At 40.4% G+C, this 144,179-nt stretch overlaps 2 protein-coding genes across 2 annotated transcripts in view; both read left to right on the plus strand.

Moving 5' to 3' along the window:
- Positions 1–11,252: 11,252 nt before the first annotated feature.
- spon1a (spondin 1a) lies at positions 11,253–77,954 on the plus strand. Its single transcript, XM_061068740.1, has 16 exons — positions 11,253–11,484; positions 12,303–12,409; positions 17,781–17,914; positions 27,459–27,532; positions 27,993–28,115; positions 32,741–32,889; positions 59,358–59,422; positions 65,177–65,378; positions 68,131–68,271; positions 70,118–70,193; positions 70,383–70,565; positions 75,851–76,021; positions 76,117–76,284; positions 76,541–76,705; positions 77,396–77,662; positions 77,791–77,954. Exons 1-16 carry the CDS (start codon positions 11,253–11,255, stop codon positions 77,952–77,954), a joined length of 2,421 nt encoding a protein of 806 aa, XP_060924723.1.
- Positions 77,955–137,472: 59,518 nt separating this feature from the next.
- Positions 137,473–144,179, plus strand: part of syt9a (synaptotagmin IXa) — a 17,071-nt gene continuing 10,364 nt past the window's right edge. Inside the window, exons 1-4 of the mRNA XM_061068533.1 lie at positions 137,473–137,620; positions 143,085–143,226; positions 143,347–143,547; positions 144,124–144,179. The exon at positions 144,124–144,179 is cut by the window's right edge and continues 515 nt beyond it. Coding sequence (XP_060924516.1) covers positions 137,473–137,620; positions 143,085–143,226; positions 143,347–143,547; positions 144,124–144,179 — 547 coding nt within the window. The remainder of the gene's footprint in view (positions 137,621–143,084; positions 143,227–143,346; positions 143,548–144,123) is intronic.

Here is a 144,179-nt window from a genome sequence, read left to right on the forward strand (position 1 = left end):
CAGTGTGTTTCATGGAGCGATACGCTCGCGTCAAGCGCAAAAAAAATAGACTCGACGCCGAAACGATCGTAGCACGGCGCGAGGCAGCCTTGGCGCAGGGGGGGGGGGGGGGGGGGGGGGTCCTTCAGCCTCCGGTGGGGCCGGCACAGAGGTGGGAGTGGATGGGAGCCGGACATCCAGCTGGCCCGCCGCATCGGCGGAGAGAGAGTTTAAACTGCTGCTGCTCCACTGACTATAACAACGCGGCAATCATACACTTAAAAAATGCAATACAAACCGGAAGTATTCCAAGTATTCAGAATACGTTACTCAGATTAGTTAATGTAATGGAATACGTTACAGATTACATTTTTGGGCATGTATTCTGTATTCTGTAACGGAATACGTTTTGAAAGTATCCTTCCCAACACTGATAGTAGGTTATATGTATTGATATTTGGTTGAAACCAGCCAGTTGTTGAAAAGAGATGCAATCAAGCCTCAGTAGATAAGTATTAAAACTATAAGGTTTCTTGTCCGTGTTTAAGGATTATTTGGTAATACTTACTCTTGATCTAGGTATTTCAGATTGTATCAAATTATTTCTAAACTTTAATCCAAATCTAACCTGCTTAATGCTTAATACATAACACATACTATTTCTGGAAACTAAGTAATAATTCATGTACAAAACAGTATATCCTTCAGGGCAGACAGTCCCCTTTGGACTTTTCTACATTTTGTCATGGTATAACCACAGATTAAAATTTATTTCATTGTAATTCTATGTAATGGACCAACACAAAATAGTCCATCATTTGGAAGTGGGGGGACATATTACATGGATTTCACAATTATTTACAAATAAAAATCAGAAAAGTGTTGAGTGCATATGTATTCACCCCCTTTGCTGTGAAATCCCTAACAACGATCTGGTGCGACCAATTGCCTTCACAAGTCACATTTGCAAGTCACATAATTAGTAAATAGGGTCCACATGTCTGCAATTTAATCTCAGTATAAATACACCTGTTCTTAGACGGACTCAAGTTTTGTTGGAGATCATACTGAACAAACAGCATCATGAAGACCAAGGAGCTCACAGCAGGGTTAGGTTATAAAAAAATATCCAGTGCTTTGAACATCTCACTGAGCACCGTGAAATCCATCATCAGAAAATGGAAAGAATATGGCACAACCGCAAACCTACCAAGACAAGGCCGTCCACCCAAACTGACAAGCCGGACAAAGAGAAAATTAATCAGAGAAGCAACCAAGAGGCCCATGGTTACTCTGGAGGAGCTGCAAAGATCCACAGCTGAGGTGGGAGAATCTATCTACAGGACAACTATTAGTCGTCTACTCCACAAATCTTGCCTTTATGGAAGAGTGGCAAGAAGAAAGCCATTGTTGAAAGGGATCCATAAGAAATCCCGTTTGGAGTTTGCCAGAAGCCATGTGGGAGACACAGTAAACATGTGGAAGAAGGTGCTCTGGTCAGATGAGACCAAAATTGAACTTTTTGGATTCAATGCAAAACGCTATGTGTGGTGGAAACCCAACACTGCCCATCACCCTGAGCACACCATCCCCAAAAGACTTGCAGCTGTAATTTCAGCGAAAGGGGGTTCTACCAAGTATTGACACAGGGGGGGTAAATACTTTTGCATCCAACAGATGACATCTTTTTTGTTCTCATTATTGTTTGTGTCACAATAAAATTTATTTTGCACCTCCAAAGTACTTTGCATGTTTTGTTGATCAAACGGGAAAAAGTTTATTTAAGTCTATTTGAATTCCAGTAAGTAACAGTACATAATGGGAAAAAGTCCAGGGGGGTGAATACTTATGCAAGGCACTGTATATCTGTGAGCAGGTTTCCTTTATTGAATTCATGCATTGAAACATCCACAAGTACAATTTCATTCTGAGCTGAAGCACCATGTACTTTTAGTTAGCCTTGAAAAATACGATTTATAATTCATCTCCAAAGTATCCCTCAAAGCCTTATACACAACCCTGTCGCAATATAATATGTCGGATATAAGGTTCTGCTAAATGGTATTTGTATAGATTTTAACTGTCAGAGAAGATTTCAGTTGTCCCCTGGAAGTTGAGTGCGCTGTATGAATCTTTGTGTGAATTGGTACACTGGACTACTAAGTATAAAGCGCTTTCACTGATTGTCAAGACAGATGCAACAGGATACAGGATCCGCAATTATTATCACGTTCAGCCAGCACGATACAGAATCCGCCATACAGGATTCACCATTACAATCACGATCTCTGATACACGATCCACCATCATAAGCCACGATGTGGCAGATTTTATTGTCCATCCATCCTGGAGCCAATCCCAGATGACACTGAGCGGACTTGGGGTGCACCCTGGACAGGTCGCCAGCACATTGCATTGACAGATAAACATCAAATTACAGTCTCCATTTAGCCTAGCCTTTCTAACCTGTCTTTAGACTGTGTGAGGAAGCTGGAGTACTCAGAGAAAACCTAGAAAAACATACTAGCTCCAGGCGACTAGCTTGGATTTGAACTGGGAACCTTTTTGCTGTGAGGCGACAATGCTATCCACAGTTATGTTGTACTTAGAAATAATAATTATGATGCCTGTTGCTCATCATGATATTATATATCTGCCATGGCCAGTTTAATGTAAAGTGTAGGGAAAATCATAAAACATTTAGTAAGCTTCAATTACACTTTTATTAATGTGTTTGTAACTTCTACCATAGACTTTCTATACATAGTTACAAGGACTGGTACCTGTGCAGAGTTTTTTCCAGCATAGTGTTTTATGTGCTCACATGGATGCAAACTGTATCTAGTGTATATTATGCTTGTTATGGTCTGTTTTTGTTGATCAAACATGGCATCAGTGTTTATGTCTCACAAAGTAAAATGGAGTTAATTCTATAAAAAGTTGATTTTACCAGGCGGTTACGTGGGCTGGTGTTCTGATAGGGTTTTGAGAGGTAATAGAGTGGTATGTGTTTAGATGTGAGATACAGGACCTATAGTGCTTGCGGGCATGACATTCAAGAAGAGATAAGAGCATCCTTAGCCAATGTGTGCCGTTTACTAGCTAAAGGTCATATGTAAGTGGAGGGCTGAGATTGAGAAAAGGTCAAATCCTTTTTGAAAATGCTGCTAACAAATCAGTAAGAATAATAAACAAGTGGAGTACCATTAGTTTTATATAAAAAAAACACAGACATTATAGATGTTAATGTAACAATTAAACCAGACCACACAGTTTGATGCCTTGGCCTTTAACTCCGAATGTGGCCATGTACAACTAAATGGACAGTATGCTGTCACAAGCATTACCTCCCATGATCAATATTTGCATATCAATGATCCATATTCAGTTACACATCTAGTATTTATATTTTTAATAAGGATCCCTTGGAGTGAGTTTAATTAAATTCACAGTTGTCACTAAATTATTCAGTAAGATGTAGATGCAATAATTGAATATATAAACTGGAAATTTACTTTTACCTGTTCCCAGGTTACATAACTGGGAACATTTACAGAATAAACACTACCTTTTATAGATAGAATTTCTGACAAATTGATATAATGAAACTCTTACACCACATGATGTATGTATTACTTTTTAGACTCACTTGTGAATACACTCATAATATACATGTTGAACTTCACTTGCCCACATTATGTATCATTGTCTTAACACTGTCATTGTCTTAACACATTAGGCAAAGCTATTACTAAGCTAGACTAGATTTTGCCTCCCAAAGACTATTGGCAATCCTTGGCTGAGGTAGTCTTTTTCTGAGACAGAAACTTAATAGTTTCTGACAGGGTGTGTGATTTCCTCAAAGCCATTTAGATATGGCCCAGGTCTCCTAAGAGCTAAAGACAGGATTCAGTAAGTAATGGCTCAGCAGGCCCCAGCACCTGGCAATCCCGTCACCCTCTGGCTGACTGTAATCATTTGTGATAGCACCCATACGCTTGCTGGCCTCCCAACAGCACGTTTCACTCAGGCTTTTAGATGGACATCAAAATGCATTTCCTCCAAAGCACTAGATGGGGGCTGGATGTGTGAAGCCAAGGTACAAAACAAGACATTAGCTCTGTCTGCAGACCAACGTAGCTGATCTATGCTGAGTGACATCAGCGTAGATACATCAAGGATCTTTAACACACTAAAGCTCAGGATGTGTCATTTATTCTTCCTTATTGCTTTCAATCTGTTGATCTGAAAAATATAGGCCCATTTGAAAAACATGTCTGTGCTCAGACATCTTGACGGGCTGTTGCTCTAACCTGCCAAGTGCCTACACCTTAATGGTGTGAAGTGTGTTTTTTACTGTTTTACTTAATACATTGTGATATTTGATTATATATTTCTTATAATTCTCCATAACTTCCATGATGTAGCTTTAAGAATACAGTATTATTATCCACGACATATCTTTCTCTTCATCCCACTGATACTATCACGGCATTTTTAATACAGAAACTCACCAAATCTCTACCAATTATAAGGCTCATATGTAGCCGAAATCCTGAATTGAATCAGAATGACAAACAGTACTGTCAACACCACTTTCATTCAAAATAATTTAAATAATGATTGTCAGACTGAATCTTCAAGAACACTCAGGTGTAGTTATAGCTGCATTTTTGTGTCCATGGTGGTGACAGTAGTTGGATTCAATGATTCTTGGTTAAGCCCATTAGACAGGAGTAGGCTTTGTCTGTTTTTCTTGAGCATATATTCTTTCCTTATCATCCAATATTTCACAATAGCTATTAGAAGTATTATTCTCTATCACTATGTTGTCTAATCCTCCCTGAACTGGAGCTTTTTGGGTTGTATATGATGCTAAAGATGACACTAATTCACAATGCCATGCACAGATGAAACACTATAGATATACCAATGTATGCATTATTCTGTGGACATCCTGGCTGACATGAATAACTGAATATGATGTGAAGACCTCACATTGGGATTAACGCTCAGTCTGACAGTAGTCAAGTCCGTTGTCTTCCTCTTTTTTCCTGTCTGTTTCCTTTAACTATAATTTTTTTTACTTCAAACCAAGTGGAAACAGAATAATAGATATAATGCAGCTCTCGGCATGTAGTGATGTTGCATGGTAAATATGGCCTTAATGACTCTGCAGCAGGGGGCTCGACTGTTTAATGAGCAGGCTTCCCTGCTCCACCACGATTAAATGGGAGCCTAATTTGATTTTCCTGCTTGACCTCTATTCCTCTAAGAAAGCAACAGAGCTCAAGGTAGTTTTCAAAGGCTTGTGCAGGAGTTGAGAATCTAAAGGCGAGTGGAGAAAGGGAGGATAATTAACAGATCATGCGACACATGCATCCGCTGACAGGTTTCAAGTGTAAAATTTGTATCAAGCAGCATGTTGAAAGGAATAGATTGATATGTTGGGAAAGACGGTATGCTTATTCGTGTTGGCAGAGAATTATATGAAAATAATAGAAAGACCATGATATTTGTCCATATATATATATATATATTGTAGCGTCCTCGCTTATAAAGGACAATGAGCTTCTTCGTCGTTTATCAACTTTTACACGAACATGTGCCTTTTTTCCTTCACTCCGTCTCTCGCGCACATCAACAACCCCTAACTTCCTCATTGACCCCCGGTCCCTAACAAAACCAGCCAATGAAAGACTCCCTTCCCCAAACACACCATCCTATTTGTCTAAACAATCACATGTCCCGCCCCCGACCCCTTCACTGCCGCTCAGGACATCAGAACATTCCTTAAACACAATCACACATAACCATAAACCCCAGTCCGTTACAATATATATATATGTACACACTATATTTCTAAGTGTTTTTGTTTTTTCAGAGTGTAGTGGTTTATGTACAGGACCACTTAATGGCTAGACACAGCTTCTATATGGAGGAGACATGATGACTGATAAGCTCCAAGATTTCAGCACATAATCTCTTTATGATGATGAAATGGTAATGTTCCACTTAGGCTTATAAAGAATTGAAGAATGATGGATTTGAAGAAACAATAATGTTGTTATTGGTATATTTTACAACCTTTGGAAAGAGCCACGCTCGATCTTCCCCCCCTTTCCAGTGTTTGCACTAAGGTAAACCAACAGACAGACATCAGAGTGGTATCAATCTTTTCATATTATTCTTAAGTAGAAATGAAAAAATTTGACAAGACACATATTTGTGAATAAATAAATACCTCTTTAAATGTTGGTACCCTGCAGTTTTTACTTGCAAGCTTTTCTTTGTTCTAATTGCACATTATATGACATACTAAAACTATTTTTTTAGCTTGTGCTTATTACAATGTAAATTACAAATTTAACACCTTATTGTGAAACAAATCGTTACCCTTACAACTCTACCCTACTTCAGTTCTAAGTTTAAAAAGAGGACCATAAGCACAGCAGAGAAAACATAGGTAACAAACGTGTTATTTGACACTTTTACGAAGTTTAGATGATTCAAGTCCATTTCTTATTTGAAATACATTTTGAATTCTGTTACACACTTACCCAACAAAAAAAAAGAAGCTTTGTTGGCAGACCTCCTGGCGTTAACAGATGAAAATGTGAAAACACCTACACCATAGAACAGGTTACTAACAAAAGTGGCTACAGTGCAATTTATGCTTTACAGGGCACGAGTGGACCCTGTGACAAGCCTATTTTACAAGCCTGTTTTCGTGGGACTTTTGTGTGAACTATTACATGCATTTCATGTTGTGCTCAGTAATAAAAAACAATTCAGATAAGTCAAAACTCTTGTGTTACGTGACAGCTGGAAGGAAGCAGATAGTGTGGTAGGGATTAAACAGAGTACTCTCTAGCAGAGCTCATATTTGAAGCCCATCTTTTGATTTGACATGTGGCAGTTAAAAAAAAAACACTTCAGAGGAAACCATGACGTCTGCAGAGGAACACACACAGCGGGTGTCTAGACCAACAGTAATAACATCATGTGCCAATACCACCACATCATAAAAGCACATGTTGTGTTCAACTGATGTCGACAGAGTGAAACACATCCGCCTTTTAACACAGACATGAAATCTTAAACTTATACTTGGCCACAAAAATCCAATATTGCCACTAATAATATTTTTCACATTGACAAACTGTCATTGTTTGAAGCTGTAAAAGATTTCATTCTGTGGGAAATTTAGTGAGTGAGGTCAAAGCATTTTAGTAAAATTATCGTTTGTGTCATCAAATAGAGAAGATTTAAAATGGTCAGATGGTATTTTTAAAGTGAATTCCTTTTTCATTATTCTTGTCTTTGACATCCCACTTAAGCAGTACGCTCACCCAGTCTCAGACTGTTTCCTCTGAGTCGCTCCCCTGGGGTTGTTGGGGCTAAGTGCATCACTCAAAGGAGGCTTGAGAATAGTTTCTGAGGGAGAGATCATCCATATCTCAGTTCACCACTCAGATCTTATTGACTGGCTTGGAAATTCTTGGCAGAAATTTACTGGTCTAAAGCCACTTGGGAAAAAAATTGTGTAATTGAGTGTGGATGTGATTGTACCTATCTTAAATAATTCTTTCAACTGTGATCAGTGCAAAAGATGAAGGGGTGTGAAAACGTTCTGATGCTCTTACGTAAATGTCTTTGAAAATTATCATATGTTGAGTGTAGTGACAGTCAACATCTTTTCTCTGCTACTTCACTTCCATTGCTACCAGGGGATGTGAAGCTCTTGTTGATATTGTTTTGATGTATACAGTCGCATACTCTGCAAGAGGCAGGGAGGAACCTGAGGTCCGAAGGTGGTGAGGAGATTCATCTCAGCAGGGCACTGAATTAAAATGCTTTCATGACACCTGCTGGTGTAGTGTTCTGCTAGCCAGACTCTGTTCCTTTTCACCTGCATCATCCATCCATCATCCCAGCGGTAGGTGCACAAAGCACAGCCACTCTCCATTTGTCAGTGCCCATCAGAAGTGGTTACATTCTCATTATGGGCCTGCCGACGCTTTTGAAGACTGAAATAAACTCGGGCTGTGGCGAGAAAACGTCACAAAGGATAAAATGCAGCCTACCACCTGAGCATGTAAGAAGACAAGATTTGAGAGGGATTACATCAATGTGTTTCCGTTCATCATGCACTTCATCCCCAGTGTTCTGTCTTTGTTGTGTACTGTGTCTTGATTTTTATTTTTTAATTAAATGGAGAACTCGTGGAGAACAGACGGTTGTCACTGCTGATACTTTGGAAGGAAAAGAGAGAAGGTGAGGAGGAAGGAAAAGGGAAGGAGGTAAGTTATTGGGTAAGTTTGACAGTAATTCTCAGCCTGTCAATGAGGCATGCAAACTATAAATAAAGCAAACCACGAGACACGTGAAAAAGTCATTGCTCTCCTGTATTGTCGGTTATTTTTTTTTTATACCCTCTTGTGATTTTCAGACTTATAATTTAACTTGTGAGGCTTTAAATGGGCAAAATTGGGTGAATTCCAGCTTTTGAATTCCACACTGAATAACCATTTTGTTACTACAGGGCTTCACAATGCAGGGCTGATTGTAGGAGCTGTACATTTCTGAAACAATCAGTAAATCAGTCCTAGATAATAAATAATGAGAAAGCACAGCCAAATGTACTCTGAAACACTTCATAATTTATACTTGAAGACTCCGGACACTTCCTCTAATGGAGAGCACTTGGTCATAATGAGTATAGATGTTTAACTCTGATTGCTCATTCTGTTTTAATACGTATAAAGATGATGGATGTTTTCAGTATGTGTGAACTAGTATGTTAGTGAAAGGTGATAAAAAGTAGAGAAACACCGAAGAGAAGACATTTTATCCAAAATTCACAGACAACCTATTCAAGTGGAGCATGCATTGGTTAATTTCCAGGTGTTTGATTCAAACAATAATTCAAATTCATCTGAAAAAATGATAGTTAAACTAATTAAACAGTTCAAATGATGATCATAGAATAAACACCTTAAAACCCCCAGCCCTCTTCCCTCCTCAAGATCTCATCATTCAGAAAGAAACTGATTGAGGGATCAGTCACAAATGGGTTTCAGATAAGGTGCGTAGGGAAATCATAAGTGTTTTCCTCAATACTCCACCAACAATGTGGAGGATATTCATGTGGTTTATTTCAGCTTGTGAAATGGAAACCATATGAATGACAATCATATGGAAGGACAGTTAATGCAACCTCTGTGGAACTGTTTGGTTGACACAGTGCGAGCCTTCATGCTATCAGACGACTCAAGGCCTTGATGTAGGTGGATAATGATGGTAACACTGATATAAAATTAATGCAATGTATTATATGTGTAACCCTGTAACGTTAAGAGAGGATAATTTCGTAGTTTCGTAATAATGTAGTCTACAGATATTATGTAACGTTTTAAAACAGTTGATACTGAGAAATATACAAGTAATGATGTTTTAATTCTTTTGTCTGTGTCTAACAGTTACAATTTTATTTTCACAAGCCAAGTATATCGTTCCGCACGGGTTTAACTTAGGACCTGATGATGTTGCTACATAAAAGGTCAGTGGATCACCCAAGTCCGTAGGCCTAATTCTAAGGGAGGACATGAATGCATGCACCAAACTTCATCATTGTCCATTGTGCATTCCACTGAATGTGGAGGTTCACAGATGTGAACCTCATGGTTTCACTAGAGGAAGAGATTCCTTCGGGATCAGCCTTCAGAGGGATCCATCCTCTGGGGAGCATGAAGGTTTGTATGGAGTATGATTGTCATCCATTCTGTATCTGCTTGTTTAGTCTGGAACAAAGTGCTGGCCTGACTTTCATTACCTTCTAGAAACATGCAGTTGAATGACCACATGGGCAAACGCAATAGCACAGAACAGTGTCAGGCCATGTTATATTGCTTTCACAACATCTTAATTAGTTTCATGCAGGTTCAGCACAGCATGAGAGATGGACAAACGTGTTTTTATTGCTGGTCAGGCAATCCAATTTTATTTGCACTTTACATTCTGAGGTTGAGACCTTCAAATCATAGAGAAACCCGACAGTTCCCACTTTTCTGACATTTTCTGTGTTTTCCAATGGGATAATATATGGATCTTGATGTAAAAATTTATTTTTACTAATATTTTGGGGACTGATATCTATGAGTGTTTGCAATTTGGTGCGTCTTCATTTAATTGACAGGGGGCTTGTGGTCCTTGGCAAAAGATACTGAGATGGATCGATATTATCTTAGTGTATTTAATGTGAAATCTCATTGCATTGATAATGACTGTACAGCATTTTCTATTTCTTTCCAACTCGTTTATGAATGCAACTAAATTGCATATATCTTGTTATTCCGACAGATGCTACTGATGTGTTAAATCAGGTGGAAGCTCACATACTGACATCACATCCCTGTGCATATATGTTGACATTTCATCAGTTGATGTTTGTGCACCCGGAAAACATTGAGCAAAGCAGTCAACCGGAAGCAAACGAGTTCAACACTGTCATGTGTCAGGCTGGTTTGATTAGTCACCAAGACAACCATTTAGCAAGCTTTATTCATTTATTTGTGTGTATGTATGTATATATATATATATGTATATCTGGGCCACTTTTAGCATATAGACTTAGGTGAGGACATTTGGACAGGTCCTCACTTTTTCAAAGGGTCAGGGTAAAGGGGCTTGGGAACACCTTGTGCCAACTGGTGTGCTCACTAAGATAGAAGTACAAGAATGTCTCTGTGTGTGTGTGTTTGTCTTTCTTAGGGCACTTGAATGATGACACGCACACTGATTTCAGTCCCTGTCTGTCACACAAGCCCCCCCCCCCCCCCCTCTCCTATAGGAATGTTGGTGTGTGTGTTTTCTCAGTCTGTTGGTTCAGAGTCCCGTTCACTGTGTGGCTTTGTGAATAGCTGTGTCCCTGGAGACAGACCGCTCAGTCCTCTGTCCCCGGACCCCTCAGCGCTCAGTGTGACCAGCTGCGCGCACGGTGCAGTTGTCGAAGAGTGACTGCACAGCAGCACATCCCGGTCAGCCAGTCTTCCTCCTCTTCTTCCTCCTCTCTCACTCTCCCTCTCTCTCTCTATTCCATTCCCACCAGGATGGATCTACCCTCATAGCACAAGTCCACTTCAGCAGTTGGCAACTTGTGTCCTCGTTCAGAAGTGAAGCAGGAGCTGAAGCACACGTTTCTCCTCCACCTCTCACAAGGATTTGTTTCCCAGCTCCGCGCACCAGCCCCGGCTGTCGGGAGACCTCCAGCGATGCCACCACCCGGGCTCCATCCACGCGTCCTGCTCCTGCTCTGCTTCGTCTCCGGCGTAGCGGGCAACATGTTCTCGTTCACCGAGGAGCCCTCTGACAGAGTGGAGAAGGCGGACGGCTACTGCAGTCGGATATTACGGGCTCAGGGCAATCGGAAAGAGGAGAACAGCGAGTTTCGCCTGCGCGTCGAAGGAGACCCGGAGAGCTACCAGCCGGGGAGCACCTACGGAGGTTGGTGTTTGTCTGGCAGATTTACGCGCAGTGCCTTGGCTGGCACTTGGTGCGCATTGTCAAATACGCACTAGTCCGGGGACGCCAGACTGTGCAAACTCCAAATAAGTTTCAACAGAAGCTGCTTTTTGACCCATGAAAAATTCAACTTTAGTGCAGAGTTATTGCTCTTTTACAATTGAAAGTCAAATGGGACAGTAATGTCTAATCTTGAAATATCATAACCCAAATTTAGCCTTTTAAAAGGGCCTATCCTTTATGGCATTTTGTTTTATTTAGCTAAACCGTTATACCACAGCTTGCACTTGTGCCAGTTGCTCAGTGAATGTCAAAGGTTTCTGGTTCCTAGGTTTTTTCTTTCTGATTCTTCATAATCACAAAAGCTATTACCTACAACAGGAATGAGTCATTTGTTAAAGACTAATCTCAAGATGCTGAGAAAGTTGTCAAGTGCACCGAATTAAAGTAGAACGTAATTTTTTATGTTCTGCTGGATTGTAGAGTGAATAACAGAACCCTATCTTAAACATCTTGTAGTCAAGAAAAAACTGCAAAGCTGAGAATGAGTCATTATAATTGCTGTTATCTAAGCTACATCCTCAAGAATAGGTGAAATGTTTGATATTTAAAAACTGGGCTTTATCAGAACATTTTACTCTTGTATCCATCAGAGCTCAAGGGTCATTTCTAAATGCAAACACTTCTCAGGCAGGCAGGTATAGCGAGACCCATTTTTTGTCTCCTGTTTGGAATGGTAATTGCAGTTGAGGTTTTATCTGTGTTGATAGTGGCTGTCTCTTTTGTTTGCTCCCATCAAGTGACTGTGAGCGCATCCAGCCCCTCCTACTTCAGAGGGTTCATCCTCATAGCCCTGAAGGAGGGCACAGTAGGAGACAGGGACGAGGACTACGTTGGAAATTTCCAGGTGAGGCAGTGCTGAAGACATCAATACTGATATTTTCCGGAAGAAAACCCCCACAGTTAACACCGTTCCCGTAGATGGGAATGAATTGTCCGCCCCTTATTACAGTTTGACACACCTGTAGTCGAACCCTGGTATTTAATATCCATCCTTTATATCGGGTGATATAATACATTTTAATTTATGACTTAGCACAGTTCATTTCAATACCATCCTTCCCCTGGACTCCAGCACTGTGCAAGAAGAAGTGTGCCAAAAATTAAAATAGAGACAGATCTTAAAGTAGCTTGGGGGAGGGTGGGCACTTTTTTTTTATGTGCACAGCCTTCCTGTGTTCACGTGTTAAGGTGTTGTTATCTCACCTCACCTCCTCTAATCACCTTGATATAGCATATGAAAAGAGCATACTCTCAGCTCAGCTCCATGTAGCTGCGTGTGCTCTGCCCGGCTGCGAAAGTACTTGAGGTGTTGTGCTCGCACAGGCAGACGTGCAGTTCATGGATGAAGGCAGTGTACAGTTGGTGGTAAGGGGCTAATTTGCATTGTATAGAGAGAGGTCAAACTGGAGTACTCAGGGCGAGAGAGAGAGAGGGGAGCAAGGCTGAGAGTGTGAAAGGAAGAGAGAGAGAGAGAGAGAGAGAGAAGTCAAAGAAAACTGGTGCTGTTACGCACATGTGATCGCAGCCAAATATGTGAGGTCTCTTGTAATTGTAATGCAGTGTGAGGAGCTGACCGGTGGAGAGAAGGAGAAGCTTTGTCGATGCGTGTGTGTGTGAGCTTAGACAGAGGAGGGATAAAAATCATATAATACAAAGATAAATGCAATTCACTGCGTTTATTACGCATACAGTTCACGTTAATGTCTGTATATTCCATTAAAACATAGGGACAGTAGAACTACTAGGTAATGTTGAAAACAAAATCTATGAACCCTAAACTTTATTTAACATTCATAACCTTTAAATTCATTCCTCTCCACTGATTCTTGTTCTGCTCTCATGCCTTTTAGCTCACTGTGTCCTGCCAATGCTAGTTCCATCCAAGTCAAAGCTGCAGTTTCCAGAAATTCATAGAGCTTGCAGTGAACACAATGAAATCCTGTTTTCAATAGAATTTTGAAAGAACTGACACACTGAGGAACATCTATTGATATACTTGAATTTAGTGAACAACAGTAAAGATAGTGTTTTCCAAACAGGAAAAGATAGGAACACATTTAGGCAGCTGGTTTTAGCTCATGAGCCAAATGGCTGTACCTTCCCAGGACTTGAAATCATATGTTTCATAGAGAAGACCCAGTAAAAGACCAGTAGTTACAATGGTTTAACAACATGTGTGTAGTTCTCTTGTTCAGAATCTTGTGAACCTGTGGGTTTCAGTTGCTTCCCACATAAACCCATTATTTGAATGAACCTGTAGTGTACAGTGGATGGGGAGGTTTGACGAGCACCCCTCAGGCTACCCTGATCACATTTATTGCCATGCTGGCACTCTCTGTGAACCTGAGCCTTGAATATGGGAGGACATAAAAAACAGGAACACTTTATTTTGTCCTGCGTGCACCTCACATCTCATTACCCAGTGTTAGCACCGGCAAGGCTTTCTCTATTTTATTTATCCTTGCAATTGATTTCATGCTGTTGTTATTTAGTGCCAGCCTTGAGCGAGATCCCCAGCCATACGGCGGTGCTTGGTTTGGTGTGACAGGGCGCTAAACGTCCGGAGGCAGAGGGGAGAACCTACATCATTTAGTTACGTTGAGTCACTTTGCTCCAAACATCGATGAGAAACAATGAGAACGAGTGTGAGGTGCACACAAAAAGTTGTGATGGATAGATGCGTGAGCCTTTAGATGTTGGCTTTGAAAGTGAAAAGAATGGATTTGTCATCACCCGCTTTTTTTTTGCCTTTACCTGTCTCCTGCCTGGTTTGAAGAAGTTGAAGGTCTCTTTTGCAGCTGCAGATGGCCACCTGTCTAGTTTTAAGCAGCATTGTAGTAAAAATAAACTGCTGTCCATGGAGATATCCCTCTATCATCACCTGTTCCGTTAATCTTTCATGTTTCAGTTTTCTTTTAAATCCAAACACATACGGACACATCGACACATGCACACATGCATGGGCACACACGCATGCACGCACACAAACACAAACACACACACACACACCATTGCTCCATTCTGAAAGAGCTCTGGGTGGGCCGGCCTCCAGGCATTGAGAGAATAGAAAGAGAAAAGAAGCTGCAACAGAAGACGTCTGGCTTTATTTAACATACAGCTCATTTGAAATCTGCTGGTGTGCTACATCTCAGCCGTCTCAGGACAGCTCCCACTTGATGAAAAGCACTTTTATTGAGCTCTCTGGGGAGGTCAGCTGCCTCTGTGTTCGTATGTGTGTGCGTGCGTTTGTTGGCAGGATGGTAAACCAGTGCCGGTGATGTCTGATGAGACATTACCTCTCAGCAGGGTGCGGCGGTGGAACCAGAAAAGTCAAATTGTTACGTTATATGTGGGGGGGTAAATCCACTTGAGAGCAAAATACTACATAATCGCAGACTCAGCAGACATCATGAGTGTATTATCCTACCAGAACGAGGATCTGATACTCGGTCAACTAAGAAGCCTGACACAATTTATTGTCTGGTTCTCTGGTCAGAACTAAACGAGTTATTGTTTAGTCACCCTTTCTCTCCTTTCTCTTACAGCCATTCTGTCTATTTGTAGATAAGAGAACTTAGAATTGGACACGTACAAGACGAAAAGGCTCTTGGGTCATTTTGAAGCAAATCGGTTGTTTCCTTTTTCATATGGACCTTAGTGCGTTCCCACGAGACTTCACTGGTTTTAACATGTGTTGCAGTCCAGTCAGGCCAGGCTGTTAGAAACCATGGGAACACGAAAGAGGGGGTGGGTATAATCCGTCAAACAGAGATAGGTTTAATGCACACACACACACACAAAAACAGACGCACACGCACACACATCCGTCTTACTTTTCACTGACTAACACACGGACACACATACAGAAGCATGCACATCCACACGATCCACTTTTAGAGGGAACACATTCATAACATTGTATGACAAAGGAAATTCTCTGCTGACAGCTTTATGGAGTGAGAAAGTTCCCCGTCTTTACTGTGTCACTTCCTATCAAACAGATCCGTGGTTTCTGGGCAGTGAATATTCTCTCCCTGGCAGCCACCTACTCCACTAACTTTCTGTCCAGTTCAAATCAATGAGACGCTCAGTATCTCAGCTGGGCACCTGAGTGGAGAGGGCAGCATCTGGACGCTTCAGTTTGACCCAAAGTATCCAAAGTCTTTCTCTATGTTGTTTACAGCAGTACGTGTGATGTTACAAAAATGTGGGTGCTAACTTTCTAATTGATCTAAGTATTAATTTTATTTGAATTGACTTTATTTCGCCGGTTTTGCTCTCCCCTGAGACTGCTCCATGTGAATTCCTGCTGCAGTTAGATGCCTAGTTGTGCTCACTTAGCTGACAATATGGAAAGTGACCAAAAAGTGCCTTGTGTCATCCATTCACTACACTTGGGTTATCGCCTTGCTGTTAAATGTCTGAACCATGTCTATTAGACTGTGCTGGAAGGTCTGAAGAAGCCTGTGCCTGTGTTTCCAATGCAATGACAATGACAGTGATTCACAAGGGCTTCCAGCCACAATCATCTGACGACTGACTTCTTTCTATTTCTCTCACTGTGGTTCACAACCATTTTGGCTCATGAACCCACTGTGACATCTTGTCAAAAGCTGTATGAATCTGAGTGCTTTTCTCAATATACTTACATTCTGTTTTATTTCTACAAGACAAGAAATTATAAAAGTACAGCACTTTAATGTAGATTAATAAGAAATCTTTGCAGAATAACAAAAGAGTCAATTCACTTTTATTCAGCTGAACAGATTTTTTTTTTTCATCCTGTTTTCATCATCTCACTACCTATCAAATTTATTTACAGACCCAACTACAGGGCTTCCAACCAAGAGGATGGCAACTTCCACTTTAACATTCACACAAATAAAATTGCAGATGTTTGAATCACCGATACGTGACACATCTGTTCATGTCAAGTGAATAGCTATCAGGGGTTGTAACAGTGTTAAACTGCTGATAGCCACGTACGGTATGGATCAAGACTATAATGTGATTTATATACATCATAACATTAATTTACAATAATTACTTCATCCTCACCTTTTAAATGTTTTCTTTCTGTCCTGAAAATGTGTAATTATTGTCAGCTGCTAATTATGTTTAAAGGCACTGGCCGTAATCACGTAACAAGAACAATCATGTGCCGATCTTTAAAGTGCTCTCTCTAATATGTAGGGCTGCAACTAACGACTATTCTGATAGTCGATTAGTCACCGATTATTGAAACGATTAATCGACTAATCGGATTATGAATGACACAAATTCTCAATAGCTATTATTTAGCAAGCAGCTTTTAAATTTAGCTTGAGGTTGTTCAAGGCATGTGATGACTGGAAATAAAGACAATAAAGATAGATACTTCATTACAAAAAATGTCTTTTAATAAACTTTGCTGCATATAAGGGTACTGTTGACACAAAAGCAAAGAAAAATCAAGTTTTTGTCCATTTAAAACCAAGGACAGGCAAAGTGCTAATAAAAAAAATTAATTTAAATTTAAGTTTCCCTTTTTACTGTGAACCAAGAACAGGCCAAGTGCTGGTACTAAAAATAAATAAAAAATCAAGTATCCATTTTTCGTGTTAACAAAAAAGGACATTGAAAATAACATTAATAAAAACATCAACAAACGAAACTACAGTCTTCTTCGGACTAAATCATTTTGATTAAAACAAGACGTTTGTCAGGCAATAGGATAACATTTCGCTTTTAAACTCGTTAAAAAAAAGTTTAAACCATATTTTTGTAATGGATGCTAGAATCCTGCGCGCAGGTATAAACGTGTATATAACATCTGACAGAGGCGAGTCCGCATCGTCTCCGTTACGAAGTCAAACGTGCCTCATCCTCAAATGCGCGTGTCCTGCTGCCCTGGAGAGAAGGTCCGCTGTGCAGATGTTGCAGGTAGTTTTTTTCGGGCTGTTAAGAGTGAAGTTCGTCGCTATTGCACATGCACGACTTTCAGAGATAGGAAGGGAGCGAGATGGCTCACTCCTCAGGTACTTCTATCAGCACCTCCGGTAAAACGACGTTTAGTTCCCGCTGCGCGGCACGAGAAACACGCGCTATGACGTCAACAACGAATCATCGACGAGTAAATTCGTCGGCGACTATTTTGGTCATCGATTTTTGTCGACGACGTCGACTAATCGTTGCACCCCTACTAATATGTGTGTGTGTGTGTTCGTGCTTTGCAGATAATTGATGAGGAGGAAACACAATTCATGACCAACTGCCCCCCTGCAGTGACGGAGAGCACTCCTCGCAGACGCACCAGCATCCAGGTGTTTTGGACGGCTCCCTCGAGTGGCTCCGGCTGTGTCCTCCTCAAGTATGTAACTGTAAACACAAATTGATTCTGAGCCTGTTCCAGCAGTGGCGATAATGCACTATATCCCTTTTGACGGAGGGTTAATTCATAAAATATACTTTTTATTTTCGATCAATTGGTCCTTGCACTCTCTGAACTGTAAGTCGTTATTTGATAAGAGGTCTGGTAATGTGTAGAGAAGGGCTGACCCTTTCTGTCAAACTCTAGAGGATACAAAATACAAGCTTAGTCCATTTTTACCACAGATTAGGCAGATTTGTGATTGACTGCTGCTGAACAATAAACATACTTTTTTCTACCTTTCTAGTAGCAAAGAGCATGTCTTCTAAATTCAGTATCGCATATTAATATATTTCATAGGGGACTATTGTTTGAGTTAAGCATTGATATAAGTTTCTTCTGGTGCTAGTGAAAAAAAAACCCTGTTTCATTAATATACATGGTATTCTCCCTGGGAAAAATCATGCCGGTTTTCCAGTGTCCTGCTCCAACCGTGGTAAACTTAAGACCAACAATGAAGTTGATTTGACTTCGTTGAGCAATGAGGGGATGATAATTGTGTAATCCAAATAAATAAATATAATGGTCAAAAATAGAGGAAGCTGGCTTTCATTTTCCATGTAGTTCTTCTCAAGCGGAACAAAATTGCCAAGCAAAGAAACGTGATAGATGAGGTCATTTCAAGTCAATATGTGTAGCTGTCTGTTCAGAGCAGGGTACTAATAATTATTGTAGAGATGTGATCAACTTAATAACTATGTTCTGATAATATGTAATTTTGTCCTATCTCGATTCAAGTCCTTGAGCCTCCACATAATTCAATTAATTTGGGTGTTGGTTGATGGTCATGAAAACATGGATTTTATACAGTTATTAAATTTATGCTGAAGTTTTAGAACATTGCTGGTGCTATCAGTCAGTTTCAATAGAACAGGAGAGGTTGTCAAAGTAGGATGTTTCTAAGCGTTTGGTTTTTAACTCTTTAATTAAATCCTTTTTAATTAAACGTTTTCCAAGGACTCTAGCTTATCCCGAGTGTTAATCATTTAATGTATATTGCTACATCACTTCGGAGTTGTGAGCTATTCTACCATTATATATAAAGTCCATGTGTACAGTAGCTCTGTTTCATTACACGCCTCCCCTGAAGATACGCACAGTTAAATTCAGAATGTATTATTGATTTTTCATTCCATCTTGGCTTCATAAACTATTCATTACCTTTATAGTTATACAACTGACTGACACAAATCAATTCTTCTGGCATGTATCCTCAGGGCTTGCTTACATAGAGGTGTAGTCATGTTCAGATGAAGACATATCATTGACCAATTCTGTTGGTTTGTCCTGCTCTGTTGGGAAATGATGGAAGTACAGCAGGTGGAGAGATACTGAGGACCTGTGACTCACAAGCCCTTCTGATCAATGCTCTATTTGACAGTCTGCGTACCCAGTTGGTTTCTCTCTTGCATGGAAACATCTCTGTAAAGAAAGGACTAAAAAGGTTGCATTTATTTCAGAAATGCATGTTATTAAGTGGCTGTTCCAGAGTGATATACGTTTCCCTTTTCTAAATCCCTGCACTTTCCATCTCCCTTGTCCTTTTCTGTCTGGAGCATCTTCGCTGACCTGCCCTTCTGGTAACCTCTGAGCTTCCATTCACTCTGTCTGTCATTCTCTCTCTCTGCTCCTCACTTTCTCCTCCCCTCGTTTTTATCCCCCTCCTCTTTGTTTTCACCGGGGCGATGCACAGCAGAACATGTCTTACTTCACATCTGCTCTTCTCCATAGAGACCAGTGGTATGGCGGCAGGATTGTATTCAGCTACAAACGCATGCATAGAGGAGAAAGTTGAAAGCACGACAGAGTGCACGGTCTAGAAAGAGATACTTGAAAGAGCAGAGATGTGGCTGTAATGACAATGGTGCACAGACAATGAATGGTGGAGGGAGAGAACAGGGAGCTTGAAGTTCAAAAGCGATGCCTCTGAAAAACAGGATAACAGGCAGGGAGTGGGTCCCGCTCTTCCCTGTACCTGGCACTCATAAAGATGACCCATTTTTTCATATGCCTCAGAGCTGCGACACACACTTTTAATAAAGTATTATTGATTTAAGTGGTGGAACTCTTGTAACTACTTGATAGGTTCAGGGCTCTTTTTCCCCCGGCTTATAATGTGGGGATACACTGATCAATATGTCTTTTCATCTGTGTGTCCGTCCATCTTTAATCATTTAGTTTCCCAAGCAGAACTACTCTTTTTGATATTTTGGGTATATTTCTTCTTTCTGTTTTTGTTTCCGGAGAAAAACTCAATTATTTAAAAAAAACCTTTACATTTATATGAATGATGCAGTAAAATGCTGCCTTGATATTCACCAACAGGAAGATACCACACAGCGGAGTTCTGTTTACACGGGTATGAAGGGATTAACTTATCTCTGGCACTGAATTACTTATCATATAGTCCATAGTGGCAATAAACACACACACACACACACACACCCTATACAGTCAAAGAATATGCACAGAGAGGAACAGCATACATTTTATTGCTGAAATGTTGTATTAGCAAAGAGAGAATGTATATGTTGTTTTTATATTTTCATTTCATAATTTAGAAACGCTCGATCGCTACCCTTTCTTCTGCCCTCCTCTGAACAATCACCGTCATTTAATATAACACAACATCTGTCCTTGAAATTAGACAGATGACGGACGTGTGGTCCTGTTAGAAAGCTCTTGTGACTCACATTTTGTCCCAGGAATCTTGCTCTTCCCAAGTGGTTAGCTGCAGTATAATTGATGGGCAGCTGCTGTCTTTTAGATGGAAAGACTGAGCTCTGCGGTTTGGTTCCATGAAAGGTTGGTCTGTGATGACAAGGTCAGGCAAGGATACTTGTATAAACTCCTGAACTCGGAGTACTGACTGAAGGTCCAATCCAGTTATTTTCAGATTTCTCACATGCAACAACTAACCTAATGTTTAGTGAAAGTTACCTAGTTAAATCTACCTCTCTGGCTTGTCTGTCATATTCTCCTCTTCCCCTCTCTCCTTCCCATGTTGAGATTTGGCTGCAGCTGCATAGTGTTCAATGTCTGAATGAATCTCGTTTGATTTTACCAATTTAAGGAAAGATCTGATCTGAGAGTGTTCACATCTGTACTTAGAGCTGTCCACTTAAATCACATGTTAACACCAGGTGTGTACGAGCTCTTGTGTTCAGGCCAATACTTTTCTGATCAGTTCAGACCAGACATGGGCAAAGTACTGCCCGTGGGCCGTACTTTTTTTTTTTTTTTTTTTGAAACTAACAATTTTGTAGCACTTTAATGGCATGTACTTAAAGAACTTTGTAGTTTTGCTTAATTTTTGAAGAAATCGTACTTTCTTGATTCTTGTTGTTCTGGGTTTGAACCCTCGGGGTTGAATGCACTTATTGTAAGTCGCTTTGGATAAAAGCGTCAGCTAAATTAAATTTGCCCAGGAGTGTGGTGTATAGGGCTCGAAAGAGCACATGATCTCCCTTCACTTTTTCCCTTTAACCTGTGAGCCCTTCTGTAAAATGAGAGGATCACGGAAACGAAAAGTGGACAATGAGTGCCGAGTGTTTAACACGGAGTCAACAACAAAATACTTTTTCACTGATGTCCAATCGAAGGCTGTAAGCAAGAACGGGTGGCTGCAGCTCAGAGGTTGGCGACTAATTTACCGACTCAGCAACATTTTTTTCACAGACAAACTGCGATTAAAGAGTCATCTACCAAGGCATGCTTTTTGGGGGGCATTCGAAATAGCAAAGGCTAGCAAGCCTTTTTCTGAAGGCGGGTTTTTGTTAAATGGCCTTGCAAATAAGTGCTTTGCTACTTGGTATGGCCAAATCCTTTCACGTAATGATTTTTCCATGTCATTTATATTAGTTCACAAAAACACTCCATCCATCTGTTCCTGGCTCGGCCCCTCTGTCAAATTTTGGAACCCATTGTGGCCCGCGAGTCAAAAAGTTTGCCCACCCCTGGTTTAGACACACAAGCTGTAAAACTTGGGCCTAAGTTTTATTGCTCTGCACTTTTATAATGGTATGAGAACCCTGGTCAATACAGTCCCCAGCCTGCACAGAGCATGTCAAGCCTGCAAGCAGCCAAACTTTCAATTTTTATTGCAGTTTTGTTTTGACTTGTTATACAGTTTGTTGCTATTGCATGTAACAAGGCTTTTGTTATGTGATTCAAAATAGTAAATTACTTACCACAAAAATGTCTTTAAAATACCGACCTTGCTAATTTAATCTCCCTGTCTTTGTTTCACAAATTTGTTTCACAGTCAAAGCAGTACTTCCAATGTTGCAGGTTTAACAATGATGGACTTTTCTTTGATGTTTTCACTGGCTTCCATTCTTAATCAGATGTTAAGCTTTATTTGGAAATAAACTTAAATAATTGGCTTCCTTTCTTCTCACCAGGGGCCACTTAATGATAAAATCTTGCTTGATCTGCAGTTGTGCAATGACGAAAAGGGGAGAGTCAGGAGCTATTGTCACAGAATGACTCATTGTGGCCGGCCACATATTGGTTGTGCCCCACAGAGTAAGTCATATCAGAATGTTATCCATATATTGCGGTCACCATCGCTGCCTTTATCTTTTATCTTTCCATTTGTAGGTGGGAAGCAATTTATTTGTCATCTCCCTCTGGCTTGCGATATGGAGGGTAGTGCAATGTGTTTTGATGGGCTGTCTGAGTGACACGGTATATCAGTGATCAGATGAATGTCACAACCTCGCGTCGCTGTCGGAACCTGTTTATTTCTGTCAGCATAATGATAGGAGAAGGAGATCTTCAGGACACCATAGACAAGCCGGTCCATAGATATTAAATGTAAACACATTTGCTTTTGTGCAGTGACTTTTTTTTTACGTGCTGTCTCTTTCTGTGTGCAGCAGGAGCAGATGGAACGAAATGAATTAATTTAATCTGTGGTTGTCGCAGGAGCTGATAGAAGGAAAGGGAAATTATTGAATTTTTGTAGTAAGAGCAGGTTGAACCAAATGAGAATTTGTCTTCGTTAACACATCTGTAACATAGAAACAGAAAGTGTCGTAGAAAATCGATCTCACTCTTTTATAAAAACTTTTTTACTTCTATTTTTTTGAATGCTTTCCCACACATATATATAAATACACGCACGCACGCACGCACACACACACACTCTCAAATTAGTGCACTCTTGGGCTGATTGGGATCGACGGTGGTGTGGATCCGGCGAAGTGAGATAGAATTTAAATTGGATGTTAAATAAGCATTACTCTACTTGATTGTCTGGCCAGCCCAGGAAAGTGGGCAAGCAGCGAGGCAGTGTGCTCCGCTCTTGCAGAGAGATATGTGAAATTGGGGTGAGATTGAATTAAAGTGTGAACAATTAGAGATGTGCGGGTGGTATCGCTTACCTTGAATCGTTTCATCCATGTTACGAGAGGCCCTTTAGGACATAAATCAGACTTGCTCCCACGCCACCATCATTATGTTACATGAACAAATGTGACACACAATAGTGATATGCATGAGAAAAAGTCATTTGTGAGTGAAATATAAAAAAAAAATATTCAAGTGGAACTGAAATTATAGTGTGTCCAATTTAGATAGATGATGTATGTGGGAGAGTATAAAGCATAATGTGTGTTCCAACGTGAGAATGATTTTCATGTGCTGGAGAATAGTGACATGTATGAGGGTTGAACTTTAAGTCAGAGTGTTCAACTTAAAAATAATGCAATTTTGGCCTGTTGGAATTAAAGTCTGCTCTATGAAAGTGCTGATATGTTGAAAAGTTAAATGGAGAAGCATTTATCTCAAGATAGTGCATTGAACTTAAAATCATGTATCTGTAAATCATGCAGATACTTTAACTTTTATTCTGTATTTTCTATAATTTCATGTTCTATCGCACATGTGGTATGCTACAATGGGAGAATATATTTAGTGTGTATTAAGTATAGGGATTTGTGTTTGGGTAGAGGGCTATGTAGAGATGTTGGTGGAAGATTACAAACAGTCAACATGATTTATGACCAAAATGGCCTCATTATTGAGAGAGAATCAACTCTGTGGATTGGGATTTAAGTCCATCCTGTTCCTTGGCTCATTGTACAAGATATATCCTGCCCTAAGCAGCTTTGTGAGAAACAGGACTTTTGCGATGATAACCACAGATATATATAAAGACTAGATGTCTCCTTCACCGGAGCAGGACGTCCGCACCTGGCGGCCATCTTGCTAGAGTGAGCTCGCTCACCCATAACATTGTGTTGTAGTGGTACTTACTTTTTAAATAACGATAACTTGCTCAATTTTCAACCGATTTTTAAACGGTCTGGTTTGTTATAAACGTCAGAGATGTAGTTATGACACTGCATAAATAATTGAATTTATTAGAAAATAACATAATTATTCATAAGTATGCAGTGTCATATCTACATTTCTGACGTTTATAACAAACCAAACCGTTTAAAAATCGGTTGAAAATTGAGTAAGTTATGGTTATTTACCACTACACACGCAATGTTATGGGTGAGCGAGCTGCCCCCTAGCAAGATGGCCGCCATGTGCGGACGTTCGTCTCCGTTGGCCGACAACACAGACACGACATCTAGTCTTTATATATATCTATGATGATAACCTCCAGTTTGTTTTTTGTTTTGTAGAAGGCCGATCCTCTGATCTTTTGTTATTTCCCCGTCTGTTCATCTCTTTCACACACCTCTTTCATCTAAAGGCCAAATAAAGCCTAGAGGTACAAAGACAAGAGTGGTGTGGTGTGTCATTCACTGTTACCATGGTGATTAGCACAAATACTTTTAACCAAACCAATTAAATCATCATTCATAATTTGCCTCATGCGAGTACCACTCATACAAGCACATTCATTGTGCCACGTACAAGTAGCACTATCTTTTCTGGTCAGCCATCTCTGTCTCCATCACAGACATCCTCAACAAGCTGATAGGACAACTTACTGTAAGGATTTTACTTCAGAGAGCAGTGTGACGGACAAAAGATGAATTAATGCTCAACTTGAAAACACCCAGTCGACTGTGGAGACTGGTGTTTTAATGTTTGACTTTCAGGAGGCAGCGCATGAACAGGTGGCTTTCATAAGCTGAAATGAACAGTATGACACACTGAGTAAATCTGTCTTGAATACTCGCCTGAGACAACTTACAGAGAAGATGACACCAATCGAACGGGCATGCCCGCATTAGGGTGGGTGAGCCTACTCCCAAGTCTCTACGACATACACCAAAAAACCTAGACCAAAATATCTCCACAGAGTTTTTCACATAATGGGATTTTTCCCTTCCGAAGGTCGTAGAAGCTCGGGGATGGTACCACTCGATTGGGCGTACCCTTGTGTGTGTTGACGAATCCACTTTCCAAGTCTCTCGAACCTTCAGAAAAAAGCTTATCAAAGAATATCTCCTTCGCCTATGTGCTATTAACCCTAACCGCGACCCTGACCCTAACCTACAACTACCAAGGTTGTACAAACTCGTAGATGGTACCAATCGAATGGGCGTGCCCGCATTAGCAGGGGCAGAGCCTACTTCCAAGTCTCTACGACATTCACCAAAAAACTTAGACCAAAATATCGTTGACGCCACAGTCACACCATGTGACGAAAAATCGATCTTTGAGATAGTTATTATCTCCATCTTGTTTAGATGACACTTATCTCAATGTGAAGTTGATCTAATGAAAGCCCTGGGACAAGTCCCTCAAAGTAAAAATGTGAAAAATTTGAAAAAAGGCCACTAAATGCAAAATGGCGGGCTTCCTATTGAGTTCTTCAAAATGCTCCTTGAGACTTTTTTGTTTGTCTGGTCATGATACACCTGTGTATCGATTTTTGTGAAGATGGATCGAGGGCAAACCTAGGGGCTGCGTTCCAGGTGGCACTGTTGAGCCATTTTGCCACGCCCATTTCTAAATACTCCAGAATACGTACATTTTCACCACTTTCTAATTTACTGCACAGTATCGTAACGATTTGAGCATGTTGAAGCCCTCAAGAATCCCCTTCTTTTACTGGAAAAATAATAATAAGAAAAATCCCTACAATTTCAATAGGGCCTCCCACTGTTCTGTGCTCGGGCCCTAAAAATAAAGTTTTATGAGAGAATATAAAAATATTCTCATGTTCAAACATGTAATTCACTGTTCTCTGATATTGTTAAGATTCAGACTGTAAAGAGTTACTCCAAATAAAATAAAGCATCACTAATGTGTCCTAAAAGCCAGTTAGGAGAAATGTATGGGGTCCACTGTCAAAGCAGGCTTGTCTATATTTCCCAACACAACTCCAATTTAAGTAAGGTGTATGGTAATCCTTTGGGTTAATCCACATTTTCGGGCCGTGTGAGACTATTCTGTTATCAGTTCAGCGCAACACGGCTTAGCTAAATTTGATATTCCAGAATAAATGGTATCCAGACAGTCCAAGTGGATTGGGCCTGTTTGGATCAGACTTCCCAGACTCCATCCAGCACCTCTTTGTTGGTTTTATTCCCATGGAAATCCTCCTACAATCATAGCTGGTGTAAAAAAGCTGGTGTATGTGTGTTTGTAGCCTGGGGGCTTGTTTTCTGTTGTTTTCTTGAGTCTGCTGGCCTCTGAAAAGGTTTATGTGTAAGTGATTTACATGTCAAGGCCCCTGCGGTCCCACCACCCAGAAGCAGGAGCCGCTGCAGTTACATTCACATGTTGTGTTTTTTTTGTGAAGTGAATATGATTTCTGTCTACATGAACATTTTATCATAAATAATCTGTATTCATTCTATCGCATCTGAAAATACACCCTGGAGTAAAGTGGAAGCTTGGTTAAAAAAAAAAAGTGTATGTAAAAGTGATTTGTCTTGGAGCACTCAATCTAGAGGAGCTTCCCCCTGCCTCACATTTTTGGAAGGATGTCTGTTGGCGTGGGAATCAGTTGTTATCGATTCAGTACATATAGCTTACTCTATGGTAGGTCTGTACAATGCTGTGTACGCTTTCAGAGTGCTCAAGGGGATTTCTTCAATAATAAATTACTCTTTTAGTCTTTCTCTTGTTCAGTTACCCCTCAGCATTTCAATGTGTTTATGCAGGTGTGCATCATAATACCGATTCATACCTTTTGTGGTGATGGTATGAGACATTGAATGCCGCTGATTGAATGACAGCCTGATTTAGCATTGTCCCTGTGGGCTCTGTTCCCTACTTTTAGGGGTCTTATGAGGAAAAAAAGCAGGAAGAGGATTTTGCATTAATCTGTACCTGTTCCATCTGCCAAAAGACACGTACTCCTCAGATGCCCATCAGATCTTAAAAGCAAAGCATTTCCTCCTGTCTGTTCTGTTGTTTTCTTTCTTTTTAAAACCAAATAGCTTCTCTAGATCCATATTTGAAAGTATTTTCCAGTTGTGACGTTCACTTTCACATTTCCCCATTATGCCTACATCTGAACCCTCACTTCTCACTGCCTCCCTCTCTTCTTGTTCACTCTGTGCAGGGCCAGCATTGTGCAGAAGAGGATAATCAACTTCCAGGATGAAGGCTTACTTACCAAGCGGATGTGTGTGAAAGGTAGGTGTCCATAATTGACTTGGAATAAATAATTCACAATGTATTACCTGCTCCTTAAATCTCCTTGCTGGTAATCTATTCCTCTCCCCACTGTCTCTTTTTGTTTGTCCACTTTTTCTCTATTTTCTCTCATTCTTGATTTTGATGCAGGGACATTCCCATCTGCCATTCGTGTGAATGATTGTAAATGAGTGTGACCCCCTGGCTGTGCATGACATTGGATGCCACGCTGAGAAACAGAACAAAAGAAGCGGGCTGCACATCCTCGCTTTTCCTGATGCCCTCCCTCTTTTCGGCACCCCACTTTCTTCAACTTCCCATCTCCTGTATAATGGATACCACTTTCATCTACTCCTTAAACTAATGAGCAATCTCTCAATGCCAATCTCATTGTGTTCTGTATTTCTCTCCCCGGCTTCTTATGTTTTTCACCCTTCTCCCGTCCCTCATTTTTTAACAGAATCCCAGTACGGAGATTCCACAGATAGACCTCTGCTCGACTGCTGTGCCTGCGGAACAGCAAAGTATAGAGTCACCTTCTATGGGAACTGGTCGGAGAAGATTCATCCCAAAGACTATCCCCGTGAGCACAAACTACTCTGCTGTCCTTCACGTCGCCATACATGTTGGGAATGAGTCTGGAAAATACTGGGTTTTTTTTGGTCATAAATCCAATCCAATCACCATCAGTTAATTGCTCTCACTAACAAGTCTTGCCTTAGCAAAGCTGTTGTAGTTAATTCGAAAGACAATCATCCCATTGTCCACCACTATTTTCCAAATACCAATAAATATGTGAGAATGCCCTTTACACATGTTGACATTAAATGTTCATAATAATGAACATGAGCATTAATTATCTTCAGTTAAATCTGTATACATGCACATTGCTGCTTTAAAAACGAACTCGCCAAGACTGCGGTTGCAATTAGCATCATTTTCTAGTTTGAGTAACCTTTGCTAGAAACTACAGGACCCATCGTCTTTATTATTAACGTATGCCTATAAATAAATTTAATTACACATTTGTGAAGCATTTGAAATATATATAAGTGAGAATGAACAAGTAAGTTGTGTCCACTTCCTCTAACTATCCAGAAATGAGGCCAAAATATTCAGGATATGAATAATGCCATCTTGCACTGATGATGCCATTGAGAGTCAGAGCCTGCACAATAGCAGTTGGGGGATGGATCCACTGTATCGAGGTCCAGACGATACTCATCCCAACACGAGTCAGTCTCTGCTGTCATTCATTACACTTCACCCTGTTTTTTCTAAGATCAAATAATGAAATAAATTCGAACTCAAATATAATAACGGTAGACATCTAAAAAAAAGTAGCCAGCTACCAGGGTGCAATGGAAATGCTTGGACTTTATGCCATCCGTCTATAGATACAGTCTATGGTTGCAAAGAGTTGAGCAGTGGACTAATTAATTGTTGACATATACACAGATTTGTTGGCAGAAACCAACAGGATATTAACAGTCTTTTGCCTTAATCTTGTAGCCACGAAAAACTCCTGGATCTGTTTCCCACATGTGGGCGGTGTAGACCTGTTATGTGGCTCTTGGTGATCATGTGGGTGGTGAGCTACAATACTACACTTGGGTGTGATGTGCATATAACCTTGAGATGCACTATCAAGATCTGAATAGACTCAAGGATTACACAAGCTCTCTTGTCTAAATCAGGCTCTCGCCAGTCAGATCAATATACTGATTAGAGTGGAGTAAGATAAACCCTGAAATCGAACAGGGCCCTAAACTATTGTGTTATGTAGGGAGCAGTTGGTTTGTGACACACTCACACACACCTATAAACTGACGCACGCACGCACGCGCGCACGCACGCACGCACGCACGCACGCACACACACACAGTGGATCAACTTAAAAGAGAACAGGGCAAGCCGTGTGCTTTCTGTTTCATCCCGACTGTGTGTGGACTCTTAGGAAACCACAGTTGGATTTCTCCTTGCACAAAGTCATATCCTAGGTAGATAGTTGTTATGACACTGCACATATTGAACTGGACAGTTAAGTCTGTTCTTACCTTTAGCCTGACTTTGCGATAGTAGTTTTTAGGGTTTTTAGCTCATCTTTCTATTTTTAACATGTGCCCTTCATGAGCAGGAGCCATAGACCAATTAGGTGACACACATTCAGAGACCAAAAAGTCACTGTGAAACAAGCCAACAGGAACTTTTTTTTACACTGCTGATATGATAACCTTGACAGTTTTTTTTTATTTCTCTCTTTTGTCCCTATTGTGTTTCATGCAGTGCATGGCTACTCAACCTGAACTTCTATTTAATGAGATTAGTGAGAGACAGAGAGAGAGAGAGAGAGAGAGGGAGAGATCGAAAGAGAGAGCGAGGCAGATCCAAATTAATAAATAGTTTCTAACAAACTTGACACAGAAGCTCCTAAAGTTGTTTCCACATCAACCTCTAGGTACATAAATGCAGTTCACCTATGGCACAGAATAATTCAACTATTTACCATTGACAACAATAAGAAAAGGTCATATTTGATGCTAAAAACACAATCAGATCAGGCCCTAAGAGATGAGTGGGGAATCCTTTTCCTATCAAGTACAATTTAAATTCTTGTAAAATCCTTCGAGAGCCATACTTTTCCAAACTATATATACATGATGTGTTTTAGGTTTTAATGGGTCATCTCAGAGGAGGAAAGTAAATGTGCTAGCAGGAATCTGGGGTAATAACACTCAGTGTGAATGGGTTGCAATATCCAAGTACAAAGTTGGATAATGAAAAAGGAAACATGCATGCAAATATAGAAAATATTCTATGGCAACTCAATACCAGTTTACCAAACACATAGCTTTCACTGTTTACATTAAAAAGGAAAACAATGACTCTTAAGGTCCAATTGCACTCCAGAACCTGCATCCAGAATGAGGAACCTAGAAACTCACCACTTAAAACTTAAACTAAATAAAATTCATCCAGCAGGAACAAATACATTCAATGATGAACACAAATAAATGTAGTCTCACTAATTATAAACACCATGAAACTGGTCCTCAGACCATGAAGCTTCTGTCATGGAGACTAAAAAGTAACAGAGGAATATTTACAAAATAATCATCCAAGAAAGTGTGTCCCAGATTATAAGAAATTCAGCAATCCTCCAGGCCGCCGATAACTATAATGACCACACTTGATACAGCTGATATCTCAATAATTGATCAATTCTTGAAATCTCTGAATCTTCCCTCAGGAGTAGACCACAATAATAGGGCTCTTACTGAAAGGGGGTTGCCTTCACAGAACCAGACAATGCTATCTCCTGACTGAAAGAAAACAAAGCATTTGGATCAGATGGTGTCATCACTGAATCATACAAAACCTTCAAGCCTAGAGTGAAGCTTTAACTACACCCTAGAATAGGGACAGAAGCCTCAGTCATGAAATAAAGCAGTATATATATATATATAGCAGAATATAAATGAACCATAAAGAGGGAAAGAACAATAGAGACTGCCAATATCTATTTTAAATACAGACTATCAATATTTTTTTATTATCACCAAACAATTTAACATTGTCTCTGAATAGTATGTAATATATGTATATAATATAATAATATGTATATATAGGCGATCACTCCATGTTGTTGACTATGTGAGTGAGGAAAATACCAGTATGGTGGTGATGTGTCTAGATGCAGAAAAGCCATTTGATTCAGTTGGAGTAAAGCAATTAGGTTTCAATGAGACATCAGTGCACTTCATTAGATCAATACACACATCCCCCACAGGATAGAATAAAGATAAAGGGCTGTTTATCCCAACCCATCAAGCTAGAGAGGTTCTCCTCTCAGCCCTGCTGTTTCATTTTCTTTAAAGATCATCTGACCAACTCAATTACAACTAAACTCAACATTTTCTCTCAAAAAGTGAGGAAAATATTATGGTGTGAACAGGCAACAGAGTTTAGAAACTTAAACTTGGAAAAGATAACAGCGCCATGAACATGTGTCTTGCATACCCGGCTACCGAATGAGCCGCAGCCTCTGTGAAGACTAGTTCAGAAAATATATGGGAAAGAATATAGTTGTTGAGCTACAGTTAGAAATAGACTGATTTTAGCTATTGAGTAGATATTGAGTTTAAAACATTGCTTCGGGACAATATGCCCAGATAACAGCCATCAAGTATTCAGCCAAGCCACAGTATAAATATTATTTTAGTAAATGGGCCTGATGAAGCTAATAATAACAATCTAATAATAATGGAATTATTATACGCAACAATCCACACTCAAGTATAAACTTGATTCTAATACTGTGTCTTATTCAGTCCTGTAAAGGTCTGCTTATATCTCAGACCGACAGAGAGAGCAAACAAAAGGAGAGAAGACTGTAGTAGGAGCTCTGTGGTGTCAGGTGCGAGTGTATGCACTGGAAATGGTTTCATGACTCGAGGGTCAGAATTCTGTGGAGGATGGCAGGACCAGCTCTGGGCTTGCTGGGACAATCAGTGGGCCAATTTAGTGTCAAAGATTTTATTGGCCCTGTATGTCTCTTTACTGGCCCTCTTATACGAGTTTACAATCAAGCCTATTGCAATAGTAGCACACAGCAGCGAGTGTAATTAATCAACCCCCTCTGACCTCTCAGCCCTATGAACTATTTGATTGAGCCTCACATTGACTAAATAGGTGGTGTAACAGTGTATAATGGAGAAGTTGTTAATGTAAAGGATTCATTACGTACAACGGCAATAATCTTTCCACTTGGTGCATACATTTTATGTCTTTAGAAACTAGGCATGGTAGACTTGAAGGGCAACCATAAATTTGTTTGTTGATTGTGGCTATAAAATCATCATGGTGCTTTTAGGGTGGTGAAGCTGGAAGTGATTCCAGCCCATGTACATTGATAACACACTGGGCAGGGGAATAATATGAAAGTAAAGGAGGGTAATAAACACATCTAAACTCTCTCTCTCTCACCTGCAAAAACCAACAGGGAGTCCATTAGTGCTAGAAGGACGGCTGTACTCCATTAGTTACTATGACTGATGGACCAGTCAACTGATTTATAATCATTTCCATCTCTAGAGCTGCCAGAGGGGGAAAACATTTGAAAGTTGATTGATGTTAAGAAACTGTTACCTCAAGGTACAAGCTGAGACTGTGGAAATAATTGATTTTTTTGTTGTCTGACTTCATCAGGTCGTGCCAATCACTGGTCATCTATAATCGGTTCGTCCCACTCTAAGAATTATGTGCTGTGGGAGTACGGTGGCCTTTCCAGTGGTGGAGTTAAGCAGATAGCTGAGCTGGGCTCCCCTGTCAAAATGGAGGAGGAGATCAGACAGAAGGTAAGATTGTCCCCCGCCGACTGACTCACGCTTTGTATGAAGTACAGGGCCACAGAGTCAGTGATGCATCTGATTTTGCAAGACACGTCGTCATGATATTTGCAAAATTTACAAACGTTCAGCTTCCTTTATTACCTTGAATAAAAGTGGTAAGAAGTGAGTTGTATAACACCACAGGGGCCGCGGAGGGTGTTCCAAGGTTTGCACACCTAAGTTCAGCAAGGTATGAATTGCTTTGACAATGTTGTCCAGATTGATTAGTGCTTTCAAGCATCAATGCTATTCTTAGCCTTTTCTGTACTTGTGCTCGGTGCACTTCAGCAATATCAGGATCTGTGGGGGCGTACGTCTCTAGGACCTGGTTTAGATGTTAAAAGAAGTGGAAAGAAGGAGCTTTTTCTGGGCCTTGTATCACTAAAAAGCTCAACAATACATTTTTACATATCAGTTCATCTTCGATCATCTTTGATCATCTTTGATTGGGTCGCACCTAGTGCTCGGGAGAAGATGAGATCTTCTAGCTGAGAATTGTTATCAATATTGTCTCCCATTATAAACGGGGGTTTCTTCTACATTATAACATTTTTTTTCTCATTTTGTCATCTCTTTTCACTCGCTCCTATTCACTGTTCATTTTCTGTGACTTTGCATCATGTGGGGGAACGTCATGCTGTCATTGATTGAGGGAGAAAGCCAAGTTAATGCAGAGCCATGGGGCACAGTCGATTCTTTAGGAGAAAGTAGGAGCGCTTGTTTTGATTCAGCTGATGTCCCTAATTAAATGCGATCGAATAAACGTGTGAATCGTGATCATGATTTCATTACGATTAATCGTGCAGCTCTAGTTGCATACAGGAGGCAGCCGTTTTTATCCTTCCTAACTTGTTTTAAATTGTAATTGACTTCACCTTGGATGACTTGTCTTACCTGTTGTGCCTTAGGGACATGTTCCTAGTTTCAAACTTTCTCTACAAATTAAATTGTAGTTTTTGAACAATTGTTGTCCTCGATTTCTCTTGATCTTTCCCCCTCCTCTGCCCGTTCTATCTTCATTTAGTCCACAAATAACTTGGTATATTTTTTGTCTTTGCTGTCTCTCTCAGCCTTAAAATAACCCATGCTGGCAGAGCAGATGTTCCTGCAGAGCGCTTATTGTTGGTTAATATAAGACCTGGAGTCACAGCAGATAATGAGAGCATGGCGTGAACAATGGGGTCTCTTAGTCATTGCTGCTTTCTCACTGCTATTACAGCACACACTTTTTCTTTTTCTTTTCATACATCTCTCAGCTTGGATCATTAGATGCGTTTCTCTTTAGCTTTGAAGTGACAGTGAAAGTGTAGGAGATTTGATTGTCCACTGAAAAAAGTCTGTATCAATTTTTCCAGTTAATGTTGTGTCTGCAGTTTGCTTGCGATTATTTCCGGAGCACATGATACAATAATACATCTACTCACACAATCATAAACCTATCAGTTGCTGATCGGTGAAAAATCCTTCCTGGAGATCATGAACATATAGATATAACCCTAGGTAGGTTGAGAATTGTACATGATTATCAGGAAAGAAAATAGTTGGATTGAACAATATAAGTCCCTCCTCATATCAGCAGAATCAGTGTGAAATCTCTGAGCAGGAATAAATGAGACATTTCCTCTGCCCCCCCACCAGCAAGTGTGTTGTGGCTCAAGCTGTGGGTGTCAAGAATAATTGCTCAATCGTGAGGTGAAATCGGCTGACAGAGTAATACAGGGTGGTGATTACACAAGTGATCAATATATAAACCTTGATTGGTCCGATACTGAGCTGCATGGAATTATTCACTGCCTGGAAAAAGCCAATGGATAATCAGTATTTTTCAATACTCGGTACATGGCCATAGCGGTGCTATTTATGTTTGTTTTAAGGCGGCTGAACACTAGAGGATAATCGGGCTAATTTTAGATCTGATTTGTCCCTTCGGACAATCGTGGGGGTGTTCCCGACTGGAGGTCACTCAGTGCCGATTATGTGCCCAAATACTCCTGACGTGTGAGGGGTTTACAAAATATTCTTAATACTACCAATTGAGTCGGAGCTGACCTAGAAGCGTCACCAACTGGATGTCGATACAATACATATCCAACTCTGTACGCCTTCTCAGAAATGACTCCATCGATAGTTTTTTTTTTTTTATTCACCTCAGGCAAACAGAACACATAATATCGGTCCTCCTCCATGTTTATTTTTCTCATGAAGTCACGTTCAATCAATCACGCAAGTGTTCCACACTCCAGTTCAGAAGGTTGCGGTAATGTACCTCAAAGTTGTTTGCTATCCGCCATAAACAACTGAAGAAGAAGATATCGCAAGATTGTGAGATTTCAAGTCTCTGCAATCCCCAATGTTGAATCTTTTCCTACAACCAGCAAGTGCGTGGTCTGACGTTCTGGCCCAATTGTCCAGTGTTGCATTTAGAAGATTACAAGATAAAAAATCTGTTAAATCTGTGATTATGTCTTTGGTCTCCCATGTTGGACAAGAGTTGAAAATCCTCTGGTGTGCAACGGCCCTTAGCGTGTTTGTTGCTCATGTGTGTGATGGTGCTGTAAGTAGGTGATCGCACTGTGCTTTCGTAATGTAATTTTCCCTCTCAAGACATGGGTTCTGTGTGCTTGACATTCGCAGTTGCTTTGATAACTAGAAGCTAAACAATGTTTTATGGCCTTCGACAACTTTGGCACATTCTCATTCTATCCACTTTTCTACAACTCGAGCAGCACTGAGAGTCTGTCGACGCCCTTGGGGTGAGGAGGCCCCCTCTTTTGAGCCATGCAGGGCTTCTAGGTAAACGCTGACACAAACAGAAAGCTGATTCGCTTTTATGTCAGATGGGGCATCGAGGGGAGCAACTAGCGATGAATGCAAAAATTGATATTCATAGCCAGGCTCCACTCCAGCCAAGAGGCTCGCCGATCAGAGTGTTCATACAAAGTTCAATTTGCAGAGCCAAGCAGGTATGCAGACCGCACAGGCCTGTGGGCGCACACCGACACCCAGAGCCCCTCTTTATCTTGCTCATGTCAAGTCACAGTGTGATGGCTTTGTTTTATATCAGAATGTGTCAACCTTTAAGAGTTGGGACATGGCTGTATGGTACCATTTGTCTTGCTGCGATCGCTCTTCAGAGGTAAAGGTTAAAAAACTGCTTTTCCTCTGGGAATAAAGGCATTGTCATGAGTGAAAAGGGATTTCTTCCATATTCCAAAATATGATAGCTTTCAATTATGTTGATAATCATTTAATGCTACTACCGTCATGCTTTAAAATTTAGCAGCACGTATAGTTTGTAAATTCTCAACAAAACAGACATAAGCACAGCACAAACAAAGCATTTGAGGGGTATTCTCTACTAGGCCACTCTATCTTATCTAAGTTCATGGGGAAATGTAAGTAGCCTAATTTTGGGAATCAGATATTCTTCCATAGTTGTCGTACTTGACATAGATCTTACATTTTATTCATTTTGGTCTTAAAATATCTTAAATTGATCACGTTGAAACCTGAAGAAAACCCTGCATATGACACTGCAGAACTTAAAACAACGTTAGTAGTAATTTGTATATTTCTTAGGATTCTTTACAGACAATGAACGTAGATTAAAATGAGGAGTATGAATATAACTGTACACAACTTGCCTATCCCATGTAAAAATGCTGCTCTGCCTGCCTACTTATCTGACTGGAAATAAAAAAACAGGATTGCATGTCAGAGCCTCCTCAAAAACTGCTTCCACCCACATAGAGTCAGGACCTGTGCACCGCACTCAAGCAATAATAACAGTGAAATGGACTGAGATTATAAGTGTGACCATTACTACCCTTTTAAGAATTCATGTATGGAAATGAACGGCATCAAATTGCAATCCTCGCTCACAGGAGAGGGTGCTTTGATATGATTTATGATCGCCTGCCACCAAAGATGCAGATAAAATTTGTGTTTGTTTACCTCCTGGTTTGAAGTGTGAGTTTTAGTGGATACAGTATGAGAAGGTTAGTGACAGAAAATAATCAAGGAGCCTTTTTTAATTTATTTTTTACAAATTGTCCCGACAGACTATAAACAGATGTGCAATACTGTCTCATTTGCTGAGTACAAATGCTCCTATCAGAGGACTTGGCAGCACAGGGATTCATCCGCAGTCCGTTGTTGTCCCTCTTTTCATGTCTGAGATGATTTGTATATGTATTCAGTCATTACAGAAGCTCAGTGTATCACTAATGAGAAGTTTAATGAGACTGTCTCTACGGACCAGCGACGGGGGCCAAGGCCTCAGACGGATTATGAAATCTCCCATTTCTTTGAGCAGCATGGGGCGTTTTTCATTATTGCACAGTACGGACGCTTACCGAATCCTTTATTAAACTCAGCTCTGCAGCTGTGCCACCGAGCAGAGACAACGCCTCCAAGGATGGAGTCAAAAAGAGACATCACAGATTAGTGACAGGAAATACCGACCCGTGTCAATTGATACAGCTGCGGTCCTTATATCGTTTATACAGGGATACAAGTGCAGGTGATACTTTCATAGAACATCTCAGTGCCCCATGGGATGCCTCTAGATTCCTTTTTGATTGCCAGAAATCAATACAGGATTTTCCTGTTCAGGATTCACATTTTCTGAAACTGTTGGTAGATATTTTGTCACGGTCAAACAACCACGTTGATGAAAGCCTTTTCTCAGCGTACAAGGAGCTTCAGGGCTGACTTGCACATTTAGTTTGCAAGATGAGCGCATGAACAACAGGTGTGATGGAATACGGTTTCAGTTTGTTGTTAATGTTCCTCCCGCTGCTGGTCTTTCTGTGCACCTTGCAGAAATTCAAACAGTAATTTAGTAGGTAGTTCAGTTGTCATGAGAACAGCAAGGTCTGCCGTCCGTAAGTGGGAGGCCTGCAGTCGGGAGCATGACTTGAGAATAATGGATATGCAGATTCCTTTAGATCCTTGACTCTCTGAATGAGCAGGTGTTTATGTGTGTTTCTCTTTGTATTGAGAGGATAACTTCACATTTACATTCATAGCGCCAAAATCTTTATTCCCTATGTGTTTTTTGTCCACTTTAAGTTTCCTCCTAAGGCAACATTGACTAGTCAAAATCCTCACCAGAGTTTGTGGCATCGGGGACAAGAGTGTCTGTGTGATGCATTGATCTATTGAGATTTAGAAGGCGGACGAGATTTTCAAATAAAACATTATTATTTAATTACGCCAGTAAATCTATTTGTCGTAACTGTTTTTTAACAAATCACAATGACACACTTAACACAAGTCTTGGTGAGAAGTGCTCATGTGATGCAACCACACATTTACCTCCTTGCTCCAATTTGTGCTCAAAGGAGAAAACATTTTTCAAAGCACAACTCACTTTTCAAAAGCACACAGTCTCTGACTAAGTAATAGTTGACATTTTCATAATGAGCAAGTGTAAATCTCCCTTTCATCCCACTGCACATGCCTCCTATCAGACCTGTGTAAGGGCCTCCAGATCAGAGGACTGCACAATGGGCTCAGTTATTTTCTTGCACCATTAAGTTTCGTAATGTCTTTTTAAGAACCCATCTTTCATCAAACAGCGAGAGATCACACTGTTCTTCACCTCTACGTCATTCACAATTGGTGCTTCAACCCCTTCATTTGATTAATTCCTTGGTCGGCTAATTATCTCCATCCTGGGTTTATACAAGAATATCAGGTGGTCTCTGCAGCGTGCAAGTACGTTCGATACATCAATGGAATGAAACCCTTTTATGTTCCATGAAAGGATCTCATTCATGATTACTGAAAATACAGCCCTCTGTTTTAATGGCAGCTGTAACTGTATCTGACATGATCCTGATCGTGAAAATTTGATTATGCGATAATGCCCTGTCATTTTCTGCTCTGTATGACGTCACTGGCACTGGAGGAGAAGTGGCCTGCTGAACAGGGTCCAGTTGTGTTGGAGCTGGGGGGGGGGGGGGCAGGCAGGCAGGCATTCACAGTGATTCAGGCTTTTCCTCTTGTTACAGTATAATGAAGCACAGAGAGAGGAAATTCATCATGCAGTCCTGAAGGAAGCCATGTACTTAATATTTGCCAGAGGTGTGGCCAATTTTCAAATTTAATCTAGATAAAGAAATTTAAAACATGCTGAAGTTGTGATGTAATCTTTACTTCACAAACCATGACAGCGTTTTTTTAATGCAAAAAATATATAAATGTTGATTCTTCCTTTTAGATTTTTCTTTTGGGCATGCAGATGATTGGGATTGCTAACGAAACCCAGACACTGGTTCAGCTTGTACCCAGTGGACCAAATCACGACGCAGATTTTGTTGCAGGCTTTGTACTGAGATAGTTACCTTTCTTCACAACATAAACACTACCACATATGTTTAGTTAACATTACATTAAAACTCTGACAGACACATGGCTCTGGCAGTATGCAACCTTAGCCTACAGTTATCTTTTATCTACCTCAAACTGGAGTCCACTCGCCAACAAAATGCCTGAAGCTACTGTTGTTATAAATGAAACATCGCAGAGGCATGTACAGTCAAACTATGTGTGTCATTTGTCAGCATTCAATGACAAATTCCACAAGGGAACTCTTTCTACCCAACTCATGCAGGCTACTTTAGCCCTCAGGACACATCGGAGTTGCTTTTGGGAGCTGTATTGTCTTCATTCTCATTTCCCTCAGCACACCATTTATCATGTTCATCGTATTCCTTGTGTATTGTTCTGTGTGCGTGCTGGTGCATGAGTTCAGATTTGCCACAGTGGTATAGTAATTAGCTATAAAGAGACCTCCCAGAGGGAAGAAGTCTTGACCCATGTGTTTCCATCCAGCCTTGCCAAGCCATGGTGGACCATGCCAAACCCCAGTGAATGTAAGAGCATGCAGACATTCTCCACGCTCACCACCAACCCCCCATGGCCACTTCTCCCTTGTTGGACCGCTTTCCTGTTTTGTTTTCTATGTGTCTTCTCTGTTCCCTGTTTTAAAAAAAGCAAACACCAGTGTTTAGGAGGGAATAATTCTTTAATTTTGGCTGGCAGTCCACTCATGGCCTGTCAAGTCAGCTTTGTGAGGATATAGCAGAGATATTCCTGTTTGGGAAAACAAAGCTCTCAAAAACCTTAATGTCTGCCTTGGTTCCCAGGACTGTTATTATGATTGCCAAAATCGAGCAGTACAGCCAGAGGCAAGCACATTTTGAAATGCAGTGGGGGTTAGCCAATATGTGCTTTGTGTGTCTGTGTGTTTGTCTGAGTGTGCATTTGCAAGCACTGTGGGCATATGAGGGGTTTCTTTTTTTCCCGCCTCGTAATGAGCAAGTCAGAGAAATGTGCGACTTTATCATAAAGACGACACAAAGCACAAATGCCTCCCATTCAGGTGTTTTCATGTAGATGGCATGTATCTCTGGCTGCTATATGATTACGTGCATTTTCATGCACATATATTACATGTGTCTTCCGTGTGTGTGCGTGTGTGCCTGCCTGCCTTAATGTTGACTCAACCAGACCTTGGTGCAGCCAATTTAAAGCTACAAACACAGTCACAGGGATAAAAGCCGGATTATTCTGGAATCTCAGACATCTTGGCCGGAGGCGGCTTTGATAAAGCCATCATAGTGTCCAGAGAGCTGACTGGAATAAGAGAGTGGTAGCATGCAAAGCAGAGGGGCACAGAAACTACTGCTCCAGTCCATCTTGCTTCATAGCAATCAGAGATTAAATATTTCCTTTATTTGTCTTGTTTGAATATGCCATAACTTTACTTTTACTATTTGAGTGTTCCCAAAGTGCGAGATGACACGGTTTATGGAAATTGAAAATTTAATTTATGCTAAACAGTGTGATATTTTGAGTTGGTGTCGTATCTGTGGTCTCTTAGAGAAATCTTTATCGTTTTGGATCAGTTATAAATCAAGGCTATTATACCTTTCATGCTGTGTTTCATGTGTTAAGCTGCATGTGCTTTTTAGTTAACATCAGAGTTCAAATCTATGTGTATCTATCTGTTTTTTTGTATGTGTTTGTGCTGGTTTGCGAATATGTGTGTGCCAAAATTGCTACAGCTGGAAGTCAGAAGTGAAGATGTGGAGAGAGATTGGTAAAAGACTATGAGAGAACCAGTTGGTGCTGAGCGCTTACAACATCTAGAATGGCACTCCACCAGTCCCCATATAAATCACATTTAAAATCAAAAGATCCAGATTTTTATCTTTGGTCTCTACCAACTTGCAAACAATCAATATCAGTGCCCTAAACATGTCTGATTTTTTTTCATCAAGATCCATGAATCTTTCTCTGAAGCTGCACATTTGAGGTGCACGTGTTTACACAAGAGCCTCCACCTTTCTGAATTTGCCAACCTATCCAGATCGGCACCATTATTGAATGGGTTCTTTCCTGACCCATGCCGCATCTTTCCACCAAGTTTCATGGTCATCCATCCTGCAGTTTTTGTGTTTCCGTGTTCACAATCCCAAACAATGGATAGGGGTAAAAACATACCCTACTTGGTGGAGGTAATAACTGAGTAGCACAATTGTGCAGCCACGATTAAAGAGTAATTTGTCTGAGAGCCTACATGCCTCTAAAATGCTGACTCGGCTGTAAATCAGTATAGCTGAAGGCGAGTATTTATTTTCCATCTCATCTGTAAGCATCTGCAGCCAGTGTGTTTTACTGCACATTGACATGGTTAACATTTGGTGGGGTCATTGCAAATTGCATGAGGATTTCCTACCCTTAACAGAACCCACATAGTCGTCCAATTTGTCTAGAGCAGATTCTCCTGTATGAACTTTGCTGATATGAAATAGAGACTTCTTCTTTTATAGATCATCATACAACCAAGGCCAGCTAAATATAATAAACCCTTGTTATCTGTGGGATCTTTTATTCATGAGGTGGCTTTGACAAATCAGTTTTCAGCATTAGCTCTTACCTGTTGTGTTGGCCTATGTTAATGAGTCCATGGCTCTGAGGGTCCCTCATTCACTGCAATCTCCATATCATTTGGTGGGTTGGGGACCTAATGTCCGTCTTCCCAGACTCGGAGCCTGATCGGCAGTTAAGACATGAACAAACAAATAATTCTCACACACAAATCAAACACAAGAGCAGCGAGGTCCAATATCATATGAGATTGTAGCCTGATGCAGCGTGTAAGCATATTCTCACCCACATTACGCTTGTCCATGGTAAACACTATAATTATCTGTAACCATCATCATTATTAGTCCACAATAGCTTTTTATGAGTGTTGGGGAGAATGCAGTGATTTATTATCCAAAATCCGTTTTTCTACTGCTACAGCTTGTGCTAAGTCTTGCTATGGTTGTTTTGTATTCCATTACTTTTAGTGCAGCCTCTTTCATTTCTAATGTTGCATTATTTTTCCTCAAACTTATTAAGAATCAAATTACTTTGTGCGTTTGCGTGTGTGGGGGGGAGGTCCTGTACACAAACAGTAATCATAGATACTCCGTGGGTATGATTCTTCTCTGCCTGAAGAGAGAACTAACAAAGACTAACATTTGTTATCAGCTTAGGCTGCCTTCAAATTGGATGGTGGACTCACAGGGCAGTGAAACTGTCTGCCCCCTGTAGCAGCATATTTCAAATTCAGCTGCAACCATGGTGTTGCAGTTGTAAATATGTAATGCTTCTATACACTTTACATTGTGGTGTTCCTTATTTAACTTTTAGGATATATGTGGTAGCGAATCAAATGATTATTAATGATGATTATTCCCTTATGTACTGTATTTTGGGGCAACTGAATACACATTAAATATTCTGCATACAGATATAGCTCTGCCAGCTTCTTTAGTCTAACCATACTGTGTGCAATCTATGCAAAGTAATGTTTGGCCTTTAGCCTGTTTTTGTTTTTTGTTTCTTTTCCCCCCTGGAGGTAACACTGAGTTAACGTCTCCTGTGAGTTTTGGACTGAATTATGTATTCTTGTGCATCACCGTGTGATGCAGTGCTTCAATAAGGATGCTGTCATATATATATGGACCATATCTGGATTAAATTTGAAACAGCAAGCCTCAACCCGAGTCGGTAGAGTTGAGTTTTTGTAGTGGTCGTGTCAGTTTCAGGATTATGACACGCTCCGCAATGCGGTACGTCTTAGCCTCAATGACCACTGACCTTCTTACAGTGCATGTATTCTGGAAGTAAGAATGCAAGTTGGTAAAGTGTAAGAGAAGCCTAGAAAGCGACAGGCAGCCTGAACTGGGTCACTTACCTCAATTCATCTCTAATAATATCCCCTCACCCTGGGCCCAGGTCTGCCGGAGTTGCCTGTATGATGATGGCTCGGGCTGCTTGATGAATGAGTGTGCCGGGCCTGCGCTATGCGCACTGTAAGGCTGCACTGCAAGGCGCAGAGATTGCCACCGCGGAGAGCCACGGTCAGCAAATCAATTCACAACTCTCTGGAGGATCAGTCGGCGCTTACAAACTCGTCTGCCGTGAGCGCGGAAGGTTCTCTTGTCACCATGTTTCCTCCGCTCGCTGGCGAGATGTTCTCCTGTTCCGTTTCCGAGCAAGATTGGTTTGACTGGGGCGACTTCACCTATGCAGTATCTGAACTGTGGCTTATTCTGCAGGGCAGGATATGGGAATGTCACTGGAGATTTAATTAATACCTGAAGGCTGTGTAAGCCTTTTTACGCTATGTGCTGATAACAGCCAGCTTGCATCCCATTGGAATTTTGAAGCCATTTTTTTGCGTCTATTAATAGATTGTAGTATGTGCTGGGACAGAAAGATCAGAGATTCCTGAGCATACCTTTGATTACAACATCAGAGGAGCTCCTATCTCACTACAGTACAGGCTCCTTCAGACAAGCGGGGCTTTGGCTTGCAGGGTAGAAAACAGCTCTTATTTTCACATAATGCTCATGTGCTGGGGAATAGTTTGATCCTTTTGAGTATACCAGCTTCATTAGGGTAGAGTAGATTCTCTCTAAAACATAACTAAACACTAACAAAGTTATGGAATTATAAAATAAGCAAGGGACTATTTGGTAGAACGAGTTTTCTACATCATCTCACGTTCCGTTTTTAACAATATATCCTGCTAATCGTGGAAAAGCTAGCAAGGAGCAACTGCTAGAAGCCGACTTTCCCGTAACTTGCTCGGTAACCTCTTGCTCATCTCTGCTTCAGGAGGGTATTCAGGCAGGTCGGTTAATGACAGAATGGGTGCACCAGCGAATCATTTCATTCTGGGTTGTTTATTACACACACCGTTTTTTTTCCATAAGACTTATTTAGCGATGGCTATCGGGATGAGGATTTCCACAAACAAGATAAAAAGTGTTTTAGAAAGAACTTATCAACCCTACCTTTAAGTTACCAAAAACATAAAGCAGTAACTCTGTCATTCTCCTTCTTCAGCATTTTGCATGTTTCCGTGCCACAACCTTCAGTGTCGGCTTGTTTTGATATCTTGTGGCGTCGATGGAGCATTTGAATGAGTTATCTGCATAGCTTTGCGCCCGGAGGAAATATAGTTTCCTGATGATATTAATGAGATGAAAACTGGTATTTGCATCATAATTAGCTGTAATGATCTTTTTAGCATGATGATTATATCAGGATGTGCCGTGGCAGATATTACAAAGGGCTCTGAAGAGGCAGAAGCTCTGCGTCAATAGCAGGTCTTCTTGTGGTTGCATTGAGTGAGGGGGGATGTTATCTCCCTCATGTTGTAAGCATAGCCACCAGAGGCTCATAAAAGCCATTACTATAATTTTTCAACAGCAACTGAATGATATGGGTAGTTTCCGTAGCAGTCTCCCCTCTGGTTTTGCTTCTGTGCCAGGCTGCAGCTTTCTTGGCATGAAGGATGCTAAAACACTTTTATTTGTACTGGGAACACGGTTTTCGTGCTACCTCGTCTGTTTTCTGAAGCAAAGCAATGGGAAACATTATCATCATCACTGTTTAATGAAAGCTCAACCCCAAAGAGTCTCTGTGTAAAATAAATATTTCATAGCTAGCAGATGCATTCCAGGGACCTTGTTAACGCTGATCAAAATTTAGATGCACAATTTCTAAATCCCCACACAGACCCACACATGCACAAATAAATTGATAGTAGCTCAGTTTTGCTTTTAGTACACAGCTGGGGGATAATTTACACATGATGGGCTGTCAGATTGTCTTAAGTTATGGCTGTTATGCATCCTGATTTGATACAATTTGCTATACACAGTATATGAGTTGCATCAAACAGTAAATATTATATTTAAAAGACACGGTGTGAAGCAGTCAAACATCAAACATATAATCATGCAAAAAGCAGAACTCACAACAATCCCTTCCACGAGTAATCATCCCAAGCTCAGTACTTGTAAGTGACAAATAATGTGGCACTTCTTCCTGCTTTCATCATGACAGTTGTTAGCGGTGTCCTGACAGTAACATGCTGCATTTAGTCTTTGAGGGCTTACAGATGGATCAGCAATGTTTTCCTCCACTAGAGATGCACTGTGATGCTCTGGAGACTGTGTGATATTCGCTTTTGGCGTTTTTCCTGTTTGTTATTTCCTTTGAGGTGTTCTCCAGCACGGGATTTTGAATATACGTAAGAAGGTCTTACAAGCTTCATTGTGATGTTACATCTACATCAAAGTTCTTTAGGAACCTCATAAAACAGTCTATGCTGGACGTTGGCGTGTCGGGAAGCTGTTTGCTGGTTTTCTTCTGCTTTGTAAGGATCAAGCAGCAATCCAGAGTGCTGTGATAACCATGATTGTCCTCACTGGAACAACATAATCTGTCGTCTCAGCAAGTCCCCTTAAAATGACATACTGTATGTAAACAGGCCTTGTAGTGGACATAATAATCCTGTACACAGGAACAAGTCTGGTTGTTGTTATAAGGTACTAACAAGTACTAAAAACCTTTCCAATAAGGGTTAACATCTCTATCTCATTACATCCCTCTCCTTCTCTCTGTGTAGCTGGATGTAAGAACAGAGCATTTTGTTGTTATTCTGACAGTTTTCTGAGATATACACTACAGATTGTTACCTTCTGTGAACTGGTAACCTCACTGGTGAATGCAAATGGCGATGATCCACCAGCACTGATGATGAGCCAAGCACTTGGTTAAACTCAGACTAATATGCTCCAATATTTCACAAATAATAAACTGTAGCCACTTGTCACTAAAATGACTATCCATGGGAAGACAGTAAAATTGTATATTGCCTTGTCTTGTAGCTTAATATCTCAGAAATAGGTCAGCTGGGTTTTGTGTTGGAAATAAATTTGGATTGAGACGTTTACAGTATTAATATAGCACAGAGACCTGCTTTATAATCAAAAAGATCATGGCAATCTCCCTTTACTTTGGAATGAGACCTCTAAAACGGTGCTGATATGGTTGAGGCAGGCTTTTGACAGATTTTGTTCATTCTGCAGTGTGAAGGCACACAGACATCTATATGACTGCCTCCCGACCCGTATTCATATTAACCGTCCCCAAAGTCACTGTAGCAAGCAGGCAATATTAAACCATATTAACACTGTGACTCTTTCTCTAACCGTTGCATTTGCAATGATGCCAGTTTAAATGCCGTTTATTGCCTAACAGGGAATTACAAATGCTAAATCAAGCATTGCAAATGAGGGTTCAGTGCGCTTGTCAGAACTAGATGGAAATTATTCATGCAATATGAATATTTTCCCTCCAAGACAAGAGACTATGTCATCTACACTGCGTGATGTGTCTTCTCTAATGGATAGAAACCGTCTTCTGTTCCGGAAAACTACTCCACTGAGCTTTTTACAACATGAGCAGGTTTATTAGAGTGAGCACAAATCTCAAAAAGGGAGCTGGACTCCACACGAGCCATAAATACAAATGTATATGTATTGATGCGCTGTGTGTCCTGCTGTGTTCACCAGATGGGTTAAAAGCAGAGGACATTTCCCTCATTTGCATGAGTGTGTCTGTGCATGTGTGTGGGATTAATAAATGTATCTTGTATCTTTAAAAAAATTAAAATTAAAAAAAAGCCTGAATTTGACGGATTCCAAGATTAACACTTGGGAAATAACTTATTCATACTTTGAATCTATAACCTTTTAGCATTTTCACATTCTCCTACAAAGATATTTTAATTGAACTATGGTTTTGGGTAAGCTCCATGAATCTCCTCATGGAGCTTAGATTTAAATGTGTATATTTTTCCAACATTCACATAATCAAATAAATTAAAGATGTCATGTCGGGCATGACAGTATGTTACGTTTAGATTAGAAAATGTCTGTATCTGTGCACTGTATCCTGAAACTCTAACGTATTCTGTTCTGTTACACTTAGTGATTGACTTGGCTGTTACATTCATTAACAGATTGTAAATGCATGCACGTTTGTCATCAGTGCATACCTGTTTGCTCCTTCATCACTGGAACTGAATGTGTTGTGATTTTAGCCTGTGGTTGTGTAAAGTGCTGAGAGAGGATCATAGCTATTGCACAATAACAGCGAGAAACACATTTCTAAATGTTTACACGCCTGCAAATACATTTGCCCAAGGTCTGCAGATCCCTTTAGAAAATGTTTTATTATTTAGGAAAGAAAATGCCCCGAAACTTTACATATTTGCAGTTATACAAAACAATGTAAAAATATTTTTTATTTTTTATCTAAAAATCTAAATTATTACCTGTACCCCTAAATATCAGCTTTGTGAGATGTGAAGCTGTATGAATAAGTGACACATGAGTCAGTTTTCCCTCAACATAGTGTATGAAGTGATTTTATAAGTAGGGAATAATTTGGTTGCACACAGAAACCCTTTCTCTGCAGTCTCTTCTTGTAAAGCCTTCATTTTTACAGATGAAGTGTATGCAGAGTGTTTCCAGGTACATTTCTAAACTCCAAATCCCCCTCAGTAATTTACCATAAGCTCCCTGAGATACTGAAACGGCAGAGGTTAAGACTGATGTATGATTAAGCTTTTGCTGTGGCTGCACTTTTTTTTTTTCTTTTCTTTTTTCCATTTTTAAAAATAGCCATAAAGAGCCCACTTTTTCATGCGATGTTCAGTGTCTGAACTGCAGAGTATTGCTCTTAAATGTAACTTTTATTGTTCAGTTTTCAACCTTACGCCTTAATTTTAGCTTTAATGTCCACGCTTTATCTCCTTTTCTAATGTCTGCTCATTTGTAACGCACTTAACAAGTCTTATTAGCTCTATAAAACCACGTAAAGGGCTGCTTAGGGACCAGCATCTGCTTTGACTGTTGACTAGAGTCTTCAGAGTGGAGTCTCTCCATTGAACTTGAAAAGAAACTGGTGGTAATTTTTTGGTGCGACTTGTGATAGTAATTTATGTCAAAGACGGGTGTTTCCTAGAAAACAGAATTCATATTTATATTTGTATTAAGTATGTACAACTCTTTTATACAGCATTGACATTATGACTCATAATAGAGCTACATTAAATTTAGGTTCTGATGGAGGTGCTGTGTTTATACTAGTGTCTGTAAAAATGCACATGACTAAGACGTACAATTAATCTGAGACCTGTCAACTGAAGCAAGGCTATCTTAAATATGCATGTAGTGTAGGCGGCTGTATTGTTGATAATCCCTATGATCTATGTCTGACTTTATCTAATCGATTTCTGCCAACAGGCATTTAAAAGCATCAGTCTCTCGGCAGGTCTGTGTTTTCTCTCACCAGTAATTAGTATTTGTAAATAAAACTTACAATCTTCATTTTTCTCTGCTCTGTGCTCATCTCATCCATGCACTGAACTAAAAATGCATTTGTTTGAGAATAGAAAAGGGAGGCGTCAGAGTGGAATTCAATATGACTCCACAGATTCTCTTTTTCAGGAGGGTGAAATATAATTTCATTAATTCCAGTGATGGTCCACACTTGTGATACTAATGAATTTTGCCGCATATCTCTCTTCTTTAATAGTCCACCCTTCACCTCAGAGTTATTCCCCATCACATTCAGAGACACTGAGAAATCTATTAGCTGAGAATGTGACCGAGAGTCCGTAGGGTTAGTAATTGAAGGAGAGAGGTTTTGAATAGGGTTTTTGAAGAGTAGAAAAGTTTAAAATTGTCACATTATATATAAAATGTGACTTTAGATGAGTAATGAATCCTCACTTTAATTGCATTTTTATATTGCATTTTTTCAGAAGTGCATTCAATGTGAAGTCAACCTGAAGGAAAGAAGGACAAGAAAAAAAATTCAAATTCTATGTAGAGTTTCTAAGGTTTATCTGCCATAAATATTCATCTTTCTATTGGTCAGTCTGGTCTAAAGCTCGGGGAGGTGTTGATGTATGAGAGGAATATGTTTCAGGAATTCTAAGCTTTCAAATAAATCCTTTAGTTTGGCTTTTCATATTCTATAGTGCACATCACAAATAGTTATTTTCTCTCATTTGCTTTTCTACAGTTGATTAACTGAGTAAAGAAAAAAAAACTGACATCCGTGCTAAGGATTAATATTAAACCAAACACAGATAAGTGAAAATAAATGTGCATTAACAATAACATTTCTTCAAGTTCTTCTAAAGCCAAAATGTTATTAAGCACGAGCCTGTGACACCGTTCACCTCATCAAGAGATATCGCCTCGAAGGAGAATAATGCTTCTTTTAACACCCGGTGCTGTGATATCATGGCAGCATGTACTTTTACAGCATGTTCTCTTTCATTAATGGCATATTCACTCTATTCGTAGTCCCTGTACATTCACACATAGAAAACTAATCCACAAAGGGGAGCTGTCTGGTACAGTCAGTAATGATTTCCCCTCATAGATCTGCTCAAGCCATTCTGACTGACAACAGCAAAATTGTTGATAGCAATTTTCACTTCTGCATGTCCTATAGTATTCTAGCAAAAGTAAGTTCACACATGATTGGCCCTCTGTTGTTTACATAAGATAATCATCCAATTGAAAGATGCTCAACCCCAGAAAGGTCAAATTCAAAACAACCTTTATGGTAACTACTGCAAGTGCGCAGTATTTTCAAATCAATACAGTAACAAAAGGTTTACAGAGAAGCAGAAAGACATGAACAATCAATTACTGATCTTTATCAATGCTGATCTACTTTAATAGATGATTGACAGAATGTGTAAAATAACAGCTTTATGTATATGTATGAGCTTTATGAACCTTTAACTTAATATTATTTTCAAGAAGACTGAATCCTTATCACTTGGAGCTAGAGGCCTGGATGAGCAGCCTTACAGGATGCTGAACCGCCAACGCAGAAGTTACATAAAACTGAACAATAGCTATGACAATTGTTTTGTCCCTCTTGTGTAGTTTTATGCAAAAGTTTGGGAACTTGTGGGCAAATGACGTATTTTGTTGAATTTTGTTGTGAAAAGTAAAAGGAATTTGAACCTTATAAGGTTGAAAGGGCTGGTACAGACAATGCTAAACAAGTTTACTAGATAAACAAAATAATTTAAAACAATTAAAGGTATGTTGCGCTTGAATTTAGATGATAAGCTTTTGCTCGTGACTTAAAGTGAACCAATAAATGATCAAATGGTCACGTGGTGCCAGAAGATGAAGTTAAGACTGCAGCGGCTACTCTTCATCCTGAAAGTGGGATTGAGATGAGAGTATTAGCCTGACAACAGCTGCCAGTTTTCTGTGATCCATGACAGTAATTGACACTGCACAGAGAGCTTGCTTAAGTGTTTCTCTTTACACACACGCTCACACATGCAAACATAGACATGCACAGATGTTCAGAATCACTTACAGTGAACAGCCAGCTTGGAAATATGCCACTCAACGATTAAGCAGGCGTGTAATGACTCCAGCCTGTTAATAAACATATCACATATAAATCATACAGTCACTTTGCCTTACACTGTCATGATCTGCTGCCCTTCTGAACTTTCTGCGTGGACTTCCTGTTGTATTTTGACCTTTCTGTTGCAGGCACGTCAGTCCTCAGTCTATTTATACTTCTTTGTTTTCATCCTTCAGTTCTTAGTTATAATTTGTTTGTTTTCCTAATCCAGTGCATCATGTCTGAGTTTACTGTGCCTTGCCTTCTTACCTGCATTTGGACTTTCCAACTGTATTCTCTGGATTTCAGTTTTCCGTGTGCCCCCCCCTTGTGGATTATTTTTGCTTGTTTGGACTGTTCTACCTAGTTTTCTATTCTCGCATGCCCCAACCCTCCATAAGCCTCGTCCCTTAATGTTTTATTACATAACTAAAAACTGAATCTGTCTGGACATCTGCCCTTTGGGTCCTTGTGTTTGCCTGCACCCGTTTGTACAGAAACAGACAAGAAGCCACAAAGCCTTCTGCTCTTCCCAGACACAACATGTGTAACAGCGTGCCCTCAAAGGTTGAAAGCTGTGAAATATGTCACCTGAGGACATTATTGCAATGTTTCCGGAAAGAAAAACCTTAATAATTAAATCGTACAAAGAAATCTTTTTGGGTTGGCTATCTGTGTAAATTCAAGAAAACGTGTATTCCAGCACTCAGAAGTGAATTAGGAGATAACACCATAGATGACCCTGTATTAAGACCCTACATTAAGATGTTCCACCTCATCACTGAAGCAATGAATTGCCCGACAAGCACAAAAGCCCCCCTGTGGGCATGAAGAACAGCCAGTTGTCCTGGTAATGGAAAAGAAAGAAAAGACAATCGGTTTGTTAAGATTTTTTATGCCAATGTGAGAACCGCTCACATTGCTCGCTTCGTATTACCTTGCTGATGCAGTATTTAAAGACTGTACCCTCGGCCTGCCTTGAGCCAATTTTATGGCTGATCTCCTGTGTGTGAGGGACTCTGACACGTCAATCCCACCGCAACCACGATAGACGCGGCCGCTGAGGATCTGCGCCCTCTGAGAATGATCTCACTTCCAGCACAATGTGTTGCTATTTAACGGGTGAAGAGCAAAATCAAATACAATTTAAGTAAAAAGCTATTATGCATTAATACACTGGTTACATCCATTTAAATATTAATTAGTTTCCTGGTGAGTTGTCTGCATAATTGAGAGCCATATTAATTCCAGAACTGCAGTCTTCTCAAAGATTAAATAAGAAAAAGAACATCCTAAATATTAAGTATTATTAAACCTTGAATATTAAACCACTTGAAGTTTAGATTAAACCATTACTTTCAAGGTTTGGAATCATAATTCACAATACTTTCATAATATCTTGTATTTCCACACTTTGTGGTTTGATAATGATTTCATCCATTGATCATATTCTAAAGCAAATGGCAGTCTACCACAACGAGCCATCATGATGCTGCTTTAAAATAAACTGAATTTTCATTGTGAATAAGCAGGTATATTGTTTTTGGTGTTCAGATGAAATTCATTTAATATAGCGTTCATGAAAATGACCCGCAGGGTAAATCCAAATCCCTTAAGAGCATCCACGTTGACCTCACCTGTATCATCTTCATCTGAGCACCTCCCACTGAAGACATAAGTCAGTTTCTGATGTCAGTCAGCTTTTTCTGTCTGAAACCACCAAGACAAAACAAGGTGAGTGGCTGTGTACATGTTAAGGTGGTCGTAGCACCGTGAGGCAAATGAGATACAACATCAGAAAACCATATCAGGTTCGACTCCTGTCAGCCGTCAACAGGAATCTGAGGCTGCAGTGGGCACAGGCTCGTCGACACTAGACGACGGAGGACTGACGAAATGTAGCCCGGTCTGATTTTCCAAATTTCAGTGAAGACATGCAGATGGTGGTGTCAGAATTTGGAGTCAACAGCGTGAATCCAGCGATCCAGCTTGTCTTGTGTAAACAGTCCAGCCTGCTGCTGGTGGTGGTGGAGTGGTTTTGTGGAGAGTGTTTTCTTGGCGCATTCTTGGACGTTAATACCAATCAATCTTCATCTGAACGCTACATCCTATCCGAGTTTTGATGGAACGAATAATCTGCAGCTTTAATGTGCAGCTGATAAATCTGCAGAAATTGTCATACAATCATGTCAACATGGACTAGAACCATCTTGTAGAATTCCACAAAGAAAGTAGACTGCATTGAGAGCAAAGGGAGGCTCGAGCTGATATTATAAATGTGTTCAAATGCTCAGTGAGTGTCTATTCCTTTTCAGACAACACAAAATAAAAACGTATGCGGCAAATTAATAAGGAAACAAATAAATTGAACATGAACCCTTTCAAATGCCATTATTATCATAAATATTTCCCATCAAATTCTTCTCTCTTGCCATTCACCTGGATTTTCAGCTTCACTTGTGACTGAATAGAGATGAGATAGAAGCAATGAAAATGTGTTTGCATCCCAGAAGACAGGCAGACAGACAGGTTGGGCCTGATAAAGATTGAGTGGAGTCTAATTCAAAGTTAAAAACGGTTGTGACATTTACCATTTTTTTCACCTGTGGCTCAGGAATTTAGAAAATGTGCCAAGAAATCATTACTTCTAATATTGCATAACTCATAAAATGTGTATAAGGATAAAAAGTGAAACCAAAGCTTCTCGGTTTTCCCCTGGTGGCTGGCTGCAACATAGATCATAAACCAAGCCTCCTCCATGTTAGTGGACAGTAATGACACATTAAATAATCTCATCTCTAAGATGGTTTCTGTCATCAGTGGTTCTTATCACATTGATCTATCCTCAAATGCCAACTTTTCAGGATCATTTGATTTTAACTACCAAATTGATGTTTTGAGGTGAGAATGACAGCTGACACTGAGTCACCATTGGTTGAGCTCTTGCATTAGGACCTGGAGACTGCAGCTCCGTCCCTAACTCTCGCTCCAAATGTTCAGGATGGCAGCGATAATTTCCAGTATATTTTGGCTTCATATCTAGACAGTGGGAAGAAGTGGTGACATCTTGTCCATCTTTATCTACAATCTAACTAGGCAACATTCTCCATTCTTATTTGGATTAAAACCATCTGGCAAGACGCGCATTATGATGATAAATGTGGCCTCCTTCACTGGACTATGCTGAGATAATTGTCTTGAAACAGATGTTTGATTATTGTAAATATTTTAAGCAATTAGATACTTTGTTTTAATAAGCCACACTTTGATGTGTAGCATGGTGATTGTCCAGTTGGGCAGATGTGCCTGTCTGCTGTAGTCTGACAGTGATCGATGACAGGAGGAATGAGATGCACAACATCATAATCCAACACAATATGATTGATAACACAAACAGATTTGCATTCCTGTTGGTACACGCTCAGGGAAACTGTAAGAGTGATGGGGAATCTCTGTGAAATGACAAGAGAGTCAAAAACCTTTTAGATAAAACTAGCAAAAACTGTTTGTATGATCTTTTTAAAGTCGCTTTGGAAATGCCAAGTTAATGAGCTTGTGTCAAGAGTAACTTCAAAGTGCACCGAGAAAAACAACAAAACACGAGATTAAAATGCGCCAGTTTCCATGTATTCAGTCATAATGGTGCTGCACAAGTGAAAGGAAAACACAGCATTACCATAATGCATCTATTCATCAATGCAATAAATCAGCATTATTCTTCAACTGATTGCAATATTATTTTGAAGCACAGGGGGTTCTGATGGAGCTTGATGGGTCATGAAACTCGGAAACAATAACATAAATGGATAATTCAATTAAAATGAAGAAACAATAAAACTGGAAATGTACAAACAGTGAAAAGATGTACTGTGTGTGGGTTTATGGGTAACTAATGCCTTTCTTTACTAAAGCGTATAAATTGAAAAGACACTTCTTGAGCCCTTTCTAATGAGTTCCTGCGAGGCTGTCCCTGAGCTGCCATCGTACAGGATTCAACCGAATCATAGATTTGCTGCTTCTCAATATTAAATTAGCAGAGGGGGATGACAGGCTCTCTGAGAAGCTAACGGCTGTATGTGTTCGGCGGATAAGCAGGGGACACGTTACATCGCTAATAGGGTTCGGCTTTAGACATCCTTGTCAACGGTGGAAATGCACTCTGTTTGAGCAGCAGAACTTGTGCTTAGACATCATCTTTGAAATACTGTCCCTCTCCTACCTGCCTTTCACATTCACATGAAGAGAGGTAGGGAGTGCATTCTGCCACTGGAATGACTTTAATAAGTGGTGTGGGTTGTTCAGGTAACGGCTAAGAGGTATATCCTTCAGTTACTGTTAAGATAACAGAAAGAAACTCGTCTGCTGCTATAGTGTTCACCTTTACAAACCCTTAAAAGATAGCAATATAGTTTCAGTTGTCAGTGACATTAGTAGACATTAATTTGACATTTCATGTTGACATGCTAAAGGTGTGTAGTGAATAAATGGATGCAGACACAGTTATATTTGTTAATTGAGAAATGTCAGAGTTTGGGGATTCTGTGCCATGGTAATGATGTGTTACACATTTTTTCCTTAAGCCAATAAATCTTTGTGATGTACGTCATTTAACCTGAGGGCAAAGTTGTGCGAAGCGAGAAAAGTGAGATAATGGTCTCTAATGGATGGACAACCCCAAAGTAGGCTTCTTTCTCTCTTGATTCAGAAAGTATGTGGGCTGAATAGTGTAAATAGTTTGATATATATTTGTTTTTTTCTTTTATTTCCTACTATATACCTGAGTTCAATATAGCTTTAAGAATGGTGGATCATCGTTCACAGCATCTTTCTCTCTTTATAACACTGTTACTGTCATGGGCCTTTTATACTGTAATTCTGTATAATACTGTTATACTGTCTGTACACAAGAATCAACAAGATTCCTTACACAAAATCCACAATATTTGGATGCTGGTGTAGCACGAGGGGCAGAGGGCATCATCCTTCCCCATCTCTGTTATCATTTGCTACTTGTGTTTTTATTATTGATATCATTTCAGCTTTAGCCTGGCTTTGTGCAACTCTTCAGGCCTTCAAGGAGGGCAGGAGGAATTACCATAATTTAACTGTGTTTTTATTTGTAGGAATGTATTATAGATGTATATCAGAGATGTTTAATTAATCCAAGGAAATTTGTTTCCATTTTGTTTTATCTCATGCGATTAATTTTTTTCAAATGGGAGCAATATGACAATAAACATAAAAAGGTTTTCTATCAGGACAGTGTAACGAAGCTTGGGGGATGTTGGATGATTTGTACGACACACCAAGCAATTCATATGTGTGTCAGAGGGAGTCCATTAGGACGTGAGGGTCCCCCACTTTGCACATAAATATTCCAGCTGAAGCTTGCAAGTTGTGCTTTTGGTGATGAAGGAGGCTATTTGCTTGTGTAATGCGATCGATTTGCATGAATTTGCAGTGACTAAGATGAAAACTCTGAGCTCAAGCAAGACAGGTACGGAACATTTGAAGTAAATAAATGCAGATTGCCCTTGAAACATAAACATTGTGTAACTGAACTTAATTTATCAGAAGTTATGTGTAAAACTATACAACTGTGCCTGAACATTAACCTTTTAAATCTTTAAATTCATCTTCGACAGAGGAGGAAGTCATGGATTATGTCTATAATAAGGAAATTAAAAATGAAGAGTAGTCTACCCGGGGGCAGTTGTGCCTCTGGCTACTCCATGGCTTGCGGACACCATTTTGACAAGTTAGCATTTAATTATTAAACCGGTTCACTTCATTAAAAAAATGTCTGGGGAGTTACTAAGTGTTGAGTCTGTGGTAATTAGAAAGTGATAATGAGTAATATTTCTGCAGAAACTTTCTGAAGACTAAGTTAAGGTCGAAGGGAATGAGATTCTACTCTATATCGTATTCTTTTACTGATATACGCATCAGTCAAATATCACTGTATTTGTTTGTGTGGGAGGTTTTAGGGCTGATTGAAAGACTGAGTAGCAAATGATGAACGTAATAGTTTGAGACTATCAGACTATGAAAGGAAAGTTTGTTATTTAAGGAAATATGTTTCATTATCGATAACAAAGTCTATATAAAGATGGACGACCTGACAGTGAAGCCAAACCCTGTCACCTGCTGGCTGGCTGCAGTATTGGCCATTAATCCTACCTCCCCCATGTTAGCATTTGGGACATCTGCTCAACTAAAAATCAATAAATTTGTTTCAAAGAGAATTTGTCATTTTTACTAGTTATTTTCAAATTAATACATGTTCAAGTGTTTGTTTGTTTTGATTAATTATTGGATGCTATATAAAAACATTAATATTGACAGCTGAGACTGACTCACCATTGGTTGTGCATGTATATGGATCAGGATCACAATCCCGTGGCTCCATCCCTGCATCGCTACAGCACCAACTCTGGCTCTAAATGCACAAGATGGCAGTGTACGTAATAGTTTGGCTGCATTTCTTGATAGTGAGGGGAAGTGGAAACCTGTCATCCATTTTTATAATCTATCTATACAAAATAACCCTTTTACATTTCCTAGTAATTTGAAAACGAACTTTAACAAGTTTTTGGGCTGTATTTTTTGCAGGGTTATCTTGATATTTTCATGAGCAAATGCACACTCTGGGCCCACTGTTAGCTTATAAATGGTTAAAAACTGGCTTCAATTACATCCAATCATATCAGCTCCTCTGATCCTGTTAAAAGCGATGCCCTCAGCGGCATGACTTACTGACACTGGGAAAAGGAGTGCAAGGTCCAGACCTGAGAAGAAACACACATTCTTATCAGAGAGGGACAGAGATGCACCACTTTAACATCCACATACTGCTCCCTACTTTGATATGTTATAATCACGTTATGGTGGAGTAACACATTATCCTCACCTTTAAAGCAGAATCATGCAACTTTTACAAAGTTTCAGACGGCTAGGTTGATTTATAGGAAGCCTTTTCCCAGAAAATATGTCCATTGTACGTATGGCCATGCAGGTATATTTACTTTTAGATGTTCGAGAGAGAAATAGGTATCAAAAAGGAGAAAGAGACTGAGAAGACAGTTATTTTCTGGGTTTGCAGGTGTATAACATGAAATGTGCCCTTTTCAGTAGTTATGAGTCACAATTTGACAGTTCAATTTGTTCTGCAGAAGCCTGCCAAAAGACTAACTTGTGCGCGATGGTCTTTTTTGGGCTCACTTGCTAAAGCGATCCTGTTCACCGTCTTGGACATTGCTGGTTATGATATTTCTGTTTTTAAAGGTCTTGCAGTAATATTTGCTGGCTCCATTCCTCATCAGACCTGTACATCCTCTCTCCTCTGTCCTCACCTGCTGTCGGGAAGCTCGGAGAGTGAAAACCTCTGGAGCATTCATCACATTTAAGGGAGATCAATACAAGTAAATATATATTAACCTCGAGTAAGATTTTTTAATACAAACTATACTTTAATAGTGTATCGTAAAAATAAAAGGATATAAGAACAAATATATATATATATATATATATATATTTTTTTTTTTAATACTTCAATTCACGTGAGACCCTGAACCAAACATATCACCATGATGTTATTTTCTCACTGGTCTGCATACTTTTCCTTTTTATGTTTGCGAAAGCCTCCCTCGCAGGATTAAGCCCTAAGCTAAGTCTTCACGTGAAAGTGTAAAGCTTCCAGATGCATTCGGTTCTGAGTCAGGTAGTGAAAACAACCACAAAGCAGATAAGTTTATAACATTTTAATTCATGCACTGCCCCTGCAGGCACAGCCCATCAGTAACATCCTTGAAATAGACATAGGATTAGTCTGCTACGCTGGGAGCTGAGGGCGGCTGCAGCTCAGTTTAGAGTGGGTCGTCCACTAATTGGAAGGTCGGTGGTTCCACCCCAGACTCCACGGAATGTGTCCTTGGGCAAGACACTGACCTCATATCTGCCCCGGATGCCTGTTCCACCAAAGTATGAATGGATGAGTTCTTAAGACTAGACTACATTCATTTGGAATTCTTTATTTAAGGGCCATGATCACCATCAACATCAGTGGCTGTCATTGATTTGTTAACTTTAGAGCATATGGAGTAATTTTTCCTGTTTTTAGATCAATGTTATCCGTCTAAAGCAAAGTGTATTTGTGGTCTTGTAGTAAAAAAGTTTGTAATTTAGAATTCTTATCTTAAGTTTTGTAGCAGAAAAAAAATGCCTTTCATTAGTTCCAAAATGGTTCCATCATTTTTTAACATAACTCTGACATTTATGTAAGGACTATTTCGTAAAGTTTTCACTCGTCTTCTGTTGAGAACATTTACTATCAAGTTCTCTGTAATCCTCTCGGCCATATTTCAATTTATGTGTTCATTTTCCTCCAGCTCCGGTTGGACGTGTGTTTTTTTCCGCTCCATTGACGACACACAGCCTCTTCCTTCACTGACCAAAACGATTTAATGCATTAAATATGTGTGGAAATGGAAGAAAAACTGTTTGATCTTTTTTTTTTATCCCTGATCTGTGATGCATGATGGTTCAGTAGTGAAGTGTTTATTATTACGTTGGACTGAGATTGAGTTTTTGTCTTTTTGTCTCTCTCTGTCCTGTAGGGTGATGATGTCCTGACAGTCATTAAAATGAAAGCACAGTGGCCGGCCTGGCAACCATTAAATATGTAAGTAATATGAAACAAATCTGAATAAATGCCTAAGAAATAGTTAATCTCACCATCTGTTCAAGGATTTTGAGATATAATGAGAACTGTTCCAGCTTTGTATAGTGTGTACACCACTGTGAAGAATGTGAAGATGGACGACGTGTCAGCTACCCCAAAAGTTAGAGCAAATCATCTTGATCGCCCCCAGAAAGCCGGCTGCCGGCCTCGTCTATGTTGGTGGATGTGTTTTATTCTCGAAACAAAGATAAGAACTTTGAAAAAGGGCCACAGGCAGAACACAATTTTAATTAATTTAATTAATTTGTTCGACTAGTTTGACCCGGGAGTCACAAAGTCACAAACCAGTATTTGTTTTTTGGTGCTGGATTAATCAACAATTAACAAATCATCTTTTTCATTTTCTGATTTTGCATCTCAATTGATTATGGAAAGAACCAATCAGTGGGCCTTTGATACCGTGGCTTCATCTCACTATCAATACTATGCAGACTCACATAGCTCCAAATGAATCAAAAGCTTTTCAAAGGTAAAACACTCATATTTGTAGAAGCATAATGTGAATAATAAAGTAAAAAGTAGATGAGTAGATTACAACCTCTTCTCCTCTGTCACGTGGCTATACCAGAACGTGTACTCGCCGTACTTTTCTAACATCTGCAGCAGATTTAGTATGAGGCTAAACTTCGATAATTCTTAAGATCTCTGTAGGGTCTGTAATGGATCACTGGTATATACATGTCTCCACTGTCACTTATCGTCAAGATGATTTGCTCTTCTAATTGCAACACACTATACTACATGTCTACTGTGATGAATTACCTCTTTCGAGAAATTTTCTCTGCAAGCTGATTTTTATAAGGAATTAAAATAATGGTGAAGGAACCTTTCCCTGCAAGGCGGGAAATCAATATTATGGCCTTTAAAAGTGGTTCATGTAAAGCATCCACAAATTGTGGTGAAGGTGCTGAAACATCTTCAGCCACCAGTAGGATCACTTAAAAGGAATTAACTCACATATATATATATATGATACCACAGGCTCTAAAGCTTTAAAGCTTTAAAGCTTACGATCTCAGAACATGCAGCAGGATGTTAATATCCAAAGTTGGTTTCAGAGTCTGCTGATCAGTGAAAATTCAGCTCAAAGGTGCCCTGAAACTGCCAGCTACACCGTGCTTACAGTGTGAATGCTCATTTGCCACTAAATTCACGAGGGCCTCCTCACACTTATTAATGAGAACAACAACTTTTTACAGAAGAAATTCAGTCTTAAATTCCTGTTCTGTGTTGTTTTCTCAACCACAGGCCTGGATCAAGGGGGGAGAACACAGCCAGGGAAAAAGGCTGTGCTATCCACCAGGGCTAATTAGCTTTTTCTGTGCTGTAGTTCCAACCAGTTAATTGTTTCACATGCCGATTGTGTACAGCACTAAAGGGGTGTGGCACAGCAACAACACTGTTTTGCAGCAGAAACGGAAGGGGAGGTTTTGTATTTGTAAGAAGCAGCAACATAGAAGTGTCCTCACTGTGGACATCTAGAATTAAGTAGGTTTTAAAGATGCACCTTGTTAAGCTCTAAGAGTCTGCAGAGAGCTCATTAGCTTTCCATATGAACAGCATGATAAATGCGGTTTCAGCATGTTTCATAGCTAGTGTCACAGTTGCAGTAATGCAATGTAAATATGCATGTTTGTGTGTTTCCATGCTGCTCACTTTAATAGTCAGAGGACCTGTGATGCCTATTTCTAGGTCGACTATAGGGTATTGGGCAGGTATATGTAATGCAGCTTCAATCTGTAAAATGAAGGTGCCCCTCTTAAAACAAGCTTTAATTTTTCTTTGACTATAATGATTTTATACAACAAATAGTAAAGCAGCAGAGATGAAGACCGAGACTAGAGCAGAGAGATCGAGAGAAGAATGAAGCTGAAGGGCTGATGTCCATTATCATGGCCCCTTACATGCTGTGATAGGATCAAGGAAAGGGGAAGAATGTATTTTCCAGAAAAGAACAGAAATGTTATACCTAAGCTCCCCTCATCAGAGGCTTGAGTCCTCAGATTCGGTTTTTTTCTTGCAAAAATAAATAGATTTAAATAAATGTTCTGTAGCCAATCAATACAATTGAATGACAAAATTTTACATTTAAGAGGTTTTGTGTACATTTTAATTATCATTTCACTTATGTCATTCCAAACTGCCATATGGTGCATTAAAACTATTAACACTTTCGCATTAGGCTGCATATTGACTGAACTATTGTTATTATTATAACCAGGCAATCCCGTCGCACAGTGTGTAGTTGTACCAGACCAGTTGTTAACAAACCTAAATCAATTTCATGTTCATGACTTAATAGACCTCTTACTATATTTTGCACTTTTTTTACTACATTTGGCAGCAAAGATGCACAGAATTTAAAAACTGATGCCATACTCTGTGTGATATCAGTCCCACACAAATTGCTCAACCTTTGGTCTTTTCAAACCCATTAATCCTAAAATAAATAGTAAATAGTAGTAAAGAGGTTCTGTCATTTTAGATATAACTCTTATCAAAATGTTTGTTCAAATGTTAACTATTCCATTAAGTTTCATTCTAATAAGTTATTTGATGCAATAAAAACATGGGTGAAATGTCATGGTTGACAAAATAAACTGACTCATGATAGAACCTTTCTACCACGACTCTATCCCCTGATAACTGTGCAGACTGCGTGAGATGCCAGCGTTTGTATCTGAGATATTTTGGCTTCATTTCTGGATAGAGGGAGGAAGTGGAGGTGTGTCGTCCATCTTTTCATAGAATCTATCACTGAAAGTTACTATTCCCAGGGCAATTCAGACTTTAAGGCACAAGGACTGACTTATCATGCCATAGACAAGTGTCTGAAAACAAATGTCAACTAAGAAGTAATTAATACTGGAAAACTTCAGATGAATGAACCACAGATGAATTACATTATACATCCTGTTTTTGACCAGACTCAGTCGGAGCCTCATTGAAAGTCAGGGCGGTGCAGTTACTCTGCTTTAGCTCAACACAACCTGCACTTAATTGGACACAACACATGGTGTGTTATGAAGTCCGTCTAAATTAGAATCTGTGGAGATGAGGAGAGGCAGGCATGGACTAATTTCTTCATCCTCTGAACACAGAGGACATGGACGTGCAGAGAAAAACAGGGGGACGGAATTTTTTATTCAGAACTTGACAGTTGTTACTGAATGAGAGTATCAGCAGGAAGCCACTGAGGCAGCAGGTACGGACTAATAATGCAGCTGCTGTATCTTTGGTATGAACACTGGATACTGCAATCATTTTTTTTTTTTTTACATTGTCTCGAATAGAGAGACTCTACCCTGCTGCTCATTATTCTAACATAAAAATAACATCCTCTCTCCATCAAACAACAGTGCAACAAAACACAAAAACACATTTACCGCAATTACTCAATCTCTTTCATACATTAGGATTCACACAGATTCTACCTCTGACTCTGTTTCTCTCTCAACCAGATCCCTCTACGTACATCACACTTCCCTGTTTAGCTCTCTCACTAAATGTCTCTTCATTAGTTCCCCCCCTCTGCATCCCACTTTACACCAGATTAAAATGGTTGCTTCAACAACACTCAGCGCACTCCTTGTTGTCTTCCCATTTCCAGAGAAATATGATGAGATAAAGTGGTGTGAAGACAACAATACTGTTAATAAGCTGTCATCTTTATTTTTGTATTCCCCAGGACTTGTTTAGAGGTCGATAGCAGTGATTTGCATTAGTTAACATTGTGGTAACCAGGCTTGCTTCATCTTGACTAACCTGTGTCCTAGTAGCAATTGTGCAGCCAAGTATTGTGCATACTAGAAACAAAGTGTATTACTGTTGAGTACTGCAATAATGAAACTCTCAAACAATCCCAAGCACTGCTTAGCAAGACTTCCTCCTGGGCAATTAATTAAAACAAATCAGTTTAAATTAAAATAATTGCTGACTATTTATATAAACCTGGTCTTGGTCACTCCAAAGCCAGTACATTAGATTTTTTTGAGGCAGGAGTTATTAATTAAATATATGTATATATAAGAGGATCTTGCTCTTACGTTAATCAAGCGCTGTCACTTTTTCACGAACACAAATCATTTTTGGAACAGTCAAATGTAATGAAGGAATGATAAGTGCCAAATATCCTGACACATGCTTACATTCATTTCATTGCCTTAATAAAAAGACCTGCACACATTTCTAAATCAGAGACATTTTGGAATATCAAACACATTCACTGGGGTTATTGTATTTAGAGTTTTTAATATCTTTCTAATTTTCTTCTTTTTACCAGTCTAGCTCGTGTTTCCTTTTCTGTCAGTTATGCTTTCCTTATGTCGAGTGCCCAGGTGGCTGTGTGAGATAAATCCCAGACCTGCAGAGGCCCAGGAGAGTTGTGTGTGAGTGTCCAGTTGTGTGTTACCAGTGGATAAGGGCCATTTTGACATCCTCAGAGTCCATCATTAGTGGAGGGACCGAGTTGGCTGGAGTCAAATGGATTCATACGGGCATGATGACAGCTGAAAAAGGAATCAGTGGCTAATTGTCGGCGCATCGACAAGAATCTTTCCTCCCCCAATTAAACTCGTATAGGCTGGGAAAACTCTAGTAATTGGTTAAGCTGTCAGTCACTGGTCGAGACAGATGGTGGTCAGAGGTTTGTTTGTCTCATGTGCTGGAACTGAGCAAGTGTGGAGTGGTCTTCAATACTGTACGTCAACTACACAACTGCAGGTCCCTTGAGTCTGGGACACAGCTGCTCTGTCTAAGCCTATAATGTAGTTGTTGGACGTTAACATGAGCACCACTTATATCTTTGTTAAAAACAACAAGGATCGATACCTGGGCTGGACCGTGTCCGTTTTAATGGATGAAATTGGCTCAAATGGACCTATTTAAATGTGGATTATTTTTTTAATGTATTTTTAAAAGTACATATCGAGTACTTACTTGACTGGCTTTCCATCCGCCTATCCATCCATTTTCTATACCACTTAACAGCAGCAGGGGAAGCAGGAGCTAGTCCCAGCTGACATTGGGCACGAGGCAGGGTCTTCTGCAGACAGGTCACCAGGGCATCGCCAACATACAGAGACTAACAGCCATCAATAGAGAGTCTCCAATTAACCTGAACCCAGTCTGCATGTGTTTGAACTGTGGGAGGAGGCCAGAGTGCCCAGAGAAAACCCACACAAACACAGGGAGGCCATCTACACACAAAAAGACCCCAGCCAAACTAGGATTCAAACCAGGAACCTGAGGGGACAGTACTTACCACCACTCCTGGACTGGACATAGTGTTGGCACTGGGATAGGTTCCAAAAGACTTGATCTGTATATCCCTTGTGCCTTCGCTCTCTGACTGGGATTTCAACATCCTGGATTTCTTGCCGTTTATCATTGACCTGATAAACTGCCCTCTAAATGACTTAACTTATAAAGTAGGTTCTCAGAAATATGACCTAGATTCCCACTTATGTCCAAAGTTTTTGTGTATTTACAATTTCATAGATGAAAAAAATTTGATATGTGATAGCATGACTAATGACCAGATGCATCAATATGTTTGATTCAGGCTGGGTGTCTCATTTAAGGAAGAGAAGGTGCTGTGTTGCATTTTATGGGTCACATGCTTGAGGTGTTTCTACTATCGATCACCATTTCTCATCTTCACTCACACCTATGAACTGTTTGCTCTCCCTCCAGACGGGCCGCTCCTTCAGCTGAATTCTCAGTGGACCGGACCCGTCACCTCATGTCCTTCCTGACCATGCTGGGGCCCAGTCCGGACTGGAATGTGGGTCTGTCTGCTGAGGACCTGTGCACCAAGGAGTGTGGCTGGTCCCAGAAGGTGGTCCAAGACCTGATCCCCTGGGATGCAGGCACTGACAGCGGGGTGACATATGAGGTCAGTATAAGAACAACACATTTTAATGTTATTACTAAATGAAAGCGTCATGTCACCTCTTTAATTTGCTCCCCAGCGTGAATACTGACTATAAAAATGTACACTGCATTGTAATTGCAATGCATTTACATTCTCTTTTACCAATACAAACAATACAGATTACAATTTGTTAGGAATTTCTATTTTCTATTTTTCTATCTTTTGTGAGGAACACAATCGGCACAATAAACTATTTTCACGAATATATTAAATGATTTGTGGCTTTGCAAAAACTATACAACTATAGGTCCAACAGTAATCAAGGAATGACTTAAATATTCATCTGACGAAAAAGGTATAATAATCCAACAATCCAAACACTGAAATATCCGTTTACTATTTCATGTAAACAGGAAACTGTAATATAAAAGCTCATTACAAAGGCTTTAACTGTTCAATAACTGAAATGTAGATTTCACACATTACTTGACAATTATCAACTGTCTTAAAACTATTAAGTCAACAATTTTTAAGAATCATTTTTATGGTGGGAAAAGGCACTCTGTCATTATCCTGCAGAAACAACGTCAGTGTCCCTCATGTTATAAACATGAAACATGACTCAGGGCACAACCCCACAGTCCTGGAGCAATCACAGACTTTTGCAAATTGTTATTCTCTCCACCTTCTTACCCCTGGTGAACCTTTCTCTTCAGCTGAGTGTACTCTTCACGCTCACATTTTCATCTTGTCATTTTACCGACCTCTACATCTTCATCTGCCTGTCTGCTTACATTCTCTACTGCTCCCTGTCTCACCTCTTCACACTCTGCCAGTCTGCAACAATTCAAGTGTCATCACCCATCCAATTCTCCCTTAAAGGCCTCGAACTTCGTCCCCTCCCGCCCTCACCCTGAGGTGGTGTCTGCTGCGTACTTAGAGTCTCCAGTCGCCTCAAATAGATTAGGCTGTGCCTGTGTGCGTGTGTTTGACCAAACTCTGTGGACTTCATGTGTGGAACCTCTCCCTGATCCCTCAGAGATCCCAGATGAACCCAATGAACTGTGCTCTCTTGCTTGGTTTGGCTGGCTCCAGGAATAATTTCACTCTCCTTCTTCTTCATCTCTCCCTCTTTTTTTTGGATCTCTTTCACACAGCTACACTCCTTTATACAGCAACACCTGTCTTTGCTTACAGACACTTTGAGGCCTACATGGATTAAATCAAGCTGTGCTGTAAGGGCAGCAGGGATATATAGAATATATATTTGGTTCTCCTTAAATCTGACTGTTATGAATAGAGTGACTATGTCTTCTGATAGAAGCCTAAATGAAACTGTTAAGAACGACTGGTGTCTGCTCTTACTTCTGCCAGCCATCTCAAACTACAATTTTTTTGTATTATTCTCAACCCATCAACTGTGTAGTACTTTTGGATAAGTCCCTAATCCTCAACAACAGAAATAATGTGCTACAGGTAGTCATGTTAATTGAAAGTTCAGTATACAGCTGGTGTTTGTGAGGCAAGTCGCAAGAAGTCACATAAAGCAAAGACACTGCATGAGGTGAAGTGATCCACGGGAAGTTAATTATTGTGCTTTGACACATTAATCTGGCTCATTCATCAACACAGTGAGCAATGGGAGCAGTCGCCATGACTCAGCTAGCAATTGAAGCACTTTGAAACACACATTAATAATTGTACCTCTTATCTGATTCAAGAAAGAGTCAAATCTGAACACACTTATTAACTTATAACTGTCTGAGAATGATCACTTTCATTGCAAGTATTTTTCAACATAAACTTAATCCAGAAATAGTTGTCTATAACAACTGGTATATGTCAATCCAAATCCCAGGTAAAATCTCTATTGCTCAGTTTTCCAAAATGCAGGATTTTTAATAAAATGAAGAGGTTAAATAAATAGACAAATCCTTATAAGATGACAACTTGCTGAAAGGGGGGTGCTACAGCATCTGGAGTCTGTTGCATTCATTTTTGGATAAAATCCATAAACCTTGACAACAGGGATAAGTAAAGTGAAGGTAAATTCAAGGTTAGCACAGTTGCTGTGCAATTTACATGGAGCCCAGTTACCCTCAAATGATAGGCGGTATAGATGTTGGAAGGACTCGCTCAAATGACACAAACCACCTGAGAACGAGGACAGAACACACAAGTTGCACGTTAAAGCTTTGGAGAAAGATCAGTGAAAGAAAAAAAAACATGGTGCAGCAGAGGATGGTGAAACTGTGGCTATTCTGGTGGTGGAGTGGGACTTTGGCTCCCTGTTACAAAGTTGTTAAAGGCACAGGCCTGTGACAGAGTAATGAGATCCATCCTTTGTATCATTACTTTTACTGTATCTTTTAATTAGTGGCCACTCATTACTCCTCTCCCCATTTCCCTCTGGCTCTCACAAAAACAAGCAGCACTGCTCTCTCTCTCTGTGTTTTCTGGGTGGCCGCAGTGGGGGGGTGAAGGATGATCTGGTCTTCTGCCTCCAGACAGCCTCTGGCGATGGTGCCTCTATCAACCACATGCTGGCAGACCTTTACTGTTGACTAATAAGAGCGTCTCCCATATAAACCATAGCACTTCTCCACAGCTGCTTTCTGACTTTGAGTCTTGTCCTCTGTGTGACTTGTGTAGCTTTGAGCGACTTTGTGCTCATTGTACTTTTTCAAAAAAAAAAAAACGAGCCCAAAGATCCGCCGCTTTGTGGCCCACATGCTTTTATCTCATGTTTTGTGTTTTTGTATTCTTCTCTCAGTCTCCCAACAAGCTCACTGTGCCTCCGAATAAGATCCGTCCTCTGACCAGTCTGGATCATCCACAGAGCCCGTTTTATGATCCTGAGGGGGGCGCTATCACTCCTGTGGCCAGGGTGGTGGTGGAACGCATTGCAAGAAAGGTCAGTCTGTTTCATCTGTCAGCTCTTTGCGAAAATAAAAATACTTGGTAGATTTGATTGGATAATGATTAAAAAGCAGGCCATGATGTTATGGCAGCAAATTACATCAGATGTGATAAATCATCAGGCTGTACCATATTTACAATGTATAACCCTTGTATGTGATTTTGCATATATTGTGCACATTAAAGGGACTCTTACCTTTGTTGCATTTGAGAATTACAGCACATTCAAATCATCCCGCCTTCCTCCAATGCCCCACCCCCTCGTTCCCATCCGCGGTGTTTTAAACTTTTTTTTTTTCCCCTGGGAGCGGCTGTTTCAATACGCCGTGGACCACTTTGGTCTGCCATCGTCAGTCGCTACGGTCGATACGGTCGCTACTCGCTACTGTCTGCCGTGGAATCAAAACAAACCCTATAGTTGAGGACGCGCCTTGATGACGCGGGCCCGAATGCGCCACAAGAAGCAGACGGGCTTCCTGTCTGTTTCCATGCAGCAAACAGACAGGTCTGTCGGCCAATAAGGTCCTTCGGTCCGAAGAATTTTATTGGTTGAAGTTTTCACTAAATATTACGAGAGTGAAATAATTGTTTGTTTTAACTCCTGGTGGGTCTGTCTTGCATTTTAGAGTGTCATTACCTTATTAATACCAATTTAACCTTATCCACAAAAAGTGTAAAAATGCAACAAAGGTAAGAGTCCCTTTAAAGCAAAGACATGTAACTATTCCTTAAAACGAGGTAGGATTTTCTGTAACATTTTTGTCCAATTTCTTTATTTTTTTTATTCTGTCTCGCAGCAGTCACAGGTTCCCTGGCTTTATTTGTATTTTGAAATGATCTTCGTCTACTTTCATCTCAGCTCTGAGCCTCCTGTTTATGCATTCACTCTCAGTCTTTATTGATTCTCTGCTACACTGATGAGCAAGCCGAGTTTGACTGACGTGAAATCGGAATACATTTAAAGGTACTAGATCTTTTAGTATTTCACACAGCGTTATTGTGAAGTATAGATGCCTTTAAATGTTTTCAGAAGTAGAAACAGAGGGAGTGAGATATTCTCTACATCTTCATCACTTTGTCAAAGCTCAGCAGATACAACGATGAGTTCAATCCTTTCCATCAACGGAGAAACTGCTGATCTCACCCTTTGGGACTCTTAACAATTATGCTGATTTCCAAACTATTAAAAGCATATGTCCAGTTTTAAGAATAGATAGACAGACAGACATACAGAATGACAGAATGACAGACAGACAGACAGACAGACAGACAGACAGACAGACAGACAGACAGACAGACAGATAGATAGATATATTCGTACATGTTATAGCACTATTTAAGGGCAATATCTTGTTCAAATCCAGTCAAATATCAAGAAATTGTGTTCTATAAAACCTCAAAAGTCATGATATTTTACTCTTAAGCAATAAGACAAAACTACATAAGAAAATTATATATGTATTTTTTTTTTCTCTAAATCTAGTTTGATGGGAAGTTAGACATGTTGTCTGGGGATTCTGGCTGTAAACCAGAGAAGGATGAAAGGTCAGCAGTACTTCAGTGACATCTAGAGGCAGATGTTGGGGCTTGGTGCTTTCTTTTTTTAAATAAAGTATAACATGTTTCTACATCTATTTCCAGGACTATAAATAACCCACAGATACACACACACACAAACACACTCACTTTACATTTCAGTTCAATTCTGTGCTGACCTCCCGTTTACCTGCATGTTGCATGTGTTTCACAGAAGAGGGATTCAGACAGAGCAAACTGAAACAACTGCAGAGTGGTGGAGTTTTGCAGCAATATCACTGTCTTTGTGTGTATGTGTGTCACAGGGTGAACAGTGCAACATTGTGCCGGACAATGTGGACGACATTGTAGCAGATATTGCCCAGGAGGAGAAAGATGAAGGTCAGGATTTTGTTTTACTTCTCTCTCTCTCTCTCTCTCTCTCTCTCTCTCTCTCTCTCTCTCTCTCTCTCTCTCTCTCTCTCTCTCTCTCCCTCTCTCTCTCGTTGTTTATGTATTTCCACACCTACTCAGGGCAGCGGAATAGCCTCGTGTCTGAGTATTAATAACCTTGCTTTATCCATCCTGCAGATGATACCCCTGAGACGTGCATCTACTCCAACTGGTCTCCATGGTCTGCCTGCAGCTCGGCTACTTGTGAAAAGGGCAAGCGGATGAGGCAGAGGATGCTGAAGGCCCAGTTGGACCTCAGTGTTTCCTGCCCACAAACTCAGGATTTTGAGCCTTGCATGGGTCCTGGATGCAGTGATGAGGGTGAGTATCTCTCCAAAGACTGATGGTCGCTGTGTTCACCATGAAAACAATAAACTTTTCTAACAACGATCTCAATAAGTTTAGTTTCCTAAAGACTCAGCATCAACTGAAGACACTGTCTCAGAATTTCAAATGTCCTTCATATTTTATTTAAAGTTTTAGGGTTATTAGGTCCATAATATGACAACAGCCTCATTGTATCGAAAACGTTCAATGTGCTTTTCACCTTCATGAATTTAACTGGAGCAGAGGTAAAGAAGATGTTCTGATTGTATGAAAGCATTTTGAATATTACAGCAGGTCAAGTTTAATCACCTAAGGCTGTTAATTATATTTTTGGAAATGCTGAGAGTGACTCACTCAGGAAATGTTGTCTGCTACTTGTTCAAGGTTTATTTTTTTTTTAAATTTCCTCTATGTTTTGGCTTGTACATATTTGCCAGAGGCAGCATGTTGGGCGTCCATGTGGGTCAGTCAGTCTGTGACTCAAATATAAATGTTTTATAGGAATCATTTACAATAGATGATTAAATTAAATGATCCTGTCAGTGAAAGAATAATTGTATTGCCTGTTTAATGGCACACAGATTGTTTTTCCTGGAGGTTAATTATTTGTGTCATGTTTATACTTTGAATGCTGATCATGCGGGAATATTAATACAATCATAAAAAACTTGATATAGTTATATGATAACTTTTTTGCCCATACAGCATCTTTAAAATCAGGGGGAAACATTTCTTCACAGAATAAAATCTGACGTATAAATGTACAGAAAATGAATAAGAATAAATAACCGCAATCAAATTTGACTAAAGGAAGATTCGGATAAACTGTGTTGGAATGAGCCAAAAACCACAGTGGCAGAAGATTCAGTCTCATTGATCAATGTATTTGTCTATTTGCCAAGTCTAATGCTCATTGATTCCAATTACACTTGCTGAGAAAGTAACTGAGCAGAGCACATGCACACTGGTGTCTTTGTAGTTTGGCAGACTGCCCTCACATATCAACAGAACTAAAAGCACCTCTTGGCATAGCTATTGATATCTGTGTCTAAAGTGGGTTGTAGTTACTACACGGCTCATTTTATCTGATCTCTAAATGTCCTCAAATTAAAGATGATGATCAGACGCTGGAGTCCTCCTCCAGCGACCACAGGTTTGGTTCTGACCCGGCTTATTGCTGCACATCTTCCTCGAGTCTCTCTCCCCATTTAATGCTTTAACTGCCCTGTCAATGAGGTAAAATGCTCCCAAAAAGGATCAGAATAAAGAAGATAGTTTGCATTTCAACTTCACCATAACAGCCTCTAACAGTTTCATTATGAGTTCAATGAGCTGGAGTGAAGAGCCAACAAAAAAATAATGCCATTGTCTTCGTATTTATGAGCGACAGCTCAAGCTCAAATCTTACCAGACCATGAATAACATTCTCAAACAATTGTTGTTATTGATCTTTATAAATCTGTTACCAGTAAGCACTGTCGGTGGATTAGGAACATCATTTGGACACACTGCTGCGGCTACAAAAATAATTTGAAAATTTGATTTGATTTGTTCGACTGCTGTCTGTAGAATGTTGTTAGACCGTTTTAATGATGGTAATATCATGACAATAGTTTTGGATGTGCTTTTAGATCATACACTGCTCAAAAAAATTAAAGGAACATTTTTTTATCAGGGTATGGGCCTGAATTCAATTGCACTTTTTTGATAATTATCTGATCAGTTAAGTAGCAGAGGGGGTTGTTAATCAGTTTCAGCTGCATTGGTGTTGATGGAATTAACAACAGGTGCACTAGAGGGGCAACAATAAGACGACCCCTAAAATAGGAGTGGTTTTGCATGTGGAGGCCATATCAAGTTTCTCCCTCTTGATCACTTCGACTGGTTTTCCATTAGTGTTGGCTTTAGCTAGAGTCATTATCTCTACTGGGAGCATGAGGCGATTTCTTAACCCTACAGAAGTTGGACAGATTGTCCATCTCCTCCAGGATGGCACATCCATGCGTGCCGTTGCAAGGAGATTTGATGTGTCTCCCAGCATAATCTCCAGAACAAGGAGGAGATTCCAGGAGACAGGCAGTTACTCTAGGAGAGCTGGACAGGCCCGTAGAAGGTCCTCAACCCATCAGCAGGACCGATATCTGCTGCTTTGTGCATGGAGGAACAGGTTGAGCACTGCCCGAGCCCTACAGAATGACCTCCAGCAGGCCACTGGTGTGAATGTCTCTGCCCAAACAGTCAGAAACAGACTTCATGAGGGTGGCCTCAGGGTGCGACGTCCTGTAGTGTGCCCTGTGCTCACTGCCCAGCACCGTGGAGCTCGATTGGCATTTGCTATAGAACACCAGAATTGGCATGTCCGCCACTGGCGCCCTGTGCTTTTCACAGATGAGAGCAGGTTCACCCTGAGCACCTGTGATAGACGTGAAAGGCTCTGGAGAAGCCAAGGAGAACGCTATGCTGCCTGCAACATCGTTCAGCATGACCGGTTTGGTGGTGGGTCAGTGATGGTCTGGGGAGGCATATCCATGGAGGGACGCACAGACCTCTACAGGCTAGAGAACGGCAGTCTTAATGCCATTAGGTATCGGGATGAAATCCTTGAACCCCTGGTCAGACCCTACGCTGGTGCAGTAGGTCCTGGGTTCCTCCTGATGCACGATAATGTCCGGCCTCAAGTGGCAAGGGTATGCAGGCAGTACCTGGAGGATGAAGAAATTGATGCAATTGAATGGCCCTCATGATCACCTGACCTAAACCCGATAGAACACCTCTGGGACTTTATGTTTCGGTCCATCAGACGCTGCCAGGTTGCTCCTCAGACTTTACAGGAGCTCACTGATGCCCTTCGACAGATCTGGGAGGACATCCCACAAGACACCATCCGTTGTCTCATAAGGAGCATGCCGCGACGTTGTCAAGCATGCATACAAGCACGTGGGGGCCACACAAGATATTGAGAAGCATTTTGAGTTGCAGAAATTGAATTTTGGCAAAATGGACAAGCCTGCCACATCACTTTTTCACTATGATTTTCGGGTGTCTATAAAATTGAGCCCTCTGTAGGCTGAAAACTTTTATTTCCATCAAAGATGTGGCATCCTTTTGTTCCTAAGACATTTAACTGTCCATATCAGTATAAATATCCAACATAATTATTTACCACAATGAGATCTGATGTGTTTTCAAAGTGTTCCTTTAATTTTTTTGAGCAGTGTAGTTTGTCTCAAAATGATAAATGGACTGCAGTTATACAGCACTTCACTCTAAACGACCACTCAAAGGCCTTTGTGCTCAAAGTCACAGTCACGATCACTCACTCAATGATCGTCAAACCATCAGAGGCACTTTGAGGTACGACCTTACACTTGGTGAGCAACCACTGTGAACAAAAGCCATAACATTTTAATGATAATATTAGTGCCTGACTGTAAATCAGTCGGCTCATAAAGGCGCTCAATATGAGCCTTGTACATATTGATTTCAGCATTCATGTTTATTTGTTAAATTCACTTTCCATATATTTGTGTTTTGTTTGTAATTATTTATGATTAAGTTCATTGTTAAACTGTAAATGTTGAGCCTCAAACAACTACGTATTATTGGTTAGATAAAGCAGCAGCAACTTCCTGCATTACTAGTTAAATTTACTTTTCATTAGTGAGTAAGACAACTTTCCGAAAAGAGAAATCACTTAATCTGTTTCGTTATCCAAGCTTGAATAAAAATGTATGATTACACTATCATCATTCTTGCAGGTGGAGCGAGAGAGGAATGTGGAGAAGAGCTGGCAGTTATTCATCACTTGCATGTGTTTCCTAATCTAAGATAACAGGCGTAAATTAAATCAGATAATCCCCATACATCTAAGACTTTTTCTTTTTTTCCCCCTTCTCCGTCTGTTCCCTACATTTATGCTGACAAGAAAGAAAATCTGTTTGTGTTTTTGCTCTGAAACCTGGGCATTTTTAATGAGCCTACATTAACTGCATTCCTGTCATCTTGTAGCTGTGAGAGTTGTTTTGATCATGATCAAACATATGGTGATAAGAACAGTGTGAAAAGTAACAAATTTGCAATAAAGCATCACAGACACCTTAAAAAGTCCATAGTATAATATATATATATATATGATAATATCAGCATAAAGGAAGTGCTTATTCACTTTGAATGTAGTAAAATAATTAAGGCAGTGGATTGGAATGACAATGTTTACTATACTGATCTGTAGATGTCACACACTGAGCAGTGCGAGGAAAGATCTGATGCCTGTACCAGGAACACATGCAGTCAGTCGACAAATCCATTGTGTTTTTAAAACTTACACTATGTGTTGTTTTATGTACATGGCTAACGCACAACTAGAAAGGTTTTTCTCAGAATCAACAGCATGACAGAAACCAGATTTCTTTCCTGAAAATTTCCTGACAGAATACATTTTACTGTTAATTATAACGTTTCATTCCTTGTGCTTTTAGATCAAACACTACAGCCACTGTTTTCAGTTGAATTTATTGAGCAGAACCTGGTTCCCTACTTGACCTTTTGCTCCTTTTCAAATGAGCCTCTACATTTTATTTTATAGTCAAATAAAATGCAGAAGCCCATATAATGACACAAGAAACCTTAGTCAATGAGGTGTGTGTTTATGCCTAAACCTACAGTATATCTATAACATTAGCGGGGCATCCTTTATGGTTTTGGAAGAGAAATGAATGTCGTTGGTGTAAAAAGATTAATCAAAGGGTAACTCATTCTCTTATGGATTTTACATTTTATAGTTTCTTGATTCAAAATTGTGTGGTTTACTGTGGAAATCATGTCACGTTTCAGAAAAACACAAAAAAATAATATAATAGTTGAACAGTCCAGTATAGCTTGATCGACTTCATCATAATAACTAAATAAATCTACTATTTTTGGTGATCGGCACCAAATTGCACATACAAATACTTAAAATACCTGATTTCTCTAATCACGATTTATAAATTATTCATTGAGAAATCGTAAAAAATGCCTCATCTTGCAAAATTAAAGAAAGTGAAAAAATCATGTTCATCTGCCGCCTCATCTGCAAAAAATGTCATCAAAATCAGTGGAGTAGTTTTGACGTAATCCTGCTCTACAACTAATGCAGACGAAAACATGACCTCCTTGTCGGAGGTAATTAACACAAATTCAAATCAAATTTGAGTTTGCTGTGCCTTTAAATCACTTTGTCAGTCAACAAAATGTTTCTTGTTTGCTGACATCATTCCCTTTGATCTTTGCCTCTTTAGATTCTTCCACCTGTATGATGTCCGAGTGGCTCAGCTGGTCCCCGTGCAGCTTGTCCTGCGGAATGGGCACACATTCCAGGGAGCGTTACGTCAAACAGTTTCCTGATGACGGCTCACTCTGCACGCTGCCCACAGACGAAACTGACAACTGCGTGGTCAATGAGGAATGCTGTAGGTTGTCTCTTCTGCATGGACACAGTTTAATGCTATAGATCTAATGTAGACGGCACCGAGGCTTGAACATTTCCTCTCTCTTTTGACCTTAGCTCCCAGCAGTTGCCTGGTTACAGAGTGGGGCGAGTGGGACATTTGCAGTGCCACTTGTGGTCTCGGCAAGAAGAGGAGAGAGCGCAGGGTGAAGATGCCTCCTCAAGATGATTCCATTTGTGGGGCAGAGGTGCTCGAAGTGGAGAACTGCATGATGCCAGAATGTCGTGAGTAGGAGCATTTTTACAGGAGCACAACTCTCCTGACACTACTGACAATAGTCCTGTAAAGCAAAGTAGTAAAGTTGAAGCAAAGTTGTGTTATTGTAAACTCTCCGAAGTCAGGGAGAACATGTTTTTTTTGTGCATATTCTTCCTTTCCGCCAGTAAATTTAAGCACAAACTTGACCTGATCCATTTCCTGTTAATCTAGATGTGTAACACTGATATGACCCCATCATGTTACCTGTCATTGGCTCTACAGACACAATCCCCTGCATGCTGACTCCATGGTCTGACTGGAGCGACTGCAGTGTGACGTGTGGCAAGGGGCTGAGGACGAGGCTCCGCGTGCTCAAGTCCCCAGTGGAACTGGGGGAGTGCACGGAGGATTTAGAACAGGTGGAAAAGTGCATGCTGCCAGAGTGTCGTAAGTAATAAACGTCCCAATCAACACGACCTCATACTGTATGTATGTAGATGCATGTAAATGTATGGTAATTTCAGCGTTATTATGCAAAGTGCTGTCTTGATGCACACACGCACATATAGGTAAGGGAAAGGAAGACACGGCCAGTGTGGCATGCATCTAAATGACAGTGATGCAGAGATGGCTGGTGAAGATGGCCAGTGAGTAAATAAAAAAAGATTCTTTATGGTTTTATATATAAGAAAATTAAAAGTATATCCAAACCAAAACTGCATCCAAATCCAGTCCAGTTTTGGTTTGTATATGCTTTTAATTCACCATCTCTATTCTCTCTAGAATGGATATTATATGATAAACTGTGTCAATCCGTAGAATCTGAATTTAAGGTTTTCTTCTTCATGTCAGTGTTTGAGTTGGTGAAGCTCGTGGTTATGAGTAAATTAGTTGCACTATGTCGAACTGACACAAGTAGTTTTCTCTGCGGTGCTACAATATACTTCAAGATAATACACAGCATATTCCCTACACATGGATTAATATATAATGTTATTTAACAATTATTATATATCATAATAATAATACATAATATTTTACACATTACTTTGCCTTCACTGTGTCTCTTCAATTACGGCCCTTATGTCAGTTTTCTACTCTGCCACAATCTCTTTCTGTCCGTTTCTGCCTCCTCAGCCATAGACTGCGTCATGTCGGAGTGGACCGACTGGTCCGAGTGCAACAAGTCCTGTGGGAAGGGTCATACCATCCGCACACGCATCTTGAAGCTGGAGCCACAGTTTGGAGGAGACTCGTGTCAGGAAACTATCCAGAGGAAGAAGTGTAAGATCAGGAAGTGCAGCCGAGGACAAGCCAACAGCGACGAGAAGAAACAGCGCAAGGAACAGCGTGAGAAGAGGAGGAGCAAACAGGGCAGAGTGGAGACCACCTCTGATCATCCAGGTCCGTATCCACTCTCATTTCAGTCAGAACTTAAACACCACAGAAATTATATATTTTTTTTTTATCCGAGAGAAGCACACATTAATCTGACATTCTCCTCTTTCCTTTTTCCTTATATTCATGTGTAGGTTGTAAAATGAGGCCGTGGTCGAGTTGGACAGAATGCACCAAGCTGTGCGGCGGCGGTATTCAGGAGCGGCTCATGACAGTGAAGCAGAGGTTTAAGACGGCCCAGCTGTCCAGCTGCAAGGACAGGAAGGAGATCAGGGCTTGTAACGTGCACCCCTGCTAGGAAGGAGTAGGGGATCAGGGTTGGTGTGGATGTCGGGCCTGATTGGGGGGGGGCTGGCTGCAGGGCGGGGCATGGCACACCGTTATACAATGATCCAATGCACTTTGTTTAGGGCTGAAACTCACGTACTCCAATCTGTATCGGTTAAACCCAGGGCTCAGATTAGTCCTCGTCAAGAGAAATGAGTTGAAAGATCCCTCTGGGTTTACACTATGCTGATTCTTCTGTGCTTTCAAAGGAGCTCTGATACACATACAACTCCTTTGCAAGATTACTGTAAACTTGTTGTGGTAAAATGAATATATCTTGAACAATATGATTATGAACTATAAATTGATTTAAAGATAATATAAAGACCTTCTATATCTCGTGGTTTCCCTCAGTAGTACAGTATTTTCCAGACTTTAAAGCACAGGTGCCCGACCATTCCAGTGTTTTCTATGCCTTCAATGGTTCAGGTGTTTCTAGGACACAAAAAGCCCAGTTGACTTTCTACCCAGCACTTGGAGCACTATTAGAATTTGTCTTTTGATAAGAATGTGCCCCAAGATTCTTACCAAAGTCTCGTGTCGATGTTTTCTAGATGTCTTTTGTTTCCTTTTCTTTATCTCTGTTCCTCTAACATATTCATATTTTGGAATAATATCACCTTTACAATAAAAGTTAATGTGACAACTTGTCACCTGGATCTGTCGTTATTCTGGGGGGGGGGGGGGGGGGGGGCGGGATATCAAATACTACAATTAATTTACATAGCACCTTTCTTAACACAGTTTTACAAGGTGCTTTGTAAGTTAAAAATTAAAATTTGACCGAATAGGAAACATTTAAAAAGATCACACTGCTATTGAGATACAGGAATAAAAAAAGTTAATGATGAGAAAAGAGTAAAAACAGGAAAACATACAAAAATTAAAGAATGAATAAAGTAAAATTACGCTGAGGGTTTACGCTCTCACTGCCACTAGATGGCAGTAACGACCTTCAAACCTTTGCCTTCTCCTTCCATTTGCTCCTGCATCTCTCTCCATTGATACACACCAGCCACAAGGGGGCAGTGTCACGAAAGGAAGACACATTCCGAAATATGAGATTTATATTCGTGATGATCTGGGATTTTAATGGTACTGGAAAACTGCCAGAGCTGATTAACACACTTCTCCTTCACACAGTCTGCAGATCATTGAGGGTTTTATTAATGTGCTGACTGAAAGCATGAAAGGATATAACTGACCCCCCCCCCCCCCACACACGCACACACCCCCACCCCTCCTCTGGTGTAAAACGTGGGGGAGGGGTCAGTGTCCAATACTTTTGTCACAATGCCATTTTTGTTTCCATGCCAACACAACTACACATGGGGGAAGCTGACAACACACTCACAGGCGATGGAAACATGACGGGAGGGCGGTTATTACAGGCTCGACTGGGCAGTTAAAAACTCAAAGTACCTGTGGAGACTGTGATGAGAGCTGCATGGGTTTTAAACAGAAAAGGAATGGACGAAGGACATGTGTTTGTGTACCTGCTGGTGTAATCTGACTGGAAACCCCTCTGGACCTCATCCAGTCGAGTGCAGAGCAGTAGTGTAGACCAGCTGCAGCTCTGAAGATCAGACTGGAAAAAACATCTCAGAGATGCAGTTATGCAAGTAGACCGTCCACGTCTCTGTGATATTATAATGAGCTTCCTCTGTCTGTGGACACGGTGATGAATATTTATATTCTAGGGGGGGGGGGGGGGGGGACTCTGCCGAAGCCTAAGATTCCTCATTGAGCCGGTTTTCACGGGGGTTTTGGTTACTGGGAGCAATAAAACGATTACAGTCTATTAGGCAACTACAACCCTCCAATAATGTATAAAATACATTAATGATACACACACCTTAAATGTTTTCAGCCTAAATGTCCATTGTGATCCACTCAGGAATGTGGTTCCAGAGGAGGTGTACATGAAGCCATTTTGAGTTGTGAATGTCGGGGCTAACAGACACTTGGATGACACCACAGGAATCAGTCGCCATTTACTTCAAGTGTTGTGGCTTTGGCTGCAGAGCTGTTTACCCCTGAAACTCCCAAGGTGTTTTGTGGACTCAAACACTTCACCCACCCCTCCGTCGGCATAGTAGCGAGTGCAAAACCAACTATATCAGGAGGAGGAAAGACGTCTCCATTTTGACGACCATGATAAGAACTCCATGCTGGTGACAGCCTTGGCTGGAGCCATTGTGTTTTGGGCTGTTTTGCGTCTTAGTACCGTCCGGCCGTCGTGTCTCTCAGTGACCCCCATTCTTTAAAACATGATATTTTAGGAGCACGCTGAGAGAATTTCTCTTACATTTTTTTTCCAATGTTCTCAAAACACTTACATGGACTCAAGCGTGGACTGATTAGAATTTAGGGATCAAAGGTGAAAGAAAACATGTTTTTGGTTCTGACCATTGATGGACCCCCTGGTGGCTGGCTGCAGCATAGGTTGTAATCCTTACCCCCTCCATGTTAGGGGACGGGACAATGACCAACCTATAAGTCAAAGAACACGCCAAACAAGTTTTCCACAAACATAATTTCTGTATTTCTGGCTCTTATCACGTTGATAGTCTTTCAATATTCCTTCATTTTTGTACAGTGATAGTAAGTGGAGCATCGCCATCCGTCTTTATATGCATTAATTTCATTACACTAAACATGTTACTCAAATATATAATTGGATACAAATATTGACATGATAACACATTATATCCAAACTGTTTAGGATCAGCTTCACTATGGCAACATAATGTTCAGCAGAAATATTCCTGTAACTGCTATTTGACGCCATAACTCAGGAACAGATGGGGAGATTTGAGAGGTGTAAAACCACAAGGCGGTGATTCGAGTTTCTTTATGTCCTCAGAGATGTTTGAGGTGAACCTAGAAAGAAACATATTGCATGTTGTCACTGAAACATAATGTGGTTTTAGCTTGTGACAGACTAGCAACCTGTCCAGGGTGTATCCCACCTCATGTTGTAACACCCCCACCCCACTACACTGCAGCTGATTTCTGAATGTTTAAACCCTTTACAGGAGCTACAAATCTATATTCCCTTATAACTGAGACCATTATTTTCATTTCCTACCCTGCCGGAAGCTCCTTCATTTAATTTCAATATGTGAAGTGTTCATTATCTAATGTTAAAGTTACATAAGGGAAATTCAATGAGCAGATGTTGAGATGGTATTTAACAGCTATCACTTACATAGAAATTGCTGTAGGGCGTGACAGAATGGAGGGAGAAAGAACTCTGTGAGCGTCTTGAATCTAAATCTGAAAAATGAACACAAGTGAATATAAAGGTGTTCATATCCGAAACAGGAATATTTGTCAGATGTTTAACTTTATGGGAAGAGATGATATTCGATATATATTTTACTTTTTGTTTTTTCAGTTTACCTTCTGCAAATTTATATCGTTGAATTAACCTGTCCACCATACCTGAATCTGATGACACTACATTTGTTTGGTTAACGCGAGCACTGTGAGTTACATGATGTCCACCGATCAGCACGATTATACAACTATTACCTAATATCATCACAAAGCAATTCAGGAATTTAGGTTAAACATAATTGCCCCTTTCCCGCCTTGGTTATCTACATGATAATATACATGTAAATGACGCTCAACTTTTCTGCTGAATCCTTTTCTATTCAAACAAACTCTATATTGTTGATGACAGGTCCCACACTGCTTTGACATCTGTCTCATAATGTGACGAGCTGTAATTCTTGGTTTAAACAATCATCTGTCACATTTGATGATTGTGGATAACCGCGTGGGGGTTTGGGTATGACGAGGTGGACAATTGTTGCTACCTGTTATTTTGACAGCTGACTTTATGTTTAGCTTTGTGAAGGCGGTGAGGCGTGAGAGGGAAACGCACAGTAAAAGTAGGATGGGGGGTAATTGAGTTGGCAAATCCTTGTTGCTCTGGTTTGATTTTCCTCTGAGGGCTCTTGGAATGGGAGAGGGTCAGTCTATATAATTGACCAAACGTACAAAAGAAGGGGCAAATAAAAACAATTTGAGCAGCCATCCAGGTTTTTATTGTTTATTTTTTTAACAAGGAAGAAAATACATGTTGTGCAATAGGAGTAGACTTGACGTTGGCTAATTATTAATAATCATGAAATATGATTATTAAAATAATAAAAATTATCTATCAAAAATAATTAAATTATTAATTGAAGATGATCAGTAATCAAATAACAATAAAACCACTAATGAGAAAATAGGAATTATCAATTAGAAAGTACAAGCTATCAATTAACAATGATAAGGTTATCAACCAAGAATAATGAAAATAATTAGTCAAAAACAATAAAATTATCAATTTAAGAATAATACTATCTATATTAATAATTGAGAAAGGGGGGCACCACCCTGGTTTCCAGGGACCAACGATGTCAAGCTATAATTATCAGTCTCATAATGATAAATGTCAAATTAATAATGTCAATATTTTAATATTAACGATTACTTAATAAACAGTGAAGGCTTCTGAGTTCGAGCACAGGCAATCATAATCCAGCTGTATTCACACACATATGCACAAATAATCACAGACTACAGATACTTTAATTACAAAAGTATTTATTAAAAAGGGGAAATAAAGTTATAATGTTATTCAATGATTTATCATTTTAACAAGCTCCAATATTTCAAAGATAAACACAGCAGCAGCACTTATCACAATTCAGAAAATACATGTAAAACCTGCGGTCTACCTATGTATGTGTCTCTGTGTGTGTGTGTCTGTGTCAAAGTGTCTCTCTGTGTATGTGTGTCTATGTGTGTGTATGTGAAATAAAGTTAGTGTTATTTAATGATTTATCATTTTAACAAACTCCCATATTTCAAAGATAACAAGAGCAGCTTATCACAATTTAGAACACGCATGTAACCTCTGGTCCATCTATGTGTCTCTGTGTGTGTGTATCTGTCTGTGTCTATCAAAGTGTCTGTGTGTGTGTGTGTGTGTGGGTGTGTGGGTGTGTGTGTGTGAGAGAGAGAGAGAGAGAAAAGAAAGGGGGCGTGGCGATGACGCAGTCACATCTAAGATGGCGGCCGATCATGATTCGTGGAATCAAGGCCTAAAAACTCTCAAAATGGCGGATTGACTACAAAACAAGATGGCGGAGCCGTTATGAATTTAGAGCCAGGATGGGAGGAGAGAGAGAGCGGAGGCGTGGCAATAATAGACTCAAAATGGTGGGTTAACTTGCGTTATTCAAGATGGAGTCTATGTTAATGACACCATGTGGCCGGAGCGCACACTGGTGGTCGTCACATGAATTACACAAAGGAAATTTTAGACAAAGAGAATTCTTATCTCTGCTTGGCTTTGGGGGCCGAATGGTTTCCAGATGTGTTCAGCCTCTCTAAGCATAGATTTAAGTATGTGACATGACCTGTATTATAAATACAGGTCAGAAGTGTGTATAGGTCGGTTTAGAAGGAGAGAGAGAGAGAGAGAGAAAACATGTAAGGAGAGTTCAAAGAAGCTCTTAAAAAAATACGCCTGAGATGAGTTAACAGTGATTCACCCCTCAGCCCTCAAGCGAGCGTTGTGGGCCGAGGTTCTGATCGGTGAAATCACTGCAGACTCACACAGACGTTAACAGTGCGGGCGGAGGCTTTCCTCGCGGCCTCAAGCACTAACACAAAACCCGGAAATGAACCGGAAGTAGCGGCTCGTCGTAGCCGGCTAAAACAATGAGACTCAGCGGTCTCGCAACAAATACAATCAAATATTAAACAATACGCTACGTATCAAAACTAACATCTGCCCAGACAACATAAGTCTCTTACTGTACAACCCTCGCGATGTGCCTGCGCGAATGCGCGAATGTGTCGGGGGCCAGTGAATCACGTGGTCTCTCTCACGAGCGGAGCTCCGGGCTCGGCCGTTGGACCGGACAAGGAGCGGATTTTCTCGTGCTCCGTGACGGGATGAACGTCGTCCTTCTTCTTCAGGGATGTGGAGCTTGTGCTCCTCACAGGAACGTGCGGCTGCTTGTAGCCGTTGTAGATCGTGTGGAGAAAGCATAAAAGTAAAGTCCGTAGGGAAAAATGAAACAGTCTGAGATCGTCCAGCGAGCAATTTCCTGTTTGGTCTTTCAAAGTTAAAACAGGAAAAGTCCTTTTCAAAATAAAAACGTCGACTAAGATAAAAGAATAAATGAATGAAATTAATTGAAACAAACATCTTATTGCCTCCTTAAGCAACGGGAACCTCTGGTCAGACCTGAGGAGGCCTAACTGGAACGTCAGTGCTGGAGTGAAAAAGAGGACAAAGAATTAGTTGCCTCCTTAAGTTGCTGGGTTAACTGGTGAGACCCCGGGGGGGGGGGTCTCGTTGTCACATCAGCATCGGAGGAAAAAGAAGGTTTCTGGAAGCACAGCCTTTTTAAGTCATGTTCCAGGTGACTCCCCCCTGGGAGGAGGGGTCAGGGGTCAGTGTGGCCCTCCAGCCAATTGAGTTGTCAGGATTTGGCCCCCAGGGGCGGGCTTACAGTGGGGACCCAGGAAGTGACCTGCTGCCACATGGAGATAAGGGCCCCATGCTGGATTTTTAAATGTAAGGGGTCTCCTGAAGCGAGTCTAAGGTTTTACGACTCTTTGTTCTAAGTCAGATCACTGGGCCTTCCCCAACATACATGTACAGAATAGCTTTCTTTTTTATTGGCATCACAGGCACTTCTGCAGCCTGGACAGAGAAACAGGGGAAATATAGGATTTCATAAACTAATAAACCTCAGAGGGGAAATCAATATGGTGGCCAGACCAGCAAAGGCTCTTTTCCACAAATGTATACACCACTGCAGCAATCAATGTCCTCGCTTTTTTACCTGTTCTGATTTGGAACAGGAGGAATTTGTGAAGCGACAGTTAGCTTTTAAGCAAATTTAGAATATTTCATCGAATAAACAATTAGAGTGTGTACAGCAGTCCCTGGGTTTTTCTGTGTGGAGACAGCCTCCCTGAGGGTAAAGCTCATTATCTGGCTGTGTATGTTTAATTTTCAAACTAAAATGGCAATTCTGCATTGTCCTGCTCCTATATCTCTCTCTTTATCTCATTTTACCCTCCCTGTCAAGTGCGGTAAAACAGTGGTAAAACCTCTTCACAGTGATGGCGACACAATGATTTTCCTGTCATGTTGTCTTGCCGTTGCTGGGGAAACACATTTTGCAGGGATTTGCAGAGCAGTAATCTGAAATTGCCCGGTATTCCACGGTAAGGCTATGTCTCACTATGTGGCTTCTGCAGAGCCTAATTATCATTGTGAATTAAAGCTGCAGTTGGTGACAGAACAAATGACTAGACAGAGCATTGAATTATGTAAAGTTGTCGTCATATACAGTATGGTTGAGGCATTTTAATCCCAAATTACTTATCCCTGCAGCTACTCTGGATTTACTGTAAGACCTTTGTCTTTGTGAAATATTAAATTCATCAAGGTTGAAGATGGGTTGTGTTGAAAACACATGTAAGTGGATGGTTTTTCACACTTTGCCTGCTAGAATCTTTATTTGCTTACGGGATCAGTGGGGTGAGATTTTGAGATTTCTTCTGCACTGATGGGAATCTCATACTGAGCACGACCAATAACTGCCCATTATACCTGACCCATGCACAAATACATGGCCTGTGTATAAACAATACACTTTGTGTTTGCACACCTACTAACATTTCTAACAATATCATTTGACAGTGAACCAGAAACACACCATATAAAACTATGTAGAACATTTTTTTTTTTTTATCAAGTTAACTGCTAGATTAAATTAAAATTCGCAACTGCCCCTGCATCCAATAACTTATATTTCTGTTCAAAACACGTCAATCAATATATTGAATATTCCTAACATGTTTAAGGGGCTACAAGGGGCTTGTACTCCCATGCCACACAAGATATCAACTGTGAGCGCGTTGCAGTGTTACAATCCTGCTTTAGGATCTCATTGTTACCATGACAACACAGCCATCCCAATAGTTCAAACTTGCAAATTACCATATGATCTTTAAAGGCATAGCTCGCACATTTCTCAATGACTCCTCTGCAGTTCAGACCTCCTCTCATCCACAGAGTCGCAGACCACCTCGAGCCAAATGCTGGATTTTCTCTGCTGAGTGTCGATAATCATCCTCAAAATAAGATCAGTGTTCTCTGCGGGGGGCTTAATGTCGGGTTTAGTGTTGCTGTCCGTTATCTGTTAGAGGATGTAGAGGGGTTGACAACAAACCATGTAGTTTCAACTCCAAATTCAAATTAAGCTCCCAAGCATTTGGACCTGTAGCCTCAAACCACGTTAACAATGTGGAAAGTCTTGTATATATTGACTCTAAAAGATACCAGGATTTCTATTATGGGAATCAAAAAATGTGCAGTATCAGCCCTGAATATATTGAGCAGCAGATCATGGTGCAGTATAATGTTCATTAAAATATACTGCTGCTGTGTGTTACATTACAGTAATTAAAGCTCTGCTGTTTTCTTTAGAGATGACTCTCTGTGATCCACTGTGGTTTCTAATTAAACAGACCATATTTGTTTTGACTTTATCCTCACTGCAGCTCACTGTTATATATTATATTACATATATTTCCATGTGTGTGTGCACACAGTATTTGTATGGCTAAACTCTGAGAGAATGTGAACAGGATAGTTTGATTCCTTCAATCTCTCCATCCAGATTGTTCTGTGTCGCAGTGAATCACAAAGAAACCCAGCATCACACTTCCATTTGTTCTAATATCTTTTCTCATCGCTGTCAGCCACAGTATTACAAACATAAAATTGGGTAATTACGAAACACAACAAGAGTAAAATAAGTCAGCCAACACCGAACAATTCTCTTACTCAAAGGTATGGTCACCACTTTGCTGATGAAAGGGTGGGTGAAGTGTTTGAGTCCACAAAACAATTCTGGAGTCTCAGGGGTTGCAGCCAAATTCGATACAATTGAAGTTACCGGCGACCTCTTCTTCAGACGTAACAAAAAAACTGAAAACATAACATGCCTCCATACTGCTCTTGTGTCGTCCAAGTGTCTGTAATCCAGACATTCAAATAAGAGTCAAAATTAGGTAATTAGGGCCTGAGCACTGACAGGCACTGACAGACAGTGAGGCCCTATTGAAATTTTAAGTATTATTTTTAATTTTTATTTTTTTCACACAAATGAATTGGCTTTTCTTGGGCTTTAACTAAATTTTATGAGTTAATTTAACTCAATTTTCCAATTTAACTCAAATATTTGAGTTAATTTAACTCGATTTTCTAAATTAATTTAACTCGATTTTCTAAATTAATTTAACTCGATTTTCTAAATTAATTTAACTCAATGTTTTAATTTAATTTAACTCAATTTTCTAAATTTATTTAATTAACTTTCCTAATTGAATTTAACTCAATTTTAGAGTTAATTTAACTCAATATTATAATTTAATTTAACTCAAATATTTACGTTAATTAAACTACATTTTGAATTATTTTAACTACATTTTTTGAATTAATTTAACATAGTTTACATATTTTATTTTATTTTATTTTATTTTATTTTATTTTATTTTATTTTATTTTATTTTATTTTATTTTATTTTATTTTATTTTATTTTATTTTATTTTATTTTATTTTATTTTATTTTATTTTATTTTATTTTATTTTATTTTATTTCATTTCATTTCATTTTATTATTAATATATTCATTTAATTAGGGCCCGAGCACAGACATCAAAGGTGTCTGGTGAGACCCTATTGAAATTGTAAGGATTATTATTATTAGGGCCCGAGCACAGACATCAAAGGTGTCTGGTGAGACCCTATTGAAATTGTAAGGATTATTATTATTATTATTAGGGCCCGAGCACAGACATCAAAGGTGTCTGGTGAGACCCTATTGAAATTGTAAGGATTATTATTATTAGGGCCCGAGCACAGACATCAAAGGTGTCTGGTGAGACCCTATTGAAATTGTAAGGATTATTATTATTATTAGGGCCCGAGCACAGACATCAAAGGTGTCTGGTGAGACCCTATTGAAATTGTAAGGATTATTATTATTATTATTATTATTATTATTATTCAGGCAAATGAATTGGCTTTTTGAGGGCTTTAACATGCTCAACTTCTTACCAAAATTTGCAGAAAGTTAGAAAGTGGTGAAAATTTACGTATTCTGAAGGAATTTTCAATGGGCGTCGCAAAATGACTCAACGGTGCCCCCCGAGACAGCCCGAGACCCCCGGAAGGTGTTCCCATTGACCTATCTTCACAAAAATCGATATACAGGTGTATCATGACCAGACAAACAAAAAAGTCTCTTGGTGCAATTGGAAAAACACAACAGGAAGCCTGCTATTTTGCATTTAGTGGCCATTTTGGCCATATTCCACATTTTTTCTTTGATACACTTGTACCAGGGTTTTCATCGGATCAACTTCAAATTGAGATGAGTGTCATCACAACAAGATGGAGATAAAAACTGACTGACAGATTTTTTTTTAATCACACGGTGTGACCGTGGCGTGGTGTCAAAGTTTGATTACACGCCATTAAAACACGATGTTCTGTAACGCGGACAAACATGGACCATGAATCCTTTGATTTCAGTCTTCCTAGATCAAAGGAAACTTTATTTTTTGTTTTTTCATTATTATTATTATTCAGGCAAATGAATTGGCTTTTTGAGGGCTTTAACATGCTCAACTTCTTACCAAAATTTGCAGAAAGTTAGAAAGTGGTGAAAATTTACGTATTCTGAAGGAATTTTCAATGGGCGTCGCAAAATGGCTCAACGGTGCCCCCCGAGACAGCCCGAGACCCCCGGAAGGTGTTCCCATTGACCGATCTTCACAAAAATCAATACACAGGTGTATTTATTATTATTATTCAGGCAAATGAATTGGCTTTTTGAGGGCTTTAACATGCTCAACTTCTTACCAAAATTTGCAGAAAGTTAGAAAGTGGTGAAAATTTACGTATTCTGAAGGAATTTTCAATGGGCGTCGCAAAATGGCTCAACGGTGCCCCCCGAGACAGCCCGAGACCCCCGGAAGGTGTTCCCATTGACCGATCTTCACAAAAATCAATACACAGGTGTATCATGACCAGACAAACAAAAAAGTCTCTGGGTGCAATTGTAAAAACAAAACAGGAAGCCTGCTATTTTATATTTAGTGGCCATTTTGGCCATATTTCTTTGATACACTTGTACCAGGGTTTTCATCGGATCAACTTCAAACTGAGATGAGTGTCATCACAACAAGATGGAGATAAAAACTGACTGACGGATTTTTTTTTAATCACACGGTGTGACCGTGGCGTGGCGTCAAAGTTTGATTACACGCCATTAAAACACGATGTTCTGTAACGCGGACATACATGGACCATGAATCCTTTGATTTCAGTCTTCCTAGATCAAAGGAAACTTTTTTTGTTTTTTCTTCTTCTTCTTCTTCTTCTTCTTCTTCTTCTTCTTCTTCTTCTTCTTCTTCTTCTTCTTCTTCTTCTTCTTCTTCTTCTTCTTCTTCAGGCAAATGAATTGGCTTTTTGAGGGCTTTAACATGCAAAATGGAGATATAAACTTTCAATAATCACATTCACTTCGTATGGTTTTTTTCTGCGATACCTGAAATAATAGCTCGACAACTTCACACATTAGTATTAAAAAGACAGCATCACTCATTAAGTGAATCAATCAAAGTTTATTTGCATTGCTCAAATTCACAAATGTGATTTCTCTCTGTGGGGTTTACAAATATTTCTTAAAGGAAAAAAATATCCACATAAAACACCACTCACGACACAAATTTGTCTGTAAAACTTTCTGATACTTGTCTACTATAAAATCAGACATAGTGATAGTGATGTGTCGGTTGAAACTCTCCATCTCAGCCTCCGCACCAGATGAATCCTTCAATGTCCTCAGCTCCACTGCTTGTCAATTCCCAGGGCACTCCCTTGCCCAATGCCCAATTTTGTCACATTTGTAACAGGCGTCAGTTCTTCCCCGTCCCCTTCCTCTCCATCTGTGACCATTCCCTTGGTTTTGATGCGCTGCCAGCTGTGCCATTTGCAGTTTATCTGTCAACTGCGCACTCCTTCTCTTCTTTTTGTTGTTTAAGAGTTTTTCCGCACGGATAGCATGTAATTTTGCACCATCTCACTAATCTCCATCTTCCTTAGCAGTCTCTGCAGTTCAGTGCTGGTAGGTTCAAAAATGCTTCAAATTCCCCTGTTTTCTGCACTCCCCCACTCAACACTTGTGTGTTAAATGAAGTGGTAGATTCTTCCTTATCAATGAATGTCAATGGTCTTTGCTCAGTTGTTTCATCTTCTGCAGCCACTTCCACTCTCTGTGCTTGCGAGGTTGCATTTAGGGCCATGAATTGTTCTTTTTACATTTTGCTGTGGAATATGGAATATGGGCTGCCACATATGGAGTGGTGTAAGCTGGAAGCATGTCCACATCCTCCGCTGCAACAAGGTCGGAGTCTGGATAGAGGTTAGGGACGTCTGGAGCTGCTGCCTGCGCCCTCTGCAGTGGTAGCAGCTGAGTGTCCAGCTGGTCATCAGGCTGCACCACTGCTGGCTGTGGTTGTTCTCTTGTTCTTATTATTATTATTGTGACTAAAGTGAATTGGCTTTTTGAGGGCTTTAACATGCTGAACTTCTTACCAAACTTTGCAGATAATTAGAGAGTAGTGAAAATTTACGTATTCTGGAGTAATTTGAAATGGGCGTGGCAAAATGGCTCAACAGCGCCCCCTGGAACCCAGCCCCTAGGTTTCCACATAACCGATTTTCACCAAAATCGGGCAAGAGGTGTATCGTGACAAATCATGAAAAAAAGTCTCAAAGGGCATTATGAAAAACGCAACAGGAAGCCCACCATTTTGGATTTAGTGGCCATTTTGGCCATTTTTGCTTTGACGTACTTGTCCCAGGGCTTTCATCAAATCAACTTTAAATTTAGATGAGTGTCATCACAACATGATGGAGAAAAAAACTGACTTAAAAAATCAACTTTTCGTCACACCGTGTGTCCTTGGCGTGGCGTAAAAGTTTGATTAAACGCCATCAAAACACGAGCTTCTGTATCTCGCACATACATGATCCAGTCAAATCCAAACTACACACATAAGACAAGAGTCCCGGCCTGAAGACATCTACACTGAAATAATTTCTTAAAATCACAGCGCCCCCTGGTGGCTACAGGAAATGTCTTGTTTTTTGCATGTCTTACACTTGGATGTATTTCTCCTCATCCACTGACCTTAACCATGTCAAACTCTATCAAATGGGTCTCAAGACATTGATAATGAAGATATAAGATTACTGTGACTTTTCGTCAAACACAGTATTAATGGCGTGGCATCAAAGTTCATCAGCTCGCCGTGAAACACGAAATTGCTGTAACTTCCGTGTTCATGGTTCCATCTCACTCAAACTACATGGGTGTGTTAACATCCCCCCCCTGAAGATATTCATATGGTTTTAAGAAATGGGCGTGGCAAAAAAACTGACTAGCGCCCCCTAAAGGGCAGCCCCGGCACTACGATTGGCCGACATGTACAAAAATCTATGGGGACATGTGTCTTTTCATAACAGACAAATAAGTCTCTTGGATCGATATGTTAGACCAAACAGGAAGCCCGCCATTTTTAATTTAGTGGCCATTTTGACCATATTCACCATTTTTACTTTGATGTACTTGTCCCAGGGCTTTCATCAGTTCAACTTTAAATTCAGATGAGTGTCATCACAACAAGATGGAGATAAAAATGATTTAGGGATTTGTCCTTCGTCACACCGTGTAACCGTGGCGTGGCGTCAAAGTTCATCAACTCGCCGCGAAACACGAAATTGCTGTAACTTCAGTGTTCATGGTTCCATCTCACTCAAACTACATGTGTGTGTTAACATCCCCCCCCTTAAGATATTCATATGGTTTTAAGAAATGGGCGTGGCAAAAAAACTGACTAGCGCCCCCTAAAGGGCAGCCCTGGCACTACGATTGGTTGACATGTACAAAAATTGATTATGGCATGTGTCTTTTCATAACAAACAAATAAGTCTCTTGGATTGATATGTTAGACCAAACAGGAAGTCCGCCATTTTGGATTTAGTGGCCATTTTGACCATATTCCACATTTTTACTTTGACATACTTGTCCCAGGGCTTTCATCAGTTCATCTTTAAATTCAGATGAGTGTCATCACAACAAGATGGAGATAAAAAATGATTTAGGGATTGTTTTTTTGTCACACCGTGTGACCGTGGCGTTGCGTCAAAGTTCATCAACTCGCCGTGAAACACGAAATGCTGTAACTTCAGTGTTCATGGTTCTATCTCACTCAAACTACATGTGTGTATCAACAGCCCCCCCCCTGAAGATCTTCATATGGTTTTAAGGCCGTGTGACCGTGGCGTCGAAGTTTGATTAAACGCCATCAAAACACGAGGTTCTGTATCTCTGACATATATTGTCCAATTGAGTCCAAACTAGACATGTAAGACTAGAGTCCCAGCCTGATGATATCTACACAGAAATCATGACTTTAAATCACAGCGCCCCCTGGTGGCTACAGGAAGTGAAGTGTTTATCCTTGCCACAGAGAGGAAAACGCATCCAAAGCAGAGACATGCGCTTGGTCATTGATCGCTCTCTCCCCCGACCGCAACAGGCTTCAACGTGCAGGTGCTCGTTATTATTATTATTATTCAGGCAAATGAATTGGCTTTTTGAGGGCTTTAACATGCTCAACTTCTTACCAAAATTTGCAGAAAGTTAGAAAGTGGTGAAAATTTACATATTCTGAAGGAATTTTCAATGGGCGTCGCAAAATGGCTCAACGGTGCCCCCCGAGACAGCCCGAGACCCCCGGAAGGTGTTCCCATTGACCTATCTTCACAAAAATCGATATACAGGTGTATCATGACCAGACAAACAAAAAAGTCTCTTGGTGCAATTGGAAAAACACAACAGGAAGCCTGCTATTTTGCATTTAGTGGCCATTTTGGCCATATTCCACATTTTTTCTTTGATACACTTGTACCAGGGTTTTCATCGGATCAACTTCAAATTGAGATGAGTGTCATCACGACAAGATGGAGATAAAAACTGACTGACAGATTTTTTTTTAATCACACGGTGTGACCGTGGCGTGGTGTCAAAGTTTGATTACACGCCATTAAAACACGATGTTCTGTAACGCGGACATACATGGACCATGAATCCTTTGATTTCAGTCTTCCTAGATCAAAGGAAACTTTATGTCTTGCAAAGGTTACGTCTCTCTCTCTCAGAACTGGTTATTTTTGTTTTTTCAGACAAAAAGCATGCAACGCTTCAAAATGGATGTGCTCGGGCCCACCCAGTGCTGCTTTGCAGCCCTAAAAATTTTATTTTCATTATTATTATATTTACTATTATTATATATACTGTTGTTGCTGCCATTATTACTATATACTGCTATTATATTTATTATTATTATTCATTATTATTATTATTATTATTCAGGCAAATGAATTGGCTTTTTGAGGGCTTTAATAGACATTATTATTGTTGCATTGCTGTCAAAATTCTTAATGCAATTGTAGTTGAACACAACTCACCAGTGTGTAACAGTGTGTTCCTACGTCGCTGTTATTAAAATTTAACAAAACAACTACAGGACACAGTGACTGTAAAAAGTCTGTCATAATAGGTTTCATTAATGGCACAGAGCAACACTTCAACCAACAAAACTGATATTACACTATACAGTATTTTATTTAGATGTATTGATAAAGCCATATTATCGCATATTTAATAGTTTAATGTTTCAATGTTCACTAGTAGTAGTTTTTTAACAGCTGCGCCCACACGTACATAGGTATCTACTAAATGTCCATTTAGGTAAGAGGTTTCCTCCTTTGCTCTCAGAAAAATCTAGCTGCGATATAATTATTATTATTATTATTATTATTATTATTCAGGCAAATGAAATGGCTTTTTGAGGGCTTTAACATGCTCAACTTCTTACCAAAATTTGCAGAAAGTTAGAAAGTGGTGAAAATTTACATATTCTGAAGGAATTTTCAATGGGCGTCGCAAAATGGCTCAACGGTGCCCCCCGAGACCCCCCGAGACCCCCAGAAGGTGTTCCCATTGACCTATCTTCACAAAAATCGATATACAGGTGTATCATGACCAGACAAACAAAAAAGTCTCTTGGTGCAATTGGAAAAACACAACAGGAAGCCTGCTATTTTGCATTTAGTGGCCATTTTGGCCATATTCCACATTTTTTCTTTGATACACTTGTACCAGGGTTTTCATCGGATCAACTTCAAATTGAGATGAGTGTCATTTTTATTATTATTATTATTATTATTATTATTCAGGCAAATGAATTGGCTTTTTGAGGGCTTTAACATGCTCAACTTCTTACCAAAATTTGCAGAAAGTTAGAAAGTGGTGAAAATTTACGTATTCTGAAGGAATTTTCAATGGGCGTCGCAAAATGGCTCAACGGTGCCCCCCGAGACAGCCCGAGACCCCCGGAAGGTGTTCCCATTGACCTATCTTCACAAAAATCGATATACAGGTGTATCATGACCAGACAAACAAAAAAGTCTCTGGGTGCAATTGGAAAAACACAACAGGAAGCCTGCTATATTGCATTTAGTGGCCATTTTGGCCATATTCCACATTTTTTCTGTGATACACTTGTACCAGGGTTTTCATCGGATCAACGTCAAATTGAGATGAGTGTCATCACGACAAGATGGAGATAAAAACTGACTGACGGATTTTTTTTTAATCACACAGTGTGACCGTGGCGTGGCGTCAAAGTTTGATTACACGCCATTAAAACATGATGTTCTGTAACGCGGACATACATGGACCATGAATCCTTTAATTATTATTATTAGGGCCCGAGCACAGACATCAAAGGTGTCTGGTGAGACCCTATTGAAATTGTAAGGATTATTATTATTATTATTATTATTATTAGGGCCCGAGCACAGACATCAAAGGTGTCTGGTGAGACCCTATTGAAATTGTAAGGATTATTATTATTATTATTATTCAGGCAAATGAATTGGCTTTTTGAGGGCTTTAACATGCTCAACTTCTTACCAAAATTTGCAGAAAGTTAGAAAGTGGTGAAAATTTACGTATTCTGAAGGAATTTTCAATTATTATTAGGGCCCGAGCACAGACATCAAAGGTGTCTGGTGAGACCCTATTGAAATTGTAAGGATTATTATTATTATTATTATTATTATTATTATTATTATTATTATTATTATTCAGGCAAATGAATTGGCTTTTTGAGGGCTTTAACATGCTCAATTTCTTACCAAAATTTGCAGAAAGTTAGAAAGTGGTGAAAATTTACATATTCTGAAGGAATTTTCAATGGGCGTCGCAAAATGGCTCAACGGTGCCCCCCGAGACAGCCCGAGACCCCCGGAAGGTGTTCCCATTGACCTATCTTCACAAAAATTGATATACAGGTGTATCATGACCAGACAAACAAAAAAGTCTCTTGGTGCAATTGGAAAAACACAACAGGAAGCCTGCTATTTTGCATTTAGTGGCCATTTTGGCCATATTCCACATTTTTTCTTTGATACACTTGTACCAGGGTTTTCATCGGATCAACTTCAAATTGAGATGAGTGTCATCACGACAAGATGGAGATAAAAACTGACTGACAGATTTTTTTTTAATCACACAGTGTGACCGTGGCGTGGCGTCAAAGTTTGATTACACGCCATTAAAACACGATGTTCTGTAACGCGGACATACATGGACCATGAATCCTTTGATTTCAGTCTTCCTAGATCAAAGGAAACTTTACGTCTTGCAAAGGTTACGTCTCTCTCTCTCTCAGAACTGGTTATTTTTGTTTTTTTCAGACAAAAAGCATGCAACGCTTCAAAATGGATGTGCTCGGGCCCACCCAGTGCTGCTTTGCAGCCCTAAAAATGTTATATTTTCATTATTATTATTATTATTATTATTCAGGCAAATGAATTGGCTTTTTGAGGGCTTTAATTATTATTATTATTATTATTATTATTATTCAGGCAAATGAATTGGCTTTTTGAGGGCTTTAATTATTATTAGGGCCCGAGCACAGACATCAAAGGTGTCTGGTGAGACCCTATTGAAATTGTAAGGATTATTTTTATTATTATTCAGGCAAATGAATTGGCTTTTTGAGGGCTTTAACATGCTCAACTTCTTACCAAAATTTGCAGAAAGTTAGAAAGTGGTGAAAATGTACGTATTCTGAAGGAATTTTCAATGGGCGTCGCAAAATGGCTCAACGGTGCCCCCCGAGACCCCCGAGACCCCCGGAAGGTGTTCCCATTGACCTATCTTCACAAAAATCGATATACAGGTGTATCATGACCAAACAAACAAAAAAGTCTCTGGGTGCAATTGTAAAAACAAATCAGGAAGCCTGATATTTTGTATTTAGTGGCCATTTTGGCCATATTCCACATTTTTTCTTTGATACACTTGTACCAGGGTTTTCATCGAATCAACTTCAAATTGAGATGAGTGTCATTACAACAAGATGGAGATAATTCTTTTTATGTTTTGAAAGTTTTCAACCTGATGAACCAACCAGCAAACAACTAACAAATAAGGAAAAGTAAAGATTGAGCTGTGTTGGAAAGGGTTGTTCATGTTTTATTATTATTATTTTTAATTTCATAAATCATTTTGGCAATGAGTGCCCTTTTTTTGGGTTTGAGCACCTGCCCCCCAAAATGTCTGTGGACGTGCCTGGTTATTATTATTATTATTATTATTATTATTCAGGCAAATGAATTGGCTTTTTGAGGGCTTTAACATGCTCAACTTCTTACCAAAATTTGCAGAAAGTTAGAAAGTGGTGAAAATTTACGTATTCTGAAGGAATTTTCAATGGGCGTCGCAAAATGGCTCAACGGTGCCCCCCGAGACAGCCCGAGACCCCCGGAAGGTGTTCCCATTGACCTATCTTCACAAAAATCGATATACAGGTGTATCATGACCAGACAAACAAAAAAGTCTCTGGGTGCAATTGGAAAAACACAACAGGAAGCCTGCTATATTGCATTTAGTGGCCATTTTGGCCATATTCCACATTTTTTCTTTGATACACTTGTACCAGGGTTTTCATCGGATCAACTTCAAATTGAGATGAGTGTCATCACGACAAGATGGAGATAAAAACTGACTGACAGATTTTTTTTTAATCACACAGTGTGACCGTGGCGTGGCGTCAAAGTTTGATTACACGCCATTAAAACACGATGTTCTGTAACGCGGACATACATGGACCATGAATCCTTTGATTTCAGTCTTCCTAGATCAAAGGAAACTTTACGTCTTGCAAAGGTTACGTCTCTCTCTCTCTCAGAACTGGTTATTTTTGTTTTTTTCAGACAAAAAGCATGCAACGCTTCAAAATGGATGTGCTCGGGCCCACCCAGTGCTGCTTTGCAGCCCTAAAAATGTTATATTTTCATTATTATTATTATTATTATTATTCAGGCAAATGAATTGGCTTTTTGAGGGCTTTAATTATTATTATTATTATTATTATTATTATTCAGGCAAATGAATTGGCTTTTTGAGGGCTTTAATTATTATTAGGGCCCGAGCACAGACATCAAAGGTGTCTGGTGAGACCCTATTGAAATTGTAAGGATTATTTTTATTATTATTCAGGCAAATGAATTGGCTTTTTGAGGGCTTTAACATGCTCAACTTCTTACCAAAATTTGCAGAAAGTTAGAAAGTGGTGAAAATGTACGTATTCTGAAGGAATTTTCAATGGGCGTCGCAAAATGGCTCAACGGTGCCCCCCGAGACCCCCGAGACCCCCGGAAGGTGTTCCCATTGACCTATCTTCACAAAAATCGATATACAGGTGTATCATGACCAAACAAACAAAAAAGTCTCTGGGTGCAATTGTAAAAACAAATCAGGAAGCCTGATATTTTGTATTTAGTGGCCATTTTGGCCATATTCCACATTTTTTCTTTGATACACTTGTACCAGGGTTTTCATCGAATCAACTTCAAATTGAGATGAGTGTCATTACAACAAGATGGAGATAATTCTTTTTATGTTTTGAAAGTTTTCAACCTGATGAACCAACCAGCAAACAACTAACAAATAAGGAAAAGTAAAGATTGAGCTGTGTTGGAAAGGGTTGTTCATGTTTTATTATTATTATTTTTAATTTCATAAATCATTTTGGCAATGAGTGCCCTTTTTTTGGGTTTGAGCACCTGCCCCCCAAAATGTCTGTGGACGTGCCTGGTTATTATTATTATTATTATTATTATTATTCAGGCAAATGAATTGGCTTTTTGAGGGCTTTAACATGCTCAACTTCTTACCAAAATTTGCAGAAAGTTAGAAAGTGGTGAAAATTTACGTATTCTGAAGGAATTTTCAATGGGCGTCGCAAAATGGCTCAACGGTGCCCCCCGAGACAGCCCGAGACCCCCGGAAGGTGTTCCCATTGACCTATCTTCACAAAAATCGATATACAGGTGTATCATGACCAGACAAACAAAAAAGTCTCTGGGTGCAATTGGAAAAACACAACAGGAAGCCTGCTATATTGCATTTAGTGGCCATTTTGGCCATATTCCACATTTTTTCTTTGATACACTTGTACCAGGGTTTTCATCGGATCAACTTCAAATTGAGATGAGTGTCATCACGACAAGATGGAGATAAAAACTGACTGACAGATTTTTTTTTAATCACACAGTGTGACCGTGGCGTGGCGTCAAAGTTTGATTACACGCCATTAAAACATGATGTTCTGTAACGCGGACATACATGGACCATGAATCCTTTGATTTCAGTCTTCCTAGATCAAAGGAAACTTTATGTCTTGCAAAGGTTACGTCTCTCTCTCTCAGAACTGGTTATTTTTGTTTTTTTCAGACAAAAAGCATGCAACGCTTCAAAATGGATGTGCTCGGGCCCACCCAGTGCTGCTTTGCAGCCCTAAAAATGTTATATTTTCATATATTTTAGTTGTATTTATTATTATTATTATTATTATTCAGGCAAATGAATTGGCTTTTTGAGGGCTTTAACATGCTCAACTTCTTACCAAAATTTGCAGAAAGTTAGAAAGTGGTGAAAATTTACGTATTCTGAAGGAATTTTTAATGGGCGTCGCAAAATGGCTCAACGGTGCCCCCTGAGACCCCCCGAGACCCCCGGAAGGTGTTCCCATTGACCTATCTTCACAAAAATCGATATACAGGTGTATCATGACCAAACAAACAAAAAAGTCTCTGGGTGCAATTGTAAAAACAAAACAGAAAGCCTGATATTTTGTATTTAGTGGCCATTTTGGCCATATTCCACATTTTTTCTTTGATACACTTGTACCAGGGTTTTCATCGGATCAACTTCAAATTGAGATGAGTGTCATCACAACAAGATGGAGATAAAAACTGACTGACGGATTTTTTTTTAATCACACGGTGTGACCGTGGCGTGGCGTCAAAATTTGATTACACGCCATTAAAACACGATGTTCTGTAGCGCGGACATACATGGACCATGAATCCTTTGATTTCAGTCTTCCTAGATCAAAGGAAACTTTATGTCTTGCAAAGGTCACGTCTCTTTCTCTCTCAGAACTGGTTATTTTTGTTTTTTCAGACAAAAAGCATGCAACGCTTCAAAATGGATGTGCTCGGGCCCACCCAGTGCTGCTTTGCAGCCCTAAAAATTTTAGTTATTATTATTATTATTATTCAGGCAAATGAATTGGCTTTTTGAGGGCTTTAACATGCTGAACTTCTTACCAAATTAGAAAGTAGTGAAAATTTACATATTCTGAAGGAATTTTCAATGGGCATCGCAAAATGGCTCAACGGTGCCCCCGAGACCCCTGGAACGTGTTCACATTGACCGATCTTCACAAAACTCGACACACAGGTGTATCATGACCAGACAAACAAAAAATGTATTTAGGTGCAATTGGAAAACACAACAGGAAGCCTGCTATTTTGCATTTTGTGGCCATTTTGGCCATATTCCACATTTTTACTTTGATGTACTTGTACTTATTATTATTATTATTCAGGCAAATGAATTGGCTTTTTGAGGGCTTTAACATGCTCAACTTCTTACCAAAATTTGCAGAAAGTTAGAAAGTGGTGAAAATTTACGTATTCTGAAGGAATTTTCATTTATTTTTGTTTTTTCAGGCAAAAAGCATGCAACGCTTCAAAATGCATGTGCTCGGGCCCACCCAGTGCTGCTTTGCAGCCCTAGAAATTTTATTATTATTATTATTATTCAGGCAAATGAATTGGCTTGGCTCAAATTCTTTGAGCATGAAAGTTAGAAAGTGGTGAAAATTTACGTATTCTGAAGGAATTTTCAATGGGCGTCGCAAAATGGCTCAACGGTGCCCCCCGAGACCCCCGGTTTATTTTTGAAACTTGATATTTTACATTTTTACCATCAATTTGAGAAATATCAAGAAAAGAGAAATACCCAAATACAGGCAGCTCAAAGTTTCAGATTAAAGAAATGTTTTGAGTATGTGTAAAGAAAAATGTAAATCTTTTCTATGAACTTAAAGTTGTCATGTTGATGATCAAATTAAGTAAGATTTGAATACCGTATTGTAATCTAACAGCTAGAAATTGACGTGTATAACTAAAAAATGACAAAGGATCCTCTTTCCCAAAGCTTGTGCACCCCTAAGGTTGCATGCACACCACTTTGGGAATCCCTGATGTCGCCAAATACAAGTTACGATGAGGCAATCAATGTTTTTCAGAATGATCACACATTTGGGACTGTACACCTCAAAGGATGAAATGTTTTTCCTTCTTAATAGGAGATGCACTTGACAATTCTGACACCGATCAGGCCTCATCCCCTGAAATTGACAATGAGGCAGTGGAAGAAATGAAGCTGCATGTACCAGGCCAAGATTGTTTCAGATGGAGCAGACAATACCTTAAACACTTCCTTGATGTTTGTTAAACACGATGATGAGGAAATACCTGATCATCACTTGTGACATAAGCGATCCAGACTATACCCCATCCTATGATGAGTCCTTGTGATCAGAGACCATCCAAGGATTTCATAAGCGATCCAGACTATACCCCATCCTATGATCAGTCCTTGTGATCAAAAACCATCCAAGGATGTCTTAAGCGATCCGTATATTGAATATTTGGTTAATACGTTTGTGTTTTTTGAAAAAACTGAAAAAATGACTTTGACCATTGTGACAATATACAAGATCTTGTTATCAAACAGTTATGACAAAGAAATGTGATATAGGTTTAACCTTCAACTTTAATAAATAGTAAATGGTGTAAAATAAACATCTTCTCTGTATACAAGTTGTTTTCATATTGATGCATATCAGCCAACATATCTAAGGAGTCATTACAGTTGACACACACATACTATGCATAAATTACAATGATTCTGAAGTTATGATTACATTTTCTAGTATTATACTTGAAACTTGATATTTTGCATTTAACCATCAATTTTATAGAAATATCAAGAAAAGAGAAATACCCAAATACAGGCAGCTCAAAGTTTAAGATTAAAGAAATGTTTAACCAGCCCCCGTCAGCCGGACAACTCCGCTGGCTTCACACACTTGTCACATTAATCGTAGAATTGTAGTTGTGTTTGGGTTTATTGTGATACAGGCTGTGGCGTTTCTACATAAGGCGAAGGTGGGGCACTGCCCCACCAGATGGCGCTGTTGTGCAGAAAGCTGAACATCTGAACTTTGTGGCAAAAATATATTTTATTTTATTTTATATGCAAAGTAGCGTGAATGTTTGTGTGAATAACCTTGACTCACAAGCATTACAGTCTTGTTTTGAAGTCATTTGATTTGTGTGTGTGTTTCTGTCTGTGAGTTTGCTTTGTGAAACGCTTCCCTCTGGCCGTCCGTCTCTGTTCTGGGCACAACGGCGCAACTATCAGATGTGTGCCATGGGAACACCAATCAGCGTGAACCACACAGACCACAGTTAAAATTGGGCCTAACCGGGAGAGTGGGCATTTTCAGATGGGCCCTATGAAATCTCCAAAGCTACTCAACTCCAGCGTCAGCCTGTTTCCGGTTCGACGTCACCTGAGCTAACAGGCTACCCCCGTCAGTGAACACCACCCGAGTCTGTGGACAGGTTCACTCACATCGGATGAATAATAAGTTTTGATGTTCTGCTTGTTCTCCTGACAGAGAGGCTAAAGACGTGTGAGCTCCCGTTTCTGAGGTTAGTCAAGTTTAGTATTGTATTTATCTGTAAGTAGTAATTCAAAGGGACGTGTACCTGGTGGTTAGCTTAGCTCGGCGGCTAGCCCGCAGTCAGGCTACATGATCCGGTCCACCCAGCAGAGAGAAGCATTAGTTAATGAGGATGAGTGTGTTTGGAGAATAAGCTATGCAATACTAATAATGTGGAAGAACTCCATTCATTGTCTTGGTAGTGCACAGTTCAATCCAAAACCATATTCAAAATCAGTAGTTGAATATCCACAGAAAATAAAGATACAAACTTTGTTCATAAGTAACACTTCCTCTACAATAATGCCATACTTTTATGTATCCTATCATTTTATTAGGAACGGACGAGCCTGAAGGACACAGCTGTGCTGACCGTGTTCTGTCTCTTATGGCAAAGAAGAAAAATAAAACACTGTCTTATCTAAAGGGTGTCAAATCAGAAAGCAAAAGATAAACATTGTTCTAATAAGTGTTCATTTGAATATATAATATATAATGAATATAGAAATTAACTCTATTATCCATGACACTGAGCAATGACTGCCAACTCTGGAGCTGGCGGCGTCAGCTCAGTTCTCCGAGAGATAAAAACTGGACCCCGGCGTCTCCACACTCCTTCATCCATCTGTGCACCTCCGCCACCCAACATGGACTGCGGCATCTTCACCTCCAAGACCGTGCTCCTCTTCCTCAGCTTGGTGTTTTGTGTGAGTCGATGAGTCATTTCTCCACCTCCCAAGATTAGTTTTTGAGTAAATCGGATTTGTTGTGTTCTTTTACAGCTGTATTAGTTATAACTTATAAGCCAGATGTGCGCCCATGCATAACGCAAATCAGAGCTGTGACCTGATAAACACGTCGGTGTCTTGCTGCTCTTGTCTCTACTCCGCAGTTCCTCATTTTGACTTTTTGCTCAGTTGCGCAATTTATCACACGCATCTGCGCAATTTATTCTTAAAAACACAATGTGATAAAAAGTTAATGGCCACAAGTTACCTCTCAATAATGGGAATTTAAATGTAATTGACTTGTCGATGACGGTGATTTGTCACCCAGCCACTCGGACTGACGAGTTTATATCTAGCTTTGTATCGATTCATAATACTTCTGATATGTATATTGTTAGTTGTAGTGGATGAATTCACCCTGACTCTCCTTCATTTAGTTTCACAAGAAAACAGTTGTAGTTATTATTATTATTATTATTCAGGCAAATGAATTGGCTTTTTGAGGGCTTTAACATGCTCAACTTCTTACCAAAATTTGCAGAAAGTTAGAAAGTGGTGAAAATTTACGTATTCTGAAGGAATTTTCAATGGGCGTCGCAAAATGGCTCAACGGTGCCCCCCGAGACAGCCTGAGACCCCCGGAAGGTGTTCCCATTGACCTATCTTCACAAAAATCGATATACAGGTGTATCATGACCAGACAAACAAAAAAGTCTCTGGGTGCAATTGGAAAAACACAACAGGAAGCCTGCTATATTGCATTTAGTGGCCATTTTGGCCATATTCCACATTTTTCTTTGATACACTTGTACCAGGGTTTTCATCGGATCAACGTCAAATTGAGATGAGTGTCATCACGACAAGATGGAGATAAAAGCTGACTGACGGATTTTTTTTTAATCACACAGTGTGACCGTGGCGTGGCGTCAAAGTTTGATTACACGCCATTAAAACATGATGTTCTGTAACGCGGACATACATGGACCTTGAATCCTTTAATTTCAGTCTTCCTAGATCAAAGGAAACTTTATGTCTTGCAAAGGTTACCTCTCTCTCTCTCTCAGAACTGGTTATTTTTGTTTTTTCAGACAAAAAGCATGCAACGCTTCAAAATGGATGTGCTTGGGCCCACCCAGTGCTGCTTTGCAGCCCTAAAAATGTTATATTTTCATATATTTTAGCATATTTATTTATTATTTTTATTATTATTTTCAGGCAAAACGCATGCAACGCTTCATTTGCGATTCACAATAATCACATTCACTTCGTATTTTCTTATTATTAGGGCCCGAGCACCGAATGGTGAGAGGCCCTATTGAAATTGTAAGGATTATTATTATTATTATTGTGACTATGCGGAATTTGCTTTTTGAGGGCTTTCCCATGCTCAAAAAGTTGCTAAACTTTGCAGTATATTAGAACGTGGTGAAAATGACAGTATTCTGGAGTATTTGGAAATGGGCGTGGCAAAATGGCTCAACAGCGCCCCCTGGAACCCAGCCGCTAGGTTTCCACATAACCGATTTTCATTATAATTATAATATAATTAAACAGGCTTACATGTAGATGCGTGGACAAGCTGGCGGGCAGGTATACAGGCAGGTAAACATCCAGGCAGTAACAAAATACAGCTAATAGACACAAAAGGTTAGTTTTTAAGTGCCATCAAGCAAGACACTGATCATTTATAAACTTCAAAATAAAGTCACCAAAATACTGTAACCAAATTTGCACCTTAAGATATTCAATTGGATGTATTTTGTAGATGTAATTATTATTATTATTATTATTATTATTATTATTATTATTATTATTATTATTATTATTATTATTATTATTATTATTATTCAGGCAAATGAATTGGCTTTTTGAGGGCTTTAACATGCTCAACTTCTTACCAAAATTTGCAGAAAGTTAGAAAGTGGTGAAAATTTACATATTCTGAAGGAATTTTCAATGGGCGTCGCAAAATGGCTCAACGGTGCCCCCCGAGACAGCCCGAGACCCCCGGAAGGTGTTCCCATTGACCTATCTTCACAAAAATCGATATACAGGTGTATCATGACCAGACAATCAAAAAAGTCTTTAGTTGCAATTTATACATATTTTGCTATGATTCTATTTTTTCCCATCTCATGTGGTCGTTAGCAGGTTTTCATGACAAGTTGTACAGTTCAGAATCTTAAAAAACAAAAATGAAACCCCTTTTCAATTTTCAAGCAACCAGGGAGAATTATATTAGTCATATGGAGTTACCAGTTTTAATTTTCTCTTATAGCCACAAGCAAAACCTTGGAATGACGAAGACATCCAGAGAATTCCTAAAGAAAAAAAAAATTTGGTAATATTGTCTTGTAATTGTTACTTGACAATCTAAGCTGTATCTGAGATGTGATCAATAACGTACAAACCTTGAGTCTAAACAAATATACACATACACAAATATATTTAAATTTGAAATTTAAAAAATAGTCAAACCGCCATCTCACTCTATGCCAGTGATTCTCAAACAGCTAGGGCGCGCGACCGGGAGGGGGACATGTGTGTGTGTGTGTGTTTGTCCAGACAGCACACACACACACTCAGGCCCCGGGGCTCCGCCCCGCCCCCACCCACTCACTCAGAGACACACACAGTGGAGAGCATCGTTCACGTGAAGCAGCCGGTTAGGGACAAACAAGAGACAGTGTTCAAAAACCAAGTTGAAAAGAAAGCACGATGAAACCTGTCTTGCTCTTGGGTTCACAGTCAATGTGGTAGGACATGAGGAGAGACTAGTGTGTATTTTATGTCTGAAAACTCTATGAGACCAAACAAATTAAGAAGACACTAAGAAACATTACACCCTGTTACATGCATGTGTTCTTTTTGGTTGAGCTTTATCATCTTGTAACAAAGTGCTTATAAGTGGTTATTTGGTTATTTATCTACTTTTGAAAAAGAACAGACTGATGGAGGCATGTAGTGATAAATGTCACCAAAAGTACTTCAATTAAGTTGAATTTAAGCAAAGTTGAAAGAGTTTAACAGAAATAAATGTTGCATGTATTAATATATCTGTTTCCTACAATCATTGTTGTGGAAATCATTGTTAATAATTATTTTGAGGAATAATTAACATTAACTTGATCAGACAGTCTCTTCACATAAATTATTAATAATATTAAAAGGTGATCTGTGCAACTCTGTTATTCAGGACGTTTGTATCAAACAAGCAGTGGTGTATAAAGTACTATAAAGCCATACTTGAGTAAAAGTTCAGATATCTTACTTGAAAGTGACTCCGGTAAAAGTAAAAGTCACCCGTCAGAAAATAACTTGAGTAAAAGTCTTAGAGTTGCTCATATTAAATGTACTTAAGTATCAAAAGTATCTGGTGTTGAAATGTACTTAAGTATCAAAAGTAAAAGTACAAGTACCAAAATTAAAAATGCTAAGTGCTTTTTATAGTAGGCCTATACAGACACAAAACAACCCAAAATTGTTCAGTTCAGGATTTATTTCAACTGACTGAAAAATTTTAACAACACTATATATTGTATAATTTTACAAATTTTGAACCCGAGATGCTGAGGTTAAAAAAGTGTTGGACAAGTGCATCTGAACTTCTAGGGACAACAAAGAATCAACACAACAGAATAAACAAGTGCCTCTTGATTCTACCTAAGAACACTAGACCTGCCACTAATAGACCAAATGAACCTTTTGTGTCTATTAGCTGTATTGTGTAACTGCCTGGATGTTTACCTGCCTGTATATCTGCCCGCCAGCTTGTCCACGCATCTACATGTAAGCCTGTTTATTTATCATTAGACTATCTTCACTGAATGGGCCTGCGGTTGTGTTTGCATTTGTTTCCAGCAGGGTGACAATACACCTGTAGGGTATCTTGCCTGTAGGGACGACAAAGTGAAGACACAACCCTGCTTGAAGTTGTACACATTAGCCAGTTTGTACAATATATATATAAAGACTCAACAGCTTCTAAGTTGTGTTGAGTCCGCACAAAGGGCGACTAAGGATTGGAATTGGCAATATATAGATATATTATATCTTTGCAAAAATTATATTGGCATTATAGTGAGTGGAAAACTGGGCCTGATTACCCAGGGTTCCATTTGGCGAGGTCCATTAAAAAACCTGAATTGTGTGCGTGAATATGCAGTAGTCCACGACACAGTGTTTGTTTTTGGTTGTGTTGGCTGAAAGTTGTTTTTGCGTTTGCTTATATAATTGGTTGTGTTGTTTGTTTTTCCATCTCGACTTGTTTTAAATCTGTTTGTTTTGTTTACGTGGACGTATAGACTAAGTAGACACGGCCAACCAATGATAGTCTATTTGCCAACAGTTTTTGTTTAAACCAAATACTTCCAATATTTTCTTTAAGAAAAGTTAACCACTTGCTGCTTCGAGCTATGTATTTATGTGCAGATGTTGACACGAAGCAGGAAAGGGAAAACGAATGTGAATCGAAATAGGAATACCTTTAAAAAATTATGTAAAGTCACCTAATAAAGGCCCTCAAAAACCAAATTCATTTTTATTATTATTATTATTATTATTATTATTATTATTATTATTATTATTATTATTATTATTATTATTATTATTATTATTAGGGCCCGAGCACAGACATCAAAGGTGTCTGGTGAGACCCTATTGAAATTGTAAGGATTATTATTATTATTATTATTATTATTATTATTATTATTATTATTATTCAGGCAAATGAATTGGCTTTTTGAGGGCTTTAACATGCTCAACTTCTTACCAAAATTTGCAGAAAGTTAGAAAGTGGTGAAAATTTACATATTCTGAAGGAATTTTCAATGGGCGTCGCAAAATGGCTCAACGGTGCCCCCCGAGACAGCCCGAGACCCCCGGAAGGTGTTCCCATTGACCTCTCTTCACAAAAATCGATATACAGGTGTATCATGACCAGACAAACAAAAAAGTCTCTTGGTGCAATTGGAAAAACACAACAGGAAGCCTGCTATTTTGCATTTAGTGGCCATTTTGGCCATATTCCACATTTTTTCTTTGATACACTTGTACCAGGGTTTTCATCGGATCAACTTCAAATTGAGATGAGTGTCATCACGACAAGATGGAGATAAAAACTGACTGACAGATTTTTTTTTAATCACACGGTGTGACCGTGGCGTGGTGTCAAAGTTTGATTACACGCCATTAAAACACGATGTTCTGTAAAGCGAACATACATGAACCATGAATCCTTTGATTTCAGTCTTCCTAGATCAAAGGAAACTTTATGTCTTGCAAAGGTTACGTCTCTCTCTCTCTCAGAACTGGTTATTTTTGTTTTTTCAGACAAAAAGCATGCAACGCTTCAAAATGGATGTGCTCGGGCCCACCCAGTGCTGCTTTGCAGCCCTAAAAATTTTATTTTCATTTTTTATTATTTCTTCTTCTTCTTCTTCTTTTTCTTATTATTATTCAGGCAAATGAATTGGCTTTTTGAGGGCTTTAATTATTTATTATTATTATTATTAGGGCCCGAGCACAGACATCAAAGGTGTCTGGTGAGACCCTATTGAAATTGTAAGGATTATTATTATTATTAGGGCCCGAGCACAGACATCAAAGGTGTCTGGTGAGACCCTATTGAAATTGTAAGGATTATTAGGGCCCGAGCACAGACATCAAAGGTGTCTGGTGAGACCCTATTGAAATTGTAAGGATTATTATTATTATTATTATTATTAGGGCCCGAGCACAGACATCAAAGGTGTCTGGTGAGACCCTATTGAAATTGTAAGGATTATTATTATTATTATTATTATTATTATTATTATTATTATTATTATTCAGGCAAATGAAATGGCTTTTTGAGGGCTTTAACATGCTCAACTTCTTACCAAAATTTGCAGAAAGTTAGAAAGTGGTGAAAATTTACATATTCTGAAGGAATTTTCAATGGGCGTCGCAAAATGGCTCAACGGTGCCCCCCGAGACCCCCCGAGACCCCCAGAAGGTGTTCCCATTGACCTATCTTCACAAAAATCGATATACAGGTGTATCATGACCAGACAAACAAAAAAGTCTCTTGGTGCAATTGGAAAAACACAACAGGAAGCCTGCTATTTTGCATTTAGTGGCCATTTTGGCCATATTCCACATTTTTTCTTTGATACACTTGTACCAGGGTTTTCATCGGATCAACTTCAAATTGAGATGAGTGTCATCACAACAAGATGGAGATAAAAACTGACTGACAGATTTTATTTTAATTTTTATTATTATTATTATTCAGGCAAATGAATTGGCTTTTTGAGGGCTTTAACATGCTCAACTTCTTACCAAAATTTGCAGAAAGTTAGAAAGTGGTGAAAATTTACGTATTCTGAAGGGATTTTCAATGGGCGTCGCAAAATGGCTCAACGGTGCCCCCCGAGACAGCCCGAGACCCCCGGAAGGTGTTCCCATTGACCTATCTTCACAAAAATCGATATACAGGTGTATCATGACCAGACAAACAAAAAAGTCTCTTGGTGCAATTGGAAAAACACAACAGGAAGCCTGCTATTTTGCATTTAGTGGCCATTTTGGCCATATTCCACATTTTTTCTTTGATACACTTGTACCAGGGTTTTCATCGGATCAACTTCAAATTGAGATGAGTGTCATCACAACAAGATGGAGATAAAAACTGACTGACGGATTTTTTTTTAATCACACGGTGTGACCGTGGCGTGGCGTCAAAGTTTGATTACACGCCATTAAAACACGATGTTCTGTAACGCGGACATACATGGACCATGAATCCTTTGATTTCAGTCTTCCTAGATCAAAGGAAACTTTATGTTTTGCAAAGGTTACGTCTCTCTCTCTCAGAACTGGTTATTTTTGTTTTTTCAGACAAAAAGCATGCAACGCTTCAAAATGGATGTGCTCGGGCCCACCCAGTGCTGCTTTGCAGCCCTAAAAATTTTATATTATTCTTGTTACAAGTTGAATCACATTTGATACTTATTCTTTCTTATTATTATTCAGGCAAATGAATTTGCTTTTTGAGGGCTTTTTAGGGCCCGAGCACAGACATCAAAGGTGTCTGGTGAGACCCTATTGAAATTGTAATGATTATTATTATTATTATTATTCAGGCAAATGAATTGGCTTTTTGAGGGCTTTAACATGCTCAACTTCTTACCAAAATTTGCAGAAAGTTAGAAAGTGGTGAAAATTTACGTATTCTGAAGGGATTTTCAATGGGCGTCGCAAAATGGCTCAACGGTGCCCCCCGAGACAGCCCGAGACCCCCGGAAGGTGTTCCCATTGACCTATCTTCACAAAAATCGATATACAGGTGTATCATGACCAGACAAACAAAAAAGTCTCTTTTTATTATTATTATTATTATTCAGGCAAATGAATTGGCTTTTTGAGGGCTTTAACATGCTCAACTTCTTACCAAAATTTGCAGAAAGTTAGAAAGTGGTGAAAATTTACGTATTCTGAAGGAATTTTCAATGGGCGTCGCAAAATGGCTCAACGGTGCCCCCCGAGACAGCCCGAGACCCCCGGAAGGTGTTCCCATTGACCTATCTTCACAAAAATCGATATACAGGTGTATCATGACCAGACAAACAAAAAAGTCTCTGGGTGCAATTGGAAAAACACAACAGGAAGCCTGCTATATTGCATTTAGTGGCCATTTTGGCCATATTCCACATTTTTTCTTTGATACACTTGTACCAGGGTTTTCATCGGATCAACTTCAAATTGAGATGAGTGTCATCACGACAAGATGGAGATAAAAACTGACTGACGGATTTTTTTTTAATCACACAGTGTGACCGTGGCGTGGCGTCAAAGTTTGATTACACGCCATTAAAACATGATGTTCTGTAACGCGGACATACATGGACCATGAATCCTTTGATTTCAGTCTTCCTAGATCAAAGGAAACTTTATGTCTTGCAAAGGTTACGTCTCTCTCTCTCTCTCAGAACTGGTTATTTTTGTTTTTTCAGACAAAAAGCATGCAACGCTTCAAAATGGATGTGCTCGGGCCCACCCAGTGCTGCTTTGCAGCCCTAAAATTTTTATTATTATTATTATTATTATTATTATTATTATTCAGGCAAATGAATTGGCTTTTTGAGGGCTTTAATGTTTTGATTATATTTTAAGGTGAATATGCAAAATGTCCTGCGGTGTGATCGTAACATAGGTGAAGCATTAAACTTACATATTAACAAAATAAACCAGAAATATCTGGTGCAGGTAATAACTGCCTTGGCATTATATTGTATATAATGACTTTATTAATATTAGGTTTTAATATGCACAAAACTAGTATATTAGTATTTACAGCAAAATAACTTTCGTAATTTTACTATGAGTTCTTTGGTGAATTAAACCCTCGGCTACATGAACATCATTATTATTATTATTATTATTATTATTATTATTATTATTATTATTATTATTATTATTATTATTATTCAGGCAAATGAATTGGCTTTTTGAGGGCTTTAACATGCTCAACTTCTTACCAAAATTTGCAGAAAGTTAGAAAATGGTGAAAATTTACATATTCTGAAGGAATTTTCAATGGGCGTCGCAAAATGGCTCAACGGTGCCCCCCGAGACAGCCCGAGACCCCCGGAAGGTGTTCCCATTGACCTCTCTTCACAAAAATCGATATACAGGTGTATCATGACCAGACAAACAAAAAAGTCTCTTGGTGCAATTGGAAAAACACAACAGGAAGCCTGCTATTTTGCATTTAGTGGCCATTTTGGCCATATTTCACATTTTTTCTTTGATACACTTGTACCAGGGTTTTCATCGGATCAACTTCAAATTGAGATGAGTGTCATCACGACAAGATGGAGATAAAAACTGACTGACAGATTTTTTTTTAATCACACGGTGTGACCGTGGCGTGGTGTCAAAGTTTGATTACACGCCATTAAAACACGATGTTCTGTAACGCGGACATACATGGACCATGAATCCTTTGATTTCAGTCTTCCTAGATCAAAGGAAACTTTATGTCTTGCAAAGGTTACGTCTCTCTCTCTCTCAGAACTGGTTATTTTTGTTTTTTCAGACAAAAAGCATGCAACGCTTCAAAATGGATGTGCTCGGGCCCACCCAGTGCTGCTTTGCAGCCCTAAAAATTTTATTTTCATTTTTTATTATTTCTTCTTCTTCTTCTTCTTTTTCTTATTATTATTCAGGCAAATTAATTGGCTTTTTGAGGGCTTTAACATGCTCAACTTCTTACCAAAATTTGCAGAAAGTTAGAAAGAGGTGAAAATGTACGTATTCTGAAGGAATTTTCATTATTATTAGGGCCCGAGCACAGACATCATTATTATTATTATTATTATTATTATTATTATTATTATTATTATTATTATTATTATTATTATTATTATTATTATTATTATTATTATTATTATTATTATTATTATTATTATTATTATTCAGGCAAATGAATTGGCTTTTTGAGGGCTTTAACATGCTCAACTTCTTACCAAAATTTGCAGAAAGTTAGAAAGTGGTGAAAATTTACATATTCTGAAGGAATTTTCAATGGGCGTCGCAAAATGGCTCAACGGTGCCCCCCGAGACAGCCCGAGACCCCCGGAAGGTGTTCCCATTGACCTATCTTCACAAAAATCGATATACAGGTGTATCATGACCAGACAAACAAAAAAGTCTCTGGGTGCAATTGGAAAAACACAACAGGAAGCCTGCAATTTTGCATTTAGTGGCCATTTTGGCCATATTCCACATTTTTACTTTGATGTACTTGTACTTAAATATGATTTTGATTATTTAGCAATTCATTATTTTTACGTGTGAAATATATGTTCTTTCTACAGTGCTTCAGTCAACAGAAGTTAAGTATGTGGCAGACATTAACTGGTTTTACACCAGATTCAGTGACAATAAAATGAATCAAATGTAAAAACAATAGTTATTATTATTATTATTTAAGTTTAATTTTTTATTGTAGTGAGTGGGGGACTTACATAATTCAACCTCCGCGCTCAGTATGTGTTCGCACCATTGTTTACGTAATGCGTTCGGCGTCAGGCTCCTGCGTGGGTCATGACGTCGACCCCAGTGCATGCTGGGTGGCGGGATGACGTCAGGGGCCCGGCGCGACGGGAACGTAATGACGTCCGGGACCCCGGGGCATGCCGGGGTATTTAACGCCATCTTGTTTGTTTTGATGGGGATGCTAACTGATGCTAAATAAACGGAGCACCACTCGTGTTCCAGACAGGATGGAAGTTGTGATGTGATTTATCCCAATTTCCACACTGGTGACCCTGACGTTCGTTTGATTGACGTTTTTCACAAACGGGACCTGACCATGGCTGTGCACGCTGTGGCCCTCAAACTCCCCGAATTCTGGGAAGCATCAGCTTCAGCATGGTTCGCCCAGACGGAGGCGCAGTTTGCCCTGCGGGACATAACAGCTGACACAACACGTTTCTACTACGTTGTGTCAGCTCTTGGAAGTTCAACAGCATCCCGGGTGGTGAGTCTGCTGAAACACCCTCCAGCTACGGACAAGTATGAGGCACTCAAAGCTCACCTGTTAAAGACTTTTGAACTGTCAGACGCTGAGAGAGCCAGCAGGCTTTTCTCCCTCCAGGGACTGGGTGATAGCAAACCATCTGAGCTCATGGACCATATGCTGGATCTCCTGGGGGAGCACAGCCCCCATTTTCTTTTCACCCAGCTTTTCCTGCGTCAGCTGCCTTCCCAAGTCAGGGCTGCGTTGGCCAACACCACAATCACCGACTGTAGACAACTGGCTGAAGAGGCTGATAAATTTTTTGTGGCGAGTCAAGAGCGCTATGTAATGGCCGCGTTTCCGGCACCGCACGGCGATCCAGTGACCATGGAGGATTCCACACTCATCGCAGCAACCTCTTCTCGTCGGCAGCAGTCTTCAGGTCGGCAGCAATCTGCAGGCCCCCAGCAGCCTTCTGGTCGGCAGCAACCTTCAGGCCCCCAACAGTCTTCTTCAGGCTTGTGCTTCTACCACGAGAAGTTTGGACCGAAGGCTTATAGATGTCGGCCGCCCTGCAGGTTCGGCGGGTCGGGAAACGCCAGGGCCGGCGCTCAGCAGTGGCCATGAGTGTCGGCCACGTCGGCAGGCTGCTGTTTATCCGGGACAACATCTCCGGACGACGTTTCCTGTGCGACACGGGAGCACAGAGGAGCGTCCTGCCTGCATCCCGTTTGGATATGGTGACCGACAGCCACGGGCCCCCGATGGAAGCGGCTAATGGGACCCCCATCCGCACGTATGGACTGAGGTACGTTGAGTTGTGTTTCGGGGGGCATCGGTTTGGCTGGGATTTTGTCACGGCAAAGGTCGCCGTTCCCCTCCTTGGCGCTGATTTTTTGTGTGCCCATGGACTGTTGGTGGATGTAAAGAACCGCCGTTTGATCGACGCCGTCACGTTCTGTTCTTATACGTGCACACTCGGCGGGGCTGGCTCCCTGGGACTGTCTAGCATGCTGTCCACACCGGATGACTTCCACCGGTTACTGGCTAGCTTTCCATCACTCACTCAGCCCACTTTCTCCGCGTCTGCCGTGAAGCATGGTGTGGAGCACCACATCGCCACTACTGGTCCACCCGTCTACGCCCGTGCTCGCCGCCTCGACCCGACCAAGCTTGCCGTGGCTAAGGCCGAGTTTTCCAACATGGAACGCCTGGGAATAGTCCGCCGATCCGACAGCCCGTGGGCGTCACCTCTTCACATCGTCCCCAAGCCTGGTGGTGGCTGGCGCCCATGTGGCGACTACAGGCGGCTTAATGAGGCAACAACACCTGACCGATACCCAGTCCCGCACATACAGGATTTTTCAGCACACCTGGCCGGGATGGTGATTTTTTCTAAGGTAGACCTCGTCCGGGGCTATCATCAGGTGCCTATGCACTCACTGGACATTCCAAAAACAGCGGTGATTACGCCGTTCGGGCTTTTTGAGTTCCTAAGGATGCCGTTCGGACTTAAAAACGCAGCCCAAGCTTTTCAACGCCTCATGGACTCTGTTTTACGTGACCTGCCTTTTCTTTTTGTGTATTTGGATGACATTCTGGTTGCAAGCACGTCCGAATCTCAGCACCGGTCGCACCTCCGAGTGCTTTTTGAGCGGCTCAACCAACATGGCCTGATTGTTAACCCTGCTAAGTGCCAGTTTGGTCGCTCCACCATTGATTTCCTGGGACACAGAGTCACTAAGGATGGCGCAGTCCCTCTCCCATCAAAGGTGGAGGCGGTCACACGTTTTCCACGCCCGCTCACCGTGAAAGCCCTGCAGGAATTCCTCGGCATGGTGAACTTTTATCATCGGTTCATCCCTCGAGCCGCTCAGCTCATGCAGCCCCTGCACGAAGCCTTGAAAGGCAAGCCCATGCACGCTGTGGACTGGACTGAGGGCAGGGTTAAGGCTTTTGCTGACACTAAGGCAGCCCTTGCGCACGCCGCAATGCTGGCACATCCTTCTGCCACAGCCTCCATCGCCATCACCTCAGACGCCTCGGATTACGCTGTCGGGGCTGTCTACGAGCAGTGGGTAGGCGGGGCCTGGCAGCCGCTTGCTTTCTTCAGTCGACAACTGCGCACCAACGAGCGGAAATACAGCACGTTTGATCGGGAGCTGTTGGGTCTCTACCTCGCCATCAGACACTTCCGTTTCCTGCTGGAAGGTCGACACTTCACCGCTTTCGTCGACCACAAACCGCTGGTTTTCGCCATGGCCAAGGTGGCTGAGCCGTGGTCCGCCCGCCAGCAACGTCATCTGTCCTACATCTCCGAGTTCACCACGGATTTACAGCACGTGGCCGGTAAGGACAACCAGGTGGCGGACTGCCTGTCACGGGCTGTGGCAGGAGCTGTCCATCTTGGCCTGGATTACGGCCGCATGGCAGCGGACCAGACCACAGATCCAGACTTACACACCCTGAGGACCTCGACTACAGGTTTGAGGATAGAGGACGTTGTGTTTGGGGAGGCTGACACCACGCTCCTGTGTGACGTCTCCACAGGCAGGCCTCGGCCGATCGTGCCCACGGGATGGAGACGGCGCGTTTTTGATGCCATCCATGGCCTCTCCCATCCTGGGTCAAAAGCGTCACAGAGACTGGTGGCGGCGAAGTTTGTTTGGCACGGCCTCAAAAAGGACGTTAGAGACTGGGCTGCCACTTGTCTGGAGTGCCAACGGGCCAAAGTGCACCGACACACTAAAGCCCCGTTAGAGTTGTTCCCGGTGCCAGAGAGGCGGTTTGATCATGTCAACGTGGATCTGGTTGGCCCTCTACCCTCCTCTCATGGTTTCACCTACCTGTTCACCATGGTTGACAGGACCACCCGTTGGCCTGAGGCTGTGCCACTGACATCGCTGACATCCGTGGAGATGACACGGGCATTTATCGGCACCTGGGTTGCCCGCTTTGGCACCCCTTCGGACATATCCTCTGACCGGGGTGCGCAGTTCACGTCTGAGCTGTGGAACACGGTGGCCCAGAGCCTCGGAGTGAAACTCCACCGCACGACTGCATATCACCCGCAGGCTAACGGTCTCTGTGAGCGGTTCCATAGGTCGATGAAGGCTGCACTTCGGGCTGGCCTCAAAGACTGCAACTGGGTCGACAAGCTCCCGTGGGTGATGCTGGGCATCAGAACTGCACCAAAGGAAGACCTGCAATCCTCATCCGCGGAGCTTGTCTATGGCCAGCCTCTGCGGGTCCCAGGGGATTTTGTTCCTACCTCCAACGTCCCTTGGTCTGCGGCTCCCCAGCGGGCCACGCTACTGGACAACGCAAGGCTTTTCGCACCTGTCCCTACTTCCCGGCACGGCCTCCCTCAGTCGCACATCCCCGCTGGGCTTCAGAAGGCGGAGTACGTTTTTGTTCGCCACGACGCTCACAGGGGACCACTACGGCCGCCCTACGAGGGCCCATTTCGCGTGTTGGAGAAGGGGGACAAACATTTTGTGGTGGACATGGGAGGCAAACCGGAGCGACTCTCCATTGACCGCCTCAAACCAGCTCATCTGGACGTGGCTAAGCCTGTTGAAGTAGCCCAGCCCCCACGACGCGGGCGGCCTCCAGTTATGCATCCACCCCCTGTTCCCCTTCTTATCAAACCTCCCACACTCCATGCCCCACACTCCTGTCGAGGCGGGATACCTGCCACAGTAGTGTCTCCTCCACCCCCTCCAAAACGCAGTCGTTTTGGCCGGTTAATACAACCACCTGTTTGGTGATATTTTTTGTCTGCTATGGTGAATTCTGGGGGGACGTGTGTAGTGAGTGGGGGACTTACATAATTCAACCTCCGCGCTCAGTATGTGTTCGCACCATTGTTTACGTAATGCGTTCGGCGTCAGGCTCCTGCGTGGGTCATGACGTCGACCCCAGTGCATGCTGGGTGGCGGGATGACGTCAGGGGCCCGGCGCGACGGGAACGTAATGACGTCCGGGACCCCGGGGCATGCCGGGGTATTTAACGCCATCTTGTTTGTTTTGATGGGGATGCTAACTGATGCTAAATAAACGGAGCACCACTCGTGTTCCAGACAGGATGGAAGTTGTGATGTGATTTATCCCAATTTCCACATTATATTAATTCTTTTTAAATTTAATTGAAGTCAATTTTTTTTATTTATTCAACTCAATTTTTTAATTTAAATGTTATTATAATTTTTGATTTGGATAGAAGAGGTGGGAGAATTCATCTTGAGTCACCACCAAATTAAAAGTAGGGCAAAACTCACAGTGTGGCTGTATGAGTAATACAATGAGAAATACAAAATAAAAGCTGCGTTATCACAAACAAATTTTTGTATTCCTATTAAATTGGCGTTGCCAGTTTTTGTTTTGTTTCTGGAGTCATTTATTGATACTGTTTAAGTTTACACAGTTTTTTAAGCCTAAATGTGCATTGGATGTTCCTAAGCTAGCGGCGGAGCCACATGATGGTGTGTCTAAGGGTCTTAGAATGCACCTCGTAGGAAGATATCAGCGGACATTGAGACTAAAAACATGATGTAAATGAGACCGTTTCGAGTCTCATATGAACGTCGGGGCTTATGGACACTTGGATGAAACCACACGAGCAGTATGGAGGCATGTTGTGTTTTTTCTGTTGTTTTATTATATCTGAAGAAGAGGTCATAATTTACCTCAATTGTATTAGATTTGGCTGCAACACTTTTTACCCCTGAGACTCCAGACGTGTTTTGTGGACTCAGACACTTCACCCACTCCTCCATCAGCATAGTGGTGAGTAGATAATGAGGGAATTTTCATTTGTCTGTGAACTATCCCTTTAAGACTGCACTAATAGAGAGCATTCCTATTTTTTTAATTTTGGCCTTAATAGTTTGTTGAACCTGGAAATTTGCCCTCAGGATTTGGATTAATGTCTCTGTATCTGTTAGTTTTGTGGCTGAAAACAACAAATTTGATAGTCATGGCTAAAGAGGGTAATCTTAAGACAGAAATCCCAGATCCAGATCCACACCAAAATGGAATCAATTATTCTTTTGCCCGAGGACTGTCTGCCTACTGGATTTCATGGAAGTCTGTACACAACTTTTGAGATACTCTGCGGACTATCAGACACAAAGCATGACCTCCTCGGCGGAGTTAATTATTTCGGTGGGTGCATGCGATACAAAAGGATTTGTGAAGTTATAAGGTTGATTGTAAGCTAATTTATTCTACCGGTAATCCTCTGGTACGCCATTCAGTGTTGCCAAGAGCTGAGACCCGAAGGTTATGTCAGAGCTGCTCTGCTTCCCTCTTCTAAAGATGTTGGCAGATGCCAGACCGACATGCACCAAAAATCCAGTTCACACTGCTTGTGTGCACCACTTCAGGATGTATCACTCTGGCATCTCTGCAAGGCTGCTGTCACTTCTGTAGTTCCAAACTGCTAAAAACAGAAATACACAGAACTGCATCACATTTTAGTCAAAATGGTGCTGACATGCACACATATTACAAAAATGTAGAAACACATGCTCTCCAATACAGCAACATCTAGTCACTCCAAAATATATTCTGTCAATGCTGCTGTTATTTTATTTAAATAGAGTATTTGGACAATACGTATCCAGTCAAAATGGTGTTAACTTTGTACACCACTGAAAATATGGTTATAAAGCACCATGTAAACACTTGCGTAGACCAAGTTGTTTTATTCCATGTTGTTTGTTTGAAGGTTCTAAGGCCCAATCCCATTTCGCCTTGTTTTCGAGGATTATCTTGCCCCTAAAACGTAGTAACAAGAGGTAGTTTCTGAAATCTTCACCTATGAATTGGAACAGCGCTTCAAGAAGCTATTACATCAGCAGTAGTCGTCGCGAAAACCTGACAAAACGTTTTGCCGGGGAAGTCATTATGATAACATTGTTGAAATCCTAAATAGACCAATGCTATTGTTTGCAGTTACCAAAGTGAAAAAACGATAATATCCAAGAAACATCTATGCTAATGCAGGTGAATCAATGACATTTGCTTACCGGCGCTGCATTATTTCACGTATGTGGTCAAGACCACACAACTTCAGGCTGCTGGCAGGGATCTGTAGGCAACCCTGCCAGGATGCTTTGTTGTTACAGGAGCAGCTAAGTTCAGTAACATCACTGCTTTACTAGTGCATCGTGTTACTTCAGAGAGGGGGGGAGGGGATGCGACATGTGAAAATACGGAATTATCGTGCAGATTTCAAAAAGGTTAGCATGCTAACCCTAACTAAGATATCCTGTGAAGTCCGAACTGAAATAAGAAGGCCAGGTCTACGGAGGATTTCTGTGATTGGCATCACTAGCTTGTCCCGCCCTTATCACTGTCTCCTAGCAACAGGGCTGCAGTTGGACTTGATGAGCACATTTTGTACATGTGAACAGTTAAGCATTCGATTGAGTTGAAGCCTGATACATTTAATGGTGTTAGCATTGTAAAGTTTTTGGTCTCGTCACTTGCCCTTTTATCTCTTTGAAGAAACATTTCTCAACTGAAGCGCAATGGTTGCTGGATGGGAACGGCGTGAGAAGGATCCACCTGTTGGAGCCTTTGTTGCTCAAACATAAAAGGAAGCGTTTGTCGGAGGTATCTGAAGGTGCCCCAGACATGAGACAGCCTAATTGTGCTGCTGTGATTCAATCAGTCTTCAAATGCAGCCTGTGAAGGTGGTGGCCTCTGAAATAGGACACAGCTACAGTTTGTAATTGCTCATCAGAATCCAGTTCAAAGCCATTGTGTTTACCCATAGAGCCCTATATGGTCAGGGTCCTGCCGAAATCAGGGCACTAATCCCGACCCACTTACCTTCAGGTCTCTAAGGTGTTCTTGGTTGTTCTGTGACTGAGATTTAAAACTATATGAGACGGAGCTTTTGTGATGAAACTGCTTATTAAGGCTTGTTTTTGAATATTTCATTTGAATTCTTTTGATTTCTTACATTTGTTATACTCCTTGTGGCATTACTGTTTTGGAAAAGTGCAATATAAATAAAGTACATACTTACACAGGTGTACTTTGCACAGAAACTGCATCTGAAGACACTGCAGTCCTTTCATGCATTATTGTATTGTATTGTATTGTATTGTATTGTATTGTATTGTATTGTAAATAGCGACAGAGTGACGTTTCGCTGTCTCACTAACCCACTTCCTTTCTCGTGGGCATTCAACAATTCAAGCTCCCATCTGTGGTTACACTCGGTAAAAGGAACATAAGCTAACATATGTGTGTGTGTGGGGGGGATGGGATCACCTCAATTCATGGTTTTTAAACCAGCACCTGCAATAACCTGCATCTTGCAATATGTTGAAATCATCTAATCTTCCTGTTTGCTTTTCTGCCCTGGAGGTGTAAAGAAACATTCAGGAAATGGCCTTAGATATAGTTGTGTGTTGTGATGGTGTTATGGTTGCAGCAGTAAGGAAGCTCTTAACAGCGTACATCATCCTCACCAGGGGATACTTATTTTCCCAACTGATCGTCTTCAATAGCTATAACATGCGCTAATAAAAACACACTCAATGCTGGAGCACAAAGAATTCAGTGCAAAGATTGAAATCATACGACAGAGGGTCAGCCACAATATTTTTGGCAGTGCCGACGTACACTTTGGAGCCGGCAGGACTGTGGGCTCCGTAAGTGGGAACAGTGGGAGCAGAGACAGAATATCTGTGAATCAATGAGCAAAGCTCAGTGGAGGAATAACCTGTTTATACAAGCTAACGGCTCCCTGAGCAACGGCAGAGTGTGTAATGGTTCCTGCTAATGTCTTATCACACCATTCAATCTCTCCCTCTTTCTCTCTCTCTGTCTCTCTGTCTCTCTGTCTGTCTGTCTCTCTCTCTCTCTCTCTCTGTCTCTCTCTCTCTCTCTCTCTCTCGCCCCAAAGGATGTCTTTATTGCAGGCAGTACCACTCTCACTTCTTTAAATCCTGTTTATTCCTTATTTATTTGTCTCTCGTGTTATTCCCTTTCACCAAATAGATCAAGGCTATTTTTATTTTATATTGTCGACTTGCATAAGAAATGCATGTTTATGCAGCGAGTGTTTGTTTAGTTTTTCATATTCGGAATAAGCAGTTTCAAAGATACAGCAACTGGGTGAAGAAGAAACTGTAAATCTAGACGCAGTGTATACATTACCACAAACCCACAATATTCAATAAAGCGGAACAATATGACAAATGTTACAAAATGTTGGTGCATTATTGATGGCCGCACCGTTTTCACTGAACAATATGATGATATGCAGACGAATCTTTGGATGATGCTGTTGCAGAAGAAAACAGAACGACGCAAGTTCAATTTATGTTAAATATCACACAAACGAAGGGAAGCTTTGAATTTTCTGTCTCGTGGAAGTATTTTGTGATGATAATTAGAGTGTGCAGATGTAAATGAGGCGTGAGGGAATCTTAATGTAGTCATCGACCACGGTGTCAGATCCAGAGGTTTCCATAGAATTGATGGAATGAATTATTCAGACACGTAGCATCTTCTGAGCGCACTGGAAACGTGTAGCTCAACCCCAACAACTGATCGTTCTGTCTTTATGACAAATGGTGTTGAAAGCTGCTTTTTCAAGTGTAATCAACAGAAGCAGCGAGTGGCCCCTGAATATCATCACCAGCACAGTGAGGCTTCCGTATTGATGCATGTATAACCCCTCGTTGCTGGTGTGGAGTCATTAAAGCAAGACGATTGAGCGAAATAAAGCTGTACAGCCGGGCAGCAGATTTGAGGAAATGCATGAAATGGCAAAACACAATTGTAGTAAATGTACCTTATGGCTGGAAGCAATTGAACTGCAAGATAGAGGAAGAGGAAGAGAATTGGGGTTCTTACAGTGCAGTAATCAGAAAGTAGTTTGCTTTTTTTCTGTGACAACCAAAATGTCTTCGAAACCACTGAAGCTTCTTGGGGGTTTTGAGACAGAATGACACCAATCATCAAGGCAGAATATTTCTCCCTTGTAAGCAAACAAATGTTGACTTCTTCTTAGACAACAACAGTAAAGAGCTGGTCCAGAGGAGATGGCGGCCACGTGTACTGTGAGCACACATGTGGTTAACTTTCGTTTTCCATCTCAGACGATTTTCTCATCAGCGTGAGGTGTGAGTATATGCCCACCTTAAAGGGATTGTTCACCCAAAAATGAAAATTCACCCGTTATCTACTAACCACTATGCCGGAGGAGGGTCTGTGGTGAAGAGTCCACAAAACACTTGTGTTTCTAGCCTAAATGTCTGCTGTGTGTTCCACACGCTCTGAGGAGGATCACAGCAGACATTTAGGCTAAAAACACAGTGTAAATGAGGCAGTTTCAAGTTGAATTTCTTTGTTGATGCTTACAGACACTTGGATGACACCACAGGAGCAGTATGGAGGCATTTCATGTTTGTTTTTTTCTGTTGTTTTGTGGCTGCCATTTACTTCAACTGTATAGGATTTGGCTGCAACACTGTTTACCCCTGAATTTACAAAAGTGTGAGTAGATAATGAGTGAATATTCATTTTTGGATGAACTATCCCTTTAAGGAACAGAGAAAACATGATGCATTTACATCATATTATTCATGTAGCACAGTGATGAGATGCTTTATCGTAGCAGCTTTTCTTTTCCTGTTGGTAAACACAGTTGTGCTGTCTGTCATGGTTATTTGCATCTTTAAGCTTTTTCTAGCACTGTTATCATATGATAACATTGTGTTTCATTGACATACCCCAAACACAACCTTTCTTAATTAGCTTACCACTGTGTTGCTAAGCAATTCAGCAGTTACAGGAGCCAAAAAATAATCACTGTTAATCAGTGGATCCTCAGTCATGCACAGTTTTTGGCGACAGAAGACAGCAGCCTTTCCAAAAGATCAACTCACTGGAGCATGCTCATTTGATATGCTGTTTTTCTCCGTCTGGGAAATTAATATCTAAATATTCAGACAGGAAATAAAACATGAATTTCTAACTTAACAGTAAAAGAGACCAGTTAGCTGTATCCCTCGTGTCCACTCGGCCCATTTCAATGTGGATGGAACACATTTTCCACCCTGTAAGTCCGTGGATTCTTCAGGCTTTGCCTTGGTCGTGTCGAGAGCAGAAACAGGTAGTCGCTCTGAGTTCAGGCCATCACCGGCTGTTCTGCACCAGTGCCACTCTGATTCGACACTTGGTGAGCAGAATAGTGATCAATCCCTCCACCCAAGAATGGAAGCCGACAGCCATAACGGGAGACACAAGAGCTGTGGAGGTACTTGCACTGTTACCAAGGCAACAAACCATCTTAGGGGGGTGGGTGGGGTGGAGGGGAGACAGAGGGTTGGGGGTGGGGGCATCATCAGTGACTCCCTGAGATTGGTAGTTGGTGGTTTGGTGCAGTTCAGCCCTACCTTGATCTGGTGGAAGCCGCAGCAGATTCATGGAAGGAAGATGGAAAAGCACGTTGATCTGACGAGTGAAATCCCGGGATAATCACACCGAGTCTGAAAAGATAAAAACATTACATAACAGCCGTGACAGAATTTACCATTAAAAAATCATCTTCTTCATTTAGTACGCCATAACACTTTCGGATCTCACCACATTCTGGCGTAAAATTCCCATGAAAAGCTGATTGAGTTCATCTGTTTTGATGATGAACACATCAAATATTTATCTATCACATCTTCCAGAGAATTGTGTGTCCCTTATTTGCACCAGTGTCGTGTCTGGAGCAATCAGGCAGTTGGTCGTGTATCCCTCATCGCACTGGATCCTGGGGACACATGTGCAATTACACTCATCCTTCCTCACAGATTCCATCTGATAAATTATTACTGACACGGTAACACAGTCACAAAAATGAGATGTCTTAATGTCCCCAAGGTGTGTACTGTATGTTCTGTATAATTTGATTTCAGAAAAACATGCATTATACACACAAACACACACACACACACACACACACACACACACACACACACACACGCACACACACACACACACACACGCACACACACACACACAGACACACACACACACAGACACACACACAGACACACAACTGTGGACCTTAGCTGGTCTCTGTTCCCCTGAGTCTACTTGCAGTACTGTCTCACGAAGATGTAGTTAACCTGCCGACACTCTGGGAACCTGTCGGACTAACAGAGATTGTTGTTACAGCGTTCATACCGATAACTGCCCTCAGGGTAACAATATCACTCAGGGACAATCAGTGGAAGGCTGCTACAAACACAACATTTCAAAATTATTATGTGTGGTTAACAAGTGGGCGTACTCACGTGAGATGTGCAGCCATCCTCCTACAGAGTGTTACACCTTCATTGCATTTTACAGCATTTGAAATATCTTGTATATTATTATCGTGTGTTTTATTAGGTATTAACAAGATACAATGACAGCTGTCAAGCATCTTCTCTCTCAAATATTGATGAAGAAGCTTTTAATCATCCCTCGATTGTTTCATCAAACCGTGGTCATGACAGCTCCATTGTATCTTGTTTTTGGGCAAATTATTTTCTGTCTAATTGCTATACTGTGCAGTGACCAAATATGGGACATCGGGGAGTCTTCCACAGACTGTTGTGACTAGTGTTTTTCAAGTGATTCAAATTGCAATAATTATTAGCAGAGCACCGACGTTCCCCAGCGCCTCGTGGCTGAATGAAACCGAGAGCAGCTGAGCTCTGCAAAACAGCTCCTTTCAAATGTTAATTCAAACAATTATCTACAAGTCATTTTACTGCACAGCTGTGGAAGCATCAGCAACACAAACTGTTTGCCATAGTGTGCATCAAATACTGTGGTGATGACAGAGCAAAGAAATGTTTCTGTTCTACAATCAACAGCTGTCACATGGAAAAACAAGGTGCAGATTTTTATACTGTGTGTACACTGGTGAGAGACTGTATATGAATCATGAAGCTCCACTTCTTCCCACTACACAATGCAGCACAATGAAGACACAAACTCCACCATGTTCTGCATTTGGAGCAAGAGTCTACGCAGTGGTGGTCCGGGGGTTGAACCTCAGAAGTGCATCTCCACTGAGAGATGTGCTTGACCATAGGTAAGTCAGTCTGAGCTGTCAATCAGGATGCCCCCCCCCCCTGTCAGTATATTGACCACTATCTAAAATAAAATAATCCATCTTTGAGAAAAGTGTATTTGATGGGTATTTTGACTTTTTACTTTGCTCCTAATACAGAGTGGGTGGGATATATGACCTATACTGCAGCCAGCCACCAGGTGGTGAACAAGATACTTTGGCTTCACTTTTGTGGAGCCATTACGTTGTGCATCTTTATACACAGTCTATGATACAGAGACATGTTGTAGACTAAGGCCAAGAGATCCACTAAAACAACATGTGTTCTGGTTTCCAGACATATATCTTACTATTTACCCCTGTGATCGGGGTAGTTACTCAAATACCATCAATAATAAAGACACCTTATGGCACAAAACACAACTGTGTCCAGATTTTCATTCCCACATGGATGACACACCAACTAGAGCTGAGTGTTACTGTGTTGATCTTTCTCTCAGCCAACTGGATCCTTTTTATAGGAGCATCTTCCCACGAGCCACAGCGGGTTTACCAGGTGTTAACCTTTCTCTGGGAGGCTCTCTCCTGAGGCAACACTATCTTGTGGCGCAGCAGTTTGCAGTCTGCCAATCTCACAGGTGGAGATGATGGACAGGCAGATGAGTCTCCCTCAGTCCCTAAGTAATATCACTTCCTGCTCCCAATCAGGAAAGACAAGCAAATTCACTTTGCTGCACAGCTTGACTTATTCAGAAGATAATTCATTTGCAGACGTGCTTTAGATTTTCTCTTTTCTCTTCTGTAGCACGTTCAGAACTTGAAAGGCTTGATTAACATATAAAACAGGTTTTGTAATCATTGAAAAGTTTTGCCGGTAATTGCCAGTTCAATTTTGTACAAAATTCTGACCCATGCAGATTGCCGTATAAACAGTGCGTGCATGTTTCTCCAGCTTGGATAAAGAGGCCACTGTGTGATCCATTGAGGAACGTTTTTGTTCAGATGTTTTTATTCAAACAAGCTTTAACTTCTCGGCCAAACACAAGATTCATATTTGAGGCTGTAATTTAATGTGCTGATGGAATGTTTAATTATTTGTCTCTAAGGGTTTGCCGAGTTTACTAAAGGGACATTGTGCTATGTTGTGTTCTGTTGTGAAGCATCGCTGGAGAGCCAAGAAACTTTTTTTCTCTCAGTGTATGAGCTGATCTCATTTCATCATACAGGGAAAAATATGTTGAGGGACATTATGTTCAGATAACATGCAGTTGCTGAATATTTGCTTGGGGAGCTGGAGAGCAGAATATGTAGCCCCAAAGCATTTCTCATCCCACATACTATACATGCTGCTGTGATACCTTAGTGTAATACAGAACGTATCAAAATGGCTGCAGTAGATGTGAGCTAGAGGAAGAAGTTCCGATTCTAGAGCCAGGGGAAGTCAGACTGTCCCTGAGATACAATTCATCTTTCTGAATGTCTTCAGTTTCGATGCAGTGAGACATTGAGGTTGATATTTATAGCATGAGCCATATCAATGTGTACATTATTCGTTATATTGCTGACGTGAATGACATAAACCATGGGCCAACATATTGTTGAACTTAGTGGGTGTCACATTATTAACCTACTGTAAGTAAAGAACAAAAAAATAATCTTAGTGTGCATGGATAGTATGGATCACAAGCAGTTAAAGCATTATACGACTACTATACCTATAAGTTACAGTCATTTAATGACACACTGACTTGTATTAGGCTGAAAGGTGTCTTTAAATCCTCGTCTGTGCCCCAGATGTTAAGTTATTAAAAGCCAAATGTGTTGAGAAGGATATCATTCATATATCCATCCATTATCTACACCCACTTTATCCTTTTTAGGGTCCCAGGGGGAGGTGGAGCCGATCCCAGCTGACATTAGAGGAGAGGCAGCGGATCACCGTGCATGAGCAGGTCGCCAGTCCGTACAGAGACACACAACTATTCAAATTAACATCTACAGACAATTGAAAGTCTCCAATTCACTTAAGCCTGCATGTCTTTGGACTGTGGTGGAATCTGATGTACCCAGAGAAAACCAACTCAAACACAGAGAGAACATGCAAACTCCAATCAGAAAGAACCCGGCCAAACCGGGAAGCGAACAACACTGTATGTGTCTTTAATTGATCAAGAAGACCAAACAGAATTTGCCATGTGAGTCACACAACAGCACTTTAGGTTTGAAAAGCTGGGGGTTATGAGGAATACACAGTTCGAATGTGTGGGACTATGCATTGGAAGCAATTGATAAGCTTTGTTTACTGTGCATTAAAACAGCTTCACTGCTCGGATATGGAACCAACAGAATAAATGACTTCTAGTAGCTGCAGAGGCTGCGTTGTTCAGCAGAAGAAGAAGAACATGTATAGATGGAGTGAGAATAATATCTAATTCTATTAAATCCAGTGTACTTACTGAGTCTAGCATGTGTTCCTTTTTTCAGTTACACATTATTTTATATTCATTCCCTGTAGAGAGGTTTCATGACATTGAACGTTTCATATTCAATGCCTTTATAGCTAACATTAATTGCCTATATTTTTAATTAGCAGTTGTTTTGTACATTCTTTCACCCTTCGACCCCACTTATCCTCAGATCAGATGATTGGATTGTTCTTTTTAAATTTTTAATGGGCAATTTGCTGCACGCTTGGGAATACACAGGTCTGATAGCTGTTCACATAATGGCTCAGAGCTGTGGAAATGGTGGGACGTGAATCAGTGGGGTGGTAGGTGCCATTTTGACTACTCTGCATTTTCCACGTAGTGAACTATCAGTTGTAATGCTGTCATATTTGCCTATTCAAATTCCTAGAAGGGCCTCTTCTTTTACATTTTTATTTTTCTGATTTATTTTGATCTTTTTCATAAAATAGACTCAAATCAATTGTATAAATCTACCTGGCTCATGAGAGTAAACAGTAGTTGTCTACAACTCACACCTGAATTTTGTATTTATTGCTTATAATAATCCAAATTTAAATCAATGTACTTTCCCTCTGAGAGTCGCCATCTTCACTTGGTGGAGAGCTCAGTGAGTCTTCATGATCCTGCAGGGAGCTGTGTGCTCAGTAGGGTCTCCCAAGGCAAACTGGCCCAGGGGAGGGAAAGGACTAATAGTGGTTCATATACAACCCTGACAAAATAAAATTTTTAAGTGGTGAAAACCAACAAGCAAGTTAATTGGGGATGTGAGTGATGCTAGGTGGGCAGCAGGTAAGGAGAGGGACCTGTGTCGGACATTTACCCTTTTTGGGTAAGGGAGCTGTATTGGGTGCATGAGGTGGAGCAGCAACAACTAGATATCGTTGGACTAAACTCTTTGCACGACTCTTGCTCTGGAGCAAAACTCCCGAAGAGGAGATGGACTCTCCTTTTCTACATATGTAATTTGTGTGATGTGCCGGGTGGGTGTATTATCAGACCTGAGAAGAGGAGCAGGCTCTGTTGGTGGGGGAGGCTGCTCGACTGACCTGAAAAACCAAATCATCTAGTGAGGGTGGCGTGGGGACACCTGTAAGCTGAGGCCCATGTCAACAAGGTCTTCAACTCACACCTCCAGAAGATCTCCTTTGTCCTAGAATGTGGAGGACATTGATTCCGAGTGGGCCATGTTCAAGGTTTTCCCTGGGATGCTGAAGGCTCAGGATATCTCTCTCTCTCTCTCTTTGCTGACATGCCCCGTCAGCGCCTCATGTGGGTAGGGATCAGTGCCTGTGGAGCGGCACAACAGGGTTGTGGTTCCCATATTAAAAAAAGGGGAACTGGAGGGTGTGTTCCATGCTGTTGAGAGAAGACATCTGGACCCGACTGCTTAACCTGCTGCCACCGTGACCTGACTCTGAATAAGTGATACGAAATGGATTGAAATTCATTTCATTTTACTTGGCAAACACTGCAGCATAATAAGCTCATGCCTGACAGGAGTCACTTTAATGTGGCACAGCACAGTGTGCTCTGCTCCAACACTTAATCCTCAAAGAGAACTGTATGGCTTTGTGTTCTGACCTTTACCAGTAAGCTGCATAATTACCAACTAACAGTGGGTTAGTATCTGGAAGAAGCTGAGCTCAGCATTATATTTCTTTCTTTTTCTCTGCAGGCAGCTAGAGGCACTAAACATAAGGAGAGAAACACATACATTTTTCGTCTTAGCTCAGCAACTAAGCCACGGGATAGTAAGTCATACCTGGGGGCTGAGTGCAGGGGGATCATATCATTTAACAGCAGATGATGGAGGGCTTGTTAAGAATACAGTGTAAGTGGGGTTATACTGTATATTTCCAAAAGCAACTAGCAAAACAACCACGACATAACACTGAGAGGTATCACCAAATCAAAATGCGATTATTACATGTTGATGAGTATCTTACAAACAAGATAATCAGGGTGAACAACTTATACTCTTGCATTACCTTTTTAACATGTCGCCTTTGACCTCCTCACAATGAATCCTTGCCTAGTTTATATTTTACAATGGGTCCAAAACATTGAAACTTGTGCATGTCACATGCTAAACACAGAACTTAAAGAATGCTAAATACAACCAGTTAATACTCAATACTGAATGTTGACCTACAATATCCTCAAACTTTCTTTCTCCTCTCTCTCCATAGCCTAAAGTTACATTTGGAGTGAAAGGAACAATAAACCAATGATATGGAATGAATTGTTCTCTAAAAAAGAAAAATGGTTCAGGGCTTTTCTACAATGCTCCTGCTGAAGTGTGACTGGATTTATTATCATTTGCAGAACAAGTTGTCTGAGCTGCACAGAAAATAAATAATCACTTTGAAAACAGCCACAATGCTTAAATCGGACGGTCTCAGACAAACTAGAAAGGGAAGACACTAAGGATGTTAAAAACTCTGTCCACCAGTCAGGACTGTATGGTGAATATGAGGCTACCAGCTAACCAGCAGGTTAGTTAACTTAGCACAGCTAGCATGGCTATGACTTAAGGTAAAAGACTGTGCCTGCTACTAAAGGTCACTAATGAACACATGTCCTGTCCTCACTACAGCAGCAGAGGTAAGATCTGATTTCTCCTGCTGTGATTGTTTTATTCTCCCAAACTCTCCAAAAGAAAGAATGATAGAACAAAATAACTGTAGCATACTGCTGACCCAAGCAGATCAGTGATGGGAATAAGGTCTGTACGTAATTTAACTAAGTGTTTGCCAACTTTCAGAACAGCCAGAAGTAAATTTCCCCTTTTCTCAATTGACGTTGCAGAGAAAATTCAGACAACCAGATACAAGATGAATCAAGACATTTGATTGAAAACAAATGAAAGGGTGAAGTACTTCTCCATCACATCGCAAATAAAATATGTTTTTAAAATGCAGTTGATGTCATACAGACCTATGGCTTCGACAGTAGCTTATAACACTGTTTCACAATCTTGTAGCGTTTGGTAAATCTACCTCGGATGGTTAAAATATCCAAGTAGATTATCAACATCTCTAGTGAGAAAATGAATGGGATTTTTACTTCTGGAAACATGATGTTGAACTCTATAGGAATAAAATGATAAAATTTACTGTAGGTTGACAAATACTACACAGCTTCTCTTGATTTGTGGACTCCTTGTGTTACAAAGGAGAAAGGACACTTGCCATTTAGCTGAGGTTGAAAATATCAGCCTGTCATGACAACACCTGTGCACACACTTGCTTTGCTGAGGTCTGTGATGTGTGTTATTTTCCTGTTATCGTGGCTACTTCTCATCTGCTCGCTAGGTCCCTCTGGAGCGTTTTTTCGCCCCTGCCCACCTGCTTTCCCTTCACTGATTCCCCATGTGACCCGCTCTCTTCCTGCTCAGCCGTCCCTCACCTGCTCATTATGTCACCTGTGCTCATATACAGGCATCACTGTCTGCAGGGACGTGTCACATCGTCTAAGCCGATGTTACTGAGCCATTGTCATTACCTCCTGTGTAATCACTGAATGTGATTGCATGTTGTCCATGTCCAGCTTTCATGAGATTTGTTTGTCTGATGCTGCCCACCCATCGATTGAAAACCTTCCAACTACAAGCGTGACTAACAGTCGAGCAAAGTGCTCTGTATCCGTCATGTCTCGTAAATCTGCTTCTGGATGCAAGTGCTTCCTTCCTGTGTGGATATACATTCCTGTGTTCTGACCCTTTAGCACTATAGCACCTCTAACATAAGTTGTGCACATGTGAGAAATTATCCTGGTGTATTTGTTTAGTCAATATGATCTAAGTTTTTTGTGAAGATATAGTGTAATAAGGTCGTAAAATGGACGGTGAAGACAGCACAGGTGTAATCACAGCTGGGATTTTGTGTTACTCTGGAAGGTGAACAAACCTCTTCTGTGAGACTGCATCTAGATATAGAGAGAAGGCAGTGTATATAACTGATACTATACAGCCTTATGGTTTTAAATAAGACAACAATGGTTCTCCTTTAATGATGGTCTTACTTCATTACAAATGGTCTTATAAATCAGATTCACCATATAAAGTGAGCAACTTTGTAAGCTATCAATCACATTGGATCCCAGCTCCCGGCAACAAAGCTATTCCAATCCTGATAATACAACACTGTGGAGACATGCATGCAACATTTTGCGTATGGTGGATTTCACTAATCAATGCAACACTAAAACCCTCTTAAAGAAACATGCTAAAGTCAATCTTTTACAGTTTAAAGACAATGAAAAATTATCTCCACATAATAAATAAGTTCAAACAATCAGGAAACTTAGAAATAAATGATTTCCCTTCAATTAAAATAAATTAACATTATAATCTAGGGAATGTTATGAGAGACAAAAGAATAATAATAGCAACATTTAAAATATAAGCAGTTGTAAAAATGGAAAATGGAAATAAAACGTACTGATGGTGGCACTAGATGTAAAAGAGGAAGTGGTCTCCAACTCCTGCATCAAATACAGATTATGTTAATATAGTGAGCAATATGTTGAAATATGACTGGCTTGAATTCTTATCACTGTGAATCAATTTATTATTATTTCTGTTTTCATAAAAGAACAAATGTATTTCCATTGAACCCATGAGATTATGCAGCTGGTTCATCTGGTAGGCGTATGGAGTGAGACAGGGAGACCAGCCTGCTGCGTCTGAAGCTGCATCTGTCTGGCCTACACAGACTCTCTGGGTGTTTAACTTTTGCTTAAAACAACCAGTGAAAATCTACTAGTCTTATTAGCACATTGTAAATTAAGGATACTATTAATGATGATAGGTTATAGTTGATAAATGATGATCAGTAAACCGCTGCCTTCTAGTTCCAGACCATTATAAACCTCCTTTATCCCATGCAGTACACCTGGTCAACATTATTATCAGTTGTTGCACATTTTCTGTGGTATTCAAAAAAATAAATTCTGTCAGTCGTCAGGTTGATTTCATAAAGGAAACTCTGCCACTTAACCTCATGTCGTCAATGGGTGATAAATGTATGGCACACAAATCCCAGCCTTAAAAAACCTCTAGTGGTCTTGTGGTGAAGATGTCTCTGTATTGCGAGTGTTTTTTTTCTCTTACTTACAGTTTTCCTTCTTTTCCCTTCCCCCCCTAACACCCTACGTAATTCTGTTCTTCATTTACACAGCATCTCCCTCAGTCTATCTCCTTTTCACACACACACACACACACACACACACACGAAAATATCTGGAATTGGCTTTGCTTTGTGCCTTTGTTTTTCGAGCCCCATTCCTCAAACCCTCAAGGCATCTCTTTTAGCCATAGAGAGAAAAATAGAGAAAGAGCAATTGTGATGAGGGAGAATTCCATCCCGTCTCCTCTGAGCACAGCTCCGCTACGAACCACACTTTGTTTGACTCAAAGAATGCTGAGAGGCTTAGGCAGCAGATGTGAGATTTCACAGAAAACATGTAGTACTGATTCTCCTTGGGACTCATCTAGTCACATATACGCTGCTCTCCTGTGGCTGATGGATCTGTTTGTCAAAGCAGGGCTTCCTGTTCTCGCTCTTTTTTATCCGTGCTAAAAAGAACATTCAGGAAACTCTGTGTTCCTCACACTTAGGAAACAATTGACGTTGTCTTCTTAAATTATTCTTCAGACATTCACTAATAAGCCTGTAATTACAGTGGAGCAGGGAGATTTTTTTGTTCTTAGCTTGATGATGATCCTCTTTATGTTGAAAACATATTAGAACCAGTTGAAACATTTTTGAGATCTTCATCTCAGTGTGAAACACAAGATGCATTTATTTGTCCCAAACACATGCACCGACATGCACAAGCACACTCATGCAAGGAGGGAAATTTAACCTATGCTTTTAACCCATCTGGTGCAGGACACACAGAGCAGTGAGCAGCCATGTACGGCGCCCGGGGAGCAGATGTTGGGGGAGTAAGGTGCCTTGCTCAGGGGCACTAGACAGGGTAGGGAGAATCCTATTGGATTTTTGGACAGATCAATCCAGGTTCGTCTTTTTGTTGTTTCTCCGTGGAGTCGAACCAGAGACGAACCAGAGACCTTTTCTCCATAGTCCAAGTTTCTGCCACTAGTCCACCGCCTCTCCTCATCACGACAAAGGCACCAAGTCCTGGAAATAACTGAATCGATCTCTGCAGCGATAGAGGAAGTCAAAGTTTTATTGAGATAATCTGCTCCGTTATACAAAGTAATCTCTTACCCCCTCTGTGGCCACAGGAAACACAGGATGAAAGAATGATCCATAAAACAATAAATGGCCCTCATTACAGAAGCTCCTCACCCACCAAAAAAATAAATTGGAATGTATATAGTAATACACCAAGGAACTGGACCACTTGCAATGAAACAAACACTAATGAAAAGTGGAGGAGAAGTCAGTGAATCCCTATTTAAACAAGGAGTTGTGTTTAGTTTAATCCAATCTGCCTCTCTTACAAACTGTTGTACATACACAGTAGTCTCAGGGGCTATTCCTTGTGTTTTTGTGTTTTGTATATTGAGTTCCCAGTCTCAGGGGTCCAAACCAATCCCAGTTGAAAAAGCAAACTCACAGAAGCAGCCAGTCACTAAGATACATCACCCCCCCTTGGAACAGCTGTCCTTGTTCTCCGCCCTTCTGAATTCGCTGCAGCCTTTGAAACACTTTTCCTGTCTGTACTGGCAGAAAAGCACATAGACTCCATCATTTGTTGCTTATACCAAGTGATATGGAAACAAAGTCCCAGTGCAACCTCACTGCTGGTGTCAAGGCTCAGTGCTTAGATCTCAAGGTGATGTCATCCTGTCATTTGACTTTCCATGTGACCACCCTGACTTTGATAAAACTCAAACAGTTCATTTTGAAACTCAAGAGGCATCACAAGTGCCTGTGATGCTAACAGGTTGATAGATTACTGGATGATGGCTCTGCATTTATTTCCTATCCCCAGAAAGGGCTGTTCTTTCAATAAACTCTCCATCTCAGTGCAGGAAACCACAGCCTTGTTCTGCCAAGCAGATGAGATGTATTGATAGATTAACTATGTGACTGATTGATCAACTGGCTTGTTGACGTAGTAAGAACAAACTCTTTCAATCCTGTGCACACCAGAAATTGGTTATGTAGTGTTTGATGAGAATTTATAAATTATCATCTTGATCTAACTTCATCTCTTGTGAATCATCATCCTCATCACAATAGCGTATAGAGTTGTAGCAGTTCAGATATTGATATATAAATATGAGTCTCTGCATATTGATCCTTTATCACTCTGAAACCTCGAAGCACAATAAGGGACCACACGACAAAGATGAGAGAAGAAAAAAACATTAAAAAAGAGAAGAGGGAAATAGAAAATACTGAAGAGTTGATAGTGGAGGAGAAAGGCTAAAAGAATGAGAGTTGAAGAGAAGAAATAGGTGAAGTGTGCCTTCTATGTCTTTGGTAGTTGCCATGGACACCAAGAAAGCTGACTTACTGCTAAGTGAACAATTTTTTAATGGAAACCGCACACACACACACACACACACACACACACACACACACACACACACACACACACACACACACACACACACACACACACACACACACACACACACACATATACACACATACACACACACACACACACACACACACACTCATCTAATCTCTGGGCTCACAAACTGCTACATCTATGACTGCTCATATTAATCACATGCTAACCACGATCACATGTTCGTCCCCTGTGTGGAGACAGAGTCGTTCAGGTAAATGATCGGTTCTTATTATCACATAACAGGAGAGTAGCTGCTTCACGCCATTTGTAAGACAGAGGAGCTGCAAGATAAAAGCACACAGGGCAGAGCTCATTAGAAATTGTGTTTATCTCTGATGGGAGAGGAATGCTGGGCTCTTTGTTCTTGTTGGAATGAGCATGAAACTCACCCAGAACACAGCAAGCCCATTTATCTGTCGCTCATTTCTCCCTAATCCCTTTCTTTTAGCACCTATGGTCTGTGTGTCCTTTTTGAAATTGCCGATAAATGTGAAGCTGTTATATTGATTAAAAAAAGGGGGGTTTTGTTACTCTGTTTCCTCGTTTGGCTTCTTCTTTGAACTGATATTTCCCCAGTTACCTCATTAAGGGCTTCTATACTTCCCCCATTACTTCACCACATTACATCACAGATTATTTCTCAGTTACATAGTGAAGTCTACAGCAGGTGTCTTTGTATGATGCTTGTCACAGAGAGTGTGAAACGCACAGGCTATTACTTTTTCCACTCCAATTTGGACGTAATTACTGGCTGTCAATCACTGAAATGAACTCAATGAATGTGAAATTGACTGTGGGGCCTTTGGAAAGACTACTCTATAGAAAGAATGGCAGCAAAACAAGGCAGACTCTAAAGTATTGAAATTGATTGTCCCATGAGAAATATATGGAGGTGGTGTTGATTATAATTATGCCCAGAGCACTACAGAAACGATTACGGACAATAGAAAAATAAAGACAGGAAGACAAATAAACACCCTCTCTGTATGTGCGTGCATGTGTTTCTAATTTATAATGTTAAATGGCAACACAAATCCTGGGTGTCACTGCAGATGAGTCCATAGCTGCGGCTGTCTTGGCAAGAGCTCACCCACAAAAAGACCATTGGAGGGTGACACTGGTTTAACTGGCTGTGCTACTTTAAGCTTATTTATACAAAACTCACAAATGCAAGATAAGCATACACGACGGGCTTTTGTGATATAATCCTTGTTGCATTTTTAAAAATAAATACAATTCCTTGATTCACACAAGGGGGAGAACACCATGCCATCCTCTGATTGGCCACTTGCGGGCACGTAAAACCACACCAGATTCGCATCGGCAGAGGAGTGATCGCCGGCTACAGGTAGTGCTGCTACCAGATACAGTTCTTCCTTCATTTATGAGAAAATCCTGCTGAACTTTTCCTGAGCTTGTTGCCGCTTGAAGCCGTGAAGACATCACGCTACAGAAGCAGCAGCCTCGTGTCTCCGAGGTGCGCACACATTTCAGCACCTCGGACAGCGCGCGGCGCCGCAGTGGATTCAACCGGTGGCTTTGATCCGGAGCAGCAGCTCGGAGGACCGTCCACTGAGTGATGCGTAAAACTCCTCCTGTGTCCCCATGCGAGGAGGAGCACCTGCCCTCGGGATAACTTGGACTAGTGTCTTTTTTTCCGCTCTTTCTAACACACGACGGTTCCATCGTGCGGGTAGGCGTGCCCCTCTGGATGACTCGCTAAGCAGCGTGGAGTGTAGGTGATTGTCAGCCGGGCGGAGTGGAGTGGAGTGGAGTGGTGGTGCCTAAAGAGACCCTCCGTTTATAAGGATGCTGGTGGGAAATGCCTGGAGACAGAGATGACGAGATTTGTCAAAAGGCGCTTGAACTCCTGTCAGATCTTTGCTCGAAGGGGGAAGTGCAGAACGAGAACTGCCTGAATTTTATCTACTATTTCCGAGACCTCGCCCGGCCACGCTACACGGATTCAGGTGAGGGGCATGGTCACGAGCGCGTGATTCTGGCAGATGGTCGTATTGGACTGAATGAAGTGAACGGGCATTTGACTTTTTTTTCATTGAACATTCTGCGTCAAAAATCCAATATGTGGAGAGGAGGTTTCGATTTGATTCGTTTTCACACTCACAAGCGGATTTTTATTTTACATTTAATTTGCTCACTAATCATCAAATTAAATTATATCAATACACCTTACAACAGCCTTTTTGAGTGTCTAACATTTTAAATCTCATAGCCAATTATAGTATTGCATCCATAATGCATGGGTCTAAATATGTGATCTCAAATTCATTCTTAACATCATGTACAGGCAATGATATGGTATAGTCACATAATGATACACCGTATCAAATAATTGTTTTATAATTCTTTCCCGCATGAGTTCAGCTTGTGCCGGTATTACTATGGTGGCACACTTACTGTATCCTACTGCCTTTGAAGTTTACCCTAGATTTAATTCTTCATCTCACTATGCGCCAGTACAGCCTGCACATGCTGCTGCTTTAAACATTTGCTATATGCATAAAGAAGACCTTTGCACATTCAGTCTGAGGAAGAAATGTGGCCACTGTTCATCAACATCATCTCTATCTGAATATCATGTGTAGTTGGTTGTGTGTGTGTGTGTGTGTGTGTGTGTGTGTGTGTGTGTGTGTATGACCACTTGAGAAAGCACAGTAACTGCACTACTCCACATTCCTGCACGATTCACTCCCATTAGTTTACGTTACTGAAAATCAGTATTCACCTCATGAAAGCCCTTTTTTTGAATTTCCACTCCTTTCCCATCCATCCTCTTCCCTCATTCTGTTCCCTAATCTCACAGCTCTCTTCTCGCCCCCCCTCATTCATCACAGAGGCCGATCCTGTCTTGTTACTTCCATTGCACTCGATCGGTTTCAAAAGTGGGATTATTACAGTGCTGTAGTGAGGTTATAGCTGCTAGGATGGCTTGCCTTTAAGGTTATACATATAAACCGACCAATTATTTGCTGGATTATGTCTTGGCCAGACCTCAAATCTGGATGACAGATGACTGAATAGCGCTGACAAAATTGATGATATTGCTTGTGGACAGAGGAAATCTAATTGTTTCCCATTGTTTTCCACCCAGTTATAGCTGTATAATGGGTGCTGGATGCTTTATCTGTCATAGATATCAATCATATACTGCCGGCACAGCTGTCAGGGTCAGTTTGGGGCTCAGTATGTTGCCCAACATTGGGGGATGACAGCTATTGAACTGCAGACTCTCTGGGTAGTGGACAACCCACTCTACCTCTTGAGCCACACCCCCCCTCTGTTCTGTAATTTGTACTGATATTAATTGTACTCACAGTTTGCACTAGTTCTATTTAAGATGAATAACAACCTCTCAGTACGTAGGTAGTTCCATGTTTAGCTTTTTCAGCACTTTACTTGCCACCTACACTACAGATCCTTTGAAAGTCCTGTACTCTACATGTGGTCCAGCCTCTAGTGATGCAGTCTCTGGATCCTTCCAGATGTCTGTCCTCTCCACCAGGCAGCGCTCAGGCCTCCTGCCAAGTTGACTGTGGGCTCAGTGTCCTCAGATCGCAAGTCCCTCAGTCTCTCCAGATTATTCTCCCAAATCACACATAGTCTGGTTATCACAGAATCTCAGAGCAGAAAGGACAGTTTGTCTGTTACTGTGCTCGCTCTCTTGATAGCAACACAGCTTCACAGCACATGATGATAATATTGTCTTTATGTAACAATCCAAATACTTATATTCTGTTCCAAAGCAATCCTGTGCATTGCCAAGTAAAACCATGCATATTTAGACTGTAGCATCAAACTGTTACTATTTAACCATATTTGCAAATGTGTTATTGCTGCAGTAATAAACACAGTCCAAATACTTAATATCGGCTACTGCTGCTGTTTCTTCGAGCCACTGATGGTTTCGCGTAATAGTCAAAGCTCTTCATTAAGTCAAGCTGTCACAACAAAGATACACAACAGGCTTAAAAGCTTAAAACAAAGAAAGAAAGAAGTTCATCAGGAAATGTGTATTTAAGGATTATTGTTTTGATGTTCATTATGAGAAATTCTTCTTTGAACCATATCCACATTCTTTTCTAATCAAGGAGTTTTGGCTCATAGAGCAACAATCTGCTAAACAATGATAGGTTAGTCAAGAAGAGTAATTATTGCCATCTCAAAAAACAAAATGGCATAATGTTACCCATTACAATTATTAAGTAATTGCACTAATTATACACTAATTACCTTTATTTTGCCAGTTGTTTTAATCCTATAGGCCCCTAATAGCATGTTGCACTGTCAGCACATATCACTGCCCTTGCAGAGGATGAGGTGCAGCCATGGTCAGGAGGATAAAGCCGATGCTGGTGAAACAACACTGTGAAGGAGCCTGGACTTGTTTTACCTCAGAAGATATTTCAAAACAACAAATGAAAGTAAACAGTGCAGCAGCTGGATGGAAGTCAATCAGCACAGTATTAGACACAAAACATTAAGCAGAGGCTTGTAGCTGAAAATATACTGAACAGCAAATGAAATAATTAAAGAGGTGGTTCAGTAGATGAACATGTATAAAACATCAGTGGACATGGTTTTCTACAAATAAAACAGGATAATCTTCACCTACATTGTCTGTCCTCCCACCTTCAAACCAGCTTCTCCTACAACAGTTGTTGCTGGGCAACAGTTCACTCCGGCACATGCAGATTACCATTATAGTAAAACATATTCAGCTGCCTCAAAATACACACATGTTTTGTTGCCTCATTAAAAACAGTCAGTATATAACACAAGCAGCAACATTTTTATGAAAGGTCAATGATGTGATTTCATTAAAAAAAGTCTGATCTAAGCTGAATTAACTGCATCGCATCACATCTTTCAGAACTGTGATGTTTTAATTATCTGAGTTTGACAAAGCGAGTGGCTGCTTTCCAAATTTATTTTTAGAACAAAATTTGATCCCGAATATTTAAGACTAAAACACTTTATCATACTGATTTAACGCATTTTTGCACAGAATGGCGACTGTTTCTCCCTCATCAGTTCCAGTAATGAAAGGTTAGCAGTCAGTTAACAGCCGGTTCAGAGGGGCCCAGTAATGCTGTCAATATATATAGGCATCTGATTTTTATTACTATAATCATCATTATTGAGATCCACTTGAAAGCAGCATCAAGTCAACGTATGATTTTCATGATACATCAGCAGCTCTAATAACACGTAATTTACTGAGTAAGTGATGGATATAAAGACCTGTGCCCTTTGGTCCCGATGGCTACCACATGGGCTGGTCCATATTTATAATGCTCCTACCTTATTTTCATTATCTGCTAACAGCAAAGCAATTGTTTCTCCATCCAGTGGATGTATGTAACGGTACAGCCTAGTGGTAATTACATAATTACACCAAGTGAGAGAAACTTACAAATGTTCTCAATCTTTAACAAAGTGACCTGCAGCTACTCAAACCAAGCCTTTACTGATGCAGTGTATCAGCTGGTGTGAAAAGGGATTCGAATATATACACATACATGTTGAATATACGGCACATTTAATCATCAATCATTAACATCCTAAAGCTATTTGACTTGTCATTATTTTACTGCACTAATCAGAAATCTTTTTATTTGATTTTACATCATAAATCCGATTCAGGTTCTGTTTTAAGATTTTCAAAGGTACAAATCAAAATTTTTTCTTGGACAAACATTTATACTTAGTTTTATCTCAGGCTGATGAAACATACTTTTAATTATTTCATCAGCCTGACACAACAATTGCGAAGAAAGAAAATATTTGAAAAATCTTTTTGTTTTTATTGCGTGAAGTCCCAGTTTGGACCTCAGTGCTGCCGTGATGCAGCAGGTTCTCTGATTAATCCTTCCACCCACTTCTGGAGAGCAGAGATGATTCAGACAGCCTTTGGTGACTCTGTTGCACCACACCTCTCCTGCCTCTCCACGGTGACTCGCAATCCCTGCGCTGGTGTAAACAAACGCACCGCAGGAATATCCACCGTCGGGTTTTTGAAACCATGAACTCTTTCTTGACTGTCTCAGGCCCGCGGTGTGATACTCCTGTTAAACGTTTATGCTCCCACTGAAGACACTGCTGCTGCTCTTGCCCACAGGTGCCTTAACTTCAATTTATGTTGTGCATAAAAGTTAACCTAGCATTTTTACTTTTTTTTAACTGTTACTGCTTAGGGTTCATGAGATGGATCATTTATGTCAAGCTTCATTTTACTCAACCCTTATCTGCCACTTTCAGTTCACCGGTGTGTTAAGCAGAAGAGAGGGGCAAAGCTGTAAAACTGAAGTCGACTCTTAACAGTTTGGAGAGCGGGACATCTATTTAGCTTGGCTTCTACTTAAATAAAATAAGCTGGTTTCTAACTATCAGTGCTGATGCTGATTAGTTTACGATTTTTACTTCCCCTATAGAGTTATGTTTCATTGCCGTTTTTCTCTGTGTCTGTCTGTTTGCAGGATTACACAAAAACTACAGAACGAATTCTTTGAAACTTGGTGAAGGGCTGGGTAATGGGCCACAGAAGAGCCTGTTAAATTTCACTTGAAAGGGTGTTTATATATATTTATTTAGACACTTTCACTAATTTACAAGAATAATTCATAGAACTGGGTGTAAAAAAAATCAACATGTTTAGGGGACTGAATTCTTCCAGCGTTTGGACTTTGGTGCAGCTTGATTGAATTTAAATGGTGCACTCTACTGAAAGCCACTCACTTTGTGTTCATTTATTTATACAATAATATTGTTGCAACCATATAACTACACAGTATATTGTAACCTTGTTTTATTCTCATGAGATGTCCTCTTTCCAAAACTTTTCCAAACTTTTTCAATTGTAGTGAATAAAATAACAGCTCAGCAGCTTTTACAGTGTGTATGAGCATGCATTAAATGCTGCTTTTCTTTTAACAAACTATTACTCTGCTGTTATCTATAAAGGAATGAAAATACAGCGTGGGGCACACTTCACTTGGGGGACAGATATGGCGCTGCAGGATAATTAAATAATTGTAGTTAATCCTAATTAATCTTCTGAGGGATTCTTTGTAACAATAGAAGAGAAAAGGAGAGACGAGAAAGAAAGCTACCGTCCCAGTAATACGTTCTTTTGTTAGGTAGTCCAAAGAAGTGATTTGTTCCAACACATTCCTCTGATGTGACACCACAGCTGAATGTATAACCAGCCCAGTATGACCAAACAAATCACATGGCCCTGAGTGTTACTGTAATAACACTGTGATTTAATATTTTAGAAGAGTTTTCAAACTATAAAAAGTATAAAAGTAGCGTAAGATGGTGAATGGGGTCAAATCTTGGCTCTGCAACAAACCAGGAATCAAAGTGAATCCAATGTCAGATCCTTATTTCCTGTGTCTCATGTCACCTTCTCAGATATATCAGTGAGTCTGCTGTCGCTGGTGGTGACTGCCTGTGGCTTGGCCCTGTTCGGAGTCTCTCTCTTCGTCTCCTGGAAGCTCTGCTGGATACCATGGAGAGAGAGTCTACTCTCACCCACCACCAAGGAGACCCATGGGCACCTCCACCCAACCATGAGCCTTCTGCCCTCACAGCATGCACCCAGACAGCCAGTTTACACAGCACTGGACCCACAGCCGCACGACCGCCGTGAATCCTCACAATGCTCCATCGCCAGGGAGCCCACTCCTGTGGCATCTGTTGTGTCGGTGGAGGCCCCGGTCACTCCGGTGTCCCCGCCACCCGTGGTCCTGGCCACGCCTGAGGCAGTAATGAAGATCAGTCACACGTCCCCAGACATCCCACTGGACGCCCAGACTAAAAGTCGGGAAAATGGGGTCCACACTAACCCTCGCGTGCAGAGACAGACCACTGAACCTCCACCATCTGGTCGCACAATGGCGGAAATTGGGTTAGTTGAAGATTTCAGATTTCCTTGGCCAAGGCAGAATTACTACAAAGCTTATAATAGTTTTTACTTAATACTTCCTTCTTTCAAGTCCAATATTAATTTGTGTTTGACCTGATCAGTACTCAAATTATTGCCAGACCAAAACATTGATATTAGATGATTCTGCAAAACCTTGTTTAATGCCAAGGTTCGTTTTACAGCAGTAGCCCAGTATGACCACGACAGCACGTTTACCTGTATGGAAAAGTTGTGGTTATGGGATTACATGGTGGTACATTAAAAGTGAAGCCATTTAAACACTCAATTTAGATGAGTAACAAAACAAACATAATTTGCAGATCAGTGACAGATTAAGTAATTATTCATTGTAATATTTATCCCTCTGCCTGGCTACATACATGTGTCGGGGACAGTAGCTCTTAATTTGATGCAGAGTATCGGTGTAAACTATAAAGGTCAAGAAATGGTCCAATCCGGACATGAATGTCTTCATATGTTCTTTCTGATTAAACCTGTTGCTGTATAATGACGTGTCTTGTTGATTACCTCTGCCCACAGACAAGGGACGATTCGTAGACATATGAACTTGTCTAACCCGG

This window comes from Limanda limanda, chromosome 3 (genome assembly GCF_963576545.1).
Source record: "Limanda limanda chromosome 3, fLimLim1.1, whole genome shotgun sequence".
Lineage (NCBI taxonomy): Eukaryota > Metazoa > Chordata > Actinopteri > Pleuronectiformes > Pleuronectidae > Limanda > Limanda limanda.

Coding starts and splice junctions, on each gene's coding strand:
- spon1a (XM_061068740.1), top strand. CDS start 11,253: ATGCCACCACCCGGGCTCCATCCACGCGTCCTGCTCCTGCTCTGCTTC. Junction 11,485..12,302: donor GCCGGGGAGCACCTACGGAG/GTTGGTGTTTGT, acceptor GCTCCCATCAAG/TGACTGTGAGCGCATCCAGC. Junction 70,566..75,850: donor TCCTGGATGCAGTGATGAGG/GTGAGTATCTCT, acceptor TTGCCTCTTTAG/ATTCTTCCACCTGTATGATG.